The sequence below is a fragment of the Prionailurus bengalensis genome, chromosome B1, assembly GCF_016509475.1.
Source record: "Prionailurus bengalensis isolate Pbe53 chromosome B1, Fcat_Pben_1.1_paternal_pri, whole genome shotgun sequence".
NCBI lineage: Eukaryota > Metazoa > Chordata > Mammalia > Carnivora > Felidae > Prionailurus > Prionailurus bengalensis.
In genome coordinates this window covers 199,150,876-199,294,546 of record NC_057344.1, presented here as the reverse complement: position 1 = coordinate 199,294,546, position 143,671 = coordinate 199,150,876, and the positions used below count along the sequence as shown (strand labels likewise).

The 143,671-nt window shown below is 46.0% G+C and overlaps 2 protein-coding genes and 1 long non-coding RNA gene across 4 annotated transcripts; 1 reads left to right on the top strand and 2 right to left on the bottom strand.

The window, feature by feature from the left end:
• Positions 1 to 5,385: 5,385 nt before the first annotated feature.
• On the bottom strand, positions 5,386 to 21,227 carry ZNF518B (zinc finger protein 518B). Of its 2 annotated transcripts, none has more exons than XM_043572964.1 (2): positions 21,109 to 21,227; positions 5,386 to 11,999 (listed from the first exon to the last, which is right to left on the bottom strand). In XM_043572964.1, the coding sequence occupies exon 2, from the start codon at positions 11,804 to 11,806 to the stop codon at positions 8,561 to 8,563; it is 3,246 nt and encodes a 1,081-aa protein (XP_043428899.1). In that variant the 5' UTR covers positions 11,807 to 11,999; positions 21,109 to 21,227; the 3' UTR covers positions 5,386 to 8,560. The 2 variants fall into 2 exon arrangements, with proteins under 2 accessions (XP_043428899.1, XP_043428900.1); XM_043572965.1 differs by lacking the exon at positions 21,109 to 21,227 and adding an exon at positions 20,568 to 20,815.
• A 3,716-nt stretch (positions 21,228 to 24,943) lies between these two features.
• On the top strand, positions 24,944 to 28,745 carry LOC122479037. The gene is made up of 2 exons (XR_006296216.1): positions 24,944 to 25,404; positions 27,484 to 28,745. It is a non-coding gene; the product is annotated as an uncharacterized LOC122479037 (long non-coding RNA).
• An 18,972-nt stretch (positions 28,746 to 47,717) lies between these two features.
• On the bottom strand, positions 47,718 to 111,912 carry CLNK (cytokine dependent hematopoietic cell linker). Its single transcript, XM_043556989.1, has 15 exons — positions 111,880 to 111,912; positions 110,773 to 110,917; positions 109,232 to 109,338; positions 103,694 to 103,739; positions 87,880 to 87,905; positions 87,410 to 87,429; positions 86,280 to 86,390; positions 78,396 to 78,423; positions 75,460 to 75,478; positions 72,545 to 72,626; positions 70,947 to 70,987; positions 64,086 to 64,219; positions 59,992 to 60,069; positions 56,015 to 56,170; positions 47,718 to 47,864 (listed from the first exon to the last, which is right to left on the bottom strand). Exons 1-15 carry the CDS (start codon positions 111,910 to 111,912, stop codon positions 47,718 to 47,720), a joined length of 1,173 nt encoding a protein of 390 aa, XP_043412924.1.
• Between the last annotated feature and the right edge of the window lie 31,759 nt (positions 111,913 to 143,671).

The window sequence follows — 143,671 nt, the reverse complement described above, 5'->3', positions numbered from 1 at the left end:
CCTTGCTTTGGGGGGTTTTGGGGGCCGCATTCATGAGCTGAACGAAAACTCATTTTTGGAACGTTATTAATATACACCTTGTCAAGTGGTTGACTTTATGACCTGGATTGACTCAGATGGGGGATGTGGTTTTTCCACACGAAGGCGTATGGACTCATGTGTCCCGCGAAATAATATAAGGTGCATCATCCTACATGCGTGTAAACCCCAAAAAGACATGGCTATTGTTTATATTGTTCTAAGTATATGGAATTGAATGGCATAGAGGGGCACAAGTGACTTAATAAAAGGTAGATAACCTGAAAAAATGTATAATCGGTGTAGAAATCCCATCAGTATTTGAGACTTTCCAAGCTTCCCCTCCCCCCATCCATGTTTCTCCTTTTCTCCTAAGGATGCTCCTTCAGGATGTTTTTGCTGGAGGATTAACCCTCTGAGGACCAGCTGATCTCTATTCTCTGAAACAATTTGCATCAAATGGAGAAGTGAAGAAAGTGACCCACCCATATATATCTTGATAATAAAATAGTATAGGGACAGTACTAAAAGAGGAAATTACAGGACCAGTACCATTTACACAGATTCCAACATTAGATCTATAAACTCAGCAGTATATACACATAAATCATGACAAGATGACTATAAATAAATTCCATGACCTTATGGAACATAAAGAAGATGAAACAGGAGAAAAATGTATTCAAGTAATATACTACATTAGAATTTTAAGAAGAAAAAGTACTCAAATACGTTATATAAATTTAACAATTGTAGTTGGTGGGGGGTGGAAAGGCAACTTATGGATGGAAGGGAATTGCCTTAAGTGGTTAAAATATATCTTCCAAAAACCTATGGAAAAAATGATGCTGAAACTCGAAAATTATGACGAAACTCTATGGAAACTTGGGTCTCTTCCAGTATTATTTCTTTCAAGCTCTAATCTTTTGCTTACATAGAAAATACAAAGGAGCCCATTTTAATTTATGATTTCCCATTACACTGGTTCAGACTTTTCTAAACTGTAGAGTAGAAGTGATGGGAGCATCCCTACAAGAGTTATTTCCCCTGCTGATGTGTAGGAAATCCACAGTTTTATTTTTTATTTTTATTTTTTAGGCAGGCTTCATGCCCAGTGTGGGGTCCAACTTGGGACTTGAACTCATGAACCTGAGATCAAGACCTGAGCTGAGATCAAAAGTCAAGAGCTGAGCCATCCAGGTGCCCCTGCACTGATTTTTAAAATATTGACTATGATGAGGTGCCTGGTGGCTCAGTTAGGTGTCCAACTTTGGCTCAGCTCAGGATCTCGTGGTTTGTGGGTTTGAGCCCCGCGTCGGGCTCTGTGCTGACAGCTCAGAGCCTGGAGCCTGCTTCGGATTGTGTGTCTCCCTCTCTCTCTGCCCCTCCCCTGCTTACTCTCTGTCTCTCTCTCTGTCTCAAAAATAAAGAAACACTAAGAAAAACATTTAAATATTGAATTTGCACTTGGCAATTTTGCTATCTTATTGCAAGTGATATGATGCTCTAAAATTCTTCCTGCTTCATTATTTTAATTGATTATGCAGCCTATAGTTTTTATTGTTGCCGTGAATGAAGCCTTTTCCCCTGAATAAAGGGAAAAAAATTATAAAACATTATTGGTCCAGCACAACTTTATTTCTATTACATTTTCAAATCAATTACCAGGCTGAATGGTAACAACATGTTGCCACTGATGCAAAGTTTCTTCAAATGCATCTGTAAATTCAGTGCTTTTCCAATCAAAATCACAACAGGGATTTTCTTTTTTTAAAAAAATTTTTTGTAATGTTTATTCATTTTTGAGAGAGAGAGAAACAGCATGAGCAAGGGGAGGAGCAGAGCGAGAGGGAGACACAGAATCCGAAGCAGGCTCCAGGCTCTGAGCTGTCAGCACAGAGTCTGACGCAGGACTCGAACTCCCAAACCGTGAGATCATGACCTGAGCTGAAGTCAGACGCTTAACTGAGTGAGCCACCCAGGCGCCCCGGGGCTGATATTCAAGTGCATTTGGAAGAGCAAAGAGCCAAGAATGGCCAAGACCATTATATAGCTTTATAATATCTAACAAGGAAAGTCTCCTCACTGTATATGTACCTCTGTCAATGGTAAACTGTCTTATTAGAATTTTTGGGAGAAGAATTGCAATAAACCGTATAATGCAGCAACACAGAGGCCCAGCCATAGAGCCACACAAATATGGAACCTGGATATTTAGAGGCAGAGTTCCACACAGGGATCAAAGCATTGACTCTCTGATAATGGGTGTTAGGATACCTGAGTGAGTAATTCACCTGGTACTGACATATCAAAAGAGTTGGACCCAGGTCCTTTCGGAAAAGAGTTTTACGAAGCCTGTACCTGACAGTTTGCATTTTGTTATAGTGTTCACTGTTGTGTGGAGGTTTATTTTTCATATTAAATTTCACATAAAAACCCCTTTTGTGACTTCAAGGTAGGGAAGGACTTCGAAAATAAAGCCCCAAAACACCACACCCGAAGGGAGAAATTTTTCTTTGTGGAGATTTTTAATAGCGGCTACATTTGCTCTTAAAAATTTACAATAAATAATTCAGTAGTAAAACGGAAGAGGAAAACCAGCAGGCCATACACGGAAAAACCGTCATGTCCAAGAAACACTTGTGAAATATACTATCTCACCAGGAATCAGGGCCACGCAGATGAAAAGAATACATTGCTTCTTCAAGTTTAGATATTGCCAAATACCACGTTGTGAAGTCCCTGTTTCTCCAGACCTTCACCACCTCTTAGCGGACTGTTACCATTTCACAACCGTCAGGTGGACAAGTTGCTTTTCACATGGGGTGATTGCCAGGCTCGCTCCTCCAGCACTCGGCCCGTGGTCTGCGGTCCATGCTGGTCAGTGTGCTGTGCTGTGCTGTGCACAAAGGCAGTGGGACCGCTTGGCCCCTTTGGGAGGTGGTGTGACCACTTTTGGGGCAGTGGGTCGTGAGTACAAGTTCAGTGTGTTGTGTGCAGCGTCCCCCCCTCTCACTGTCACACTGATGAGGAAGCTCACGGGGTTCAGATGGTGCAGCCACGGGCTGGGGCCCTCCATCAGACAGGTCCCTCACACTGTGGATGCAGTGTGAATGAGAAATAAACATTTGTTTGGCTGACCAACCAGGGTTGCAAAATAAATGTTAAATATAACCTCAAGGGGCGCCTGGGCGGCTCAGTGGGTTGAGCGTCCGACTTCGGCTCAGGTCATAATCTCACCGTTCGTGGGTTCGAGCCCTGCGTCGGGCTCTGTGCTGACAGCTCAGAGCCCGGAGCCTGTTTCGGATTCTGTGTCTCCCTCTCTCTCTGCCCCTCCCCCACTCGCACTCTGTCTCAAAAATAAACATTAAAAAATATGTACATATATATAACTTCAAAAAGCCACATGTGCAACAATTTTTCTAAGATATCCGCCTAGAGATAGATCTGCCATTAACGCAGAATCTGGTACAGAACTGGTGTTTCCTAAATGTGAGTTAGCACAGCCCAGCCTGGTCTACCCTAGTTTTAGAGCTCCGTAGATAAACGAAATCCCGTTCTTCTCATCAAGGAGCTCAGACAAGTAAGCTAATATTTACAACACATCATGTTCTACCTTGTCACGGGCTGTTCGGTGTGGTAACCACTAGCCACATATGAGTGATGGACATTTGAAACGTGGCCAGTGGGACTGAAGCACTGGATTTCTAATTTAAATGGCAACACTGAAACGGTTAAAATCTTGTCACTAAACACAGCTTCAATGTTTTGGTAAGACTACATCCCCTTATGAATGAAAAGGTAGCATTAACATTCAACCTTCTGTAAGTTTAAAATATGTACCAGGTTTCTAAAGACTTTGTTTTCAAAAGTGTATATAAACACACGCTTCGTATATGCGTGCGTGTGTTTATACACACAAAATATCTCAATAAATTTTATTGAAAATGTTTCCGTATTAAAAAAAAGTTTTTTAACATTTATTTATTTTTGAGAGACAGAGACAGAGAACAAGCAGGGGAGGGGCAGGGAGAGGGAGACGCGGAATCGGAAGCAGGCTCCAGGCTCTGAGCTGTCAGCACAGAGCCCGATGTGGGGCTCGAACTCCTGAGCCGTGAGAGATCGTGACCCGAGCTGAAGTAGGATGCCTCACCGACTGAGCCACCCAGGCGCCCCAGAAATGTTTCAGTATTTTAGGTGTATCGGGTGAAATAAAACATTTAACTTCACCTGCTCTTTTTTCTCTCCCAAATGTGGCTACTAGAAAGTTCAGATTACGTTTTGGCTCACATTATGTTCCTGTTGGACAGCACTGCTCTAGACTAAGACCACCTTCCTCAGAACGGTAGTTCAATGCAACCGACGTGTCTGATACGTGCTAGAGCCTTAAGAAGTCAATTCATACTGGATGTAACCTGTGGCAGCAAAGAGCTCTACGTGTGCGAAGCAAAAGAGCTTGATAGACACCAGGGTGCTTCCTGCCACACCACCATCTTGCACGTTATTTCCCTCACCTTCACGTACACATTCATCTTTCTTGAGCTAAAGTTCTCTTCCCAATAAAACGTGGCTTGGTGACTGCCACTCCCTAACTTTCTGGCCTTGATGTCAGCTCCCGCCCAGCCCCCTACTCTGGTCACACCGCAGCCACCCCTGGCAGCCCACACCCAATACAAATCCCCCCAGAAGCTTCCACTGCCTTATTTGATTTTCACTTCCCCCTAACCAAAGGTGACCACTTATTAGACCAGATCTGTAGGATGGGAGGATGACGACTCATCTCCGCTAACAGGTGAAATCGGCAAATTCTTGAATTGAAGCAACCCACGTCTCTTTACGGTCTCAGGTCCCATTTCTTTTCCCTCGTTGACTCCGTGGAATGAGATGCAGGAATCAAGTTCCCCTCCAAATAGCCTCATCCCTTCTCTGCCCAGGTACGCGTGCAATCAGACGCAAGGGTGTTTATGGATGGTGTCAACAGTGCCGTGCCCACGTGGTCCAGCAGGCTCAGCAAATGCTGGGAAGCTCCCCCCACCCCAACCCCTCCCAGCAGAGGCCAGACACACAGGGCAGGTTCGGTGGCCACAGACCACCTCCGAAGAGGCCACAGACCACGGGATGAAAACTGTTACTGCTGCCCAAAGCAGCATGAATTTAGGGCAGCGCAAACCAAAAAAGCAGCCTGGGGTGTTCATCTCAGGGTGTGCGGGGTGAACCAATGGTGTTATCTAATTCGGAACACACCCCGGTGGGACTCAAGGCACCTGAGCCGTATAGGATGATGCCTTTCCGTGTTTCAGAAACAGATCACACGAGGTGATGTAATACACGGCCCTCCCCGCCGAACAGTGAAATGAAAGGGCAGAGAACGTTTTACAGTTGTTTTATTTAACAAAAGTGACGCCAACGTCTCTATCTATATACAAATGTGTTTCAAAACTAGAGCAGCAGACACAGAACTGTTAACGCAGGACTTACAATAATGCTTAAAACGTGTTATGCAATATTTTGTTTTCTGCTCATACTGACATTTACACATTCAAAAACGATTCCAAAGGCCGAGCCACGTCACATCCTCATTTTCTGGGATGGTTTATTTAGTAGGTCGTGAAGAAACGGGATGGAGCTTTTTAGGGTTAATATACTGTGTTCAGCTTAGTTTAACAAATAGCACTTGGCCCATAGTAGGGTCACAAAATGTTTGGGGCTGGGGATAAAAATTGGGGTAAAATATGATCTACGAGACTGTGAGGTCATTTTTGAGAAATTTTCACTTTGTCATAACTATAATAAGATCATCTCATTTCTGACCCCCAAAAGTTAAGAAACGCTACCTTAAGAAGTGTTTAAAATGATTTTATTGGTAAACACTATTAACAAAATTTCATGAGTACAGGTCCTTCAAAATCAAGGTAGGAGTCCATAAATACTCAGCACAGTTCTACCCCTACCTTGTCCAATTTTGTTAGAAGTATTTATTTCATGACATTTGCCTACATGTTAACAAGCTATCTGCTAAATAAAGTTCTTTATATCGGGAGGACAGACATGTTTTGCTTTCTCATTTTTTATGACTTTCAGGAGCCCTCTCAATTCCTTAAAAACTACTGTAGTTCCAGAAATCCCCCCAAAAGCTTAGCTACACAGTCTACTCATAAAATTTAGCTCCATACGAGTACATAAGCTGAGTTTTAGGTAATACTTGAAAAACAGTTGGTGCTGCGAAGTATAAATGTTTCATGTTGACACTTAACACTCTGACCTGATTCATGGTCATCTTTCCTGAAAGGTCACGGTCTAGCCTCTCAAGAAAGATGCTACTAAGCAGTGAGGTATAGAAGGAGGAAAAAAAAAAAAATCACAGCCTTTTCTTCTCTCAACATCTTAGGAGCCTTCTAGCTCCTGGCAGGTACACATCTACACATGGCTGACACTGCAGAATCCTCTCCTCTGGGTGGAAAAGTGAGCGGTACACAGGGTCCATTTCCCAGAAAGCACCAACTGGAAACGCACGGGGGAGGAAATACTGTCATGAAATGATCCTCAGCGGTTTCTACTCCTATTTGTTCATATAAATCAGACTCATCACTTGTGCTTTCATTTGCTAAAAATGAGACCACACCATTATAAAAATGTGCTTCCAAAATAATTTCTAGAATATAAAACGTCTTCTGTTTCTCCAGCCCACATAATTGTGTTATAAAATAGGAAAACAGAAAATCAGCTACTGCAGTTTTTATATGGTAAAAAATATTTATATGTGTACACACAAGCATATATACACATATAAAAAAAAACCCAAGTTTTAAATTTCAATAAAAATTAACCAATTAGTCAACTTAATGATTATGTATTCAATTATACATAAGAAATGTTGATCTACATTTCACTTGAGAACTACAAAGAATTACCATCCCACATCTATCAGAAGATAATCTTTCACACATGTAAAAAAAAAAAATCGTAAAGTTCCGACTAACCAACACAATGGAAATCTCACTCAAGTCTTTTGCAGACAAAACGGCCCCCCATTTCATTTACTGCACTAACCAATTCCCTAAGGAAAGAGCAGGCTTAAAAGGAAGAAAAACACAGAGGTGGGGCTGCCTTGTGGTCGTCCCTTTAGGGTTCTGTGTGATGGTTGGTGCCTGAGCGGGCAAGTGAGGAATAAATCCAGTCCGAGCTCCATCTGCCAGGCCATCTATCTGGGAGGAACTCTTCCTAACGCACACGGAGGTGCTGTGTGGACCAGCCGTGGTCCTGGCCTTTGTCGGTGGAGACAGCGGTAGATGTTCTTGAGAATTACTACCTCGGAAAGGTGGGTGAGAGGGACAACGTCGCCATGACCGTTGAAAACCAGGCATACTTTTCCTATAACCTCAACAAAGATGGTGAGATGCTGCCCTTTTGCTGATTCTTGCTTGTTTTTAGCATTTTCACGAGGGAAAGCCTTAAGGGGCCTCAAAGGCACAAAAGGAAGGGGACAGGAGGTGAGCAGGGAAGCATCCTACTCCGTAGGAGGGTCTGTTCAGGAAGTTGGCAAAGGGAGAGCAGGATATGAGCTGGGGAGGGGGCAGTGTCTGTGGAGGAAGTGTGTGCAGGCTTCGCCCGTGAGTTCTCAGATGAAAACTGACAGTCACGTTAAAGTCATAACTACCTGCACCACCCTACCTTGCATGGTCTTCCCCAGTGTCACCTATGTCACAAGACGCCTGTTCATTCACGTTTTAAATCGGCTTATGTTTGTGAGGGTGGTTAAGGGCAAACAGCAGCCTTCATTCTAGATCTTTTCTGTGACTTTTTTTTTTTTTTTTTTTTGAAAAAGGCACATTCCCTCCTCAACCGTCGCAAACCAGGATGTTTAAAAAGAAAAAGAAAGCAAAGGTTTGGAAATGTTTCCTTCCTCCCCTAACGTCTACTGTAGTAGATTCAGGCAAACCTTGGAATCATCCTTTAAAATGGCCAACAGCAGCACAGTGCTCTGTGCTGTAAACGACACAAGTACTACAGAGGGGGTGAGGAATTTAAAAGAATAGCCATTTTTCTATAACCGAATTTAAGGTAACAAAGTAGAAAGTTTAATTTCCGTTATGCACCAAATAGCACATGACTTAATGACGGGATGGCTGTGCACACCACCATCTGGGCTTAATCCCTCAGTAGCATGTGTAAAACACTCTAAACTCACCCTTTTGAATAGATTACAACAAATTTGTATCTACTCGGTAAAAGGGGTGCTACACAAAGCAGTCTCAGATCCCAGTGGAAATCTGCAAGTTTCACGTCTCTCCAGGAACACGCCTGTACGTGGATTTGTGCGTAATTTCAGGGGCCTCAAACACATTCCAAGTTCCAGTCACTTATCTCGGGTTAAGACTCCTGGCTCTCAACATTCCTACAAGAGTTCTGAAGAATTGATGACCCTCTCATCCCTACAATCTCTATTTCTCCTACTGAGTCAGGGAGGAGAAAAAAAAAACAACAACAAACTAGAATAAACTAAAAGTAAGAAAAACAATTTGCTTCAAAGACCACTTTTTACTTATTTGCCTTTGGAGGAAAGAACATCCCAATCTCTAGTAGCTTCTATCAAATGCCGTTGGCCATGACTCATCCACTCTTCCTGGTCTTCATACAGCCGCCCACAAAACCAGCACTTAAATATACACTGGGATGAGTCATCAGGCAAGGAATCCACCACCTGGTAGTTGTTTTTATGAACTTTTTTAAGTTTCATTTTCAACATCATTTGCCTTTTTATTTGATTGGCTTCCTCCACATTCTGGTAGGTCAGGCGGACGTGATGCCGTCTGATGCCTAGCTGACACCTAGTCCTCTCTGATAAGACGACTTTGAGGACGTTGCCTTTGTACTTGTTTATTACCTTCATCACATTGGTCACTTCTGGTGAGTCAACGTCAGGATGGTTTAACACAATGACAGGCTGGTTCCGACGGGGGCATTTAATCAACTGGTCTGGTTTAGCTGCTATCAGTCGAAGTTGTCTTGTGACCTGAAAAATGGAAGGATCCTTGAGATAGCGGCTGGGGTCAGCCTGCATTTTGGTTTTCTTCTTGGATGAGTTCACTTGTTTGGTTTTATTTTTACTTATAGGAAGACTTCTGGGGAGCAGTTTCCCTTGCTTACTTGGTTCACTGCTTCCTTGGTGACTGTGTAGGGGGCCAGTTTTTTTAGGCATGGTGCTACAAGCAGCACTCTCTTTCCTTGGTTTTGGCCGAAGAGGTATATCAAGATTTTGGGACACATCTACTGGCCCACTTTTACTTGTCAAAGACTGTAAGTCTGAGTCTGTCTGTCTCACGGGGCAGAGCGGAATGGGTTTTATTAACTGTGTCTCACTGCAAGGTATACTGACGGGTGCTTCGCACGTAGCCTCTATAATGTGGGCGTCCTCAGAAGAATTAAGAACCCTCAACACAGCCCCTTTGGGGATCAATACTGGAGTAGCAACATGGGCCTTCCTGGTCACTCTGCTTTCAGTTTTCCCATTGCTGTCTTCCATAAACTGTGGATACATTTGCTGATGAGTAAGCTGTCCATTAATAGCGCTGTCATCCTGAGGTTTGGGGAGCGTGCCTGTGGAATAGCCAGTGCCAGTAAACGACACGTTAATTTCGTGAATCCCTTCAGGAGCAGCTTTCGAGGTTCCCTTCGAGGCCTGCCCTACAGAACGGCGATGTGCATTATTTGCAGACAAAGATGAAGGCTTGCCACAGGATTCAATTAACTGAGCTATCTTTCTGCGCAGGAGTTCAATTGACTTTATTTTGGACGTGGAACTATTCCATTTAACACCTTCAGGGACATTTTCGGACCCAGAGCTCAGAGAAAATACTGATGAGATGACCGGGCCATCGAAAGAGTCTTTAGTCCTTTCTGGATTCTTTCGTTCCAGGGGTTCCTCCCCAGGCGGCAGAGCCCCGATGCTATCTTCTCCAGGTATACTTAGGTGTAGATACTCCCTTTTGCGTTGAGAGGCAATCTGGCCTGTATTTGAACCTGCCTTGTGTTCCTCTGTCTGCTTGTCCTTCAGCTTCCTGTGGGAGGGAGCCATTTTTGCAGGAACACTGATCTCACTTCTAGATTCCAAGTGATTTGTGCTCACAGGCAACAAGCCCTGGTCTCCAGAGGGCACAGCTGCAGGTGGTGCAGCAAGAGGGAAGAACGAGTGTGAGTCGCTGTGTAAATGTCTTCTATCCTCAGTAAAAGAAACAGCAGCTTTATGTGGAAACGGGCTTGATGCGGCTCTGAGACCATGTAAAACACTGTGTTTTACTATAGCTGATGGAGAATGACCTTTGAAGGAGAGAGACGGAAGGGCCGGTCTATGTGGATACGTGCTACTTTTTTTCTGGAAATCCTCCACTGTATCTGGGTTGAGGAGGGATTCCCCACGGTTGTGCACACGAGAATCTGACAGGAAAAAGTCGTAAGACCTCACCCACTTCATATTTTTAAGTTGTTTCTGAACCGCAGAATGGAGATTATCAAAGCCTGCGAGTTTTCCGACATTCCCTTCAATCGGCGGTGGCTTTGTATGTCCTGCAGAAGCCATTTTTTCCCGTTCGGTTGAACCCTTTTCGCTAGTCACACGCTCAGAACTCCCTCCCTCAGCCCCGCTGGCTTCAGGGCGGTTACCTTCTTCCAGAGGAAACAGTTTCAGGACGAGCTGCTGGGTTCCATTGACAACCTTCACATCCATCAACTGGGCTAGACAGTTTGCAGGGACAACTAATTCCGCCGGTGCCACGACTGTTAAGGGCATTCCCGGCTGCACGGGCTCTTTTGCAGGGGACAGCACTTCCACCTCCACGCTTTTGTTCTCAAACAGACTGACCTCGTTTGGCTCCGACAAGGTCACTTTGTTCGGAACACACACTACATCTTTCTGGTGTTCCTTGGATTCAGGCAGCAACATGATATTGTGCATTTTGTCCTTATTTGTATGGAGGGAGAACCTTGAGAGTTGATCCGACAACCGATTTTGAAACGCAGTCCTCGGACTGGGAGCTTTTAAAAGCTCTGCGTTTTGTTTGGATGCGCCGGCTCTTTTCGGCTCCAGCTTGGCCACGGTTTTGGGCGGCCGCTTTCCACCGGCCCTCTCGTGCACTCTCCTCCTGTGTTTGACGATGTAGTCGTTTCTGATAGCGCCATAGTCGCAGTACTCACACTGGTAAGGGAATATGCCCGTGTGTTTCACCAAGTGCCTCTGAAACTCCCCTTTTGTGTAGGAAATGTAGCTGCAGTGAGAACAGATGAATTTAATCTCTTCATGTTGAAGTGTGTGCTTTTTGTACTGCAGAGGGTCCTTTGTGGAAAATCGACATTTATCACAGTAGTATTTGCCGGGCTTAAAGTTCCTTACCTTAAATTTGTTACTGACGGAACCTGAGATGGTCTCAGCTTTACTTCCTACATGAGCTGCACTGGGATTACTGTTCACAAAATGAAAATGGGAAGAAGCCATGCCAAGGTTGCATGTGAAGCAAACATACTTGTCGTCCTTTTGGCTTTGCCCAGTACCCTTCTTCGGATCTCGAAGCGGGATTCTGTGGACACTTTTGCACTTTACACACGTAGCAACCGTCATCACGGCAGCCTCCGCCTCTGAGCCTTGACATAACAGAGCCTGCGCTTCTTGTCTGTCTGGTCGAGTCGCTCTATTAGCATTAGGCTGTTTGGGTGACATGGTCAAGGAATTCTGTGCGTCGTTCACCTGTGTGGTATATAACTGCTGTCCGATATCCTTCATCTTCTTTATCTGCATTTCTGAAAAGAGAAATCCAGAGAGACTTCACATGATAAAATCCTTAGGGGCCATCCTTCATTTCACTTTGTGATCGGCAGAGAAACAGTTACTTCTTGGGCGCATACTGCGTCCTCCTTTTTAATCCACCACCACAGTAGGTGTAGGATCCCAAAAAATGGTTGCTTCCAATGCTCTGATATTCTGGGCAACACTAAAGGGAAAAAAAGGAAATCACAAAGCACGATTAATACATGAACTTAAGGCTTAGTTAAGCTCTTTCACACTTATTCTTGGCAATTTTATGTTAAATCTTGACATTCTTTCCTACACACACGTTGACAGTAAAACGTCATCCAACAGAACTGGCAAATCACAAGCCTAAACTGGAAACATTTTTAAATTCAGCCCCCCTGAAACTCATCACTTTAAACCAACCATAAACAGGCCAGGAGCAAGGAAATCACAGTTGTCATTCAGAACAGCCCTTGATACGTGGACATATTATTTTTAGGTATCGTGGAAAGCATCCCAGCAATTTCACAGGCATAATTTCATATTTGCCTAAATAAAACCTTGTATAGGAGGATGCTATTTCAGTTTTGAAAAAAGTTTTTTTTTTAAAGTATGTTTATTTTGAGAGAGAGAGTAGAGAAGAGGCAGGGAGGGAGAGAGGGAGAGAGAATCCCAAGCAGGCTCTGCACTGTTAGCGCAGAGCCCGACACAGGGCTGGGACCCACAGACGGTGGGATCACGACCCGAGATGAAACCAAGAGTTGGACGCTTAACCAACTGAGCCACCCAGGTGCCCCAATTTCGGTTTTTAAACACACAGGTTATCAAGTGGTGGAGAGAGCCAGGGCTTCGGCTCAGGTGTCCGTTTGTTTCTACACGACAGCTAATCGTCAGCTTGGATTCTCAGCTCTCTTTCACATGCTCCATCTGTGTTCACAAATGGTAAGAAGTCAATAGTACACTGGCAATATTAGGTGTACACAAACTGAGTCCTTCAACATCTCACTGAGCATCTGTCAGGTGCCAGGCACTGCTCTAAGTGCTGTAGGGTAGTCAGCAAAACCAAGTATCATGAGGGTATAAGAGGGGAAACAGGAGATACATTTATTTCTTAAGTGGTGGTAAGTAACTGAGAAAAATATACCATAAACGAAGGCCAGAGGGACCAAGTACGTGATGAAGTTGAGGGCTAGCATGTGGAGGGGTGGGCAGTCAGGAAAGCGTCCCGTTAAGCTGACATGTGAGCACTGACCTCGGGGCAGCGAGGGAGTGAGCACTGTGGCTGTCTGGGAGAAGGGAGTTTCAGGCAGAGAGGAAGCCAAGTGTTGTGGGATGAGGGCCTGGAGCACCAGAGGAATGGCGAGGAGGCTGAGGATGGAACGTAATGAGCAGGAGGGGAGGAAGAGGACAGAACGATCAATATGGTCAGAGGCGGGGGGGTGGGCACTGGTCAAAGAACGATCTAGCACGCAGTACCCTAAGGATGTGGCTTTTCCTCTACATGAACCAAATAAGCAGGGGAGACTGGAGCAGCGACGTGGCCCAGTCTGATTTATATCCCAACAGAGCCCCTGGCGGCTGTATGGGCCAGCGTCCGCGAAGGTGGAATGACAGCAGCAGGGGACTGAGGTGAGAGGCGGTGGCAGCCTGGGCTGCGGAGGGAGACGCGCAAATGTCCCTACAGCGAGTACCACGATCTGCGTGACATGACGCGTTATTATATAAAAACACTTAATCACCTTTAAGTGCGCGTTCTTTCTTCAGAATATACAGAACTAGGAGCCAAATAAAAAAAACACCCTAGCTGGGGATCAGCTAATAGCCTTTCTTTTATGACCTCATAGACACCAGTTCAGCCTTCTGAGCCTGTGTTTTCATCGGGCAACTAGAATGAAGGACACTTACCCTACTTCTCCCCCAGGGCTGCCTGATAACGATGTAAACTGGCTTTGGTGAAAAGAGACCCCAGTGACACTGCTATTTGCCACTACTCAAATGACCTCAGGTGAGCCACCCATTCGCATCAGCTTATTCACGTGCGTTCATCTACATGAGTACAGTTTTGTCATTTTCTTTCCAAGTCCTCTGAAAACTCAGACGTGTCGTTCCTCCTGACACTGAAGACTTGGAATCTCAGACCGGACCGTAGGATCACATGCTTAGCAAGAAGCAGAGAACATCCTGATGGAGGAAAGTCCCTGGGAATTAACCAAGCCAGCCGCAGTGGCTACGGAGCGCAGGCCTCTTGGAGGTGTTTCCACAAAACCATCTCGGCAGTTATTCGGCATTGAGAATCCGCAGGAGCAAGTGCCAACAGAAAGCGCGAGGCTGTGCTTAGCAAATACGGTTTAACGGGAGGTGCAACGTCTAGGCCGGTCCCGGTTGCAAGGATCTTCCAGGCCTCTAAACCTTTCTCAAAATTACGTGATGTTTCTACACTGGCAATTCCCTCTATCCGGGTGATGCCAGGCTTCTTCCAAACAAGTACAGTCTCTTTGGCCTTTGACACTCGTGTGGCTAATCACAGGGGTAAAAGATGTCCGTGCGCCCCGAGACAGAGGTGAATGGACGGAGTGGCAGGCCGAGAAGTAAGATGGCTTTGCTGCAGGCACCGCACGTGGGCACACCCGAGTGACAGGTTCCCACGCTCACTCCCTCTTGTGCAGCTCGCTCTGTCTGGTTCACACAAGGCACAAGCACCTGGGAAGCTGGGTCCTCTTAGCAAATCACTGCCCCAGGGGCTTATGACCAAGGCTTACGTGGAGTGACAAAACGCCATGCGTGCACCTGACCCTGGGAGGACACTGGGTGAACAGTCAGCATCAGCTTTGGTGTTGACCTCCCTTTCACACTCATAATGCCTTGATTACAAAACCTCTGCATTTGACCTCCTAGGACAAGAAACATACTTATTTTTCTTTTTAATAACTTAGGAGGGTTCTCAAAAACTTTTTTAACAGCATTAAGTGAGCTTTTTAATGCATAATTATCTGCAGCATCAGCCAAAGGCGATGGGCGCACAGCATAGAGAAGAGGCACAGTGTGTCACAAACGTGTTTCCTCGAGACTCAGTCTTGCCTCTTCCTGCAGAAAGGCCTCAGGGCGGCATTCGCTGCTGGTGGCCTTCCCTTCTGACATTGAGCTCACTTGTCCTGGTTTCTTACAGATTTATCACGGGGATACACAGAGACAAAGACTGAGTTTGTCAAGACACCAGCTCAGTGACGCGGAGGCCTATAAAAACCATAAAGGTTGTCCGAGTTCTCCTTAAAATGGCAGCATCTGACTTCCAAATACTAGAAACACCAAACGCTCAACAGAATTAGAAGAGAAAGAAATAGTAACGCTACTTAAAGCTACAGATTCTGGAATCACCGTACAGGGACTTAAATCCCAGTGCCATCCCTTTGTAGGTGTGTGGCCTGGGGTAATCTGAATCCTCTGTTATACAGTAAACAGTACCTATTTCACTGCTGGTCACAAGGATTACACGAAATAATATGACATACGGTGCCGAGGTTAAGTCACCACACATCGTAACTGCTGATTTCTCCCTTTTAAAATGAGGAAAATAGAAGAAACCATGCCAATCTCATAGTCAAAGGGGCTAATATATATCTTCCTCTTTCTGCACTGCCTTACGACTGCTGTTTCCAGAATATTCGCTGAATCTCATTGCATGACTTTAATTACAGTTACTGGGTTGTGTAGCTGAAAACACAATTCACCTCTGGGGCAAGACCATCACCCAGCCTTAGTGGCAAAGTGGCTGGCATGAGAGGATGCTTGAACTACACACAGAGTCCTCACTACAGCTCAGGTGTACGTATAAGCTACTTACCAGACTACCCGTTTTTATTCCTCTCTGAGCCCAGTTAACTCCCGAAACAGCCCTGCAGCGAATGCACGTTTACAGGCCAGATGTTCATGTAAAGACAGGCTACCCACTCACATCACGTGTGTGCGACACGGGTCATCACGGACGCTTCTGCTCGTGAGAGGTGCCCGCCAAACTCAGGATTAGCTGCCGGCCTGCCTCATGTTTGGACGGAGAGGCAGATTTAGGGAGCTCTCTCCAGAAATCCTCCCACTGAGGCTTCTGCCACGTCCACTGCAAGGGCAGGCATGCGGCTGCTGTACCTGCCAAGATCAACGGGAATGGAGATGGACAGTCTGCAGTTCAGACTCTGGTTCTGTCCCTCCTGGCTGGGCCCTGAGGCAAGTGATTGCTCTCTGTTCACGGTCAGGCAAGAAAACAGGTTTTACTATCTTCGGACTTAAAGGGTGATCAGGAGAGGGAAACACGATTAACATACGCAAAGCACTTGCCCGTAGCACATGTGCTCAAAAATTTCTTGTCCCTCTGGCCTACTTTCTTTAGTCATAACAAAGACCGGTCTAACAAATTTTGTTTCCCAGCAAGCAAAATTTTAAAGCATTCTACCTCAAAGGGCCCAGGAGCATGTAGACAAGTAACACCTGATCAGAAAGAAAGGGGGGAAAAAAAAAAGCAACATTAGGCATGTAAACAGCTAATACTGCCCAGGTAAAACAGGGTTTAGGAAGAAACTGTGACCTCACTCAGCAAGTACTTCTTCAGACCGTGACAAAGAATCAGAACTGAACTGAATGGGTAAATAGTTCTAAAGAAGGAAAAACACCAACCAAGTATTATTTTCTTTTTGCCACACTACTTGGCACTTCAAAATGACTGAATTGCAAATTGATGGCCCCTGAATGACAACAACAACAACAACAACAACAAAAAACTTCCAAATGTTGCTGGCAAAAATACAACCTTTGGGAGTCTGGATTTCCTTCTGAAGGCTAACGTAGCACCTGGGTGGCAGAATGGGGCAAGAAGGTTGGACAAGGAAGCCCCTGTTCTGACCCCTCTGCTTTCCAGGTGAAAAGTATAATACAGTAGAAAGGACAATGGCCTTGTGATATCTAGAACGAGGTTCAAAACCTAGGTTTTTGACTTAACAGCTGGGTGATTCTGGATTTGTTAACCCCTCTGGAGCCTGAGTGTTTTTTCACTTGTAAAGTGGGAATAATAATGCCTCATTTACATGCTGATGTGGGGAAGAGGTATATGCAGACAGCAGGTAATTTTATGCTCCGCAAAGAGTACATGTACCGTTAAGAAATAAGTCAACATACTTTTGTAAGATTCCTTTGAAAATAGAAGAGTCTGTAAACTCCTGAGAAGCAGCAAGTCTTAGTTTAACAAATCAGCCTGATGAGATAAAGGTCTCTGGCAGCAGGAGGTTCCCAGGGGGGGCTGGAGGCCAGGATCTTCTCCCCAACCCCATTTACAAAGGAGTTATTTGGGGATTGAGCTCTTCAACTGAGACGAACTACATCAGAAAACAAAGTTACGATAGAGGTTCTCCTTAACAGTTTAAGAGAAGACCTTTAAGAAGATATATATATATATATATATGTGTGTGTGTGTATATATATATATATACATACACACATATATATGACCAGTGAGAGAGTTTTTGAAGTATAAAACTTATAGCTCTCTATGTGGAAAGAAGAATGTTAAGGGGAAATTATGCTCTTGTTAGCATTAAAAAAATACAAGGGAAAAACAAAGTAGTATTACAAGTAACATTACACAACTGTGTGGGACTAAACACACCAAGGGACCTGAGGTCTCTAAAGGTGATAAAATTAAGGACACATATATTTTTGAGCCCCTCCTCCCCTTTTTTTGCCTTAACAACCGAATTTTGTGGATGAAATGGATTCAGGGTTTAATAAAAAGTATAATCAAACACAGACCTATCACTACACCAGTGATTATTAACCTTGGCTGCATTAGGGTGACGAATTTGTCATCATATGGCCGGGATGTTAAACTTATTTTTGAAGGCAGTCCCTGGGATGGTCACTCTACTGCACACCAGGATCACTTGGAGAGCTTTAAAAAAATAATGCCTGGGCCCCATTGTGAGTGTGCGAGGCTCTGAGAGTTTTAAAAGCTTCCTAGGTGAATCAAATGTACAGCCAAGGTTAAGAACCACCACCTGCCATTACAGGCGCAGAAGAGTGTGTGGGAATGGCAAGAATCTTCTGACCGTCCTCGTGCAATCTTTTATACACCCGTCTTAGCCAAGGGTGCCGGAGAGGGGGCAAGGACACTGCCTTGGACGGGAGTGGGTGGCTGGGGCAAGCAGACTGGGTTGCAACCCTTGCTGAGCCATATGACCTTGGAAATGTCATCACTGATACTCGCTGTTAAGCGTGTAACGACAATAACCGCTTTACAGGTTCTTACACGTCAACGTTCCTGGCAGGATGCGGGCACAAAGAACATAAACCAGGACTGTTTCACCCCCACAGCTGACACAGGTGAGGTCCTGAAGGGGTGTCAGGGGAGCTGCAGAGCAGTCGTTAAATGGGTGGCCTCAGCGAAGTGGTAAATGCGGATTTGTCAGCGGCTGGCTGTGTTTGGCGATCCTGGTGCATCTTGACCCACGTCAGGTGGAAGGGGTGCTGGGTGCCTGCAGAGGCACACGCATATGTCACCTCACATTCCTCAAAGTACACCTTCCATCATTTGCTTCTTCTAAGATAACAGATCTGGAGAAGCCGTGTGTCTTTTCCAAGGTCGTGGAGTTGGTCAGCCGGTGTCTAATCTAAATTCTTTGCTTTTCTGCTAGCGGGCTCTGTGGGGCTGGGAACTGAACTCACAGACAGCAGCTGCTGCCACTTGGGTAGTGTTCTTACTTCCTGCCTGGGGCCGCTGAGCTGCAGAGGAGTCAAAAGCATGGCAAGTTCCAGGGCTCTTCCTTCTTTCGGGCCTTGTCTTCTCCGGCGCCCCGGCCCCATCCGGCCTCGCTTCGGGCCTTGGCACAGGTTTCCGCACTCAGAACCCCCTGAGGCTCCAAGACACTGCACAAAATGCCCTGCGGAAGCCGGGCACTTGGATGTAAGTCCTGGGTCTTGTGCAGCCTTGGTTTCTCTGAGAATTTTCTCCTAGAAAATAAGAAGGAACCCCGAAAATGCTTCTCAAGCAGGGATGTGTGGCAAAGTAATACAGGAGCTTAAAATAAAAAGGAAAAAAAAAAGAAAAAAAAAGGTTTCCTAGGAATGAGGTGACCGAATGAATCAGACGGCCTTTTCCCTGAGATGATCTGAGGCAGGCACTTTATAATTCTTGCCAAGTGATTCTGCTGCCTCACCACCCCACTCCATGATGAGAACATCTGATTAGAGTCTGGGTCCCTTCAGTCCCAGGATGGAATCTGGAAACTGCAATTGGCTGGGCTGCATATGTGAACAAAGAAAATGAAGTCTACCCCAGGCCGCTTGAGAACAACGGAGACTGGGAAGCCGTACTGTGAGGACCTTGTTTGTCACAGCCAACAGCAGAGGGCTTGGCAAAGGAGACATGCCATACGTATTGAAGGAACGAATAAACGAGGGAATGAATGAAAGAAAGGTCAGCCTTCATGGCAATGATCATAAAAATGTTCTCTGTTCTTCCTCTTGCCTGAAAACTGGCCCAGATCCCCTTACTTAAAGCAAATACACTATGGGAGATGGAGGTGTTTTTTAAAATTGGTATTAATGAATTTTTAATAGTCCACACTAGTTTGACGTAAACATCAAGGGGGAAGCTCAATAAAATACTGCCCTCCTTTGTGTGCTGTTTTCAAAATGCATTTGTAATGAACGTTATCAGCAGAACAAAACTGGGTACACACAAAAGTGTTCTTTTTCAAGGCTATATTACATCCTGGATAAAAAAAATCATTAAAAAAAATTCATCCCAGGTGAAAGGAACATGGATATCAGACAATTAAAACAGCCAAACGTTCTACTTGCCTTCTGAAGAGACTATACGGTATTGGTTTCTAGCCTCCATTTGCTGGGCTTCTAGAACCCTTGGCCAGAATCTCCTGCTGTATACACACATCACACAGGCTGGGCTGAACTTCGTATATGTGACTCGGAGAAAACTCAAGAGCCACATTCCTATTCTCTCTCCCTTCCTCTAGGAAAGTGCTGCAAAGCTTCTGGGGACCCGTGTCTGGTCTTACTTAATCTTGGTGACTTCCAATCTAAACTTGAGAGAGAGAATCTTTAAAGGTTCTAACACAACATTACAGGTTAGCCGGGTAGGCTTTCTGAAACAGGACAAAGTGCTATTTCACTTTTTCATTAATGTTAGGCTGATATATTGTTCGTCATCGCACTTTTAAAAGTCGGGGTTGTCGTAACGGGGTACGTTTACATAGACGGACTGAAGTGTTCTCCTTCATTGTCTCCTTTGGCTTTCCCTTCCCGGGGAAGAAATATTCATTCTTTTGCAACCGGCCTGAAACTGCCCAACAAGCCAAGGCAACAAGAGAAAAAGGGCAGCTGGGCCGGGGAGGTCCCACAAAGGCTCCCATCAGCATCTGAACGAGTCAAACCTTCACCATCTCCCCTCCCCCGAACCCCCCCCCCCAGCCCCCTACTCCGGCAAACGATGCAAAGGTCCTCCACGGACAAGTCCGTCCCTGGACACACGCCGCGAAACTCCCAAGGAAAGACAATGCCAGTCCAGTTTTCAAGTTTATTGTTGGCACACTCACACCGATGGTACACGTTATCCGAGGCGAGTCCACATCTAACAGCGTGGTGCTAGGAAGGGGGAGGGGAGAGGGCGCGGGAGCAGGGGCTTACGGCGTGGTCTCCCGGGGCCGGCCCGTGGCGGGGCCGCGGGGTCTCCGCTAACCACCGGGAGTCACACCACGTCAACGCTTACCTCCGAGGCCCGCAGGAGGCTTTAAAAATGGCCTCCTGACGACACTTCCTGCTCCCAGCCGACCGGTAGAAATCCTCGCAGGCGATGCATCATTTAAAACGCTGGGGGCGGGCGGAGGAGGCCGGCGCGGCGACTACACACCCGCGGCACCGCAGCCCGCACGCCGCCGCCGCGGATCGCGACCGGCGCGCGGGGAGGGGGGGGGGGGGAGGCGAGCCTGCGGGGTCGCGGCGGCACAAAGGGCCCGCACCCCGCCGCCGCCCCGGCCCCGGGGTCTGGGCGGCCCCGGGCCCCCGAGCCGCCCCCCCCCCTCCGTCCCGCCCCCGTCCCGCCCCGGGGACTCCGCGCCGCGCCACCGGCCGGCCGCTCGGCACGCGGGGCTGCGGCCCGCACGACCCGGCCCCGGCTGCCCGCCCCGTCCCGCCCCGGCGCGGCCTCGTCAGGCCCCCGCCCCGCGCAGCGCCCGCGGCCCTCTCCGCGTCCCGGCCCGCCTGCCCCGCGCGCGAACCCGGGGCCCTCGCCCTCCGGCTCGGTCACTCACCCGGCCGGCGGGTCCCGGCTCCCGGGAAGGGGTGTCTGCACCGCCGGCCGCAGGCCGCCGCCGCCGCCGCCGCCGCCGCGCCCGCTGTAGGTCCCTACTCGGGAGGGGGGGGCGGAGCCGGGCCGGCGCCGCGCGTGCGCAGTGCGGCGCGGAGGCTCGGCTGCGGCGCGGCTGGTGTCCGAGGTCCCTAAGGCTGCGCCGGTCCGCGCCGGGTCTCCGTGCCGCGGGGCGCCCGAGACGGAGCCGTGCCGGGGTGTTGGGCTCAGGGCTCGACCCAGCGCGTCCACACCCACTGCATGCAGCGGTCGTGCTCAGCCTGCATGCAGTGCCCGCAGGCTCAGGAGCCTCACTGCAGAAGGAGAACCGATCTACTTCCATCAGCGGCCCGGCGGACCGTTCGTGAGCGCCCGCTGGGTCCAAGCCCAGGGCGCGGTAGCTCCCCGCCCTCGTGGAGCTTGAAGTCCAGCAGCGAGCGAGTGAAGGCGACAGAGACAAGGAGCCCAGCTCTTCAGCCTCCAAATTCCTCCTCTTGTGAAAAAGCAGCCGTGAATGACCTGGCCTTGAGTTGGGTTCGAATCCCGACTCCTTTCCATCCTGCCTTCGGGACCTTGGGCGAAGAGATCCCCTGATCCCCTGACCTCTCTGAGGCTCGCAGTTTCCATTTCTAAAGGTGGAAGAGGTCATACCTGAAGCCCAGAGTCTCCTCTATCACGTACATGGTTGTCGGGGCCAGACGAGGCAACGATTGCGGGAAAGTCTGGAGACGGTGTGAGCTCATTTCATGCGCGTTTTGTCCTGCTGCTTGGACTCCGATACCATTTGCTGGGAACCTCCTTCCACCCCCGACACACGCGCACTTTTGACCTTTCGGAAAGAAAGTGTGCCTAAAATAGATCCGTCTCTGAGGAAAGAAGGGGGCCAAGTCCCAATAAAAAGTGACTCAGACGTTGCTTCCTACAAAATAAAACTGCTTCCTAGGAAGGGCAGACTGTGGCAGGGAGCAGCAATTTCTCCAGGAATAACCGTCAACAGTTTATTTCAAAGCTCCGGAAGGAGCAAGGCGGGATTCCAACACCTTCCTGTTGGGAGGCCAGAGGTCAGGGTGCATGGACGTTGCCCAGAAGCAGGGCGAAGATGCAGGGCCTGGGCGATTCTTCCACACGAAGTGGAGTTCGGGAAGACCCGTGTCAGCCACAGGACCGGCAGCTAGGCAAAAATGCCCCCCCCCCCCCAACTGAAATAACAAGAGCTGAGCAGAGAGCATGCCGACCCAGAGAGGGATCACCGACGGCAGGTTCTTCCCCCGCTGCTCTTTGCTGCAATGCCGGACCTTCGTTCCTGATAAGGGAGCTTCCTGGTTCTCTATCTTCTGTGGCTCAGAAAAGCTAGCGGGCCTTTCCTCACAAAAACGCATTTATGTACAAAGAGTTCATATCCATAGGGCAGAGAGTTCCAGCTCCCTCCAGAGTGGGATGGCCTTGGGAAGGGCACCGAAAATCTAGCTTGGCCACTGCCTAGACATCGCTGGTGGCCAAAGGCGCTGAATGCCGGAAAAACCCGTTAATTCTAGGTGTTGGAGAAACAGAAGGCTAGACATTAGAGGATTTTCCCTAAAATGTAGCCGAATTGTCACCTCCCCTTTTAACTTCCACTCCTGCATTGCAGTTCTAGCCTCTGGAGTCACCCGGAGTCGATGGACAGTACCACTGGCTTTCCTGGAAAGGTTTCTGGAGTTAGAGCTGGTTATAAATCCCAGCTCAGGCAAGAAGCAGCTGTGAGTCTGCTCCCTAACCTGTGTGAAACTCAGCTTCTCATGTAAAATTCAGGGAACAATAGGACCTAGCTCACAGGGCAGTTGTCAACATTAAACAAGAGAAAGCAGGTCAAGGCTTAGCATAGTCCCTGACAGATTTACATTTCTCAGAAGCCCACATTCAGTCACATAAAATGCTGTGTGGACGGTCTGGAAATGGGGGTATTTACAGCCTGGAAAAGGGCCCAGCTGGAATAGAGACCACTCCCATAGACCCCCTTAAAGTTGACATACTGTCCCCTCTTTAAAGCAGGGAGAGTTCATCTGGAAATGTTACTGCTGGCCGTTCAACCAGGGACGTTCTCCCCCTTCCTGTTTAGTTTGCCTAGTCCTTTTTCAGTGTTCCATAGATCACCTCTGTTACAGGCTGAATCACGTCTCCGCAAAAAGAGTTGTTAAAGCCCTAATCCCCAGTGAATGGAAATGCAAGTTCACCCCAGTGGATGTGACCTTATTTGGAAACAGGGTCTTTGCAGACATAGTTAAAATGAAGTCATTAGGTGGGCCCTTATCTAATATGATTGGTGTCCTTAAAAAAGAAGAAATTCAGAGAGGCGAATGCCCTGTGGAGACACAGAGAAGCATGGGGAGAAAGGGCCATGTGAAGACAAAGCCACATGGGAGTTCTGTTCCCATAAGGCAAGGAATACCTGGAGCTGTCAGAAACCGGAAAAGGCAAGAAAGGAGCTTTCCCTATAGCATTCCGAGGGAATAGGGCCCCGAGGACACCTTGATTTTACACTTCTAGCTCCCAGAACTGAGACAATGAATTTCTGTTGGTTACCGCAGCCCTAAGAAACGAATTCAAGCTCCCAGATATGATTACCTAACATACAGGAGGAGGCAAGACAGGTAAACAAAACCAATCATTGAGTGTAAGGGTTGGGGGCGGATGCTCATTCATTTACTTACCATTCAACCAACATTTACTTCGATCAGGCTCCTCTGGGGAGCATTCGTTTTGTCAGGGTGGGGGGTGGTGGTAGACCCTGCGAGGGGCAGAGTTGTGCATGTTTGAAGGAGAGAAGGAAGAACAGTGCCCATCTAGATCGTCCTGGGCACTTACAAACTGTGATCTTAGGAAGTCATTTACCAGGATTCTGCCATTGAGGACCCTGTGGCTCAGAGGAAGGTACTCGACCTGTGTGCCTCAGAAAAAGGCCAGGTCTCTAACAACCAGTTTTGGAACTCAGGTCTAGTTGCGGGAGGCGGGGGGTGGGGGGGTGGGAAGGGGGGGTGGCAGGCAAAGACATGAAAATCTCTCAGGCATTTCATGACTCTGCATAAACAGGAGCCCCAAGGAAGTGGCTTTTCTGTTGTTTAACATATTTCAGAGAGATCTAGTGACTTCTTGGAGCCTTTGTATGCTCTCTTGTGAAAGCGGGAGAAAGACCTCTGCTCAGTCTCCAAGGTCTTACAGGACTGCTAAGATACTCAAATTCGGTGCTCCTCCCATACCTGGGGCACAGGGAGTGGAGACTGCGGAGTCCGAATCCCAATCCCATTAATTTTCTGCAAGGGCTGTGTGACCTTGGGCAAGTTACTAGCGTCTCTGAGAAGTGTTGTATCAACTCAAAAGGGGGCGGGGGAGCACCCGACGCCAGGCTCAGGTTCCAGCCACCTAGTGCCCCCTGGCGGCGCTGCGTGCTTTTCAGGCGCCACGGGCCGCACTCTCCCGCCACGGGAGCCCCCCCTCGCAGGAGCGCGCGGTCGGGGAGCCGGGAGCCGCGAGCCGCGAGCCGCGCACCGGGCATGCGCGGCCGGTAGAGCCCCTCGAGGCAGCCTCGACGCCGCCCCGGCCCAGCCAGCGAGGGCCGGAGCTGTAGTACCGCCGGGGGCCGGTGGCGTCGCTGCGCGGCCGGCCCTGGGGGTCCGGCGCCTGTAGAACTCTACCTGGCGCAGGCGGCTCTGTGCTCACCCGGCGGTTGGCCTGGTAACCTGGGCGTCCCAGCCCGGGGGTGGGGGTGGGGGGGGCGATCCCGCTCCTTTGGGGGAGGGGCGGGGCCTGGACTCGCCGAGCTGGCGAGATAACGGGGGACTCCGAGCCTAGTGGCGTGCGCTCTCGCGACCGGCGTTTGCAAAGTTGCCATTTACCCAGAGGCCAGATGCCTGCCTGGGGATCCCGAGGGTGGGGCCGAAGGAGTCCCTGATGATTGACAGCCTCCCACTCTTCGCATTTTCTTACACTTGCAAGTAAATGGGAGCCGCCGCCTCTGGGCTGTGAGTCCCACCAGGGCATGTGTTCATGACATGGCTCTTTTGTTCATCACTGACGCACCAGTCTGGGACAGGCCCGGCTCGCAGGACTGCTCAGCGTCCCTTGCCTAGACCAGGGGTAGCCGAAGCCTGATGGGGACAGCACGTCCCCCAAAAAGTTCCCCAGGGAGGTACAAAAGGGAGGACAAAAAGGGAGAGGAGCGCTAGCAACGTTCATAGCAATTGGACACAGCTTCGGCATCCCAGCTGGGGATCCTTGGAACAAGGTAGGGGAATGTGGGTGGGGTGTACTCTAATTCAAGTCGCTCATGGCTCGGGCTGCGTTCTGGCCGCTTGCAGTGGACGCCTGGGTGTTCCGGAAGGATGGGGGCGGGGCGCGGGGGAAGACCTGGTCCTTCACCGCAGACAGTTCTAGGCTGCTGGGATAGCCTTCTGTCTCACCTCCCTGCTTGCACTCTCATCCAGGCTGAGGCAGCCAGAGTGCCCCTTCCACAAATCAAGTGGGACGGAGCCACTCCCCAGCAGAAGGGTCCTCGCAGGACCCTCCAGTGCTGTCTGACTTGACCTCCCGCAGCGCCTCTTCCTCGCCCCTCCTCACTCCTGTGTTCTGCCACACTGGCGACCTCTGCAGCGCTGAGGCACCGGGTTTCTCTTGTCCCAGGACCCTTGCACATGTTCCCTCTGTCGGGGACATCGCTCATCTTTCTCCTCTCAATTCAAAAACCACCTTCTTAGGGGCCTTTCTAACCCTTTAATCTCCCATAGTCATCACCTCCCCTCGCTCTAGCGCATTCCTGTGTTTTGTTCTTTGTAACAAACTGAAATCATACTTGGGTCTTCTCATTCTCCCACAGGACAAAAGAAGTTATTGGCTGTCTTGTTCGCATTTATATTCCCAGCGCTGGAGGAGAGGGCCTGGCCCTCAATAGACACCCATGCCAGTTGACTTTCTATCTTGGTTTGAGTCACCACAGCAGGAAAGCAGACTTGGAATCCCCAGCTGCGCATATTGGCACTTAACTCTTTGTGTACGCTTTCATGTCTAAATGTTCTCATCTGGGAAATGATGAGGATAATAATAGTATCTGAAAATGAGATGAACAGACTTTGTGGAAGAGGCAGGGAGATTCTCAGATGGAGAGCTCTGGGTGATTTAGCTACTGCATCAGTGGGGATGGGCTAGGTTACGCCGAAGCAATATACAACCCCCAAATCTCGTTGGCTTAAAAAGCTGTCGGTTTATTTTTCACTTTACACTTTATGTCCACCATGGATTGCCAAGAACTTGGCTCCTTGACGTCTTTAGTTCAGAAGCCCAGGCTGACAACAGCAGCCACCAACCGATGCTTTGCCAATTGCCCAGGCAAAAAGGAGAGTTCGGCTTAATAGAGTACTCTTAAATGTCCAGTGAGAAGCTCTCAGAAGGAAAGACTCAAGTTTCATGTCTTGCTTGTAGCTAGGTGTGATCATGTCACTGGGCTCTAGTCAATGGGAAAAGTAAATAGAGCTAGAATATGCGTAACATCCAGAAGTGTTCTTTTTTTTAAAAAAAATATTTATTTATTTATCTTTGAGCGAGACAGAGTGTGCGCAGGAGAGCGGCAGAGAGAGAGAGAGAGAGAGAGAGAGGGAATTCCAAGCAGGCTCCATCCTGCCAGCACAGAGCCTGATGCGGGGCTCAAACTCACAAACCGTGCAATCATGACCTGAACCGAAATCAAGAGTCGGATGCTTAACTGACTGAGCCACCCAGGCGCCCCCAGAAAGGTTCTTAAAGAAAGGGCATGCAATTCTTTGTCCCTTCTTCATTCTGCTGGTCTGAATAAAAGGATGAAGAAACAATGCTGGAGCTGGCACAGCCCCTGTGAATCATGTAGCGAATATAACTTACTGAGGAGTAAGTAACGAGGTAGAAGAATGAAGGTGGGTCCCCGAGTATCACAGAACCACCATACCTGCCATCTGTTGCTTCGCCCCCGGCTGAATTTCAAAAGGGAAGTAAACTGCTATTTTGGAGTAACTGCCACAGAAAAAGCTTCTGTGAACCAATCCATGGTTTGGGACAGGAAAGGATGGGAATGGGCCAAGCATGAGCCAACATGGTATGGCAACGGAACAGTAGGTGTTGGATGCTCTGCCAGTTTAAATCAGCAGAAGCAACAACGCCGAGGGAGAAGCCTGCGGAGGAAATAGAAGTAACGTTTCTCTTTCCAACCCAATCGCTTCAAAAATCTTCAGATACAAAGTGAAGGCCAGTGCATCTCCTACTATCAGTGGGAGGCTTCCACTGTTTTTATTGTAATGTCAGGGTCAAGGGTGATGTATCTTCTTTTCTTTCTTTACAGCTTTGAGAGCTCTGTGTGCAGATCGTGGTTCCTGAAGGTCAGAGGAACTCCTTCCGAATCAGCTGGTATGTCATTCACTCCCCTGAACATTTCTCCCCAGCAGGATGGCGGTCAGTATCAAGATTCCTCAAGTAATTAAAAATGACACAAAGGAAAAATTGTGTCCAATATTATAATATTATCCAGTTTGGCTTTACATTTATTGGAAATAAAGACGACGTACACTGGGAATGTGTTATTTGCAGGGAAGTGCTTGCAAGTACCTGTCTAGAAAATCTTTTTTTTTTTTTGTCATTTATAAATAAAAATGTGAAAATTATAGACAGCCAGTCATGAAAACTGTTATTGCTGGTGCTGCAGAAGGCACTTTGCATTGTGATCTTTATTTTGAACAGATTTGATTCTCAAACCAAAACACAATACCTGGTTTTTAGAATATACTGAATAGTAACTCCTATAGGATGGAATTCTAGAATTAGAATTGCGGAGCAGAAAGATATATTAACAGAGTTTGCCAAGTTAATTTCGTAAGTGCTGAAGTAATTCCAGTGCCCGTTGTTATTAACAATTTATAGGACCTCCAGCTTGGCTTTCTGTCTTCTGGCCCCCCTACTAGGACTGAGTGTAACATTCTTCTCAACTTTTTGCCACCTGTTGGGTGAAAAACATGTTAACTCATTGTTACTTTAATTGCTACTTCCCTAATAATTGTGAAGTTGAGCTCTTTTTTTCATTTGTCCATGAACATCAGGATTTCCCCTTCTATAAAATGGCTATTTTTATTCTTTGACTATTTTTCAATCGGACTATTTGTTCTTATATTATCAATTTACGGGAGTTCATTGAAGTACCATGTCAAGGAATCTTTTATCTGACATATGTGCTTCAAAGATTTTTCGTAATCTGTGCTTTCTGATGTTGCTTATTGTCTTTTCTTGTCATGGTTTAAATATTTACATAGTCAAATGTTTCATTTCCTTTTGTTGTTGTTGTTGTTGTTGTTGTTGTTGTTTTGGATTGTCCCGGCTTGCTTAAGACATCCCCCAAACACACACACCACTGTCACAAATGCCAAGAACATACACATATTGTCATAGATTTTCTTCTAAGTAGTTATTCAATGCTTTTTAAAGATTTAATTTTCATGGAATTATTTCTTTATGTACATATGTATTATTTTTTATGTATCTACCTTTTCCTCCCTGTTTGACAGGCAGCTTTGGATGGAACAATCTGTGTTTAAATAAACCTCCCTTTCTCCACTGACTTGTCATGGCACCTTTGCCGCACCTTAAGTTTCCTATTTGTGAATTTCTAGTATGTTTCAGTTACAGTGGCTTTATGTTAAAAAAAACCCAAATCTGACAAGGCAACATTGCCTCCTCACCCCTTCCCCATTAGGTATTATTTTTCAATAGAGGGTTCTTAGGTGTTTTTTGACATTTATCCTCTACATGAAATGCAAGGGATTTTTGATGGTTGTCGTTTGTTGTTGTTCTGTTTTTTGTCTTTTGTTTTCTTTTTTTTGTACCTTTTATGCTGGTCCTAAGGGGTACAGAATTGGACCGATCTGATCAAGCATCCTGTTCAATGACAGGAGCATCAAACCCCGCATGTTCATGGTGGCTTGCCTTTCCCAGCACTCCCAGAAAGTGACCGTTGGGATGTGTTTGTTGCAGGGTTCCAGGCAAAGGGCACTGCTGGAGCGGGGGTGGGGGTGCAGGGTGCCATGCAGCTGAGGTCAAAGTGTACATTTTACTCTGGAGGGTGCCTCCTAATTCACACAAAATCCCCATCTTAGCAGCGGCAGCCCCGGGCCAGAACTGCCTGAGAACGGTGGGTCCACCCTACTTGAAGCTGCATCAGCCGGAGTCTGCCTGCTGCTCTTTTAGCCCTCAGGGAATGGCTTGGCTTCAGCTTCCGGCAGCCTGTGGGCTCACTCCCTGGATTGAATCCCAGCTCCGACTTTCTGAGCTCCTGGTGAACTGGATCTCCTCACTTTCAACATAGGTGACCACTGCTCCATTCTATGCTGCATCTCAGCCTAGGACACACTGTCACTTGCTTGAGTTGTTACGGTGGCCTCCTAACTGCTTTCCTTGCTTCTGCCTTCGCGCGTCTGCGGTTGGTTCTCAGCTCAGCAGCCAGAGCAAGCCATTCATTCATTCATTCATTCATTCATTCATGCCTGAGAGAGGGAGACTAAGAGAGTCCCAAGCAGGCTCCAGCCTCAGCGCAGAGCCTGACGTGGCGCTCGATCTCATGAACCACAAGACCATGACGTGAACCGAAACCAAGAGTCGGACGCTTAACTGGCTGAGCCACCCAGGTGTCCCAATCACACATCTTTCTAATTTACTAACTGCCACCCTTGAAAACTGGGAAAAACCCTGAAAGTTTACTGTTTTTTTAAGTTGATTTATTTATTTTGAGGGGGTGGGGGAAAAGAAGAAGGAGGGCAAGAGAGGATGTTCAGCAAGCTCCATGCCGAGCATGGGCTCAATCCCACGAACCACGAGATCATGACCTGAGCCAAAATCGAGTAGAATTCTCAACTGACGGAGCCACCCAGGTGCCTCTAGAGCGATCCTTTTAAACTGAAGCGTTGGGTTGTATCTGAATCTCACCGGAGCCCTTGCACCCGATCCAGAGTCAAAGTCCATCTCCTCAAGGGCAACAAGGTTCCTTCTGATCAGCTCCTGTCACCTCTCTGACCTCACTCCTTTTGCTCTGCCTCTCAACTAGTTAGTGTTCATTCATTCATCAAATATCTGTCGAGTGCCCTACTTATATCTATATGTGCCAGGCACTGTTACAGCCACTTGGGACACTTCGGTGGACAAACACGCGTGTGAGAGAGAGGAAGGACTAGTCTCTTGGCTGTTCCATGAACTTGCTACCACGTGGTGGCCTCAGGCCTCAACACTGGCTGTCCCTCTGCCTGGACTGCCCTTGCCCAGAAATCCACATGTCTTATGTTTTCACCTGCTTCATGTTTCTCTTCACACGTCACCTGCTAGCAAGGCCTTCCCTGACTGCCCTAGCTACAATCTCCAACTGTCCGGCACTTAATATCTCCCCCCAGCTATTCACTTCTCCATGACTCTTAATTTCCTCTAATAGACTTTATATTTTATAATATCTAGATACTTAATTTATGTCTGTTGTATTTCCCCCACCATTACCCAAATAGGGTGAGATGGATGGCTTATTCCCTGTCATGCGAGTGCCTTGAACAGTGCCTGGCACGGAATGGGACTCTGGAAACATTTTCTGGGTAAAGGAAAGGATGCACGAAAAGGAAGAACCTGGAGAAGGTTATTGACCCTTTTGTGCTTCCTTTCCGTTTTCTAAAAATTAAGGAGTGTAATGGTCACTAACTGACAGGCTTGTTAAAAAGGTTTAGTGAGGGGCGCCTGGGTGACTCAGTTGGTTAAACGTCCGACTTCAGCTCGGGTCATGATCTCACGGTTCGTGGGTTCGAGCCCCGCGTCGGGCTCCGTGCCGACCGCTCGGAGCCTGGAGCCTGCTTCGGATTCTGTGTCTCCCTCTCTCTGCCCCTCCCCCACTCATGCTCTGTCTCTGTCACTCTCAAAAATGAATAAATGTTAAAAAAAAAAGTTAAAAAAAAAGGTTTAATGAAACAGTACCTCTAGGGGTCCCAGGCTGCCTCAGTCGGTGGGGCATGCGATTCTTGGATCTTGGGGCTGTGAGTTTGAGCCCCACATTGGGTGAAGAGATTACTTAAAAATAAAATCTTTTTAAAAACATTTTTTTAATGTTTATTTATTTTTGAGAGAGAGAGAGAGAGCGAGTGAGCGAGCATGGGTGGGGGAGGGGCAGAGAAAGAGGGAGACACAGAATCCAAAGCAGGCTCCAGGCTCTAGGCTGCCGGCACAGAGCCCGATGCGGGGCTCGAACCCACAGATCGCGACATCATGACCTGAGCCAAAGTCAGACACCCAACCGACTGAGCCACCACCCAGGCGCCCCAAAAACAAAATCTTTAAAAAAACATCCAGTACATCTAAAAGTGCTTAAAACAGTACTTGGCACATATTAGAGTTCTCGAAATGTAGTTTATTACTGTTGTTTTTGCTTCCCAGTCCCTTATATCCACATCGTGTATGTACTGTGTGCACAGACAGTTCAGGATTCATACTTTTTATCTCTTATAGTACCTGTGAACACTGCATGGTATTGTTTTTTGTGCTTTCAAAATTTACTGCAACAGCACTGTCAACAATAGCCAATTATGGAAAGAGCCCCCATGTCCACTGACTGACAAATGGATAAAGAAGATGTGGTATGTATATACAATGGAATATTACTTGGCAATCAAAAAGAATGAAATCTTGCTATTTGCAACAACATGGACGGAACTAGAATGTATTATGCTAAGGGAAATAAGTCAGATAAAGATAACTATCCTATGATTTCACATATAGGTGGAATTTTACGAAACCAAACAGATGAAACATAGGGAAAGGGAAGCAAAAATAAGATAAAAACAGAGAGAGAGGCAAACCGTAAGAGACTCTTAAATACAGAGAACAAACTGAGGGTTGCTGGAGGGGAGGTGGGTGGGAGAGTGGGCTGGATGGGTGACAGGCATTAAGGAGGGCGCTTGTAGGGATGAGCACCGGGTGTTACGTGTGAGTGATGAATCACGAAATTCTCCTGAAACCATTCTTTCACTGCATGTTAACTAACTTGGATTTAAATAAAAAATAAATAAGTAAGATCAAGTCCTCCCCACCCCTCCCCCCAACATTGACTGCGACAGTATTAGGCATTGGTTTTTGAGACTCATTTATGTTGCAATATATAATTTAGTTCTTTCTTCTTTTTTTTTTTAATTTTTTAATTTTTTTTAACATTTATTTATTTTTGAGACAGAGAGAGACAGAGCATGAATGGGGGAGGGGCAGAGAGAGAGGGAGACAGAATCGGAAGCAGGCTCCAGGCTCTGAGCCATCAGCCCAGAGCCTGACGCGGGGCTCGAACTCACGGACCGCGAGATCGTGACCTGAGCCGAAGTCGGACGCTCAACCGACTGAGCCACCCAGGCACCCCTAGTTCTTTCTTCTTAATGGCTGTGTAGGTTTCTGCCAAGGGAACTTAGCGTCTCACCAATATAGACAGTATTAAAGGGTGTTTTGTGTAGGTCTTTTTGTGCACGTCTCATCCCAAATGCGCAAGAGTTTCTCAAGGAGGCATCCAAAAAGTGGAAATGCTGGTTTTGCCTGCTGTGTTCCATTTGCCCCCTCCCATCCATTCTCCATCCTTCCTTGGCTGCTCTGTCCGGGGATGCTGTTCCCTGGAGACGGCCCCATCCACCGCCTTCCCATTGGATCTGGCCAGTGGAGGCTCTGGCAGGAGATTAGAGGCCAGAAAGGAAGGGTCCGGGTACTTTTTCATGACCGCTTTCTTTGTCCCCGTGCTTCATGTCTGGCCGTAGGTCTGTCCTTCCCTCTGGGCATCTCCCCCTCCCCTGTTCCGGCTGTGCCGGAGCCCCAGCACCTCTGTTGTCTCTCCTGGTCCAAAGAGGCCTAAACAAGGTTGGCGGGTTCCCACCGTTGCAGGTTTCTGGGTACCTCACCATCCATTGTTTCCTTCACCTTGCCTGTTCCTGCCTAAGGAGTCACCTCAGAAAGCGTCCTTCATTCGAACATTTGGGATAAATTACTTTGTACGGGCACCACATGGACACATTGGCTTCATGGGACGTGCTTTAAAATCCAATTTTTACTTTAACACACACACACCCTCCCTCTCTAGTTTTGTAAAGTCAAATAGCACTAAAAAGTTTATGATGGAGAGCAGGAATCACTTTCCTTCTTTCTCATCTCCTTTCTCTATTTTGGCTCTCCAGAGGCCACCATATTCAACTGTTTTTATCTCTCTGATGACTGATGATGTAGAGCATCTTTTCATATGTTTATTGGCCACTTACGTATCTTTTTAAAAATTTAATTAATATATTTATTAATGTGTTAACTTTTGGATTAATGGAATGACATTTTAACTCCAAACTCATCTGGCCTGAAAGACACAGAAAGTTGTCTTTGCACTGCTGACTCTGAAACAGTGTCTCATGCCATCATTTCAGGGACAAAGATTGCTTAGCTCCAACACCGGCCGGTGCCCATAGCCCGGACAGGGGAAAGCCTGCTGACCTCCGAATCACACTTGCACAGGCCCCACGTGAGTTTGCCGACTTCTGGCAAAGGCACGGACTTGAGCCGCAATCCTGATAACTCTTTAAGGGGGAGCAGATCACCAAGTTAAGCGGTTTCCATTTTCCAGACGCTAGCTCAGCCCCCAGCTCTAAGAAAAAGGAAGCACAGGGATCCCTTTCCCCTGCAGGCAAGGAGAGGGAGGCCCAGAGTTCTGGGTTCTGTATGAAGTCAGGGTATCTGCTGGCCCACTGTTGTGGCTGTGTGCACCTGGGAGAGAAAGTGATACACAGTTGGAGCCCTTAGAAGGTTTCATTTGGTGCCTTTACCAGGACTTTGAGATAAAACTGAATACTTGATACTCCAGTGCAAAGATGGTTTCAACTTTCAAAAAGAATCAACATCCCTCTGAAGAAGCAGAAGAGTGAATTGTTTTTTCAAGTTTCCTGATTCAAAGCCATTTCCCCTTTAAGAAATTCAAGGACTCACAAACACTGGCCAAATGGCACAGTCATATATGGCAACCTGATTGTTGTATTTCTTGTAAAGTTCAATATCTGTAAATGGTCACGTAAAACTTGCTGGGGTGAGAAATTAACAAAAATCACAATTGCAAAGCGCCTGAATTTTACATCATTCATCTTCCCTTTCCCTTTGTTGTAAATAAAACTTTGAAGGGGAAACATTATTTTCATTTTGTTAGATTTGTTCCCTTCTTTTTCTTTCACATCATTGAAGCTCCCAACCAAAAGATGAAATAAGGAAAATCAACCTTAACATTGAACCTATCAATTCTACCTTCCTTTTAATTTTCTCCTTAAAATGCTTCAGATGAACAATTTTTCACTTCTCAGAAAAGAGAAAATTGATATCCTGGGCAAACCTTAACGCAAATGAGCGTTAAAAGTACCATAGGGGGCACCTGGGTGGCTCAGTCGGTTAAGCGTCCGACTTCGGCTCAGGCCGTGATCTCACGGGTCGTGAGTTCGAGCCCTGCGTTGGGCTCTGTACTGATGGCTCAGGGTCTGGAGCCTGCTTTGGATTCTATGTCTCCCTGTCTCTCTGCCCCTGCCCTGCTCACACTCTGTCTCTCCTCTCTCTCTCTCAAAAATAAACATTAAAAATTAAAAAAAAAATACCATCGAATCCACTTTTTTTTTACACTTATATATATTATTTTGTGAAATGTTTCTTCAAGTCTTTTGTAATTGATCTGTGGTTCTTTATGTTTTCTAGACCTGAACTATATTATCAAATGTACATACAATGTTTTCTGTCAACCTGGGGCTTGCCTCTTACCTTCTTAATTATCTCTTTTGAAGAACAGAAAGTTTAAATTTTGATGCAATCCAATTTCTTAAGTTTTTCCTTGATGATTGTTTGCTTTTGGTGGCATAACAAATTGCCCACCCAAGGTGGAAAGTGTACTCTTGTTTACTTGTAGCAGTTTTGTAGTGTTAGAATTTGCATTTATATCTAAGACCTATTTCTGAATTTTTGTTTTGTTTTATTTGGTGTGAAATTGAGTTCATTTTTTTTTTTGTCCGCATGGATATCTAGTTTTTCCAGCACCATTTATGGAAAACACTATCCTTTCTCCACGGAATAACGTTGATGTTTTTGCCAAAAATCAATTGGCGATACCTGTGTAAAAACTATGGATTCTGGACTCAGTTCATTGATGTATTTTTTGGTCTTCATGTTAATACAAACTTTGGTCTTCACTTTTCAAGATTATTCTGGCCAGACTTACCTCCTTTGCAATTCCATGTAAATTTTATAATCACCTCTTCAATTTCTACACAATTCTGCTAGGATTTTTATTTTTTTTATTTTTTAATTTTTTTAAATGTTTTTATTTATTTTTGAGACAGAGAGAGACAGAGCGTGAGCAGGGGAGGGGCAGAGAGAGGGAGACACAGACTCCGAAGCAGGCTCCAGGCTCTGAGCTGTCAGCACAGAGCCCGACGCGGGGCTCGAACTCACAGACTGTGAGATCATGACCTGAGCTGAAGTCGGACGCCCAACTGACTGAGCCACCCAGGCGCCCCGGATTTTTAGATAAATATGGAGAGAAGTGACATGTTACCCATATAGAGTCTTTCATTCAGATCATGAATTTGAAACCTCTCTCCATTTATTAAGACCTCCTTAACTTTTCTCAGCAATGATTTTAGCTTTTGGTTGAAAGATACTGTACATTTTTCATCTAGTGTATTCCTAACTATATTCATGATATTCAAAATGGAATTAAAAATTATTTTCCAATTGGTGGTTTCTAAGAGACAGGAATATTATTTTTTGTATATTAACTTTCTATCCTTTGACTTTACTAAACTTACTATGCTCATAGTTTATTTCATAGGTTTCATAGGATTTTTTTTACATACACAATCATGTCATCTTTGAATAAAGACAGTCTTACCTCCTCTTTTCTTATATGTATGCCTTCTGTTTGTTATTTTTCTTGCCTTATTGCGCTAGCTAGAATCTCTAGCATAATGATGAATTGAAGTGGTGAGAGCAAGCATCTTTGCCTATTCCTGATTTTAGGGTGAACATTTTTGAGATAAAATGGGGATCAGATTATCAAAGCAGACTCACACAATTCAGAGATGTTAGAGCAGTCCAGTGACACAGATGAGGCAGGAACAGGTTCAGAACCGCTGACACAGCAGAGCTCTTCAAGTCCTTTCTTGTGACATCTGATATGCCCTTGTGCCTTTTTAAATGCTGAATGCAGGTCACATAATTTACACATAAGTGAACCATTTAAGTCTTGAAACCATCTCTGTTTTATACTCCAACAGTACCTAACATTTTCCAGGGAACAATGCTGCATAAATGCATAGGCTCCAGGCTTGTTTATTATAAGCAAGCCTGTCCACAGGTAGGGATTCTCCTTCTAGCAAATACCATTAGCTTCTTTGCCCAGAGGTTTATCATTTCATGTTTATAAGGAAATTGAATCAGATCACCTGTCTTCTATCTTTTCCACGGGCTTCTCCCAGATACCAAGGATGCAAGAATGAATTAAAGATGCTATTTCATCTTTTCCTTTTCAACATTCAATTTTTCACCATTAAGTGTCATGTTAGCTGAAGGTTTTTGTAGATTCCCTTAAATCAGACTGAGCAAATTTTCTTCTATGCCTAGTTTGCTACAAGTTTTATTATAAGTTAATAAAAACATTTTAAGTTTATTTATTTATTTTGAGAGAGAGAGAGAACACAAGCGGGGTAGGGACAGAGAGAGAGGGAGAAAGAGAATCCCAAGCAGACTCTGCTGACATTAAGCTTGATCTCATGAACAGTGAGATCATGACCTGAGCTGAAATCAAGAGTTGGACACTTAACCAACTGAGCCACCCAGGCGCCCCAGTAGTAAATTATTTTCTAATATTTTCTCTACATTTACTGGGATGATCAAGTCATTTTCCTCACTTTGTTTGTTAATGTGGAAAATTACATTGATTTTCAAATGTTAAACCAACATGGCGTTCCTAGGATAAGTCCTACTTTATTATATGTATTGCCAGATATACACACACAGACGCACACATTTTGTCAATTGCTTTTTTTACATTTAAGAACAATTTGTGGTAAAAGTTGGGCCCCTGGGTGGCTCAATCAGTTAAGGGTCTGACTCTTGGTTTCGGCTCAGGTCGTGATCTCACAGTTTTGTAAGTTTGAACCCCACATCGGGCTCTGCACTGGCAGCATGGAGCCTGCTTGGGATTCTCTCTCCCCCACCCCCGTTCTCTCTGCCCCTCCCCTGCTTGTGCTGGCTCTGTCCCTCTCAAAGTAAATAAATACAATTTAAAAAATTGTGGTAAAAGCATATCACGTAAAATTTAGTCTTAACCAGTTTCAAGTATACAGAGCACTAGTGTTAACTATTTCTACATCTTTGTGCAACAGATCTCTAGAACTTTTTCATTTTGCAAGACTGAAACTCTATACTCATTAAACATCAACTCTCCATTTCCTCCTCCCCCTCAGCCCTTGGTAACCACATTCTACTTTCTGTTTCTATGAGTTTGACTACTTCAGGTACCTCATACAAGTGGAATCTTGTGCGGTATTTGTGTTTTTTATGCCTGGTTTGTTTAACTTAATGTCCTTGAGGTTCATCCATGTTGTACAATACGACATGATTTTCTTCCTTTTGAAAGCTCAGTAATATTCCATTGTATGGATATACCACATTGTCTTTATTCATTCATCTGTTGATGGACATTTAGGTTGCTTCCCCCTCTTAACTATTTTGAATAACACTGCAGTGAGTGTGTGTGTGCATATGTCTCTGAGATACTGTTTTTCAGTTCTTCTGGATATACACCAAGAAGTGGGATTGCTGATCATACGGTAATTATGTTTTTAATATTCTGGGGGAAACTCTACACTGTTTTTCACAGCAGCGGAACCATTTTATGTTCCCACAAACAGAAGGGCACAGGGTTCCAATTTCTCCATAACCTCTCTAGCACTTGTCATTTTCTGTTGTTTGTTTATTTATTTATTTATTTTTAATAAGCATACTGACAAGTGTGAGGTTTTAATTTGAATCCTTCTAATGATTAGTGATATTGAGCATCTTTCCATGTATATCTATTTGGAGAATGGAGAATGTATATCTTTGGAGAAACATCAGTTCAAGCCCTTTACCCACTTAAAAAATTCTTTTTTAATGTTTATTTTTGAGAGAGAGAGAGAGAGAGAGAGAGAGAGAGAGAGAGAGAGAGAGAGAGAGACAGGGTGTGAGCAGGGGAGGTGCAGAGAGAGAGAGAGAGAGAGACACAGATCTGAAGCAGGCTCCAGGCTCCGAGCTGTCAGCAGAGTTTGATGAACCATAAGATCATGTCCCAAGCTGAGCTCAGACACTTAACTGACTGAGCCACCCGGGAGCCCCTACTCATTTTTTAATCAGGTTATTTGTTTGTTTGGTGTTGTTGTTGTTTTGAGTTGTAGGAGTCCTTTGTATAATCTGGATACTTATGCCTTCTCAGATATATGTTGTTTGCAAATATGTTTCCCCTTCCATTGGTTGCCTATTTGCTCTCTTGATTCTTCCTTGGCTGCACAGAAGTTTTTGAGTTTGATGTAGTCACATTTGTTAATTTTTGTTTTTGTTGCCTGTGCTTTTGGTGTCAACTCCAAGAAATCATTGTCAAGTGCAATGTCCTGAAGGCTTTCTCCTACATTTTCTTACGGGAGGTGCATCATTTTAGATCTTTTGTTTAGGTCTGTAATCCATTTTGAGTTCATTTTTGTACGTGGTCTAAGGTAGGACCCAACTTCATCCTTTTGCACATGGATATCTGGTTTTCCAAACACCGTTTGTTGAACAAAGCGTCCTTTGCCCAATGTGTAGTTTGGGCACTCTTGTTGAAGATCATTTGGCCATATATTCAAGGCTTTATTTTGGGCTCTCTATCTGTTCTGCTGGTGTATAGATATGTCTTTGTGGCAGTGCTTACACCATCTTAATTACTGTTGCTCTGTAGCATGTTTTGAAAGCATAAAGTGTGAAGCTTCCAACTTTTTCCTTTTCAAGATTTCTTTGACTGTTCTGGATCCCTTGAGATTCCATATGAATTTTAGGATGGGTTTTCTTTTATTTCCACGAAAAATGGCATTGGATAGGGATTACATTGAATCTGTAGATGGCTTTGGGTGGTATGGACATTTGAACAATATCAAGTCTTCGAATCCACGAACACAGGGTATCTTTCCATTTATTTGTATCTCCTTTGATTTCTTTTTGCAATATCTTGTTTTTTTTTAAATGTTTATTTATTTTGAGAGAGAGAGAGAGGGAGAAAGAGAGAGAGAGAGAGAGAATGTGTGTGTGTGCATGAACTGGGGAGGGGCAGAGAGAGAGTGAGAGAGAGAGAATTCCAAGCAGGCTCCGCACTGTTAGCACAGAGCCCAGTGAGGGGCTCGGACTCACAAACTGTGAGATCGTGACCTGAGCTGAAATCAAGAATCAGACCTTTCATCTTTTGCTAAATGAGTTTTATTTAATAGGTTTTTTCCTTGCGTGTGAAACCTTTAGGGTTTTTTTTTTTTTTTCATATTAGATCATGTCATCAGAGAGCAGAGATAATATACTTCCTTTCTAGTTTGGGTGATGCTCTGTCTAGGACTTCCAGTACTCTGTCGAACAGTAGTGGCCAGAGTTGGCATCCTTGCCTTGTTTCTCCTCTTAGAGGAAAAGCTTTCAGTCTCTTACAGTTGAGTGTGATGTCTGCTGTGGGCTTGTCATCTGTTAAGGCAGTTTTCCTCCTATATCCAGTGTGTTGTGCTTTTTAAAAAATTCTTTTTATTATGAAAGAGTGTTGAATTTCATCAAGAGCTTTTTCTGCATCTGTTGAGAAGATCACGTGGGTTTTGCCTTTTGTTCTGTTAATGTGGTGTGTTACATTTACCGATTTCCGTATGTTGAACAGTGCTTGCATTCCAAGTAAAAATCCCACTTCCTTATGGTATATAATCTCTTAATGTGATGTTTTGTGAAGTTTGTTAGTATTTTGTTTAGGATTTTTGCATCAATATTCATCATGCATATCGGTCTTTAGTTTTCTTTTATTTTTGTGCCTTTGTCTGGCTTTGATATAAGGGTAATTCTGGCCTCAGAGAGAAGTGTGGAAATGTGCCCAGCTCTTCAGTTCTTTGGAGGAGTTTGAGGAAGATTAGGGTTAATTATTCTTGAAATGTTTGGTAAAATTCTCCAGTGAAGACATCTGGTCCTGGGCTTTTCTTTGTTGAGTGTTTTTTATTTTGTTAATAAAACTTTATTTTAAGGATATGTATGGCAGCTTGAAGAACAAGGGTGTTAGTAGCACAACCACACGTATAGTAATTGGAAAATTGTTCAAGATACTTCAGTAGGTCCAGTCACCTCAGAGTTCCTGCGAAGACCCTGCAACAGCAGCCTTAGCAGTCTGCTTCTGACCACCTCCTCCCAAGCAAGAGTCTCTGGTTTTCCACATTACATTGTCACCCAGAAATAGGAGCTTCAGCTCCTGAATCAATTATGTTTGATTTTTTCAAACAATGTCTGAGCTGAAGCTGGACGCTCAACCGACTGAGCCACCCAGACGCCCCATGTAGCTTTAGTAATTTTTGCTCACTTAATCAGTTTCTGAGAGATGTGTGTTAAAATTTCCAACTATCATTGTGGTTTTGCTGATTTTTTTTTTCCTTTTAGTGTTCTCGGTTTTGGCTTCTGAATATTTATCTCAACAGCGTTCTGTTCATATTTCATGGATTCAGTGTTTTATCTCTCTGGTCATATTCACTATTCTCTTTGTAGTTTTCTTCAGCATCCCACAGTGTATTTTTCCCTTGGGTTTCCCCCCCCCCCCCCCCCCCCCCCCCCCCCGCCGACCCTTTATCTGGTTTGTAGGTTTTGTTTAATGTCTTTCACATTAGAAGGTCTCCTCCAAGGTCTTGACTGTATTTAAGAGCGAGGCACAAAACGCTAGCTGGAACTTGTTTGCGCCTGGGTGTGCACTGTAGCACGGTGGGGTGGGGATCTCCTCTTTGCTGGGGACCAGCACCTGCTCGTATTTGTAGCGAATTACTCTGCTCCCTCGGTCTAGGGCTGTCATTCTGTCTGCTTCTCCTGGGAACCAAGGGCTTAAAAGGGTTGTAGTTATAAACATTGGGAATGAAACTTTAACTTAAACCCTGTGTTTCAGGACAGCACACGCCTCCCATTTTCAGCAGGATCTTCTGTGCCTCCTTCTAAATATTTTCTGGAGGTATGCTCTGGATTGGATGGCCACCAGGGTGAGAGGGTCTGGCTGAGGAAGCTGCTGATTTCCCAGGGGAGGGGTGTTGGTCATAACGGATTCTCCTAATGGCCATCAGTGAATCCCCTTTGCACCCCAGACCCTTTACCAGCATTTAAGGGTACCTAGTGACTCCAATTTCTAAGTCTTTCCAGATTTTTATAATGGGAACCTGCTTGATTTTTTTTTTTTTTTTTTGTGGAATTTCCTCCTAGCAGGCTTACATTTTAGCTTTTTCTATTTTGTTAACTCAGTTACTATTTGTCCTTATAGTTTCCCTCACCCCCAATTTTGTTGATGTCCCTCTTCTGCCATAGTTTCCTCCATTCCCTTTATCCCATGTTCTCGACTTTTCATTTTCTCTGTTGTCATTATAATGGGGTTTCCAGAGAGAAAGGTTAAGTTCACATTTAGTCACGTTTTAATTGGAATTCTTACTGCAGTGGGTCATACCTTTTATATTTTACTATTTTTAAATTGCTTTCCATGGCACTGTACTGATTCATGTTCCAACCGGTAGTTGAGAAATTTTACTTTAGAGCGTCACCAGCTTTCGATATTATGTGAAGTCTTTAATTTTGACCAATCTGATGGGTGGAGAGGGCTATATAATTATTTATATTTATTTATTAAAATGTTTATTAATTTTGAGAGAGAGAGAGAGAGTTCAAGCGGGGGAGAGTCAGAGAGAGAGAGAGACAGAGACAGAGACAGAGAGACAGAGAATCCCTAGCAGGCCCCACGCTGTCAGCAGAGCCTGATGCAGGGCTCGGTCCCACGAATGGTGAGATCGTGACCTGAGCCAAAATCAACAGCCTGATGCTCGACTGACTGAGCCACCCAGGCGTCTCTGTAATTGTGATTTTAACTAATGTTTCTCCAGCTCCTGTTTTGGAAGTAGCTGTCGGATGGCCATGAAGCCTGGGCGTGCCAGGGGAGGCTCCTGCGTAACTGCCCTTGGCTTCAACAAGCCCCTCAGTGAGCACAGAGGAATGGTCTAGCTTTCATTTGCCTATTTTGCCCTGTCTGTGTGCAGGCAGGAAGCCCACTGGCCATTCTCATGGAGGTTGCCCACTCTTTAAGCCTCTGGCCTCTCTTTAAGCATTCTGGCTAAGATCTGCCTCGTGTGGGTCACCGTCCAGCTATGCAGTTGGGGACCAAGGGAGCCAGGTTTCCATCACCAGCTCTGCTCCTTTAGGTTTCACATCATTTATCCTTAAAGATAGCTCCATTCCATGATGGCGTCTTTCGCGATCTGTGTCACTTCCATCACTGTCCAGTTAGGATGGCAGGTCTGGGCGTCTTCCAGGCCTAAGAGTTTTCGTTTTGTATGTGCATGGTTTGTTTATATTCTTTGCTCATACTTCGGTTGAGTTGTTTAAATGCCTTGTGACTCTGTCTGACTTTTTGCAAACCTTTTAAGCTTTGGTGTAATGAATCTATCAATCTTTCCCTTTATGCCTCATGTTCCCATGTGGTTTAGGAACTCTTTTCCTATCCCCAAATCATAAAATTTTACTAGAAGAAAATATAATACTTGATTTAAAGTTTTCTTTTCACTTTTAGCCATTGATCCATGGAGATTTTATTTTTGTATATTACTTGAAGTAGGTACATAGTTGTATTTTTTTTTTTTTTTTCTGTATGGTGAACACATTTTCCCAGAACCACTTAATAGATCATCTGTCCTTTCCCCACCGGGATGCTGATTCTGTTGTGTTCTTGTACCCATTATCTAGGTAGTCATTGTTTAACAGTTGCCAAGAATGGCCTGGAATAGGGGTGCCTGGGTGGCTCAGTCGGTTAAGCGTCTGACTTTGGCTCAGGTCATGATCTCATCGCTTGTGAGTTCGAGCCCCGCGTTGGGCTCTGTGCTGACAGCTCAGACCCAGAGGCTGCTTCAGATTCTGTGTCTTGCTCTCTCTCTGCCCCTCCCCCACTCACACTGTGTGTGTGTGTGTGTGTGTGTGTGTTTCTCTCTCTCAAAAATAAATAAACATTAAAAAAAAAAAAGCATGGCCTAGAATAGAGCCCTAAAGAGAGGAGTGTTCAGAAATAGAGAAAGTATTTGTACCTCTAAAGCTTGGGTTCTAGGGCTATCCTTCAACTCTTTGCTTGAACGTCTCCCCTCAATAGGTCTCCCTGCGCCCACCCCATGCGTCCAGTGCAATGTATCTACCAATACAGTGGTGGCACAGGGGAGAGAATTAGCAAATCTATTATTCTCTGTTGCACGATTTTTTTTTTTTTTTTTTTTTTTTAGATTTTGTCATTTTAATTTTTTTTTTTTTACGTTTTATTTATTTTTGAGACAGAGAGAGACAAAGCATGAACGGGGAAGGGGCAGAGAGAGAGGGAGACACAGAATCGGAAGCAGGCTCCAGGCTCTGAGCCATCAGCCCAGAGCCCGATGCGGGGCTCGAACTCACCGACCGCGAGATCGTGACCTGAGCTGAAGTCGGCCGCCCAACCAACTGAGCCATCCAGGCGCTCCATGTTGCACGATTTTAATGACGTGTGTGTCTTGCTTGCCAGACCCTTAGCCCACAGGGATTAGGTATCTTTCATCTTTAGTCCCCAGATTTAGTGTGGGCTAATGCTCATATGTCAAAAATTGTTTTAGAAATTTTGGCATAGGTTTATCCTAGCTATGACTTCAAAAGGGCTTTAAGGCTGCTAGGGCATGGCATGCAATGAACAAAATTAAACTATATTTTGAATCTTTTCTCTAATCCTCAGTTACAGATATACTATGACATTTAATTACGTGTTTGCTTTCATTTATTTTAGAGCAGCTATAAATCATGAATGTTCAAAAGAAAGTAAATATGCTTAGCTAAGACAAATATTAGGATACAAAAACGGATGCGCAAATATAATGCTAATCAGATACAATACAGACCATCTTATAAAAATGTGTTTATGTGTGTACACATGACGATGGGCTAAACTTCACCATGGGGTAAAATGTGATTCTTCTGTGTCCTGAGCACAGAAGACTTAACCGATTTCAGCTCTGATGTAGTTACTCAAACACACTCACAAGCCACACCCCCACATCCTCTCCCACAGGCGTATACCCATGTGGGGGAATTTTCCATTGAGTAATACTGGAAAAATTTAAAATCTTCTGGTTCAAAACTTTTAAAAACCATCTCAAGTAAGCTTCATCAACATATCTAACGTTGGCCTCACTGACAAACACTCAGTGATAAGTATTAAAATGGAAATACAGTAAAGTAGATTATCTTATTTATTGGGTTCTTACTTGTCTGTTTCTGCCCTTTAATTCACCACTAGAATCGCAACGGTCTCAAGAGTGCTTAGCAATGAATGCATATGCACTATAGAAACAAGTGCTTACAGCGAGGTATTATTAAAGATGAGCGAGATAGAAATTGATCCAGAATGATAGTTATTCAGTCAAAGAAATGTCTTGAATGCATAGATGCTATAATCAGATAAAGCTAAGATTTCCCTCCTCTATTGAGCCTAGGAATCAAGTGACACTTTTCAATTGCAAATGAAATACTAGTTGAAGAGAGATGAACCTCCTTGGGAATTTGGGCCAGCCACACCCAAATCATGGAACTTTGAATACAGATCCAATACGCAGCTAGACACAGAATAGCACTGTGTATGAAGACGTTGGTTCAGCCATAACTATGTCACTGTAAGATTTGGGCCAAGGAGATACAGTGTCCTCAATTATACGATGGGTTAAGAATACCTGTCCTGCCTTCTTTACAAAACTGCTGTAAGAACAAAATACAATTGAAATTTATATATCCTTACTATTCAGTAATCTATGACAAGCAATACGTCCTTATCACTGTTAACACCGAGAACCAGAGTCACTGTGGCAGGCATGGTGGCGAGCCACTTGACTCGCTCTTGAAACAAGAAGTTGCTGATCAGTGAGTTGTCCAACAGCCTCCTGCTGCAGCGCCTTCTGGATCTCCCATGGCAGCTGAAGGTTGTGTTTTTCCTGGGCAGCCTCTGGCAATGACTTACATGGTGTTGCACTAGGACCTAGCCATTTCTGCCCCACATGGGACTGTCTCCACTATGGGCACTACTTGCTCTGGATCGTACTGGTGGACTGGCCAGCACTCTGCCAGGGCTGCGTTTCGGTTGGATGGCTTTCCTACTCATGTCTCCCTCCTTCCCTCTCCCTTCTCATAGAGATCAGACCACATCACAGCCCGAAGGCTCTCCCTGCCTCGTCCTGTTCTTTCTCCCCTTTATCTTTCTCAGGCATTACCTCCGATAAATGTTTGCACGTCTAACTCCTGTCTTGGCGTCTGAGTTCCAGAAGACCCAACTAACATCAAACCCTAATCATCTAAAAAGCAACCCTGCCAATATTTTGTATTTTTCTTTCCAGAGATTTTCCTATGTATAAGCATTGTGGGATTTTTATTTTAAGATGGCTAATTTCTTTTTTTTTTTTAATGTTTATCTACTTTTGAGAGGGACAGAGAGAGACAAACAGAGCACGAGCAGGGGAGGGGCAGAGAGAGAGGGAGACACAGAATCTGAAGCAGGCTCCAGGCTCTGAGCTATAAATCGGAGTTCTCCACCGTCTCCCCATAGCTTTGTAGAAGGAGGGTCTGATTCTTCCTGCACAAGAGCTGTGGCCTCTGCACAGCCTGTTTCCACGCCGGCTTGGAGGTCCAGCTGAGCACGAGCAACAACCACACTGCCTTCAGTTCTGAGCAGTCTGCTCCTGAAGTAGCCAAGCCCCGGGCTAGACACTCTTGCTTCTTGGTTCACGTGCTATCCTGTGCGGGCGCACTCGAAGGTAGGCTCAGTTGAGTATCAAGAGCCCTAACTGACAAGGAGCTTCTTCATCAAATGCTCCTGCCCTGACTCAGAGGCATTACTTCCCATTGACCTTGGGAAAGCAGAGAGCCTACGCTCTCTTGACCGGTTGGTAGGTGGATGGTCGGGGCCCCTTTAAGGGCACTCCTTGGCTGCTATTTCAGATGAGATGATCCGGAGCATGGTTTTGTGTTGTTTCCATTGTTATCTGTCCCCTTCTAATTCTATTTTTGACTTGACTTCTGCGTTAGAGCTACCACCGCATAAATATTCCATAAATTTCACGTACAGGCTTTGAAAACATTTGAAGTCATTATGTGTATTCTTTTCACCCAGAGCTCTCTCTTTTAACTTCTTCACTAAAGAGTTTAGTTATTTATACATTTTCATGTGGGTAAATCTGTATTTTCAGATTGTTTCTCTCTCCTTAATTTAGCTTTTCAACTTGATGGTTCAATTCTACAGGGAATGTACCTGGGAAGGTGTGCTTGGAAGGAGCCAGGCGAAATGGATAAAAACGTGGGCTCTCTTCCTACACGGAGTGAGATCAGTAAACATTCTGAACCTCTTTTCCTCGTCTGTATTGTAAAATGGGAATCAAATAAGATCCTCTTAGCCTCAGGAGGTGACAATATCAGGAGGCGTGCAATCTTCCTTCAGGGTCACACTTATCTGAGGACGGTTCTCTTCCTTTGAAGGGAAGTCCACCATGGGAATTAAAAAGAAATTTTTTTGAACTTTCACTCAGACTTCAGCTTACTCCCTGACTACGAATCTGCGAATTCCATTTGTCTCCAAGCCACTCGACACAGAGTCCTGGAGCCTGGGCCATGGCCATTTCACACCAGAGCATTTCTGCTTTCCTCCAGAAAGAGCATTTCTGACTTCCTCCATGTGATATTCACAAGCAGTCTCCTTTTCTACTACAGTCGTCCGGACACTTGAATTTCCAGGATCACAAATACAATAGTTAGCTTACGTTCACCAATATCTTTAGCCTGAGGAATCTCAAAAATCTAAATTCACAAGTCCTACCACTCCAGAAATAAAGGCAGGGGCAGGTCCTATAAAGAGCATAAACTTGGGAGTCTCACATAGATCTGTCCTGTGCGAATTGCAAATATTTCAGCAAACCTTGTCACCTTTATTTCTCATCTGTGACATAGGCACAAGGACCACATTTACAGTTTTCTCTTTAGATGATACGCTTTTAAAAGCCAGTTTTTATTTTTTTGCTTCTTATAGATATTTCTTCTGTGGCTTGAACTTTCGAAACTAAGATTGAATTTCCAGTTTCCATGGTAAAAGGTTTTTCTTTTTCTCCGAGGTCAAGAAAGTGATCCCTCGAAGCCACAGAACGTCATCTTTTGAAATCATTGGAAAATGGGTGGAGGCATCGGATCCCCTGAACCAGAGAGAACACAGAGCCCAGGCTACCACGGCGAGAAGCATCTGCTGAAGGAGAGCGGCTGTGTTAGATAGCATTGCACCCTGTGGATTCCAGTTTTATCTTTCCCGTCAATTAGTACGATGGGAAAATACTTGTAGTGTTCGATCATGTCTTCCACCGAATTAAATTTCTGAAACACAGAAAAGAAAGTTAATGAAAATGTAAATATCTTTTGTGACTGTGGGTTAAAGCACAGAGTTAGATGCTTCATTTTAGTTAGAGAAGAAGTTAATTCAATTTATATATATATATATATACACATAATATATCTATAATATAGAGATATATAAAATATATTAATATATATAATATATAAAATATATATATATTTTGAATTGTGAAGGTGTGTCATAAAGTGGGTTTTTTGTTTTTTTGTTTTTTTTTAAAGAATGGGGAAAGCCAGCTCTGGAAGGATGGGAGATAAAAATGATAAACTAACAAGGGAGAGCAGGGTGCTTGGGGAGACCAAAAGTGAGCGGGTCAGGGCTCGACCTTCACTTCGTAAATTGGTCAGAAGGCCTCAGTGAGCTTCCCTCCTGGAAACCCCTCCGTTCCAAGGAGTCCTGGGGTAATCAGAAGGAATAGAGCTGGCCTCAGGGCGCTGGTAGCTGTTAGCCAATGTCCCTTCCTTCCCAGGGCTTCTTGTGAAACACCGAGGTGATAGCAGACCTTCACATGTTGATGTTTCTGGAGGTACACGGGTAAAGGGCTGTGGACAGTGAGATTATTTCTTTTTCCTTTTTCTTTTTTTAAAAGTTTATGTATTTCGGAGAGGGAGAGAGCAAGCACGAGTGGAGGAGGGGCAGAGAGAGAGGGGGACAGAGGATCTGAGGCAGACTCAGAGCTATCAGCACAGAGCCCAATGTGGGGCTCCAACTCACGAACCACGAGATCATGACCTGAGCCAGGATCAAGAGTCCAACTCTGAACCGACTGAGCCATCTAGGTGGCCCAAGATTATTTCAAGCTTAGGAAATCAGGATGTGCTTTGCTGAAGATGTAGACTTGAAACGGGCTATACCTTCTGGGTGATTCTACATAAAGGGGCAAGAGGTTTAAGGATTCTAAAAGCAGAGGAAGAAGCATGAACGAAGACAGATGTTGAGGACAAGGGAGCACGGACAGTGATGCTGCTGAACTGAGTTTGGGTGTGTTCTCAAAGGGAATACTGGAGGACGAGTGGGAAGAGCTTGCTCAGTCTGCCTTGCACACCTTAAGACGATGCGTGCCCTCGATCCTCCTTGGCCACAACCCTGTAAGGTGAGCAGGGCAGGAGGAACAGCCTTCATGCAAGAGCTAAGGAAACCGCAGCTCAGAGACGTGGCCTGACCTGCTTGGAGGTCACACAGCTAGGGGGTCAGGACCAGGAATGGAACCTGGTTTTTCTGGACATGAGTCTGCTCCTTCCCTTCTGCACCTTGCCAGTGGCTTGTGAGCCCGGATGCCAACAGACCAGGATAGAGACGACACAGCCCGAAGGGAGGGAGCCATGGTGGGGATGACTCTGATGCTGTTCTAGAAGCATCATACACACTCCTCCCTCTGCCCAGTGCGCCCCAGCACAGAAATGTTTGCGGGCCTTCGCAACATCCAGCAGGAATGAGATGGCCTTGGTGCCGGTCCTCATGGGGATTACATTCTAGTGGGGGCAGATGGAAAATAGTTTCCTGTGCAAGTAGGTGATTTCATTTAGGGACAATGTGCTCTGAAAATAGTCAGCTTGGAACTCAAGAGGGACCTTCCCTTGGGGCTGCACGTAGTGGCTGGGAGGGAACTGCTGTTTCCTCAGGGGAGTTCTGAGTTGAAATACAAGAGACCTGTAACTGCCATGGCGGTCCCATCCTTCCCGCCACTTGTGGAGGGTGTGAAGAGTAAAGAGGTGTCACAATGGGGGAAAGAGGCGGGCAATGACGAATTTCCTGACATGGGCCAGTCCCTGGATCCACTCCGTTCCTGCCTGTGCTGATGATGGAGTTCCCAGGGTTCTCCGGTGTTCCCACCCAGGCTCATCCGACTTTGTGTTCTGTCTTTTCACACTGAAAACAGTCCTGATGAAATCTGTAAGTGGCTGGCCCCTCTGTGCCTGTTACTGTATCTGGTTTCAGTGAGATGACCCACCTGTCCACCCCTAACAGGTATTCAATAGCTACCAGTTCCTACCTGATGCTGAGGTAAGGTGGTTTTGCCAGGGGTCACACGGGGAAAGCAAGTGTTGTGTTACAGAGGTCGTAGGTGAAGGGCCTGTGGGGACCGAGTGCCTGAGTTCCAAACTGGGCTCTCCCACTCACTAGCTGTGTGACCTCAGGCAAGTTTCTTACACTCTCTGTTTCAGTTTCTTCACCTACGGACAGGGATGGTAACATCAGGACGTACCTCTGAGGACCATTGTGAGGATTAATTGAGTTGACACATACATAGCGTTTAGAAGAGAATTTAGTGTATACAGTGAGTGCTCAATAAAGTCAGTCATTCCTATGACCTCATCCTTTCTAGGTTTGCCAAGAACACGAACAAAGACCAATGAAATCACTGGAGAGGTTTATAGACCATCACTGTATGCTTTCTACGCCATCAGGAAGGCTTTTTTATGGTGTTTCACTTCCAGTTATAAACTAAGAACAGAGTTTTCTCTTTTTTCACATTTGGCAAGACCAAAAGTAATGAAGGCAAGCCTGTCACGTGGAAGTCTTCTGTGACATTGGCTAACCCCATGTGGCACAAAAGAAATTTCTCTTCCCTGATGTTCATCTTCAGAGGGAAAATGCTTGCTTCCAGAATATTCTCATTCCTGCTATCTTTAGGATGGTCTTGAAATCATGAGTCAATATTAATTATTTTAATAACCTACTGCCTGGATGCCAATGTATATGAAATCATAATTTGAATAAGTGGTAGGAAGCAAGCAAGGCGTCATTTCTTATTATTTCCTCCTTGTGATAGGCCCACAACTGACACATTAAAGAGACTTTTAAAAAATATTATAATTAAGCTCTTAATTTTATATTAAATGATTTTTTTTTCCAGGAGGAGAGCAAATGTCATCCTAATATTAGGTCTTAAAAAACTTGTTTATGCATCAGGCTCTGTGCTGACAGCTCAGAGCCTGGAGCCTGCTTCGGATTCAGTGTCTCCCTTTCTCTGTGCCCCTCCCCTGCTCATGCTCTGTCTCTGTCTCTCTCTCCTCTCAAATAAATAAACATTAAATCAAATAAAAAAAATTTGTTTACACCTCTTGTGTTTGGCCTATATACCAGCTGTAGGCAATGGTTGACTGCCAGAAAGGTAAGCAAATCTGTTTGGGTGCACGCATAGGAGTGAGAGAAGACAAGAGAAGCAGAACAGCAGATGGAAGAAACGAGAAGCCATAAGCTCATGGGCTCATTGTTTGTCTCTACTAGTTTTTAAAGTTTATCAGGTTGGGGAACCTGGGTGGCTTAGTCAGTTAAGCGTCTGCTGACTCTCGATTTCCACTCATGATCTCTCATGGTTTGTGACCTTGAGCCCCGAGTCAGGTTCAGTGCTGACAGTGCAGAGCCTGCTTGGGATTCTCTTTCTCTCTCTCTGCCCCTCCCCCCTCTAAATAAATAAGCAAACTTCAGGGAATGGTCTGGTGATGGAAATTGCTCCCTTCTATGAGCTTTCACGGAGATGTTGACAAACGTGATTTCTAAACTTAGATGTAGGGTTCATGTCTGGCAGCAGATGAAGTTCCTCAGGTTATGAATGGCAGGTGCCTCTCTGGCCAGGGCTGGGGTTCTACCAGTTGCTAAATATTTCCAGCCTCACCCCTGCTCAGGTACATGCATAGATGGGCACAGATTAGCAGGGTCTCCCTGGCCTCCAGGGACTCTGTGTCCCCAGAATGGGGATTCATTCAGAGAAGAGGAAGAGACAGTGTGACCACGGAGGCAGAGATCAGAGCCATGTGGCCCACAAGCCAAGGAGCCAAGGATCGCCCAGAGCCACCGGAAGCTGACAGGGGCAAGGAAGGATCCTTCCCTCAGTGTCCAGAAGCCCCGCTGATACTTTGATTTCAGGTGTCTGGCCACCAGAATTGCAGGAGAGTACATTTTTTAAAGATGTTTATTTACTTTTGAGAGACAGAGCATCAGCAGGGGAGGGGGCAGAGAGAGAGGGAGACACAGAATCCGAAACAGGCTCCAGGCTCCGAGCTGGCAGCACAGAGCCTGATGCGGGGCTCGAACCCACGAGCAGTGAGATCATGACCTGAGCCGAAGTCGGACGCTCAACCCCCTGAGCCACCCAAGTGCTCCACATTTCTGTTGTTTTAAGCCACCAAGTTTGTTTGCAGTACTTGGTTACAGGCCCCAGAGAGTGAAGGTGATGGGTCTTTCCGAAATCTGAATTCAGACATGAGTTTCTAGCCACGTGGCTAACAGGACGATGCACATACCTAATCTGCAGTAAAATGGACCTTCCCAGGCTTATTCTTGGCAGACGCGTGTGGGTTTGCTCGCCTTCTGTGCTCGCTTTCTGGGGCCTCGTCCAGGCATCCCCTGCAGCCCCCCATGCCCCGGGGAGAGCTGCACCTCACCTCTGCCCGGGTGCACAGGCCTGATGCAGGGGCTTTGGGGAATCATTTACGATGCAAACCCATACTGACGAAGCACCTGCCCTTTATGAGTTCGGCACTCTGTTTACATCATCTCATCTTACATGTAATAACTCCCTGGAGACAGGCGTCGCTGCATTGGATGTGTGGTTCAATTCTAAGGTTTGCAAGACAGCCCCACAGCCACGCAAAACCAAAATTGTCCCTGAAGTCCCTGTATCTCATTACCTTTCTCCTCCAGAGTCGGACTAAGACCCTCATTCTTCATTCGAACCCCAGGTGAAGTAGCTAGTGACTAGCCTGCACTCAGCACAGCCTTACTGTGCCCAATTCTTTCTTCCTTTTGTAAAGCTGGGAGAGTCTCCCCCAGCCAGGCGGGGGTGCCCACGCATGGAGGGATGCAGGAGGGAGCTGAGGGCAAGCTAGACCGTCCCAGCCTTGTGCCAGTGCCCGTTCGCTGGGAGGACGGGCAGGAAGAACCAGTGTAAAGTCTCACTTCTCACCCAGTGCCTGGCACACAGGAAGCTTCCAGAAAAGTGTTAACTATTCTTCCACCCACGTTCTGGGCTGTTTTCAAGGAGGCTGGGGACTGTTTGCGTTTGGTCACGATGTTATCTGAGACCATATGAATAGTTATGCAGGATGAGAAATGAACCCCAGCCTTGCCGTGTACCTGCTGTGACGGGGGCGGGGGGGGGGGGTGGTGGTGGTGGTTACTCAACATTTCTGTCTTCGTGTCACCGCCTGTTAAATGGAAATATTGGCGGCACCTAAGTCCCAGGGTCGCCATGAGGATGAAATCGACCCACTTCGTAATTGTTAACGGCATTGGCTGCTTTCTGTGCACAGCAAACATATGTAAGTGTTACATAAATACAGGAAAAAGGAGGCTTTTGCTTGGGGGAAATGCATGGGAGGAGAAAATTCCAGAATAACCCAAAAAGGGTTTTCTTAAAATAGGCATTTGGATCCTTGAGGGGTCCTTGGTGACCGTAATTGGAACAGCTCACCTGGAAGCTGGCGGTCTAATCTGGGCTGTCACAGATGGTAACTGCTTCCCTGCTGGGGCAGTGAACTGGCTGACAATCTGATTAAACGCCATTCGGATGCCATCCCTGGGTCGCTGTTTCCTCTTTTACGGGCACACCAGTGTGGCATGCTGGGGAAGAAGCGGTGACCTCTTTAGGTCTGGTAAAAGGGGCTCACGAACTCGTCCTTCCCAGGGGTTTTTGGAGGTCCAGGTGAGAGAGCAAAGGACACAGCATCTGGTAGGGGCCCCACGCGTCAGGGCGCGTGATTTCCCCATGCGTCAGGGCGGTGTCCCAAGCATTTAAAAGTCGTAGACAGCTTTTTAAAATAATGTGAGCAGGTCTATGAACTGGAAGAAGACAGAGGGCAGAGGGAAACTGAGCCGGGATATTCACTAACCACAGGCATCTAGTTAAGGGGGGTTGTACCCCAGTTATTACAGTGACTCGGGATTAATAGTGAAAAATATAATAACTAACCCTTACCGTGGGCTTGCTAAACCCCTGGCCGGCTCGGAGGGTGTTAACGTTCAGTTAAGTCACTAATCCTTAATCCCAAAGGGAAGATTGGCTACTTCTCTCTAGCTTTGCCATAATACTCTCTTATTATGGCTACATTTAGAAGATTTATGTATTAATCTATCTATCCACTCATGCTCTCCTTTCCGTCAAAACTTTCCCAGGTTCCAGCAAAGGCCCGTGTTGACCGCAACTCTCCAGCCACATGTGATTCCTAAAAAAGGGCTCTGGGTCAGACGCTGGGTTTAAGCTGGAGTCTTTTATTTATTTTTTTAATGTTTACTTATTTTTGAGAGAGAGAGAGAGAGACAGCGTGCGAGTGAAGGAGGGGCAGAGAGAGAGGGAGCCAGGACCCCAAGCGGGCTCTGCACTGACAATAGACAGCCCCACGTGGGGCTCGAACCCACAAACCGTGAGATCGTGACCTGAGCCGAAGTCGGACACTTAACTGACTGAGCCACCCCGGCGCCCATAAGCCGGAGTCCTCACGCAGCTGCCGACAGGATTCCCACATACCCGCCTGCCTGATGCGTTTTGGCAGCCCCAGCAATGTTCCTCGTTTTGATTTCTAGCGAAGAATAATGGGCGGTTGTGTGAAAGTTTTGTTTTCACGCTGTATTTGTTTTCTCGGTCCTCCGTGACAAAGTACCACAGATAGAGAGGCGTGGGGGCGCCTGAACAACAGAGATGTACCGTCTCACAGATCTGGACGCCGAGAGGCCAAGATCGAGGTGCGGGCACATCGGTTCCTTCTCTCTGCTTGGTGTGTAGATGGCCATCTCCTCGCTGTGACTTCACAGCCGTGCGTGTCTGTGTCCTTATCTCCTCTTGTGGAGACACCAGTCATATTGGATCTGGGCCCGCCCACATGACCTCATTTTACCATAATCTCCTTTTTAAAGACCTTAGCTCTAAATACCCAATTACAGGGGTGCCTGGGTGGCTCCAGTCTGTTGTGTCTGACGCTTGGTTTCGGCTCAGGGCGTGATCTCACAGTCTGTGAGTTCGAGCCCCATATCGCTGCTTGGGATTCTGTCTCTCCCTCTCTCTCTGTCCCTCCCCTGCTTTCTCTCTCTCTCTCTCAAAATAAATAAATAAACTAAAAAAAAAAAATACCCCAATACAGTTATATTCTGAGGTACTACCTGTTAGGTCTTCAACATATGAATTCGGAAGAGCTGGGGGACAAAATTCAGCCTGTAATACGTACCAACAGATACAACTGAGGTCTGGAGATGCTACATGAGAATCACAGAATTAGAGAAGTCCAGACAAGAAAAGAACATTACATTTGAAGAAACCAAATCTCAGAGAAGTTACGTCACTGGCCTGAGCTCACATTCTTAGTCAATGGCGACTCAGAACTTGAACTTTACCCTTTCCTGCCATCCCCTTCCCTGCCCGCCTTCCTTCCAAGAAGAGCTGTCCTCTCACTTACTCTTCGTTTGTCTCTAGCCATTTACGGAATTGTCTGAGCCTCAGTTTCCCTACCTCGAAGGTCGGAGCAACTGTTATGTCAAGGAGATGTTATGGGTTAATGTGAGGTGATTCAGATAGACCAGGACTACCATAAACACATTCAGCCCAAATCAATCTCCTTTCTTCTCTGTATTTATACAGTTGTCATGAATGCCCTCATTGACTGTCTCACCCAGCCGCCTACCAGCAGACCCGTACTGATGTGGGCCATGCTCAACATGGCCCTGAATACTGTGATGGAACTCACATTCAATTTGGAGACACAAACCTAAGGGTTCCTAATGCAGGTGGATGTTGTCAGGATGTCTGTGCTGGGAATTTGGCCCTGGGGTGGGGAAGGAATGTGGCCTTAACACCGACATGGGCTTCAGAGGAGGCCTCCTGGGAGGCAGAACTGAGATGTGTCCTGCAAAGTGAGTTTTCTTTAATGGGCCAGAGCCTTGTGAGGGTGCAGGAATGGTCAGGATTGGCTGGGGCCCTGAGGGCTGAAGCGTAAGGTGGGCAGGGATGCTTGTAGATGGGGCTGGAAGGGAATTACAGTCTCCACCTCCAGGGCGGCGCTCTTTTCTCCTATCCCAGGAGGCGTGGGGATGCGACCGACTGATGGCTTGGCCAGCATCCCCCAACTTACCCCCTTGCTGTCATTGGTCTGGAAAAGGGAAGCTGTCAGGTTATACCCACCTCGTCTCCCCTGAGTCCTGTCCCCAGGGCAAACTGCTGATTCTTCTCCAGGAAACGGATTTTCACGTTGTAGACTCTGTTCCCATAAAACACCACCAAAACGTAGGGTTCTGCCCTGGATTTCGTGGAACAGTCTCGGACCAAGAAAGTGCCATCCTGAAGCAGAAGGAAGAATGGCCTCTTGTCAGGCAGGCCAGAACCCCACCCCAACAGTGGTGGCAAGAGTGACACTTGTGCGTATGAAGTTCCCAAATGGCTTTCTTTCTGGCAAACAGGTCTTTGGTTCAGTTTAATTCAATGAGTATTTATCAAATGTCAATATGTTCAAGGGGTCTTGTTTTCTGAAAACTATACCCGTCAGATTATGACATCCCCTTCTTCCAAATCTCCCACCGTCCCCAACTGTCCTCTATGCCATGCCTACAACCTTAGTATGATGTTCAATGGATAGATGCACCGACCTGTCTTGGGAATTTTGTTTCCTGAATCTCGGCTTCAGCCAAGCCTCTGTTTCTCAAGGGCACTGTCTTGCTTTTGGGAACTCAGCATTTTCCCAGGCTGCCCCATCTGCAGGGAGTAGCCCTCCACCTCCCCTCCCAGAAGGGCTTCCTTCTCCTGCCCATGTTCGCATCTTTCCTCTTCTGCCTGATGCTCAGGTGTTATTGTAGAGACAGTGGGAGCCACTGCAGGCTTTAGCAGGAGAGGCTTTTAGCATAATAAGTGGGGCCTCTGGTCAGGAGATGTCAATATAGGGCAAGGGTCCCCAAAAGAGAGGTGGGGCGTCAGTCATTGATAGCACAAGTAGGTATGTGAGGGAGGGGACAACATAGCCTCAGGTGAAGGGAAGAAAGAGGGGACGCAAAAAAGGATTAAGAAGATATCTGGGAGATAGGAGGAAACCCAGAAGCTTCTGTGTGACAGAAGCCAAGGGAGGAGACGGAGAATTTCCAAAAAAAGGTCCATTAGCGTGAAACGGCTTGAGGGCTGCGAAGAGGCAGACTGCAGGGACCAGGTATATCCTGGGGAATCGCTCAGGATGAACGTCTGTCTGGACATAAATGGGTGGGAAATGGAGCGATTCTCCCGAACAGAAACACACCTACAAGACTTGGTTTTGTGGTCACATGCTGTCTTTTATACGATGACAAATACTGAAAAGTCTCTAGCTGTAACTGCACAGATTCTTACGTAGATGAGTACAAATGATCTATTAGGCTACATCTAATTAGATGGGTGCAGCACTATTTTTTATAGAGATAGATCTATATAATAATTTATGCCTATGACTGTTACATATAGTTATCTCTATGCAGACTATGTTTTATATCTATAGATCTATAACTATATTACAGATAACTAATATAGTATTATAGATCTTGATAACAATGCTTGTAATATTATGTAATAATACTATTAGTATATTAAATTTATAAATAATACTAAAAAAACTAGTGATGTGATAATGCTGGTAGCTAAGGTTTATCGAGACTCGCTCTCAAGATGCTAAGCATGTTACACACATTATTTCACGTGGTGTTTACATAAAGCGTGAGAAGTTATTTTCTTCCTATTTTACAGGTAAGGGAAATAGAGTCTAATTGCTTAAGTGAATCCACGAACGCATCAAGGCTAATTAGTAGAGTACCTAAAAGCTAAGCCCAAATCTTTGCTCTTTAAATGAATCAGCCTCTGAGTACGTGAAGTGGGATTGAGGAATTTTCTGGAACTTGTTCGGCCTCAAACATTCAGCCGTAATTGAAGCCTTAAGATTCGAGCACAGAACACTGCCCAAGATCAGAAAGGGAGAGGAGGCCAAGACACGTCACTGATTTTGGATTTATCATCTTAACTTCTGCAATGAGTTTGTCACAGTGAATCTGGGCAATCTTGCAACTTAAATGAAATTATCTGTCATTAATTGGAAACACGTTTTGACAAAACGGAGCCCAACAGAACAGGAAAATATGCAGTTATCCAACTGAGATTCTCTTTTCTCAGTGCTTTTGTGGGAGGAGGCAGAAGGGAAGCAAAAGGAGGTTTGCCGGAGTGCCCAGATATTTCTGGAAGGATGTTATGTGATGTATACGTTGCTCTTCTAGAACCATCCACGCAGCGGCTCCTGGAAGCAGGTCTTTAAGAGTAATTTTTCTGGTGGGAGACAGGCTCAGAGAGCACTGTGGCTCATTGGGTACTGATAGCCAAGAAGAAGAGGCAAGGTCGGAGTTGGCAGCCTGTTCCCACATGTACCCAGCAGCTGTCAGCCATGGTGGGATTCCCCAGGGACAGGGAAGGGAGGACCCTGTAGCCAAGGCATCACCTATGGCTCCCCATTTGAATGTAAAGAACTATAAATGGCTCCTAGAGGCAGTTGTGATTTTGTGAAGAGAGCGCTGATCTTGAATACAGGTTCTGCCGCTTTTTCCTTTACAACCAACACCTTGGTTTAGCCTCAGTTTCCTCACCTAGACAATCAGATAGTTCCAATTATTTCTAATAGGTTCAGGAGACTATGTTAGCAACCATTTAATTTCCTACTGCTGCTGTAACAAATGACCATGACCTTTGCGGACTAAAGCAATCTCCAGTTCTGGAGGTTGAATTCTGACATGGGTTTTTCCAGGCTAAAATCTAGGGGTCACAGGGCTGAGTTCCTTCTAGAGGTTCTCAGGAAGAATCCATTTCCTTGCCTTTTCCGGCTTCCAGAGGCTGCCAGGGGTCCTTGACTCACGTCCTCCACGTCTGACTTTGACATTCCTACCTCGTCTTATAGGATTCTTGTGATTACATTGAATCCACTCAGATAATACAAGACAGTGTTCCCATCTCAAGATTCCTAATTTGATCACTTCTGTGAATTCCTTTTGCTATGTAAGGTGATGTATTCACAGGTTCTGGGGATTAGGATGTGGGCCTCTTGTCAGGGGGCATTATTGTATTTACCCGAGAAACTTATATATAATTTATCTTGTTTAATTTTACAGTATCAATCCTGAGAGCTACATTTTATTAAAATTTATTGGGGACCTATCATTAACTGACCCATTTACTAATGAATGAATGTGTTCATTTTTGTATTTCCTCATTCAACACCAAGCATTGTACTGGTTAGCAGAGGAGAGGTTTCAATGTGGCATCACTCTTGAGACCCTGTCTATCACTTTTGAGATAGTCTCACAATCAAGTAGGGCTCTCTGCCCATAGTAGAATAGTTGCTTAATAACTATTTGCTATTTGTGATGATGGTTGTGGTGGTCATTTGATCTGCTCATAAGTGTTTCAGTGCCCCTCTCCTTTTGGTCAAAAGGGGTTGTCCTTCCCCATCCTCTTGGAAGGTAGACCTGGATGTATGAATTGCTTTGGCCAAGGAAGCATGAGCAGAGATAAATGTTCCTTTTGAGAGGCTGTGGTAAGAGCCAGCATGTGACTGGTGGGAGCACACACCGAGTTGTGGTCTTCACCAGCCTGGGTCAACCCACCAACCTTTCTAGCCCAGGGACGTGAGCGAGAATTATTTTGCTGTGCTAAGCGACTGAGATCTTGGGTGGTTAGTACAGCATCACCTACTGTATCCTGACTATCACAGCATTCATGATCCGTGCACCTTTCCTGAAGACAGGAAACATAAAGATTCACCTGTACCTTGGGTAGACCTTTGGTAACGAGATGAATTTGGAAGAAAGCAGAAGGAAGGCACCTTCCATGGTGACCTCCATTTACACCCCAGCTTCCACATTTGATCTCCCAAATCAAGGGCTGCTTTTACTGTTCTCACTTAACAATAATAATAATAATAAAAACTGGACCGAAAGACATTTTGGAATGAGAGGCAGTCACGACTAATCAGTGACACAGCCGAGTCCCCTTTTTAATGACAACTTCCTGAGCACCGAGAGATACAGGCCGGTGCATCAGAGCAGTGTCCGAAGACCGTACGAGGGCAGCGGACACAGTGAGGTGGGCTTTCCAGCAAGCGTTACCTTGTTCTCCCTCCTTAATGCCTCCTCCGCTGCCTGGCGACTGTGCTCTCCAACGTACCAGTTGTTTTGCGGGACATCCTGCAGTGCAGGTGAAATGAATAGTTTAGGGTCAAAAGGAAGTATTAATTTTAAGCAATCAATTACCTAAAGTGTACTTTCATTCCACCCGTGCCAAATCACAGTTTGATTTATAGTAAACACGCACTACAAAAATTCCATCCCTGGATCTGGAGACGGACACAGGAAAGGTAACTACGGCGTAGGAATTACGAAGCTGGCAACACAGAGTCCGTCCGCCATCAAAAGGAGCCAGAAATTTCACCCCAGGTGTTGAGGAAGGCCCTTCGGCACCACGCTCAACATGGATAAGAAATCTCTGTCTACCACTGTGTTGTGAGTCTGCACCTGCAGAAGCTGATTAAGGTTGGATGCGTATCGTTGGTGAAGCCAGTGCGGGCCTCGTCCTTGTAGAAACAGCAGGGGAGGGGTGTCTGGCTGGCTGAGTCAGTTAAGCATCCGACTCTCAATCTCCGCTCAGGTCATGGTCTCACGGTTTGTAGGTTGGAGCCCTGCGTTGGGTCCCGTGCTGGCCGCCCGGAGCCTCCTTGGAATCCTCTCCCCCTCTCTCTCGGCCCCTGCCCCACTCATTCTCTCCCTCCCTCTCTCTATCTCTCTCTCAACAACAAACAAAAAAAAGCTTAAAAAAGCAGGGGAAGGAAAGGAAAGGTGCAGACTGAGAGCATCTTTATAGCACTCGCTTCAAGTCACAAGTGGTAGACCTGAGTCTGTCCGGCTTTCTCCCTGTACCATGATACATTATTATGCCAATTGAGTTATTCTAATTATAAAACACACCACAACAGAAGGAAGGGAGGTCAGAGAGCTGTGCCATAGATCTGCAATTCCTGTACTGGGATCCAAGGATAATAACATCAAACAATCCCCTGCATGAGTCTAGCATCTCCAAGGCCATTCTTCATTCATTATCCCAATCCGTCCCTGCCACAATCCTGTGTCGTAGGCGTGTCTGGAAGGAGCAGGCTCAGGAAGTCGGCACCTGTCACGTGGTCGGCAAGGGCCAGATCTTTGTTGTCTCAGCGCCTCTGGTCCTCCCAGCACATACAACAATGGGTACACCAAGCGTGCGTGGTGGGAGAGGCGTGAGCTAACTCTAGCCCAACTGTGCAACCTCACTGGTTACCACCCTCCAGTATGAGGACGTGGTCAGGCCAGCCAGATGTGTTTGCTGCTCCCTGGACATACACAGCTTCAGGGCTTGGCACGAGCCAGCCCTGCTGCCCGGAAACCCTCCCCCTCCCCCTCCTTCCCCTTTCCTCTCACCCAGCCCTGCCATTCTCTTCCATCAAGTTGGGGATCAAAGTCACCTCTTATTTGAGACCCCTTTTGGAATAAGTTCCCTTACGGAGTGCCTACCCCCAGTGGGGAGTGGGTACTGGGAAGGCCCAGAGGCAGGACCAGCTCTGCTCCCCTCCTGCCAAGCCATGTGACAGGCTCCATCCAGAAAGAAAGGAGCCTGAGAGCCCCATCTGCCTCAGAAGTGTGAGCTCCCAGCGTACAGAGTGGTCTGCTGCTTCTGGAAGGCTTGTCAGCCAGTTCAGGGGCTTAGCAGGGCTCAGTGCATTTCATCTATTCTGATTTTATTTACTTTTTCGAACTGGAAGTGCTTAGAGATTTTATGGTCTTATTTGTCCAGGTGTGGTCACGAGTGCTGGCCGGTGAGTTTAGGTGGGACTCAAACACAGCCTTAAATAAGTCAGAAATGCCTGGGGGAGAAGCAGCCCCTTCAGTTGTCTTTTTAGACCTTTGGATAATTCAAGAGGGATGTTTCATTCTTGTTCTAGTATGTCCTTAATATCTCTCTGGCATTTCTAACCTCCCCAGTAACGGAAGAACCATCCTTATGCTGACAGCTACTAGCGAGTGAAGAGATCTTGCTATAATTTAATGGCTTTGTTCTGTTTGAGTTAAAAGGACTTTAAAAATGTGGCAAAATATACATAGCATCAGATTCACTATTTAAACCATTTTAAGTATATAATGCAGTGACACTGAGCACATTTTCATTGCTTTGCAACCATCACCATTGTCTCCCTGCAAAACGTTGTCATCATCCCGAATTGAAGTTCTAGACAGATTAAACAGCTCCCCGTCTCCCCTCCCCCACCTCCCAGCCCCTCGCCACTGCCATTCTACCTCATCTCTATGAATTTGCCTATTCTGCCCTCATAGCAGTGGATTTCATGGATTTTTTCTTTTGTGTCTGGCTTCTTTTACTTAGCATGATGTTTTGGAGGTTCATCTATGTTGTAGCATATATGGGAATTTCATTCTTTTTAGAACCGTTCTCTCTCTCTCTCTCTTTTTCTCTCTCTCTCTCTATATATATAACTGTTACATATATATATATATATATATATATATAAAACTGTTACATATATATATATGTATATATATATGGTGGTCATTTGGATTGTTTCCACCTCTTGGCTTTTTTATGAAAAATGCCTCTATGAACATGGGTGTACAAATATCTGTCCGATTCCCCGCCTTCAGTTCTTTGGGGCATATATACTCAGAAGTGGAATGTTGCAATTAGTTTTAAGGTCACTTCTTCTCCATGGTATGTGACACTGGTTTTCTATTTAGAGCAGCGATACAAAGTGGAAAAAGAGTCAACTATACAAAGAATACTAATAAGGGAACATTATTATTGGTCATACACGGGTAGGTCACAAATTGTAAAGGTGGATTGAAATTGTTGGCCATCACGGAAGTCCTGATCCACTGCAAGCCTCCCCCATGCATGTGGGAGCCCAGGCTCTGGGAGGGGCGTGATTTTGGAGAGAACTCAGGGATTTCTGTGCTCCTGAAGCAGATGAAAGAGGGAAAGGAAGCCAGATACATAAAAAGGGGAAGTAACGGTAGTCTGTGCAAAAGTTTCCCAAAGTCTAACTTAAGGGTATGGGGACCTTTTGTAGAAATTAAGGTAGAAATTAATACAAGGACCACAAAAGACCATTAGGGTACTGTGGGGATTATAGGAATGGACCAGAGGTATCTTGGATGCTCTTCTTCTGCTTCAAACCTTTTGCAAGCTCCATAGCAGGATCCCAAGCACATGGGGATGCGGGATGGAGACCCAGAAGAAGCATATCCTTCTGTGCCTTGTAAGTGGAAGCCTTTAGTAAGTAGTGTTACCAGGTAATTGAGGGAAGGGCATGGAAGCTACAAAGAACGTTTTGACGCCCCGCTTTCCATGTAGTAAATGTTAAGTGCAGCGTGGTCCAAGAAGATCATAGGGATGGGGAATATTTTAGAAAGAGACCAGGAAATAGATGAAGGACTAATGAGAGTACATCTATTATCTCTTAGCATCATATTTCCCTGCTCTGCGTCTCCTCTGGGCACGGACCATATCCTCTAGCATATTGTGTGGCATATGATAAGTGCTCAAACAGTAGTTGTTGGACTGTTCAAATGAAATGAGTATATGACATGTGGGTCTTTTATTGGAAAAAGAATTGCAGGGGTGCCTGGGTGGCTCCATCGGTTAGGCATCCGACTCTTGATTTCAGCTGAGGTCATGATCTTACAGTTCATGAGTTCAAGCCCCACATCAGGATCTGTGCTGACAAATACAGAGCCTGCTTGGGATTCTCTGTCTCCCTTTCTTTCTGTCTGTCCCCTGTCACACACACTCTCTCTCTCTCAAAATAAATAAACATTAAAAAAAAAAAAAAAGAAAAGGGTTGTAGCGTATAAATCCCTGCTGGTCCTGAAAGATTATTGAACAGCTAGTAAGTATAAAACACAGTCCTAGATATCTCTTTTTTTTGAGTAATAAAAAAAAAGCCACTTTGAGAATCAGAGAGTGTGCAAATTAAAGACTGGTAAAAGAGCAATATGAAATATTATTAGCCCATAGAAAATATTAAAAGCCAGTAATATGTAGCCAGAAGGGGAAACAAATTAAAGCTGGTCATGATGATCTCCTTCTAGGTATTGTTCACTAAAGCTCTCTTTAGATGCTTAGGTTTATCTAGAAAGACACTGCAGAGAAGTATCTGTTTTACCTTTTCATCAGAACTTATGGGGAAAGGTTTTCTCCAGCCTGTGTTTTTACAGTGCGGCAAAGTTTCCTGAGGGCCATAGCGGGCTGGAGACTGACATCTCTGGGGAGGATGGAGCTGGGTGCTGTGTTTATGATCTGAAAAGGAAATTCACACACAAATATGATTTTGTTATCGTCTCACGCCGCCTCCTTCCAACCAGGAGCTGGAACTCATCACTCCTTCCTGTGCCTGGGGCCACCTTGTTGGTCTACGCCACTGTCCTCTCACTCCGGAGGGTGATCTCCTCTGGACTGTTCTCTTGCTTCAGTTCTCTTGCCCCTTTCTCTCTAGGGCATCTGGAACAATCTTTTTTAAAAAATTTTTATTAGTTTCTTTATTATTATTATTATGATTGTTTTGAGAGAGAGAGGAAGTGAGCAGGGGAGGGCAGAGAAAGAGACTGAGAGAGAATTCCAAGCAAGATCCACACTGTCAGCACAGAGCCCGATGAGGGGCTCCAACCCATGTACATGAGATCATGACCTGAGCCGAAATCAGAGTTGGATGCTTAACTGACTGAGCCACCCAGGTGCTCCACATTTGGAGTAATCTTAAAAAAAAAATGTAATTCTGACTTTGCTACTCTTCCTGGCAAAAATGCTTACATGCTTTCTTTTACACCTGAAATAAATTCCAAATGTTTTACTTCTTTCAATAAGGCCTGAATAATCTTATCTACCCATCCATCCATCCCCCCCCCCCCCCATCCATCCTACATTGTCTACTCTGTTCTGGTCATAACGAATTCTGTTCAGTTTCTGAAACAAGCCAAGCTTGTTCTCAACTTGGAAAATGGTATTTTTTTTAAACTTGAAGGAATAACTTTTTTCTTTTATTGGAATATCACTTTTTTAACCTAAAAGAATGACTAACATAAAATATGTTATTCAGACTTAGGCATTTGGTAGGTATTTTATTAGAAAATGAACCAAGGGAGGCTGTCACTTTGTGGAAAACAACTGGCAGTATTTGCTGCCAATTACAAAATTAGACTTTCCTAGTGAAAACTGGAATTTGGAAACACTTGTATCTACCACTGTTGTATAACACCATACACAACAGTTAGACTTGTCTGATGAGACTGGTGGTGTTACTTGCAAATGTGATTTAATAAACTATTATGTAATAAAATGTGTTAACATTGGAAAGATCTGCTCAGGTCTGGGAATCATTTTCCAAGTGACCAATGCACAATGCTACAAAATCATGCCTGGATAGAAGATTCTTTAAAAGAGCAAGGTAGACCAATGGATTTTAAAGTAACCATACAAAAAGTTCACTAAAAGGGTTTAGATTTCATGTGGTACCTAAGTTTTAAGATACTACCACTTGTCAAGGTTTAATGTGGTATTTCCTCCTTATGCTTCAATGAAAATAATATATTTTCACTGCATGGCATTCCCATAAACACTAATAAAAGATGAAATCAGAGCCACAAGGAAGGAGTTAAGCGTTAGGAGAAACACTAAGCAAAGGTATTTGTAAATACGTTAGTAACTTTAAGCAAGGATTAACTGTATAAAAATCATAAAGCCTTGAGAATATGAAAACAATATGAAATGGAATAGTGGACAGCAATAATATAACATGGAAGAAAGGTGATTGGTGTGAAGCAGAATTATAAACTGTATAGTCTTAATTCAGTCTACAAAATATAACTAAAGTTATAGTTCTGGTTAGTAGCTGAACAAGAACTTTGAAAAAGTGGGATACTTTTTTTTTTTTTTTTAATTTTTTTTTTTCAACGTTTATTTATTTTTTTGGGACAGAGAGAGACAGAGCATGAACGGGGGAGGGGCAGAGAGAGAGGGAGACACAGAATCGGAAACAGGCTCCAGGCTCTGAGCCATCAGCCCAGAGCCCGACGCGGGGCTCGAACTCACAGACCGCGAGATCGTGACCTGGCTGAAGTCGGACGCTTAACCGACTGCGCCACCCAGGCGCCCCAAAAGTGGGATACTTTTGACAGTACATTTTTGAAACAAAATACTAGATATAATGTCAGCAAATATTTACATGCCAGTTACTGTAACATTTAGGTTATATGTGTATTTATTCTGCTTCTTGTCATCAAAAAGCTGAATTTTGGGGTGCCTGGGTGGCGCAGTCGGTTAAGCGTCCGACTTCAGCCAGGTCACGATCTCGCGGTCCGTGAGTTCGAGCCCCGCGTCGGGCTCTGGGCTGATGGCTCAGAGCCTGGAGCCTGTTTCCGATTCTGTGTCTCCCTCTCTCTCTGCCCCTCCCCCGTTCATGCTGTGTCTCTCTCTGTCCCAAAAATAAATAAACGTTGAAAAAAAAAATTAAAAAAAAAAAAAAGCTGAATTTTTCTCTAAGTTTATGAAGAAGAACAGAGTACTTCTGGAGCATTTTATGTCCTATTTTAATGGTTCCAAGGATTGTGGCTTTTAATGTTAAGACCAAGAATGTTTGCTATAGGGAATTAGGTGTACAAAAATGTTTGTTGAAAAATGTTTGATCACTTAATATTTAAATTATATTCATCATAGTAAGTTAATTTCATCCACCAATTTATGACCTTAAAAATAGGAATCATGCTACAGACATCTCTGATTTTCAAATTTTGTAAGTAACGAATTTGAACTTCCAAATAGTGCAGAATCCATACCATTAGAATTAGGGCATTCTGAGTTTCTTGTATTGCTTGGGAAAAGGATATGAACTTCAGATTTTGAAAATCCAAACATTCTTTTATTTAAAATGTTAAAGGTCACCTTGGAAGAGTAGAACTGGAATGTGTGACTTCCAAAGGAGAGAAAGGGAGGGAAATTAAGAGATGAACCCACTCTCTGGCAAGAAAAGAAACAGTCAAAAAGAGTAGGGCAAATAGAAGGCACAAAATAATATAAAAACCGATCTAAAAGATTAGTAATCACAATAAATATCAAAAGTGTAAACAAAGCATTTATAAATTAGATGCAGAATTGTTTAAAAATTCCAGTAATGTACAGTTATATATGACAGCAGTCACTAATGAGATGGAAACTCTATACCAGGCAAATCCTAACCAAGAGAAAGCTAAAAGTGCTATTGTAATGTTTAAAAAGTGCTTTTAAAACTTTATTTTAAACTATAGTGAAGCAATAGAGACTTATTACTGAAATGGCCATAACTGTCTTTCCAACATGGATCAAAATAGTAAGAACATACTTGAGAAAAGAAAATAACCATTCTCAGCATTTTCTATCGCTTGGTGTGTGTAGTTTACATAATAGTGTTGAGTGATTATAAATTTTTCATTATACTGTGGCAATGGATTTATTATATTTCAACTCTGAGTGCCTTGCTTGAATATTTAAAGAGTCCTACTTGAAAAAGAGTGTTTGGAAATAGCTATATGCATTTGTAGTCTATGCAGAGAATGAGCTAAATAAAACAGAACAACAAACAGAACAACTTTGCCTTTGCCGTTTTCCCCTGAAGGCCCTTTGGATCTTTGTTTAATGAGTGAATGAAATTCTGAGCGTAGAATCCAGGGCAACGATTTAACTGATTTTGTTCTAAAATAATGGCAGCTAATCTTTGGATATTATATATATTATACGTGTATTATTATATACCATTATATATATTATATATTATATATAATATGTTACATATTATATATAATATATAATATACACATTAATACATATATAATATACCTATATTATACATATTATATTATATTATTATAATATACCTATTAATAATAATAACAACATAATATTAATATATTATATATACACACATACACAAATATATATGCATATATGTACACATACATACATACACATATGTACATACATATATGTACATTATATATTTTCACATAAAACTGCATTTGAGTTTTATAGCCCCACAAAATAGGGCTCGCCTATTTGGAGAACAGAGGGTCACATTAATGAACAGATTGACACAGAGTAAATAGAACTTCAGGGAGGACACTATGTAGGTGGCCAATAAAATTTGAGGCAGTGTAGCCTAATAAGCATGGGTTGTAGAATCACACTGTTACCAATAATACTAATATTTCAAAATTCTTCTGTATCTAAAACTGTTAGCTCAGTGTCTGACCTGTACTGGTCACTCAAAATAAATAACACAAGCTACTGCTTATTGAATCAGTCACCAGTGGCCGATGATTTCATCAATTGTGCCTATGTAATGAAACCGCTAAAAAGCCCCAAAGGATGCAGTTCAAAGAGCTTCTGGGTTGGTGATCCAGAACAGTTCCATGTGCCATCATACAGTGCCCCAAACTCCATAAGGGCAGAAGCTCCTTTGTTCAGGACAATGCCCTATGAAACTCTTCTATCTGGCTGTGGCCTATTTGTATTCTTTTATAATAAACTGGTAATCCAGCAAGTACAATGTTGCTGAGAGTTCTGTGAACCACTCTAGCAAATTAATTGAACCTAGGGAAGGGTTTGTTGGAACCTTGGCTCTATAGCCAGTTGGTCAGAATGGCCATATGATTGGCTGACACAGGCTTGTGGGGGGGGAGGGGTGCAATCTTGTGGGATTGAACCCTTAACATGTGGAATCTATGGACTCCATGTAGTGTCAGAAGAGAGTTGAACTGTAGGTCACCCAACTGGTGTCAGGAATCGTCTGGTGGTGTGGAACCCCCCCATTTTGGAATTGTTGGGTGCAGAATTATCAGACTTCTAATCGCTTAGCCTGAAATCATTTATCAGAGAATTGAGCCAAGTCTGTTTATCAAGGAGTAGCTGAACTATTAAGAATAAGTATTTCCCAAATTCCTTTCTCATAAAATAAGGAAGATAATGTCTACAGTGATGGAGGTCTAGATTTCACTTATTCTACATGAAGAGTGCTATGTCCCTTGGCTGAGGCATTCAAATTAAGACCAGTAAGCTTCATAGAACCCTCTAGACTGAAAACACGAGTGCCGGGATTATGTGGTTCTGCGTGCAGCTAATTTCTCCTGAGCCCTGGTGATCCAGAAATGACTTTTCACTCAGTAGAATGAACACCTGCCCAGTAAACTGATGCAGGAGCATCGCAGGTGCAAAAGTAGTGGTTAGCTGAAGGGCAGAGCTGTCTCTGTTCTGTACTCATAGGGCCCAGCCCAATTTTGTGTATAAACCATGTGCTTCATGGATGTTTGATGACTGAAAGAGGAATTGATGGTGTTTTAAGGCTCTGGAGGCCCCAACATTCTCCCCGTCCATTCTGGGCTGCTTCCTTAAGCAACTGTTTGTCTAACATGAGTGGAGGACAGTTTGCAAGATCCCAGTATAGATGAAATACACCCAGTCCTGGGATGCTTGACTGGACCCATGTATGTGAAGGCCATCCACATCCACATCACTAACACTGCTACTCCACTCTTATATTACTCTTCATTTTCCATCTGTGCATGATTTTGTCTTTCAAATGAAGACTGGAATTCTCTCTAAGCTTGATTCAGCTTCCCATCCCTGCAGCATATCTTCACAATCCTGATAAATAATGGCCCTTCTGGGCCCACTCAGCCCCTGGACCTTCTACCTGGAAACTCTAAGTCTTTCTATCTTCATACATCTAGCTCTGGCCTCCAGGACTACTGTTTTTGTCATTTTGTCCCCTCATTCTTGGGGATTGAGCCTGTCCCATTAATCGCAGCTACTTTGGACTGCCTTCCTTTAAAAAAGGAAGGAGGGCACTTGTTGGAATGAGCACTGAGTGTGGCATGTAAGCAGTGAATCATGGGAATCTACCCTCAAAACTAAGAGCACACTGTATACACTGTATGTTACCTGGCTTGACAATAAATTATGTTAAGAAAAAAAGAAAAGAGAAGTCTTTTCTTTTGGGAAACTTGTATTAGCAAGGGGCACATCAGGGGAAATAAGCTTTCCAGATTGGTTTTCCAATCTAAGGCCCAGATAGTATAAGGCAGAAGACGAGTAAGGACATGATAGAGGTGAGGGAGGAAACTCCTAGGTCTAATGGGTCAGTTGGGTAGGGCATTCTTGGAGAAGGAAGGATATTAAGGTGAGTCACTTGCCTACTATGTGTCACATGACTGTGTGTGTGTGGATAACCTTGTGAGTTAATATTATTGTTATGGATGGGGGAGGGGGAGGATCTAAGAATGAATTTGCTCAAGATGACGTTATTGCAGGGAGAGAGGCAGAATGGGGACTCAGGTCATTGGAACCCTCTGTCATTCTACTCTATCCCACGGGAATCTGCTTTCTCCAGCTCTAAGCCCTCTTGTGGCTCAACAGAAAGAGAGTGCAGAATTAGACCTGAACACAGAATCTCCATAGCATATGGGTTGAAGAAAGAAATGCAAAAGAACACACTAGATTTGTTTGAACAAAATAATACTAATGATATCAAAACCCACCACCAGTAGGAATACAACACTATATTCATATGTTGCTGTAGACATCTCTGCAGACAGGCATCCTGTTGAGTTTTATCTTTACAACCAGTAAGAGAAGTCAGTTTGATGTCCTTAATTTGACAGACTTAAGATAAATCTATTGTGTTTCACCCAAAGAATTGGCAAAAACTAAAAGTTTGTCAAAAACAACTGTTGGAGATGATGGGGAATGAGGACTCATAAGCTATTGGTGACGCCAATGTCTACTTTGGAAAATGCATCTAGAATTTTTTGGATTTAATTACGGACAAAAATCGTTATATCGACCTAACGGAATACTATCTATCAGTGAAAATGAGCTAATTACACCTACAGACGTCAGCTCAACGACGGTGAGGCTCACAAAAGCAAAGTCACAGCGCAGGAACATCGTAGTGTGATGGCTTACCTGTTTGTTTCATAATTCTTGCATAAGGCGCTCTTACCTCTGTTTTGTGCACTTTGGTTTTTCATCACGAGTGGTGAGCTAAAGGAAATGTTAGAATTGACAGCATGTTAGTGTTTCCCGTGGTGGGTAAAATTCCACGCAAAGGCAAGGCCAGTCACAATGGACTAAGTCACGTTTACAAAGCACTTTATATTTCACCGGCTGTGCTACAAGAGTTTCTGTTTTGTAAGGTAATAGGAGGCTGGTTATTTCTCTTTTCTCAAGACAGGCAACAGATATGGAACAAATTGACCCATACAAGTTCTTCCCATTGTATTTCAACGAGCACATATCATGATTCTTTGCTTTTGGGAGCCATGAATTCAGACTTTCCTTGTAACTACGGTCACTCTAGAAAATGATAGGTTGGAGCTAATAGTCTACAGAAATTGTTTACCAGTTGAAGAAGAGTGAGCCATAGCAAGCAAGGGGAGAATAGAAATTATTTTGTTCCTTCTTGAAATGTGAGCTAAGTGAGAAAACTGTGGATTATTATAAGGAAATCTGTAAGAGAAAAAGGTTATAAAAATATAATAAAAGATGATTAAAACAACAATATGCAAAAGAAGGAAGGGGGGTAATGGGGGATGGAGATCATGCCCCTGATATGCAGGCCTGGCAATGGCAATGAGAGCTGACATTCGTTGGGCACTTGCAACAGGTCTGGGAAAAGTCAGCATTCATGGACTGCATTTTCAGAATCAAGCCATTATAGGAAGCATGGAATACTGGAAAGTGTTTGGGTTTTGAAGCTGGACTTGACTTTAGTGGTAAGGAACTCCACCTCTCTGGGTCTCATTTATTGCCTCTGGGGAGTGGGTCAGAACTATCTCCTAAATTCAGTGTGGTTTCAAACTGGGATCTGCTGGATGAAGAGGAGGGGTTTTCCAAGTAGCGAGAGGGTGGAAAGAGGGAAGAAGTGGTATAGACAGGGGGATAGCACGTGCAAATGTCCTGCATTAAGTGACAACAAGGGTTGAGATGGTGGGAGGCTGGCATGAACTGAAGCTGGGGCCACCTGGCCAGTCTGGGATCATGGGGGAACTTAGAAGCAGTCATTTTGGAGGCTCTGGAGTTTGTTTTACTGAAGCCACCACTAGTTTACAGTTACAGTGACCTTGGGCAGTGAATCACTGGCCTGAGCCTTTGCTTCAGTTGGGACAGCAATTGTCACAATAACCTGATCGGCAAGTGTTAAATCAGATAATGGCATTTTCAACGCCCAACCATCTATAAAGGTTTGTTCAAAAGTAGCTGTAAGTTTATGTGTGGTCATCAACTGGGTATAATTAGAAATGGCCAACTTTTTTCCCCAGATTGTTTTGCATCCGTTCAGTTAATCCTGTCTAGTTAACATCCAAGCCTTCAAATCTCCCAAACTTCTCTAACAATGAATCACTTACAAATTGCAGGAAGCATAGTGCCATTTGCTTCCATAATGGCTGTGACTCGCAGATTTCCCTTGGGGCCATCGCTGGGCTTCATTAGCAAAGACCAAAGAATCCCCATGTCTCAGGACACCTTGGTGAGTCATTACCCAGGACACCTGGCCTGACCCCCAGGCTGAAGCCCAACAAGGAATTCCTGGCTCCTTACCTGGTGATGGCAAGAGGAGTCTCTTGAGTACTTTGATTTTGTGACAGGTGAATCGATTCAGGCTTCATCTGGCAATGAGGGACTGCATAAAGGAGTCACATGATGTAGTCAGGTTGTAAAAGGAAAATGATTGGGGACCTACTGGAACTTCTATAATTTTATCTGAGTGATCTCTGATTAGTAGGAGCAGGCTGTCAGTGGTCAGCGGAAACTATAACTTAACATATTCTGTAACACCCCTGGCTCCTGGGAGTGGCTTCTCCCTGAAGCTATAAAAACTTAGTGAATATTCAAATATCAATATTACTGAATTTGGAATTCATCACTGAGCTTCCCGAAACACAGAATATTACATCGGGAGGTATTTGGTATTGGAAGGGCTTGACGTAGAAGTGAACTGAAGTTGAATTCTGCATTCTAATGAAAACTTACATGGGAACATAAATCACGAAATTAAACCTAAGAACTGTCCTGAGTAATGTAGGCTATGGGGTGGCCCAGTGCTGGCCTGAGCACTCCTGAATCCCCTCACCTCTTGTGTGAAAGGGCAGGAGAGCTCCCCAGAATTCTGACGTAGACCAGTAGTTGCTACCCGGCAATCAGCAGGAATATGTTTTTGTAATTTTCCCCCTCTGATCTTTCCGTTTTGAGAAGTTCTGCCAGCCATAAGGAACTGGAGTTATTTAGGAATTACATATGCCGTGGGTGTTCCCACTATTTATTTCCTTTTCATCATGAATAGATTTTAACCAGCCATCCAGAATCACTGAGGGCATGTAATAATACTAGGAGGTGAAAGGCCATAAAACACTCTCCCAGGAGCTGTCCTGAGCAATAAAGTTAAGGAAGCATATCAACACTGATGTGTCTTAATTCTGGTCATTGCTCTGTGTTTAGTCCAAGGTCGGTCACAGACTGGACACCTCTGGTTGAAGGTCTGTGATTACTTGCAATGTTATGGGGGTCGATGACTGGTCTACTAGTCACCCATCCCATAAAATCCTTTCATGGCAATGTCATCAGCAGCCCTCCAGAGCATATGCCCCTCATGAGCTGAACAACGTGACATCATTGCTCCCCATGAGCTGAATGACGTGACCTCACTGCACTGATAATCATGGAAGTCCAAGGCAACAATATCGAACATTTTAATGTGAGGGTGTTGAGCTTTAGTGTGGAAAGCGGCACAGTTTCCTGTAGTTCTTAACATTATTTAGAATCACCAACCAGCTCCCATTCCTCCGTCAGGGACCCTTGGGAATCTACAGACCCTAGTTAGGCCTTGCTCGAAACTAACTCCTTTGGCATAAAGAAAAGCATCCTTGAGACCCACAGAGGCAACATGACGTGGCCCAAACCACACAGTGAGTTGGTGGCAACCTCTGAAATCCTAACCCAGTGTTGCTTTGTGGAACTATGCTGCCTGTCTTCAGTCTTTGGCCATGGCTCAGGCCCTTCGGCTTTGGACATAGTTCATCATTCAAAGTGAATGGTGAATGGTATTTAAAAGGTGAGCATGAGGGGCACCTGGGTGGCTCAGCTGGTTGAGCGTCTGACTTCAGCTCAGGTCATGATCTCACACTCGGTGAGTTCAAGCCCCGCGTCGGGCTCTGTGCTGACAGCTCAGAGTCTGGAGCCTGCTTCAGATTCTGTCTCCCCCTCTCTCTGCTCCAACCCCGTTCATGCTCTGTCTCTGTCTCAAAAATAAATAAAATCATTAAAAAATTTTTTTAAAAAAAGAAAAAAATAACACTATCCTTGGGGTACCTGGATGGCTCAGTCGGTTAAGCATTCAACTTTGGCTCACGTCATGACCTCATGGTTCATGGATTCGAGCCCCGCATCGCTGGAGCCTGCTTCAGGTTCTGTGTCTCCCTCTCTCTGTGCCCCTCCCCTGCTCACACTTTGTCTCTCTCTCTTTCTCTCTCTCTCTCAAAAATAAATAAACATTAAAAAATTAAAAAAAAAAAAAGGTGAGCATGAACTTACTACTGCTTAGTATCTTGCCAGCTACCAAGTGAGTGTTAGATTGTGTTGCACAATGGCACCAACGATGTGCACACGTGTATGTGGACGTGCGTTCCAATGAGGGCATGCGTGTGTGTGCAAGGGTGACATCAAAGCTGCGGAGACTAAGAGCTTCTGTGGAGCAGTGAGTGGGCCGGCCACGTCTTTCTAAAGTGGCAGGGGCTGGGGCGCCTGGGTGGCTCAGTCGGTTAAGTGTCTGACTCTTGGTTCCTGCTGAGGTCATGATCTCGTGGTTCGTGGGTTCGAGTCCTGTGTCTCTGAGCTGGCAGCGTGGAGCCTGCTTGGGATTCTGTCTCCCTCTCTCCCTGCCCCTCCACTGCTCACTATCTCTTTCTCTCAAAAATAAATACATAAACATTAAAAAAATAATAATAAAGTGGCAGGGGCTGACAGGGTGCCTCCTTCTTGTCAGTTGCCTGTGGCAGGAGAAGGACCTTTAGCTCGCCCCCTCCCCCAATTTAAATCACCTTGTTTCAACCAGAGGGCTCTTGGGTAGGTGGGAGATCCTCAGCACAACCGATCACACCATCATGCACACACGCTGGGGTTCATCCATCCCAGTCTCGGAAACAAGCCTTTTTAAAAGTGACTAGGGGTGCCTGGGTGGCGCAGTCGGTTAAGCGTCTGACTTCAGCCAGGTCACGATCTCCCGGTCCGTGAGTTCGAGCCCCGCGTCGGGCTCTGGGCTGATGGCTCTGAGCCTGGAGCCTGTTTCCGATTCTGTGTCTCCCTCTCTCTCTGCCCCTCCCCTGTTCATGCTCTGTCTCTCTCTGTCCCCAAAATAAATAAACATTGAAAAAAAAATTAAAAGTGACTAATGCTATAAATCTGGAAATGGAACTTAAGCTAATGATATCAGGGTATGAAAACAAATGTAAACAGCTCACCTCTCTCTGTTCCGAGGACCTGGATTGAATAAAAAGAAAATAATAGTGTTGAGTGACTCTCGGTGATGGAGAATTTTACAGTAAACTATGTGTTTTGGAGCAATTGCTTAGTAGAATTTGGGCAACATTTTTGTTATAAGGATAGAATTTTTTAAAGCCTCTAAATAATTCTCCAAAAGACTAAGCAAAAATCAAAATGTTATGCTCTCTCTGTGATACAAGAGGCAAATAAATATGCAGTCTGCTGATGAGACCGTAAATTGCTTTGACTCTAATGAAAGCAATTGAACCATTGCTGTCAAGAACCTTAGGAATGCTCTCACTCTCATCCCAACAATTCCACGCATGACACTTTGCTCCTAAGAAGACACCTGAAATCTGGGCCAAGTTCCGTGCACAAAGATGTCCAGTGAACCATTACTTACAGGGTCAAAACCCTGGAAACAATCTACATGCCCACCGAAGTGAGAACCGTTAAGTAAAGTTTGGTGAATACTCACTTATTATATATGCATTTTTTATATATTACATATTTATATATATTGCAATATATATATGCATTGCAAGTATTTATGTAAACTATGAAATAGGATTATACTGTAAGTATATCTCCACGTTACATGGAAGTTCAGGCTAGAAACTGGGCTTATGATGTATCTACATGCAGGTGTGTGTGTGTGTGTGTGTGTGTGTGTGAGCTGACCTTGGATTCCAGGTCTTCTGACTCACATTGGCTTCACAGACAAGAAGCCTTTAGCAACGAATAGCTTAGAGAGGCCCCGAATGTCTTGTCTGAGACTAGGCAACAGACACACTCTTTTGCTTCGAAGACCTCGGGGTCCCCTTGGGTTCTGGAAAGAGGACATACTTTCACCATGGGCAGCAAATCGAGGCAAATCTCTAGGCTAAGTGAAAAGGGTAGTGAATCCATTCTAACGAGTGGTTTGAAAGTCTCCCACTGAGTCTTCCCCAGGACTTTGGACCTGGCAGCTCAAAGTGCTCGGAGGCTGTTGCTCCCAGGCCTGTCAAAGTTGCTGAGGGAGCAGAGCTGTAAACACGGCTCAGAAGCCATCCATCTGGGGCAGCAGGTGACTTTTAAAATTGAGATCCAGCCAACTTTTTGCTTGAGGGCTCTGGAGTTACAATCGGATGTAATTAGAAAAGTGGGGTAAAATCTCTAGTTTCTGTACTTTAACTTTTGTTGTTAGGAAATAAGCATATTAACTTAAAAAGTGATACCTCCTTATTTCCCTCCCTTCACCTGCCTTTCCTTCTTTCTTTCCTTCCTCCTCCTCCTCCTTTTTTTTTTTTTTTTAAACTACTTTAGCTAGGAGGTATGTCTGCATTTCCTAAGGCAGAGAGTCATAGTGTGGGGATTAGATCTGGACTTTCAGGGGCTGGTCCCGTCTTCTGCCTGCTGTGGGGTGGCTTTTGTGGTGGAGAAATGGTCTTGACCCTCAGCCCAGACAATGGGGACGTGTCTTGGCAAAAGATAAGGAGGAAGAATGTGTTTTTCCACTAGGCCTTATTGTTCTTTAGATGATATCCACTTCTAGAAGAATGCCAACCAAAGTTGCAAAGAAAATCAAACTATCCCGCATGACCCCCGCTGTCTAAAGCTGACCTCTCCACTTCCTCCTGGCTTGTTAGTGATTGGAAGGCCTATTGTCCTCGCAGGCTGACCAATGAGTTATGGACTCTAGGTCATTTTGGGTGGCAGCCATCGGCTACTTGCGATGCATGAAGTGGACCCACAGGAAGAAAGGGGTGGAGTCGGAGAGTGCCCAGGGGCAGAGTGCCATACCACCTGGGAAAATCCAACAGCTCCCAGAACAGGGGGAGCCGGATGGAGTCCTGATTGGAACGAGGGCTGTCTTTCTCTTTCAGCAGTTATGTGCTGTCTTTCTTGCCAGGATTATCTTACGGATGAGAGGCGGTAAGTGTCTTGGTGAGTGACAAGTGAGAAGTGTGACTTTTGATTCTAGCATTCTCATAAAGCCAAATAAGAAAAAACAGACGGACAGACAGAACCAAAGAAAGAAAATAAATTAACCTCTGCGGTCTAGATATAAGAGCATAGTCAAACACTAAGACAAGGACCATGTTCCTCAGGAAGCCAGTGAGAATGAGGTGAGACCACTGTGATTGCTGGACAGAGACTTCCCATCAGTCATGGCGGACCCATCCCTTGTTAGGGAACTTCCTTGTTGGGGGTTAGGGAAGTGAGTGTGGAGGGGCTCAAAGGCAGCTCCACGTTACCTGACTTTCATGCCATTTATCGAGCCTCTACTGTTCACCTGGTCATTTATGCCCTTGCTTTGACCTGCTTTAGCTTTTTGACAACTTTGCCAAGAAGGGTAACCATCTCTATTTTGTGGCTAAGAAAACAGAAAGAGGGGTGGGGTTGTGTGTGTGGGGGGGACTTGCCCAAGGCCACAAAAGTGGTATGTGGCACAGCCGTATTCAAACCCAGGTCTGTGTGGGTCTGTATCTCTCATATATATATATATATATATATATATATATATATATATTTTTTTTTTTTTTTTTTGGGGGGTACCAGGCCATCCTGTCTTTCCTGTGAAGAACAAATGGTGATGTATAGTACAATTTCCAACACCTTATTTCTATAAAGCTGGAGACTGGAAGCCTTTGATGGAGGCTTTATGTCTTCCATGGAAACTGGGATGCTCTTGTCTTCATGGTACCAGTGCAGTGAACACTGGTCTATTCAGGTAGCATAATAGGACCTTGGTCTCAGATCTGGATCTTAACTTGTTTTGTTTTAGTTTTCTCACCTTCAACGTAGGGATCATAATACATCTTGAGCATAGCTATTATGAAAATGAAGTGATAAAGTCTCCGAATCAAATAGTATCTTGCCCGTCACAGACGTTAAAGCACAGAAATTCCCTTTTTTGAGTCTCAGGACTTACCTCACGTAAGTCCTTTAAGCTTATCTGTCTGCAAGGAAGAGAAATACGGTGTTACATAAAATACAGTTCGTAATGGTCCAGATAAAATCATTCTGAGCCCTTAAAAACCTTTGACTGCACGTTCATTGCCAAATTAACAGCCCATGGTCCAGTGCGATATTCATCACTGTTCTGTAAAGCAACCGCCAGGTTATTTTTCTCATAATTTTCTAAGCAACAAAAGAAGTTACGAGGCAATATGAAAGGTGGTGACAGAAAGGACACCAATAAACAAGCTTCTTATTTTCGAAGAATTTAAATAATGTCCCCATTTCTCCTGACATTGGGTTTTTCGTGTCGAGTTTCATTAGCACAGTCAGACCTGCTATTATTACCTTGATTGCAAAGCTCTTAGCGTTTTGCTTTGAGGAAGCATCAAGAGTCTTATGTATGAAGTTAGGGTACAGAGGGATCCCAGGAAGCCACGTGTCAGAGAACGGATGCTTCTGGGAGAGGAGACCAAGAAAGGAAAACCATGGAATGAATGATGGGGCAAGAACTCCGCATGCAGTGTGCTAACATGGGCCATTTTTCCTTCAGAAGAACCAGCAAGCCTTTCATGGATGCTGACGATTACGCCAGTTCGCCCCCCTGAGCCTGGTTTTTCTCATCTGTGAAATGGCCACAAAAGCATTCATCTTAGAGGGTTATTGTAAGGATTGCTAGTGACAAGGATGACAATGTGAGGTGCTCACTGGGCACTGAGCTGTTCGGATGTGGCCAAAGTCACATAGAGGGGGGCAATGAAGGACACGGGTTGACAGGCATATTCTGTCTGCCAGGTCTGCCGGCAAGAGACTGGTCCTGAAGCAATGCCAGGAGGTTGGGGCGGCAACACCAGCCCCAGATGGACCCTGTTGATCTAGAGTGATAGTGATGAGCCCAGGAGCACATAGCACTCAGATCTGCATCCTGCTCTCAGACCGCCAAGCAGCAAGCAAGTGGACCGAGGGCCACATCTTGTAACCCGTTTCATCAGCCCCTTGGGGGTGATACATCTACATGCTACCTTGCGCCCCCCCCTTTTTAAAATTATTTATTTATTTTCAGAGAGAGAGAGAGTGTGGGCGCCAGCGAGCATGAGCAGGGGAGGGGCAGAGAGGGAGAGACAAGCAGGCTCCGTGCTGTTAGCAGAGCCCAACATGAGCCTTAATCTCATGAACTTTGAAATCATGACCTGAGCTGAGGTCAAGAGTCTGGCGCTTAACTCCCTGAGCCTCCCAGGTGCCCCCTACCTACCTCTTTTAATGGGGCAAGTGGGAAGCTAAAGAGATACGATCAGAAGTAATAAAGTAGAACAGACACACATAGTATTAATTATTTGGGTTAAACTGAGACTAATTTCTGACTTTGATGTTTAAGAGACTGTCATTTTAGCAATACTGACCTACTGGCCATGTGGCTTTGAAATGTGCAATTGATTTTAGACTTGTGATTTTAAGTTACAAAAACCAAGCTGTGTTCGACTCCATTTATAAAGAGTTTTAACTGTTGAAGAGCCCTTGAATTTTTCTAGATTTATAGATTTACCTTATTAGATTTATAAAAGTTGTTAAAGAAAGTGTCGCTCGTTAGGGTTTAAAGTTAGATGGATAAAGGTATTTCAAATATTTAAGGAAATTTAACTGAGTTTGTAGATAAGTCTTATTGTCTAAGATTCCTTAACCTATTGACTGTGTCCTTCAGTTTAGATAAAATTGCTCAGTTTATAAATATAACAATATACTCTATAGATGGAAATTTGAGGCTTTAGGAAAGCTAGGTTTTGGAACTGGTAATATTAAAAAATGGATTTTTGAGTGAGAGAGAGAGAGAGAGAGAGAGACAGAGTGTGAGCAGGAGAGGGGCAGAGAGAGAGAGGGAGACACAGAATCGGAAGCAGACTCCAGGCTCCGAGCTGTCAGCACAGAGCCCGAGGCGGGGCCCGAACTCAAGAACTGTGAGTTCATGATCTGAGCTGAACTTGGACGCTTAACTGCCTGAGCCACCCAGGTGCCTCCCGCCCCAAAACGGTTTTTAAGTGAAGAACCCAGGTAATTTTAGGCGTCTTTTCAGTGCACAACAAAGTCTTTGGGCATAGAAATGTCTATGTTGAGAACATTCCCCAAGTTATTTGTCCCCTTTACCCGTAAAATGAAAGCATCGGGCTTTGGGTGATGGCAGTGGGGGTCTCCTAAATGAGACTTACGAAGACAGAGAGAGATCTACACAGTCACAAAATGAAGAGCAGGGCGGGGACTTGGCCCCCTCCCCACGCACCACCCTGCCTCTCCCAGGCATCTTTCGGCTCCTGTAATTTCTGCTGTGTTCTGTTTTGGAGACAGCCAACAAAACGTGGCCAGCAACTGCATGGCATGAATAAGCATCCCCACATCTTTTCCTGTGCACAACAGGTGCTCAGTGTGCACTTGAAGATAATGAATTTTACGTTAAAAATAGCTCTGGGACACCTGGGTCGCTCAGTCAGTGAAGCTCCCACTTCAGCTCAGGTCATGATCTCACAGTTCATGAGTTCGAGCTCTGCATCGGGCTCTCTGCTGTCAGCGTGGAGCCCGCTTCAGATTCTCTGTCCCCCTCTCTCTGTCTCTCCCCCAACTGTGCTCTCTCTGTCTCTCAAAAATAAGTAAAACATAAAAAATTTATAAAAATAGCCCTTCATGAGCCTCCCTTAGATTTCGCTTAGTTTTAAATAAACCGGATTTGAATCCTCATTCTGCCATCTATGAGCTCCGTTACCCTCAGCAAGTGAAGCCCCTTCTCTGAAGCTTGGTTTTCCCACCTGTATAATGGGTAACCCCCGACAGAAATGGGGTGGGTTGATTAAAGTTCTCATGAAACAATACCTGTGAAAGCTATTTGGAAGAAAATAACACCCTCGATCTGCGGGACACCTTTAACAGCCACTTTCTTTGAAATTAAACTTTCCCTCGGAGATAATGGTAGGTCTCATGCACGTGTAGGAAATGCTACAGAGAGATCCCGTATGCACGTCACCCCATTTCCCCCAATGGCAACATCTTGCGGAATATGATAATAATTTACATCCGCACTCTAAAATCAATAGTTCCCACCCAGAAGTCCCTGCTCCCATGCAAATTTGTGTATCTTTGCAATCCGTGCTTCCTCTCTCTTACAGGACTATGTTTTCTCTGTATCGCTACAGATTTTTTTTTTTCCCTTTCACTTCCCAACTCATCAGCAGGTATATCTGCGCCCCTGAGACTGCTTGAACTGATGTGGCACCAGCTTTGCTGGCTGCAAAGGGAAAACTGTAGTCAGGCAGACAGGTGTTCGGTTGGTTAAGTAGCAGGTACCTTATTTAAAGTACATTTTGGCCGAACCCTGCACCGTGGGGTTGGAGTTTGCTAGATGCAGGGAGACGTCGCGGTTCGTGACCTCTCTGCCCTTCTGTGTCCTCATCAGTAAACCGGGGGTTGGGATATTGCTTTCTGCTCAGTTTGGCTGTGGGACTAAATGACATAAAGCATCTGAAAGACTCCAGAGTGTAACAGGAGCTCAGCAAATGTCTTCCTGTTCCGATGACTCAGGACGCTTTTACTTGGTGCCCGCGTCATGGTATTAACATTACAATGGATACATCATTGGAAAGTTATTCCCTTACTAATCTCTTTCTTACTGTGTCAGAGAGAGAGAGTCTCAACGTAGCAGTGGTTATTTTTATCCAAATATTGCTTTGCATTTTAGTTCCCTTCCTTTTAGGAGAGAGAAAATTCTGCGGGTCTGAAACTGCGGTGCAGTTACTTATGGTAATGATGTTTCCCTTTTGAAAAAATTTTTTTAATGTTTATTTTTGACAGAGAGAGGGAGAGACAGAGCATGAGCAGGGGAGGGGCAGAGGGAGACATGGAATCTGAAGCAGGTTCCAGGCTCTGAGCTGTCAGCACAGAGCCCGACGCGGGGCTCAAACCCACGGACCAAGAGATCATGACCTGAGCCAAAGTCTGGACGCTTAACCGACTGAGCCACCCGGGCGCCCCCATCAATGAAGGATTTAAATGGCATTCTCCTGAACTGGAATGCTTTGATTCAATGATCGTTTTTGTGAACCCAAGACTTAGCTTTAAGATAGAGAATGGCCAAGCCGGTGGAGACACCTGGCTGTTGTAGCAACAGCTGGACCCACGTTCACCATTGGGAGAGGGGGGCCGATGGCGACAGGCTGCAGGTGTCAGCTGCGTTCAGGGGCTGCAGTGGACTGCCACACGTACGTCACAGCCTCCCTTCACAGAGGACCGTCTACCTCCCAAGCCTACAGGGCAGCTGACGGGAAGGGAGCGGACACTATTTTTCCTTGGCTGAAGCAGCTCAGCTCTCTAATGTCCCTTCTGTTTTCAGAGAAGGGGAAACTAGCAACAGCCTCACGTGGTTGTTTGCAGGCAACGTCTGGGTCCTTAGTAATGGTCGTCTGACTCCCAATAGGGGGCCCGACTCAAAATGAATTTGGAAGCTCTGCTTCTATGGCACAACTCTTTCTTATTCCTGGTGGCATTCTCAATGTGTGGCACAGGCCCTGCATGGTGTTGACCCCTCAACTGTCCTACACCAACCCTATCACGTTGACCGAGTGACCTAACTTCTGTGTATCTTAGTGACCTTACGTGCCCAGTGGGTAGGGAAGTGGTTTTTACCCGGCACCTGCCACGAACCAGCCACCGAGCCTTAGAAAATCCATACTTTATAGGGCTGCTGGAGGGATCCGGTGAGATGTTATACGGAATGTAACGATTCTCTGGAGGGGTTTACGGTGAAGAGACCCAGCCAGGTTCCCGTCACTTGCAAAAATGATTAAACAAATTTAACCGTAACTGCGGAAACCCCAGAGACACAAAAACCAAACTTGTAAAGATTTCAGAGCCACTGAGGCGGCTGGAGTGATGAGGGACTCGTCTGTGGATCAAGGGAGGTGCCATTTAAGGCACTAGGAGCCTGGGCGTGTGTAGGTAAGGCCTAAGGGCCTGCAAAGTGGCAAAGGGCCTGCTTTAGTGGCAGATATATTCCTAGAACCTGGTTCCCCCTGGGTCCTTAGCCACAGGCTGTGCCTGTGTCTCACCTCTCAGAGCAATTAATTAAAGCTGATGCTGGGGAACAATACTTTTTAAAAAGGTCTCCTAATTATTTTCATGTAAAGCCAGGATAAGAAACATTGCGCTAGAATGTATAGCCTATTTCAAGAGAAAAATAGGGTTGTGGGTGCCTAATTCTGTTGGGTACAGATGGGACACGATGTTTAGGCGTTTTTCTTTCCTTCCTGTGCTGTGACACATATTATCCTAGGCGCTCGAGAGAAATCTCATACCTCCTCCCCTCCACTCTGTCACATGGGGACGCTCATGTTGCTTGCACCAAGAGGGGAACTCAGAACTATTTAAGAGCTTTAGGCGGCTATACAGCCAGAAGTGGCTCAGCTGGGACCCAAACCTCGTTCTTGCTGCGTGAAGAAACAGAAGAAAGATCAAATCCTCTTTTTCTCCACACCGAACAACCTCATCGCCTCTGCTATTTCATTCATCCTATTTTCTATCTCTTTACTTCTCTGCGTTTTGACCAGTTCCTAGACCCATTAGCCCATTTGCTCAGGAGTTTCAGGGATGATACACTTTACGTTCCCGAGTCTGATGATGCCACTTCCTGGGGTTGATAGCATGTTGCCTTCCTGTCTCTCGTGCTTTGAAAATAGATACCAAAACAGAGCAAATGTGGGGACTCCCAGCCTGGCTAGGACCCTCTGGAAACCGCAGAAGGAAATACATGTTTATCAAACACGTACTATGTGCCCAGCCCTGTGCTAGAAACTATACACTCCAACCTTTTGGGGGTGCGTTACCCCCTGCCCCCAACCTTTTGGGGGTGGAACAGACTTGTATCCAAATAATTATATGGTGTGGCGAGGGCACAGTAGGACACGGCTCAAGGTAACAAGAGTGCAGTAGATGTTGGTCACAAATATGTCCTGGGCGGGCACAGTTGAGCGCTTGGCATGAATCGTGTAATTCTCATGTTGGCCCACGATGTGGGTGGTCGGGGCTACTGTTATTCTCACTTGACCGCCGAGAACCGCTGGGGCTGGGGGAAGGTTAGTGTGTGCCTTAAAGCAGTTTTTCCCGACCTTTGCACTCTTTTTTTTTTTTTTTAATTTTTTTTTTTTAATTTTTTTTTCAACGTTTATTTATTTTTGGGACAGAGAGAGACAGAGCATGAACGGGGGAGAGGCAGAGAGAGAGAGGGAGACACAGAATCGGAAACAGGCTCCAGGCTCCGAGCCATCAGCCCAGAGCCTGACGCGGGGCTCGAACTCACGGACCGCGAGATCGTGACCTGGCTGAAGTCGGATGCTTAACCGACTGTTCCACCCAGGTGCCCCATCAACCTTTGCACTCTTGACTTTTCAAGGGTTATTATTCTTTGTTGGGGGTGGGGGGCTGTCCTGTACACCGTGGGGTGTTTAGAGGCCTCCCTGGCCTCTACCCACCAGATGCCAGGAGCATCCCCACTGCCCAACTCGTCACAACAAAATAATGTCTCTGGACATTGTTGGTTCCCCTGGGGGCAAAGTCACCTCCGGTTGAGAACCATTGCCCCAAATCTGCCAGTGCAGGAGAAGGAGAGCCAGAATTTCCACTGGGCAGTTGGAATGGACTCCTGAGAGCTTGTGGCCCTGCCCATGCTGCTAGGCAGGTAGAGAAGCCCACAGAGGGAGGGGAACTTGCACGGGGGAAGGAGGAAGGGAATGGAGAACGGATGGTCTCAGGAGGCTGCAAAGGATGATCAGATGAAGAGACGTTCACCAGAAAACTGAGGCGGAAATGGGCATTTTAGGTTCTTGAATGTTCCGCATCAGAACCAGTGACGACTGGGTTTTCCAGAGAAGCTCAAAATGTGCCTGATATTTTGAATTTCTGTATCTATGAAGATTCAACTGACTGAAGCCGCGGGCCCCAACCTGCTGATTCAAGCTTGCAGTAAGGAAGCATCGTTCATTCCATGTAGGAACAAGAGAAAAATGCTAATCTCTGTTCTGTCCTCTAAAACAAGGCAGTTTTGGAAATTCCAAGTCTCTTGGGGGGGAAAAAAGAAGTCCATTCACAGTTGCTAGCATTTCGTGATTGTCGCTGGCTGTCAAAGGTCCCGCACATTTGGGAGGGGGGCTCTGTCGTCAGCTGATAGTACCAGAGAGGTGGCTTTTTAATTATTTGTCCTAACGGCAATAATGTTTTTGACAAGTGGGTTATATTCCTTCCGCCTCGGTGGAGAGAAGCTGGGGGCCGGTATTGGTCTGCAGAGAGTCTGAACCCCTTTTTGGATTTTACATAAAAAGTCCTGATTCTGTTCTGGCACTTAACACTTTCTTTAACGACTAGTTCAGGTCTCAAGTGAGCCTTTGGGGCAAGAACTCATTTTCTTACAAAGAAGATGTGTTTTCTAGGGGCGCCTGGGTGGCGCAGTCGGTTAAGCGTCCGACTTCAGCCAGGTCACGATCTCGTAGTCCGTGAGTTCGAGCCCCGCGTCAGGCTCTGGGCTGATGGCTCAGAGCCTGGAGCCTGTTTCTGATTCTGTGTCTCCCTCTCTCTCTGCCCCTCCCCCGTTCATGCTCTGTCTCTCTCTGTCCCAAAAATAAATAAATGTTGAAAAAAAAAAAAAAAAGAAGATGTGTTTTCTGTTATAGAATCGGACCGCAGGCTTCTAAGACTCTTTCCCCTCAAGGCATCTTTGGCAACTCACAGGAGCAGGGAGCCTGTTGGCAGGGGTGGCTGGTTGTCCTTGTCGCCCTCCCCTGCCCCCCAGCCTCCCTGGGCATTTCACCAGCAACAACCTCAAACCTGTCACCTGGGTTCTCTCTGGACGTTGGGAAAGGCGAGCCTCTGAGGGAGGGGTGACCAGCTGCTCTCTGGCTGGGGCGGCAGGGGCTGGTACTTCTTCGGAAGAATGCCAGGTGGCCTGAGGGAAGAGTCACAGTGAGAACGTGATCAGGTTTGTTGCACAGGTGGCTCTCCAGACAGCCCTGCCCTCCGTGTCCCCAGCTTTGGCCCAGAGGTCAGTTGTGGGGTGCCCCGATCCATTTCGGGGAGCCCCGGTTGTCAGAAAACTGTAGTCATTCTCCTAATGAGCCTAGATCCCCTTCCCTGCTGTGTGCTCGTCAGTCTGGTTCTGTTTCCCAGAGGGTGGGATGGAACCTTCTGCAGGGTGTCATCGGTTTCTCAATACGCCGAGTTCTAGGGAGGCTGGAAGACGTGAGCTCTGGAAACTCCCCAAAGAAACAGGAACATGCCTGAAGGTCAGCGAACGGCTCACTCACTCACTTATAAAGCGTACCGGGCGCTGTTGGCAGAGGCTGGAGATACAGACAGCAGAGACCCAGTCCTTGGCTCAAGTCACGTCCCGCTAGTGTGGCAGAGGGAGAAGCCACGAGAGGTGACCAGCAAGCGGTGGTACGCTCTGTGTCCTCCTGGGGCCCACGGGGGACAGCAGAGCGGCGGACTCACCCAGAGTCTGAGAAGTCGAGGCTGTTGTTCTCGCCTTCATGGGTATGTGTAATAAAACGATAGCTGTATTTCTGTCTATACGAACTGCACGTACATGCCCAAATATGTACCACACCTTGTAAGTTCCGGGAACGCATTTCCTAGTGTAAGTACCATCTGGGGGATTTCTGTGCTGAAAGGAGGGAGAAGCGGGAGAGCGGAGAGCAGTGGGTGGGTTCGCCAAGAACTGACGTGTGTCCGGATACGGAACAGAGGGCTGGGAGTGAGCGGACGGTTAAGCGGATGTGTGAAGGCTCATTCAGACCAGCTCAAATTCATTTTTCCAAGCCAACTTGGTTGTGCTTTTCTTTTCTTTTCTTTTCTTTTCTTTTTCTTTTTCTTTTCTTTTTTTTTTTAAAGTCTAGAGCTTTTCAAATTCTGGAACTAATCACTTAAGTGTCTAGCAAAATAAAATGTCTATGTCAGGTGTCTTACCGAGGAGGTGGGAAAGGAGTCTGCAAAGGAAAGAGAATCAGAAATTAAATTTATTGTTCGTTGAGCAGAACTAATGGTTAACGATTCGGGGGGTTTACAAACAGAAGTTAAAAATCCCAGCCAAACTTCTGGGTTATATTTTTCAAGTGATAGCTAAGCCTTTACGTTGTCCACCTTCGTATGCTTCTAAAATACAGAGTGGGTGGGGCGCCTGGGTGGCGCAGTCGGTTAAGCGTCTGACTTCAGCCAGGTCACGATCTCGCGGTCTGGGAGTTCGAGCCCCGCGTCAGGCTCTGAGCTGATGGCTCGGAGCCTGGAGCCTGTTTCCGATTCTGTGTCTCCCTCTCTCTCTGCCCCTCCCCTGTTCGTGCTCTGTCTCTCTCTGTCCCCAAAATAAATAAAAACGTTGAAAAGAAAAAAAATTTAAAATACAGAGTGGGTGACAAACATGTTTTCACGATGTCGCTTACCTTGCTTTCCTTTGCGGGTCTGTCTCCTAAAACAGAAGAGGAAGAGCAGTGAGTTTATGGAAATGCTGTCAAGCTTGTTTTACGTATGTTTAAGTGGAAATCATTCTCATTGGAATCGGCACTCCTCATCAGAGAAATACAAATCAAAGCCGCACTGAGATACCACCTCACACCCGGTCAGAGTGACTCAAATGAACAAATCAGGAGACTATAGATGCTGGAGAGGATGTGGAGAAATGGGAACCCTCATGCACTGTTGGTGGGAATGCAAACTGGTGCAGCCTCTCTGGAAAACAGTGTGGAGGTTCCTCAAAAAATTAAAAGTAGACCTACCCTATGACCCAGCGATAGCACTGCTAGGAATTTACCCAAGGGATACAGGAGTGCTGATGCAGAGGGGCACTTGTACCCCAACGTTTATAGCAGCACTTTCAACAATAGCCAAATTATGGAAAGAGCCTAAATGTCCATCAGGTGATGAATGGACAAAGAAATTGTGGTTTATATACACAATGGAATACTGCTTGGCAACGAGAAAGAATGAAATCTGGCCTTTTGTAGCAACGTGGATGCAACTGGAGGGTATTTTGCTAAGTGAAATAAGCCAGGCAGAGAAAGACAGATACCATATGTTTTCACTCATATGTGGATCTTGAGAAACTTAATAGAAGACCATGCGGGAGGGGGAGGGGGAAAAATAGTTACAAACAGAGAGGGCGGGAGCCAAACCGTAAGTTCTCTTAAGGACTGAGAACAAACTGAGGGTTGATGGAGGGTGGGGGAGAGGGGAAAGGGGGGTGATGGGCAGGGAGGAGGGCACCTGTTGGGATGAGCACTGGGTGTCGTATGGAAACCAATTTGACAATAAATTATATTTAATATAAAAAATTAAAAAAAACTTCCCTAAATTAAACATAAAAAAATATATAAGCATCGTAAAAAAAAATAAATGAATAATCTCGATGATAATGTCAATTCAGGTCTGTTGAGGTCTTATTAGGTACCAGCACCAGGCTAAATATCTTAGTGATCTCATTCAATCCCTGCCTTTGTTCTAGAAGTGAAAAGACAGGGCCTGGGAAGTTACCCTTCAGTCATCCTGTAAATGGTAAAGAGTTCATTGTATGTGGCATGACTCACAAGATCCCCTCTTAACCACGAATTCTTTTTTTCTTTTTTGAGAGAAAGAGAGAGAGAGAGAGAGAGAGAGACAGAGAGAGAGAGGGAGAGAGAATCCCAAGCAGGCTACCAAAGCAGAGCGTGAGGCAGGGCTGGAACTCACAAACCTTGAGATCATGACCTGAGCAGAAATCAAGAGTTGGATGCTTAACTGACTGAGCCACCCCGGTGCCCCTTAACCACTAATTCTTGATTAGAATTAACATTCATAGGGGCGCTTGGGTGGTTCAGTCGGTTAAGCGTCTGACTTCAGCTCAGGTCGTGATCTCACCGTTCGTGGGTTCAAGCCCCACATGGGGCTCTGTGTGGATAGCTCAGAACCTGGAACCTGCTTCGGATTCTGTGTCTCCCCCTCTCTCTCTGCCCTTCCCCTGCTAGAGCGCTCTCTGTCAACAATAAACATTAAAAAAAAAGAATTAACATTCTTATATAACTATATAGTTATTTTATTATTTCAAATGCCTGCCTAACACCTTCACTGGAGATTTCTGAGCAGAGGAAAATAGCATCATAGAATCTTCCAGATGGCAGGGTTTCCTCAGGCTCCAAAATCCAACTTTTGGGGCGCCTGGGTGGCGCAGTCGGTTAAGCGTCCGACTTCAGCCAGGTCACGATCTCGCGGTCCGTGAGTTCGAGCCCCGCGTCAGGCTCTGGGCTGATGGCTCGGAGCCTGGAGCCTGCTTCCGATTCTGTGTCTCCCTCTCTCTCTGCCCCTCCCCCGTTCATGCTCTGTCTCTCTCTGTCCCAAAAATAAATAAACGTTGAAAAAAAAAATTTAAAAAAAAAAAAAACAAAAAAACAAAAACCAAAATCCAACTTTTATTGTAGACAAAAGTAAGGACAGTTGCTCAAGACACCCCCAACCTAGGGAAGCCTGAATGAAGCCTGGGAACGCTTTTCCAGACTTCCAGGTAGTTTTAGTTCCACAATGCAGTTCAAGTCCAAGAGAATCACTGAGATGCTGCTACCTCGAGCTCAGTGTAGAACCAGGCACTGGGGCTAAGAAGACAGCACAGCCCTTCCCTTGAAGGTGCTCATGCTTGTCCGGCTCACAGACCAAGTTCTAGGCTCTGGGGATACAACGAGGAGGGTGAGACCCTGTCCCTGTCGCCATAGAGTTTATACTTAAGAGGGTAGATGTGGATTGAAAACACTATTGGGGTGCCTGGTGGCCCAGTTGGTTAAAGGACTGTTTTTTTTTCTTGAAGTTTATTTATTTTTGGTAGGGGAGGGGGAGAGAAAAAGGGAGAGAGAGAATCCCAAGCAGGCTCCACATTGTCAGCAGGAGGGTGATGCGGGGCTCGATCTCACAAACTGTGAGATCATGACCTGAGCCACGATGGAGAGTTTGATGCTTAGCCTACAGAGCCACCCAGGTGTCCCAAGCGACCAACTCTCGATTTTGGCTGAGGTCGTGATCTCATGGTTCTTGAGATCGAGCCCCGTGTCGGGTTCCAGGCTGACAGCATGGAGCCTGCTTGGGATTTTCTCTCTCTTTCCCTCCCCCTAACTCGTGCTCTTTCTCTGTCTCTCAAAATAAATACATAAACTTAAAAAGAAAACAGTATTGAAAATGGGATGAGAATCTCAGAGAGGTCATGGTATTAAAGGGAAACATGGGAGACTTAAGTCTGGCATGTCAAAAAAGCCTCCTTGAGAAAGCAACGTTTACTGATCTGTAAAAATGGGGGTGACGTCAGAGATGTTGTTTATATGGCAGTGGGAGGAACTGACGAGAAAGTGTGGCTCCTGTCATAGGTGACTTCAACCTCGGTGGATTACTGTTCTCACTGAGCTTTGTTTCCTTGTGTGTGAGACAGTGAAGCCGGACTGGATGAGTGGTTTTTAACCAGGCTCGGAAGGGCACCCTCAGCTCCTCCTGGGGAGTTCGGAGGGCTGGGGGACTGGTTTCTGGCTCCTCCTCCCATGTCCCACGTCACAGGGGGCTCCATTTTGATCTCCTTCCAGATTTCTTTTGGGGAAAGGTCCAGCTGGCCCAGAAGAACACAACACAACACAACACAACACATGCTTGTCTGGATGATTTCATAGGGCTCCTCCAGGTCTAAAAGAATTACTCATTTGGGCCTAATTATTAGTCTTTGTATCTTATTTTTGTGTTGGGAAAATACTTTTTAAAGAGATAGACTAGATTTCTCTGCACAAATTCAAACACGGATGGCAAACAGGAATCATCGATGTTCTTGGCATCATAAAAACAAAATAGGATCCAGGACTGATTTCAACAACAGCAGCAATCTGGTTAATGTTAGATCTTTGGCTATTTCAATGATGTTTCCAAAAAGCTTGGACCACATGATGCCCTCTTAAGGCGCCAAGTCAAGAAACGTAAGATTAACTTCCCCTCGCTTTATGGCACATTGGCTTTGCTTTTGGAGATCGCTGGTGGACCATCTCGCTGTTCTCATTGCCTTTGCCTATAAGCTGGATGTTGGCTTCCTAAGAGGCCTTTCTTCACAGCTATCACTATATCTTTGGGGGATCAATTCAATTTACTGGAAAAAAAAATTCACTAAAGAGACAGAGTATCTGGGATTCAGTAGAAACTGTCCATTTATCGTTTCAGAGGTATCTATCCCATTTGCTTCAGTGTCCATGGGCTTTGTAAAGGACACCTATCCTCCTCTCACTCATTGCTTGTTATTGAGCACATAGTATTTGTCCAGCATGGATTCATTTTTGATATATTTATTGATGCAGGTGTTGGGGAATATAATGCCAGAATAAAAGTTGTTACTCCCATGTAACTTACACTTCAGTGGCAGAAGATAGAAAACAAATAAGCAAAAGTACATGATGACAATGACAGGTGATGACAAAGTGCTTCAAAGAAACGTGACAGAGTGAGGGGGGAAAGCAGGGGCATGGAGACAGCAGGAGCATGAAGGGCTCCCCATGTGTCACGCAAAAGAGATAGGGTATGGGGTGACCTTTTTAAATTTTTTTTTTTTTCAACGTTTATTTATTTTTGGGACAGAGAGAGACAGAGCATGAACGGGGGAGGGGCAGAGAGAGAGGGAGACACAGAATCGGAAACAGGCTCCAGGCTCCGAGCCATCAGCCCAGAACCTGACGCGGGGCTCGAACCCACGGACCGCGAGATCGTGACCTGGCTGAAGTCGGACGCTTAACCGACTGCGCCACCCAGGCGCCCCTGGGGTGACCTTTTTAAAAACAGATCCCAGAAAGCCTCTCTGGTTAGGTGATGAGGAAACAGAGGCCCGAGGAAAGTAAGGAAGCACATCACATGACTATGCGGGCAAGGGTTTCCCGACATAGGAAACAGCAAGTGCAAAGGCCCTGTGGTGAGATGAGCACAAGAGGGAGGTAGAGTGTGAGTGGTGACTGCCCAGAGGGGAGGTAGGGGAGTGCCCAGATCCCCTGCCATCATGTAGGCTGTGGTAAGAGCTTTGTCTTAAACACAGCACCCCTTTTGTGTGCACTGTTCATGTGTCCTGTGTCTTCTTATCATATCACATTTTCTCCGGCATCCCTTAGTCCTCCCCCCCCCCCCCCCCCCCCCGTCACTTCAAAACTTTTGTATAAGGTATCAACGGTAACAGCAGCGGAGATCTTGACCATATCAAATACGCCTATTAGTTAGTAATCGTCTACACAGTCAAGCTTCACTTGTTCGTTGCTTAGATAACTGGATCCCTGTAAACCAGAGGGTGAGAGTGAATTTCAGGGATTCTACAAGCGAGACACCTGCATCAAATCAGCAAAGTGCTGCCTCACACGGTGATGCGGCTTTCCTGATAATTCATAAAATCCAACCAGCTTCGTTTGGGGGGGGGGAGGGTTATTTAATAAAGTGATAACAACTCAAGCATTTGGGATAAGGGAAGAAGGTGAGATGTGGGAGCTGGGTTTCTGGAGTTTGAATATTGATCCTGCTGCTTACTCTGGGCAGCATCGCGGCAGGTGCTCGATAAATATTTATGCAACGAGCCAATGGACCAAGGAGCGGCTGCGCCTCCTCATCTGGAAAAGCGAGAGATGGCTCCTCCCACTTCCCTGGGATTCGTGTGTGGAATGAATGGGGTAATGCGCTTCAAGCACGTGGCTTTTAATGCAAACCCAGTTACAAGCATTATTGTGCGATGGAAAATTAGAGGGGAAAGAGCAGTTGGTTCTCCTTATGAAGTACACAGATCTTCTCCAATGCTAGGAAATATTCTCCAATGCCAGGAAAACTCCCTGTCTCCCAAGAAGACTCGGTTGTTCTCTCCAAGGTCCTTCCCTTCTTGAAATTCAATACAGTGGGTTTCGCGGGGAGGAGGCTGCCGTGCTCGCCATCTGGTGGCCATATGGGTAACTAGCAGCATCTGCCCGGAGAGTGTCCTCATTTGCTCTTAGGTCTGCAACGAGATAGATTTCACTTCCGCTGCAAAACTTACTGTTGCTTCGGAGGTGACGTGGTGAGGGGAGCACAGCACGGCCGCGGAATCTGATGGACCGGCTTTGACTGCTACCTCCGTCATCTATCAGGGAGCAATCGTGGAGAAACGGTCAACGTTGCAGGGTTCTGTGAAATCAGAGCGAAGCATCCTGGGGAAGAATCACAAGACCTGCCTGGGGTGCCTTGGAGCAGCCCGTACCAGCTCACGAGGGCTCGTTGCTACGTTTTCGGGAATTTTGCAATGCAGTTGTTACACACCGCCATTATTACAAAATGAATTATTTAAGGTACGCTTCAGTTGTATCAGAGGCTGCCAAACTGTCTTCCAAGTGGCCGTGCCATTTTGCCTGTTCACCAGCAATATTTGAGAGCTCGTTTGGTTCCACGTCCCCGTCAGCATTTGGTGTTGTCCGTGTTCTGGGTTTGGGCCACGCTTACCGTAGAGTGCATAGTGGGCATCCTTGCTGTTTGCATTTGTATTCCCCCGACGAGGTCTGATGTGCAACATCTTTCCATATGCTTCTTGGCCGTCTGTGTATCTTCTTTGGTGATGTGATGTTGAGGTCTGTGGCCCATTTTTTTTTTTTTTAATCGGACTGTTGGTTTTCTTCTTGTTGAGTTTTCCGAGCTCTTTGTGTATTTTGGACAACAGCCCCTTACCAGGTGGGTCTTTTGCAGATATCTTCTCTCAGTCTGTGACTTGTCTCCTTCTTCTCTGGATACTGTCTTTCCTAGAGCAGAAGTTTGTAATTTTCAAGATGTCCAGCTCATCAGTGATTTCTTTCATGCGTCACGCCTTTGGTGTTGTACCTAGAAAGGCATCACTATACAGGTTTCCTCCTGTGTTATCTTCTAGGAGAGGTTTATGGTTTTGATTTTTCTGTTTACTTATTTTTGAGAGGGAGAGAGAGAGTGAGCACAGGAGTGGGGGAGGTGCAGAGAGCGAGAGGGAGACGGACGATCCAAAACAGGCTCCGGGCTGACAGCAGGGAGCCTGAAACGGGGCTTGAACTCATGGACCTTGAGATCCTGGCCTGAGCTGAAGTTGGACGCTCAACCGACTGAGCCACCCAGGCACCCCTATAGTTTTGATTTTTAATTTAGGTCTCTGATCCTTTTTTGAGTTAATTTTTGTAAAGGGTTTAAGGTCTGTGTCTAGATGCTGGTGATGATGGTGATTTTGCCCGAGGATGTCCAGGTGTTCCAGCACTATTTGTTGGAAAGACCATCTTTGCTTCATCAGATTGTCAGAGATGAGCTGCCTTGTCAGAGATGAGCTGACGATATGTGGACCAGTTTCTGGGCTCTCCATTCTGTTCCATTGATCCATTTGTCTATTCTTTCACTAATGCTGCACTGTCCTGATTCCTGGAGCCTTATAGTACGTCCAGAAGTAGGATGGTGTCAGCCCTCCAAGAATTTTTCTCATACATTTTTTTTTTTTATCAGAGATCTGGTTGTTAGACATTTACCACTGCTCGTGGCACTGCTATTAATTAGCTGAGTGACCTAATACAAATTGTTTGGCCTCTCTGGGCTTTGGTATCGTTATCTGTGACTTAAACGTGGCGGGGGGTGGGGGACAAAGATATGTAGGATCCAAGAATGTGTTTCTTTAAATTTTCTTTTTAATGTTTATTTTTTATTTTTGAGAGAGAGAGAGAGAGACAGAGTGTAAGCAGGGGAGGGGCAGAGAGAAAGAGACACAGAATCCAAAGCAGGCTCCAGGCTCTGAGCTGTCAGCACAGAGCCTGATGCGGGGATCAAACCCACGAACTGTGAGATCATGACCTGAGCTGAAGTCGGACTCCCAACCGACTGAGCCACCCAGGTGTCCCCCAAGAATGTATTTATTTATTTTTAAATTTTTTTAATGTTTATTTATTTTTGAGACCGAGAGACACAGAACATGAACGGGGGAGAGTCAGAGAGAGAGGGAGACACAAAATCTGAAACAGGCTCCAGGCTCTGAGCTGTCAGCACAGAGCCTGATGTGGGGCTCGAACTCCCAGACCACGAGATCGTGACCTGAGCCGAAGTCGGATGCTTAACTGACTGAGCCACCCAGGGGCCCCCCCAAGAATGTGTTTCTTGATGTAAGGGACAATGACACAACAGCGTGGCAACAAACGGTATCTTTGAAATCATTCAGGTTGGGATCTAATCCCTCCTTTGCCACTTACTGAGTGACCTTGGGCAAATTATTCAAATGCTGTGGGCCTCGGGTTCCGTGTCTGTAGAACACAGCTCACGAAGCAGAGTTCTTTGGATGTGGTCAGAATTACCATAATAAAAGTAACCATTCTTTTATTATTAGATAAAATAATGCTTGTTTTTCACTTAGCTGCCATTCGACTTGTGTCAAATAGATACCATTTATCCCCTTTCTCTATGAAATATGATCATGAAGATCAACGCTTCGGAAATAGACCAGGAGTGTAACGTTCTGTCATTAGAGAAATAGGCTCTGGGCAAAACTGGATGAAACCTGGCCTTAGTCACAGTACTTATTATGTCTAGGAGTCTTATGATACATGAGCGTGAACCATTAGGATTGCAAGTCCTGGTGATTAATTATGGAAGAGCCTGAAGAAGCAACTTGTGATCCAAGTGGCTAATGCATATTTGACAAGGCCTGTTTGAGACACCTCTCCAAGTTCGTTGAAAACGTTCAGAAATTAGTTCTAATAGCAAATTGCTGACACCATTCTCTGGGCTGGGCAGGGAGACGTTAAGGTTGGCAAAACCGCCCATACGAGAGGGATGTAACTTCTTTAACAGCTGCTCAAATGAGACCAGAAAGGACAATTTTTAAGAGCATGTGCATCAACAGGCCCTCGAACGTGGGTTTTGACAACTGCATGTTGGGGTTGGTGGTGGATGTGGGATAGAAGCATCTTGCCAAAACAGGCCTGGAGAGAGGTCTTCTCTGCTGACCTGGGGGTCTCAGGGAATGGAGGGAGGGACATCAGACAGGGCATGTGGGGGATTAAGTCTTCAGGGGATGAGGTGGGCAGCGGGGGTGGGTGGGTTTATGTGTATTAACAACACCCATAGATTCACAAAATGCTAGAGACCATTGTGTTCTGCTAATTCTACCGATGGGATATTGAGGCCCAGGGAGGGACTGTCATTTGCTGAGATTTAGAAACAGAGAGAGGGGCACCTGGGTGGCTCAGTCGGTTGGGCGTCCGACTTTGGCTCAGGTCATGATCTCGCGGTTCGTGGGTTTGAGCCCTGCGTCGGGTCTGTGCTGACAGCTCAGAGCCTGGAGCCTGCTTCTGATTCTGTGTCTCCCTCTATCTCTGTCCGTTCCCCGCCTCCCTCATGCTTTGTCTCTCTCTCTCAAAAATAAATAAACATTAAAAAACAAAATTTAGAAGCAGAGAGAGAGAGATGGGGCCAGAAGCAAGCAAGCCAGGACTCTCGACTCGCCTCTCCATAAGCTCCCACCTGGTGGGAGCGTTGCAACTGAGGGTCACAGGCTCCTTTCTGTGCTGACAGCTCTGTGGTCCAGTGACACCTGGCAATGCTGATTTAATGCCCTATAAAAATGAGCTAAATTTTAGACTTAATAAATATTGACTATACATCCACTATGTGCCCAGCACGGTGCTATGTGTGTGATTTAATAAACTTTGATCTCTGTGATTGAGGAGACTAGCCTGTTTTTGTATTCATCTACGATATTTATTTTGTAGGCTAAACACGAGCCTGGATGCAATATGAAATGGTTTTAGCTTAGGGTCAGGAAGACAACCAGGGAGAAAGGCGGAGTCAGAGGGAGCCCAGAACCCTGCGAATCTGTTCGGTGCAGTAGCCCTTTGTGGAGGGTCCACCGCGGGTCAATGCCTGTGCTCTAGATTTTTCCCTGGTTCTCACCTTTCAAACAGACAGATGTCTTATGATGTAGCTGGCATTTCCTCCGTTTTATAGAAATGGGGAAGAACGTGGAGAGGTTAAGTTCCTTGGAGTTTTCTTATTTGGAAAATGATTAGGATGGGAATCCAGGGCTCTGTGTCCCCAGGACCCACATTTAGGCAACCACGTTTCAGCTACTTCTGAGCATCAAAAATCACATTTAATTTGCCCTGAGGTCTCTGTCTCCCTCCTCCATCCAGTGTCCCTTGCTCCCTGGAGACACGATTCTTCCCCCCGGGGCAGAATTAAGTATGCACTCTGTTGAGTTCCCAGAAGACTTAGTGTTGGCTGCGCCAGACTGTTGGGCTCCTCATGGTCTGAGGTCTTATGCTATTCAGTGCCCTGGAACAAGTAATTTTAAACAAAGTGAGCTTCTACTGTGGCAGTTTACACACAGTGTTGTGACACCCTTGTTTTCAATTCCTTTATTTGTGGCTACCTTATATTTCTCTCTCAGAAAACTGTATTTGTTAAAACAAACACTTATCGGGGCGCCTGGGTGGCGCAGTCGGTTAAGCGTCCGACTTCAGCCAGGTCACGATCTCGCGGTCCGTGAGTTCGAGCCCCGCGTCGGGCTCTGGGCTGATGGCTCAGAGCCTGAAGCCTGTTTCCGATTCTGTGTCTCCCTCTCTCTCTGCCCCTCCCACGTTCATGCTCTGTCTCTCTCTGTCCCAAAAATAAAAAAATAAACATTGAAAAAAAAAAAAAAAAAAAACAAAAAAAACAAACACTTATCAGCTGCCCTTCCTTTCCTCCGAACCTTATTATTTTCTGTGTGTGATGGGGAGATAAAACACTTTCCTGTAGTCCCATTACTGAGGGATTTTTATAAGATTTATAACATTTGTAACAAATTTATAATATCAACCGTGAACTGAGCATCGAATCAATCAATGCTTCCGTTGCTTTTGATCCATGGGTTGTGTCTGACATAAATTTAAATCTAAAACGATAGGAGAATAATCTTAAATTTATTTCTGATCCTCTCTCTGGCCTACGGCTTGTTATTTTTGTTAAAAATACGATCTACAGGACGCCAAATTCCATCATTTTGGCCATGGTTTGTGTTGCCGTGTTCTGCCACTAGGGGGCAGTATCGCCCATCAATTCGTGTCCAGCACTAAACCTTGCCTAGTTTGGATGAGTGGGATAAAACCGAACAGGAGGGGGTGTTTGCAGAATGGGGTTTAGAAAGTAGCAAATACAGCAAAATCCTGAAAACATTGCCATAGTTGACAAAACCCTGGGTTCTGGTCTGGACTCTGACCTCTCTGACCTTGACCAAGCCACCTCTCTTGCTAGACTTCCTTATCTAAAATTAGGGTGTTGAGGATTGCTTGGGTGGCTCAGTCGGTTGAGCGTCCTACTCGTGATCTGTGAGTTCGAACCCCGTGTCGGGCGTTGTGCTGACAGCTGGGAGCCTGGAGCCTGCTTCGGATTCCGTGTCTCCCTCTCTCTCTCCCCCTCCCCTGCTCACACTCTGTCTCTCTCTCAAAAATAAATAAACATTAAAAATTCTTTTTTGAAAAATAAAAAAAATGAGGGAGTTGAACCAGATTAACTCTAAACTCATCTCTGATTCTAATTTCGTTGGCCTCTAAATTCCTCTAAAAGCAAACGAGAAGAAAGGTCTTCTGATGGCATTATGTGGAATTCCATTTTGCTTCTTTGCGACCAAGCTCGTGTTTATGGATATACAAGTGCAGTCACCTGTGAATAATTCTCTTTCTTTTCTTGGATAGCTTATTGTATTTCGTTTCAAATTCATTCTTGCATATGGTATGCTTGTCACCTCAAAGAAAATTGGTTTACAGTCTGTGCTTGGCTCACATCTGAGGCAAAGAGAAATTCACTTTAATGTCCTTTATTCTCGGCATTAAGAAGCTAAACCACACTGTATTCGAACATTATAGCCATCCTACTCAGAAAAGAAGATGTTTTCTCCTGGATTCGTGGCGAGTGCTAATGCTTCATCAGAAAAAAAGCTATCCTACTATATACTATAAAAGACTTGCCCCAAAATAAACTTTTACCCATTTTTAGGAATGGAAAAAAAAAAATCCAAGCTTCAGGGAAGATAAGGTCTTGAAATCTGACAGTTTCCAGATAATGTCAGAATACGATTGCAAGAAAAATGACATGAGATGTACATTAACATAAATCTATAACTGCTCAACTTGATGAAAAATATCACCATAAAATTCTGTCATTGCTGAACCACCCGATATGTTTTTTCTGTGACATTTTGTGAGAATGAATAAATTATCTGAGAGTGTGTTTGCATCAAAGATACAGAATTTTGTAACAAACACATAAATCATTCAAGCATTCTCCAGCAAGGTGTCTGATCCTAAAACTGGGGGGCATTCACATTAATTTCATCCCTCTGGGCGTTTTGGGGTATGGTTCCGTAGAGCTCGGTGTGGTAGTGGAGAGCCATCCATTAGGGACGTGAAGGAAATAACTCTACCTGGAGAAGTTTTCCACGGAATCTCCCCCCTTGTCCCTATACGCCTCAAGTCTGGGAGCTCTGCTTTCCCTGACATCTTGTATGCAGTCTACGCGGGGGTCTCCTTTCCAAAATTTGTCCTATTTTTGCAGCCACGGTCCCCGTAAGTCAGCCTACTTTCCCTATAACATTGACAGCACTGACATAACTCTGAAAGTGATGTCCTTATTGTGTTTTCTTAGAAATTAGTTTGCTTTTCTATCGTGGGCAATTAATATCACATAAAGAAGCACGATCCCCTTTTTTGCTTAGACTCCCAGAAAGCTGAGAGGCAAGCCGGTGGTTTAATTTTAATAGAATGCTGTGATGTGTATCTGAGGATACTGAATTTTATCTTTTTTTTCAATTTTGAGAGAGAGAGCGAGAGAGAGACAGAGAGAGAGAGAGTGCTTGAGGGGGGAGGCGCAGAGAGAGAGAGAAAGGGACAGAGGATCTGAAGCCGGCTCTGTGCTGACGACAGAGAGCCTGATGTGGGGCTCGAACCCACGAACCGGGAGATCATGACCTGAGCCAAAGATGGACGCTCAACCAATTGGGCCACCCAGGTGCCTCCTGGATTTTATCTTTATCTTTGCATTATAGACTACCTAGATTTTTCCCTAGGATTTTATTTTTATTAAATTCTTTTTTACTATGCAAGTTTTTGTTAACTACCCCCCAATATCTTTGTGAGCTCAGGCCAAGTATAGATAAATATATGCATGAGTGGTTGCAATAGTGTGATTTAAAAAAAAAAAAAAAAACGTTTGTTTGAGGGGCGCCTGGGTGGCTCAGTCGGTTAAGCGTCCGACTTCAGCTCAGGTCATGATCTCACGGTTCGTGGGTTCGAGCCCCGCATCGGGCTCTGTGCTGACAGCTCAGAGCCTGGAGCCTGCTTCCGATTCTGTGTCTCCCTCTCTCTCTGCCCCTCCCCTGCTCACGCTCTGTCTCTGTCTGTCTCTCAAAAATAAATAAATGTTAAAAAAGAAAAAATAAAAACGTTTGTTTGAGAGAGAGAAAGAGAGTGCATGCACAAGCTCTGGGGAGGGGCAGAGAGAGAGGGAGAGAGAGTGAATCCCAAGCAGGCTCAAAACCGTCGGGTGGAGTCCAATGCGGGACACCATGTCACAAACTATGAGGTCACGACCTGAGCCCAAATCAACCTGAGCCAAAATCAAGAGTCAGACCCTTAACCAACTGAGCCACCATGCACCCCGCAGTATTATATTATCATTAGAAATATGTATTTGGTCCTTGTCCCCAGGATTCTGGCACAGAGCGCATAAATCCCTTGGAATTTCCTAAGTTCTGAGAACTCTAGTAACGTTTCTTTCCTTATGTTAAGGAGGTGACTCTTGGACTGCCCCCGAAGATGGTTCCAGAGGGTAGCCCACCATGTGACTTGAGGGCTGGAACTTTCAGTACCTCCCACACCCACCGCAGGAAGGGGGGAGGAGATTGAGTCTGAGTTCACTCACCAATGCCTAGTGATTGGTCAATCATGCCAATGTCATGAAGCCCCCATAAAAAACCGAAAAGGATGGGGTTCGGAGAACTTTGGGTTGGAGGTAAACCCATGCCAGCACCACATGCCTTCCCACATGTCGTATCCTGTGCAAGTCTTTTATCTGGCTATCGCTGACTCATGTCCCTTTATTACAGACTGTAATCTACTGAGTAAAATGTTGCTCTGAGTTCCATGAGCCTCTCTAGCAAATTAATGCAACTTAAGAAGGGGGGGTCATCGGAACCTCCAGTCTATTGCTGGTCTGTGAGGAACATAGGTGACAACCTGGGCTTGTGACTGGCATCTGAAGTCGGGGTGGTCTTGCAGGCCCGAGCCCCTAACTTGTGGAATCTGATGCTGCCTCTGGGTGGTGGTGCCTCTTGGGTTGAGTCAGAGACCCCACTGGTGCCTGAGCACTGCTTGGTGGCATGGGGACAAATGCTCCCCACAACCCACTTGTCATAATGGAGATTCAAAGCATGTTCATAGGCAAACAGACCTGTTGATGTTTGGAATAATGGCCAAAGAAGGTTCTGCCATCACAGAAGTGAAGTTGGATGTCTCTAGTGAACTGTAACCAAGAAAGGAATTTTGAGGTCCATTTCTTTGCTCTCTCCCCAGGACTCATTTCTCAGTAACGCCTATGAAGGGTCTAGTGCGATGTGGAACGTTTGTATAGCAAATGATTACGGTCTGATCCGGGAGCCCTGTGTGCTCTGGTCCCTTTCTCTGTCAAGAGGTGTGAAAATACTTGGTCCGCACAATTCGCCTGCTGTCTCTAGGGACTGAAATACATCAGTTCAAGGAGAAGAGCTCTGAATCAAGTGCTGTGCACGTTGAAGGTCCTGACGTTTTTAAGGACTAAGGAGGCACTGATGTGGAAGCTCCTATGTTGTGGGAGTGTAGGACCGAAAGGGGTCTGTCAGGCTGTGCGGGATGGAGAGGAGAGAAGGACTAGGGAACAGCTATTGTTTCCCGCCTCCGTTAATGCTACTGAATTGGATGGTCATGAAACTTCTGCCCACTTCACATTTTAAAGAGGAGGGTAGTAAGACCCAGAAAGGTTAGATGACTTACTTAAGGCCACACAGCAAGGGAGTGGCAGAGCCTGTGTTTTTGCTACTTCAGATGCTCCTTTCCCCACGCTTCCTGTTGTGGGTATTTTCTCTGTGCCCATCCACCCACTTCCTTCTCTATCCTGCCCACTTCACCTCCATCCTTGGGGACCAACCAGCATTGATCACATGTCGGCTGCCCTGCCCTCTCTTTCTGGTTGGGTTCAGCCATTGGGAAGTCCCCACAGGAATTCAGGGAGAGGGAGGTTGGGCATGTGTTCCTTTAAATTCCCTCCCACGAGGCTCAGTTGGGCCGGTGGTGTCCCTCAGCTGATGGTCACTGCTCCTCTCAAGGTGGCGTTCTTCTTCTGTTTTTCTGTAACTGTCCTCTCATCCCTCTGGGCCTAAGGATGGTGACAATGCCCCTGCGATTAGCCCCAGTTCCCACATCATCCCTATACCCCACGCACCTCAGTAAATAGTTCCTTTGTAAATAAACTTACTTCAATTATCCTCATTTGGGTGTGCCATCTGTTTCCTGTTGGGACCCTAACTGTTACACCTTCCCATGAAAGAAACTGTGATGTTAATAATATGTTAGAGAATATAGCATCAGACACACAAAAGATGAGTTTGGTACCTCTCAAGTACTGGGAAGTGTAAATCATGCAATTGTCTTCGTTCCCAGTTGGACATTGTGAGAGAAGATAGAGGGAGAAGGAAAATGATGAGAGAAGCTATAATGTGTATGATCCAATTAAATTTCTTTGGCTGTCCTCCATGTGTGCTTCCGGCACTGCTGAAATTGATTATTTCCTTTCAGCTTCCTACCTGTATCTTCATCTCCAAATTGAGTTGCTTTGCCTAAAGCTTTAAAATCTGTTTTCATATGAATTAATCAACGTTTTAAAATTAGATTTCTAGCCTGTGATTTTACTGGGGATATGCTTGGAGAAATAACTTAGTTATATATTTAATGCAACCCATATGTTTCAAGGCAATTCCTTCCTGAGACCGCACAACCACGGAATATGAATTTTCACAATCAATTTCTTCATCAATCAGGTATGGCGGTAAAAAGGCGTCAGGTGGGTGAGGGTCTTTCTGAAATTAGTTATTTCATGAAGGATGGTCCGATAGATCACGTTGTTGAAGCTAGCCTGTGACCACCAGCAAAATGCAAGAGGAGCTTGGGAGCAAAGAAATATGCTTGTGTTTCAAACTTCGTGACTTGACCTTACCTTTAACGTGTTGGCTTCTGGAATCCTTGGAAATTTGTTTGTTCACCTGTAGAAGGCAACATGGCACCATTATCTCTTCAGTTGTGGCTAACATCTAATGTGTTGCCAGATGTGTAGATTCCCATAGGGTCAAGGCATAAGTTCCTGGATTCACCATTCTTAGAGATCACCATATGTATAGGGTAATACATGTAAATACGTGTAAATATGTGTGCCGCTGTGCCTGTGACCAGTGTAGTGGCCTCAGGTGGTATCTGGCCTAAAAATACTTGGGTTTGAGATCCAACCCTGCCTCTTGTTGCCGTGAAGCTGTGGAAAGGTATTAGCCTTATTATGAAAGGGATCAAGCAAGCAGATGTGAGCGTGGCTTTGTGTGGATCCGTACTGGGATTTCACCTTCATCATATGCTGGCTGTGAGGACATGGCAAGTCACTTGACCTTCTGAGCCTCAGTTTCCTCATCTGTGAAATTAAGGTAACAAAAGTACTGATACCTGACGAGGATGGGACGATTACGTGAGACACCCCATGCGATGTGCCCGGAACAGAAGATGGCACCAATAAAAGCTTAATAATTGTTAGCTTTTCAAAGATATTTAAATAGTTGTTATCTTTCATTATTAAAAATTTTAAAGGCTTTGGTGAACCATTAAGGGCTCTACAACTGCTAGACATGAGGGTGAGGAAGGGAAAAATGAAAATATAATTATACCCAGTGTTTTGAATGCCTTGAAGCCCAGGTCAGTAGTGGGGTCTATGATGGTTAACAATATGTGGCAACTTGACAGGGCCACAGGGTGCCCAGACAACTGGTTAAACAGCATTTCCGGGTGTGTCTGTGAAGGTGTTTCCGGATAAGATTACCATTTGAGTTAGCAGACTACGGCAGATCGCCCTGCCCAATGTGGATGCGCATCAGTTAATCAGTTGGGGCCTGGATAGAATAAAAAGGCAGAAGGAAGGAGAATTTTGTCTTTGTACCTGAGTGTTGAGCTGAGATATTGGTCTTCTGCCCTAGACTGATATTTACATCATTGGTTCTCTTGGTTCTCAGGCCTTGAACTCAGACTAGAACTTATACCACTGGCTTTTCTGGAGCTCTGGCTTTCAGAAGGCAGATAATGGGACTGAGCCTCCATAATCACTACTTTATGTCTAGTCTTTGTCTATTATCTATCTATCTATCTATCTATCTATCAATCATCATCATCATCATCTGTCTACTATGTCCTCTGTTTCTAGAGGAACCTGACTAATACAGGGTCTTAGTATTACTTTCTTTTGGCATCAAGTTGAGGTAGCCAAGGTGGATGGGGTGGGGGAAGGCTCATTGAATCCCCTGTTACTTCTTACCCTCTGATATTCAATGTCTACTTTTCCTCCGTGCAACGCTGAACCACAGTATATGCCTGGAAAGTGTGTGGTCCTTCTGCTGGCCAGTGTAGTAAGAGCTGAGTGTCATTTGGATTTTGCTATTGATATGGCCTCCTTCACTCCATCATCCATAAGCTTCCTATTCCTTCAGGGTCACCCTGTGGCGGCTCAGGTGCTGAGTGGGTTTTTCAGCGTTGCACCCTCAGCTTTCTTTCAATCTCCCCTGCATGCCTGCCTTACAGAGGGGGTCTCTCAATACTTTTGCCCACTTGCCATTGCTAGCCAGGTCATGGGTATGGGAGAGGTTCTCTGTTGTCTCTGTCTTAGGTGGCCCTGCGTGCTTCTGGTCTTAGGGATGGGGCTTCCTTAGTATTCCTGCACTTTCTCCTTTTGGTGGCCAAATTAATTTTGTGTCTTTGGACACTTCGATCCACTTTGCGTGAGACGGTTTCTTTGCCTTGCATCTCCCCCAGCAGTGAGTGCCCTCTGATGGAATTAGTATAGGATTCCAGGGCCAGGAATATTTTCTGCCCCTCCCTAGGGGCTACTCCCATTTTCCTATCAGATAAATATGTATTAATGCCTACTATAAACCTGCATCGATGCTAGATTGTGAGGGAAAAAGAGGAATAAAGGTTCTAAAGGACTCATCCATGCACATAGGTCTGAGTTCACAACATATTATAACGTATTATATCACAGGTTTAATTATAACACGGATTTCCCAACTTCAGCACCATTGAGAGTTGGCGCTGGATAATTCCTTGCTGTGGGTAATTCCTATGTAATGTAGGATGCTTAGCAGATCCCTGTTCTCTACCATTAGATGTCAGTAGCATTCCTCCCGTCTGGACAACCTACCTGTCCCTGGACACTGCCGGGTGTTCCCTAGGGGGCAAAATGGTCCCTGATGAGAACCACTGATGACCATGCAATGTGTCACATACTGCTGTGCGTTGCTTCCTCCAGAAGGCTTCTCAAAAGCCTCTAGCTGGGCTAAGTGTTGTGGATTCTTTGAACCACACTCACCTCTGTCTTAGCATTTGACATTACGTTGGGAATGTTGGAACTGCCAGTTTGGGCCACTGCCTCCCCCATTAGATGGTGAGCACTGGTTCATGCATCCCCATTGTTGAACACAGTGCTTGGTACACAGCAAATGCTCAATAAATGGAAGCATGAGCAGCGGCTTAGTGGTTTAAGACAGTGGTAGCTAGGAGCTGGCCTCTGTCAGGATTATGGAAGATCCCTTTCACAGATAGTTAAATCTTAACATAAATGTGCAGAACTAGTAAGAATTAATTCTTGAGAATGAGGCTATAATGAAAAATGTAATCTGCTTCTCATAAAAACGTGATTACTCAAGCATTGATTATAGAAGTAAAATTCCCTCCTTATCTGAACTGAGCCAAGTCTTGACTTAATTTATAAGACAACCCTCCCCCCCCCGCCCCGGTCAAGTGTGCTGATCTCCCGTATCCTTTTCCTCACATGCTTTTGCTTGACTCGATATGTGGAGATGATAGTTCCACTTGCGAAGTGATGTAGCTAAAGGAAGAAATCCGTATTGTAACAGAAAGCTACCGAGATATTATGAAGGAAGTACGCGGTAATAAGAATGGAACCTCAAATTCTGGCATAGTGGGTTTAAAAACTCCCACGAGAATTATCTTACAAATTTTTTCTTCTCATCAAGGCATACTTACATATAAAGGGGAATGTATCAGTGATTTTTGGGGGGAAAGGGAAGCTCAGCTTTTTATGTGAACATTCTCCATTCTTTCATAACCAGACCAGAATCTGTGTCGTCAGCCCTTGGTCCAGTTGCTCTAAAATTCTTACTGTTCTCTGAATGTGCTTTGTGCCTGAAACGTCTTCCTCCCTGTCAAACTGCCCCTTTGCGGCTGCCCCAGTGGCAGATCTTGCTGATAGCAGCAAATATTCACCTGAGAACTTGGAAGACCAGGCTGAAAAAGGGGTTCCATGTGCACAGAAATCCAGCCTGGGTCTCTTTGTTTATGAAACGGCTACTCCTATTTCAAGATTCCCTTCAAAAGATTGAGGATCCATTTGTGCATTCATTTTCCTCCATGTAACCAATATCTCTTGGGATCCTCTTACAAAATGGTACTGTGTCAGATGCTGGGGCCAAAATGTTTCCTGTACCTCAAGGAGCTGGTATCTAGTGACTGACAGCTTCATGCTAGACACTGTGCTCTGTATGGACTATCCTAATAGTGATGAGATTTTATAGCTAAGATAATAAATGCTCCGAGAGGGTAAGAGGCGCAAAGAGCTCATAAAAGTTGGAGCTGATAGAATGGGGCTTAGAATGCTCACCTTGCAAGGGCATTTTAAGGATTAAGTGTCATTCATTCATTCTTGTCTCTGTTCGGGAACACCTTCCTTGACTACCCTTACCCTGCTTTAATTGTTTTTTTTCTTTTTTTCAAAGCACTGTTACTTAACATATTGCCTATTATTTGTTTATTTGTTTATTACCAGTCTCCTCCCACCAGTATGTAAGTTTCATGAGCGCAGGGCTTTGGTTATTTACCAATGCATACCAGAGGTTATCACTGTGTCTGGTCCGTGGCAGACACACAACACATATTTCTTGAATGAATTTGTTGAATGAATGATTAAAATTCAGCTTTGTGCCTGTGTAAGGCAGAAGTGTTCAATATTTCATCCCTCCTCTTGCTCTCTCAAAGTCTACTGGATGTGCTCTGGGTAAATGGCATGGCGTGGTAATATTTGTACTTTCCTTTGCTTATCAATATTAACAGAAGCCCTCAAGTTAAATAGATAGACAGTGTGAACAAATAATGCACAAGGAAGAATGCGCCATAAATATTTAAAAGCATGCTCGCATTCACTAATAAACGTGGCACAAATGAAAAAAGAACAGAACACTGAAGTCCCTTTAAAATATGATTAGTAAAGTAATAGCCAGTTTTGGTGGGAGTCCTGTGAGGTGCACATTCTCATATCGGGCTTTTGGGAGGGTCAGTTGAAACCATTTTTCAGGAAAGAAATTTCATCATGTGTACCAAAGCCTTTAAAATGTTTTCACTCAATGGTTAAGTACAATAATTAAAAATCCCATAATGGGGTATGATATATCTCAAAAGATTATGCTGTTAATACTTGATTATCACATGGGAAATTATTTTATAACCAGAACTTGATAGGAAAAGGAAAAAAGGCAGATATTCTACGCAGGGACTTTCTTGCATGGAATATATCTGCCCAGAGAATACAGACATGAAATCTAGCACGGTGCCATGACTGATTGCCCTGCAACTCCATGGGTGATTCATTCGTATTTTATGCATTTCTGCATTAAGGAAAGAAGCATTAGCAAAAGCATTATTAAAAATGAAATTCTAGGGGCGCCTGGGTGGCTCAGTCGGTTGAGCGACTGACTTCAACTCAGGTCATGATCTCACGGTTGGTGAGTTCGAGCTCCACGTCTGGCTCTGTGCTGACAGCTCGGAGCCTGGAGCCTGCTTTGGATTCTGTGTCTCCCTCTCTCTCTGCCCCTCCCCCACTCATGCTCTATCTCTCTCTGTCTCAGAAATAAACATTAAAAAAATTTTAATAAAAAAATAATAAAAATGAAATTCTATATATGTGTGTAGAGCATTTGTATTTACAGGATTTTTTTTTCATGGATTTCTTGTTTGTGGTTTCCAAACAGACTTTTGAAGTAAAGCACAGTAGGGATTTTTATTCCTGTTTAATGCACGAGGTCACAAAGGGGCTCAGAGACGTTTGACTTACTTCTTACCGCTCACTTACCAGCAGGCAACATCAGGCCTGCAATCTGGGCAAAATGATATATTATTATTAACAAGGTCTGATTTCAAACTCTGCTTCTGGAAAAGGGGACCAGCATCAGGGGACGAGCGATGCCTGTGAAAATTCCTCACCCTGATGCCTCACAGAAAACCTTCCCAGGTGCAAGTTCTCCTCCCTTCTTGGTGCTCATTCTCCAGGACCATGATCTCAGTAGGGGTCTGAGCCGGTTCCCCTGCACCTCACTGAGCCCACTTTGCTCATAACCTCGCAAGATGCCTTGGGAATGAGTGATGGGGACGCCCCTGGCTGCCAGGAATTGCCCTGCCCACGTTTGGTTCATACAGTCAAGCCTTTACTCACTTCTTCCAGCCCCATCCGTGTGTGCCAGTGTTGGCCCTCCATGGGGACGGAGGGCTGGGCGTCCAAGGAAAAGGGAGTGTCCATCATATCCTTGAAATAGCGCGTATCTGTGAAAAGAGAAAAATTCAAAGTCATACCCTACGTAGATTCAGCACATCGCAATGTACAAAATACGTGCGCATCGACAAACGTGTTGAATGCCTACGACCTAGGCATGAGGAAAGAAGTTCTTCCACTGGGTAGATTAGGAGACCGAAGCCTGAGGAGGAGGAGGGTGTGGTCCAAAGCCCAGAGTCTGGACTTGAACACCCTTCACTCTCTCAGCCCCTGGAAACTCCTGCCCTCCCTTCGAGCTCTGTGTTGTGTCATGACCTTCGCAAATCTTCCCGGATCCCACCCACCAACACCCACCCTTCGTTTCTCCTTTCTATATTATACACCTCACCCTTTCATATTTATCTGTTGGTCTTTCTGCATCTGCCTCTAGGCTGTGACCTTCCTGAGAGTGTGGATCATGCTTTGTCTTTGTGTCGCGTGATCCTTCCTAACACGGTAACTGCACCCTGCAGATACGCACTCGGTAATCGCTTGTTGAGTGGATGAAAAAAAGGGGTTTCATCGCTATTTCCAAGGTGGTTCTTTCCAGAGGAGCTTCTGTAGACTCTTTTCCGTGGGCCGGGCCCTCAGAAATCACAAGTACTTCCTCTTTTCCCTTACAGCCCTGCGCTATATCCACGATTCAGAGAGCTTGTGAAGGCCGCCCGGGGTGCCCCAGTTAGAAAGGCGCAAGGGTGGATGGGAAATTATGTCTTCCTTACTCTTAAAAAGCTGAGCTCTGGGGCGCCTGGGTGGCGCAGTCGGTTAAGCGTCCGACTTCAGCCAGGTCACGATCTCGCGGTCCGTGAGTTCGAGCCCCGCGTCGGGCTCTGGGCTGATGGCTCAGAGCCTGGAGCCTGTTTCCGATTCTGTGTCTCCCTCTCTCTCTGCCCCTCCCCCGTTCATGCTCTGTCTCTCTCTGTCCCAAAAATAAATAAACGTTGAACATTAAAAAAAAAAAAAAAAAAAAAAAAAAGCTGAGCTCTGCTGCTAGGTCCTGGTGCTACGTCTACGCTGGCTACCTGCAAAACGAGTCAACCAAGTTCAAAATCCTTCCCTTTCGCCCTGCTGCTCATTATGCAAGCTCTGTGTTAACACTTCCCATGCCGCCCACGGCCCTGCCTGTCCACCCTCTCCCTGCTGTGCTCCTCCATTGTTCCCGGGACTCAAAAAGAGCATCTTGATAATAACAACCGATAGCTATAGAGCTCTGACTCTGTGCCCCTGGTGAGAAATCGAAAGAACCCTTGGAGGGTAAGTTGTGTTACCACGAACACTACTTTCAAGTAGAGAGAATGGTTTCTATAGGCTCGCTCGAGGTCCCACAGTTAGGAAGCCACGGAGGCAGGATTTTCATAGAGTTGTTTCATTCAGAATCGGCTCTAATTACTGTGCCGCGTCGCATCATGGACGTGCATTCTCGGACTTTAGGCCCCAGATGTTACCTGCATATTCAGATTCCTTTATAGGCCTGGCTGGTAAAATTTTTATCGTTCGCCCTGCCTCTACCATACGAAGTTCTGGGTCTTCATAGTCGCCATCTCTGAGGTCTTTTGCTCCCTCCAGGCCCGTTGCAGCAGACTTTCTTTCCTACGCAGGAGGGAACATTTGAGTAAGTCAAGGGAAGGTACGGTCGTGACAAAGGTTGCAGGCTGCGGTGCTAGCGAGGGGAGTGGTACAGATTCTCTGAGCTGGGGGTGAAACATTTCAGAGGCTGGGGTCTGGGGCAGTTAAAGTCTCGGGGTAGGCAGAATCCTGAAGATGTCCTCACATATTCCCATCCTTGGTTATTCAATCAAAGAATCTGGGGGCTGCTGTGAAGGGACACTGAGGGTGCAATTAAGATGTCTAACCAGCTGTCTTTAAAATAGGAAGATTATCCTGAAGCACCTGAGTGGCCCGATGGTAATCACACGAGCCCCTCCAAGCAGAAAAGGGATCTACTTGCAGGTGATATGATCGTGTATGTAGAAAATTCCAAGGAACCCACTAAAAAATTATTAGAGCCAATAAGCAATTCAGCAAGGTGTCAGGATACACGATCAACACACAAGTTTCAGTTGTATTTCTACACAGTAGTAATGAGCTCCGAGTCTGAACACTGGGGATGGCAGGATGGGGTACCCCTTGGCAAGAGATGTAATCGTCCTCAAAGAAATTCTGGAATCTGCACCTGTGTGTTGGGACCTGAATTCAGCACTGTGCCGTGTCTCAGATCGGACACTAATTTCCGTGATCTTTCATACAGTAAGATCCCTCGTTCCACTCAGACTCCAAATGGCTATGACTATGAATAATAGGTCCCGTTATGAGAGATTTTCATGCGTAGCCCCCAGCACAGCCCTCAAATGTGAGAGCCTATATCTTTCTTTTACATATATAGAAACTGGGAATGGTGGCTTCTGAAAGCCACACACAGGTCCTCGGTGCCATTGCTGGGCAGTGCTAGGTCTTTGAGCACATCCACACCGGAACCTGACACCAGGTATTCAAATCGTTCTGAGCCCGAGATGAAGGGCGAAGAATCTGGGGCATTTCTTGTGTCGCCACACCCATGATTCTGCCTTTGAACCAGTTAGCGCCATGGCGAACCGTGGGAGCCTGGGCTCAGATCCCGAGTTTGTTAAGTTCCTTTGTTACCCTGGAGAGAGCCTTTCTTCCCAGCCAATCTCTGCCACACTATGTGACTTGGGCAGCACACTAACTTTCTCTGGACTCCCAATTACTTTGTAGTCAAAGATTAAAGACTTAAAGTTCCTGCTTTATAGTTTAACTATATCTGGCTTTCTTTTCTTTTCCTTTCCTTTCCTTTCTTTTCTTTTCTTCTTTCTTTCTTTCTTTCTTTTTTTCTTTCTCTCTTTCATCTTCCTTTCTTTTTTTCTTTCTTTTGCACATAGTAGATTCTTCATATAGGCTTATTAACTAAGCAGGTACATAAAATAACAGATTTTACCTAGATTTAGGGTGTAATTATTTCTTGAGTATGATTTAAAAATTTTCATTGATACTGTAATTTCTCCAGTGACCGAGACATCTTTGTTAGAGGCCACTTCAAATTTATGTTTGAATGAGATGATTCTCTACACACCCACGAATACAAGTACCCATAGTTATAGAGTGACTTTGGCAACTAGAAGTTAAATGAGACAAAACAGGTAAAACTTTGAGCAAAATGCTGGGTGGTGAGAACTGACTCAATAAACAGTAGCTATAGGGGTGCCTGGGTGGCTCAGTCGACTTTGGCTCAGGTCGTGATCTCACCACTCGTGAGTTTGAGCCCCAGGTCAGGCTCTGTGTTGACAGCTCGGAGCCTAGAGCCTGCTTCGGATTCTATGTCTCCCTCTCTCTCTCTCTCTGCCCCTCCCCTTCTTGTGCTCTGTCTCTCTCTCAAAAATAAACATTAAAAATTAAGAAAAATAAATAGTAGTTATAAATATTTCTGTGACTGCCATATAATAATGGCAATTGAAGAAATTCAGAGATAAAGCAAGGCCACCAGTTCTCCTCTTAAAGCCTCTCTAACATTTGTTGAGGGCTGTATACGTGCTACGCACTTTATGTACTTTGTTTTGTTATATTAGTACAACAATCCAGGGGGTGGTTTTATTATAGTGGATGGACATGGAATTAAAAGCTTGCATTTTATTTATTTATACATATTTTTAAGATTTTTTAAATGTTTACTTATTTTTGAGAGAGAGAGAGAGAGAGAGAGAGCAAACAGGGAAGGAGTGGAGAGAGAAGGAGACACAGAATCCGAAGCAGGCTCCAGGCTCTGAGCTGTCAGCATAGGGCCTGACACGGGGCTTGAACTCACAACCTCAAGATCATGACCTGAGCCGAAGTCGATGGCCAACAGACTGAGCCACTCAGGCACCCCTAGAGGCTTGCGTTTTGAATTCCATCTCTTATTATTCCAGTTCTCTGGTTGCTTACCAGCCCCAGGCCAAGTGTATGACTTCTGCTGTCATTGCTCTATCAAAGCAGTTTGGTAAAAGTAAAGACAATGTCCACGATGGGCCCTATTTTCGGCCAAGCAGCAGTGCCGTGGGGACTCACCAGGCCCTTGTCTGGAAGGCTTTTGGGGCTCTACTTTGAAACTGCTTATTTGATGCGAGGGTGCAGAATGCAATTTAGTAAGTTCGTGTTCTCCCCAGGACGGAGTAAAGAAGGAGGTGAGCTCCCTGAAGACACAGCGTGCTGCCCTTGATTCCCACCCACACACTCCTAGAAGGAGAGTGAGGCTTGAGTCCTGCAAGAACTGAGGACTCGGGCAAGTTATGAAGTTATAACATTCAAGGAGCTCAGGTGCAAGAGACCAGGGACCAGCACAGTGACCTGGGAGCAGGAACAGGATAGAAGTGGAGAGCTTGGTGACCCAAAGGAAAGAGGTGAAGTCACTGAGCTTAGTTCGAGTAGGGCCGTTTGCACGGTTGTATTGATACTGTGCCCCTAGCAACCAGGCATTACAGCTATGAAACCCCGTCTCCTTGGTCTGGTCTCTGGAGGCAAGCAGGGCTTAGACTGGGAATTCTTGGATGGGGAAACCAGGGAGGACTGGTCTGCCCAGGGACAGCATGGACCCAGGATGGAGCCACCCACTTCCAGATCTAAACTGTGGGCTCACTTTATGACCGGGGGGAGGTTTACTTAACCCCCCTGACTCGCATGCTCAATCTGTAAATTGGAGATTTACGAGTAGGCTAAACCTACTTTATTTGATTGTAGTCAGAGATTAATTGGGTAAAAAGTATATAAAGATTCTACTTTGACACCTGCCCATGACAGGAGCTCAGGACATGGTAGATCCCTTTCCTCTAGATGATGTAATGCGTTTCAGTAGAGCGGAGCACCCAGGGCAAAGCAAAGCTGACAGGAGGGGAACCCAAGGGCATGTCACAAGTGACCTGGCTACATGGGGGGGGAGGGGCGCGTGGGGAGGTGGCTGAGATGTTCTCCCTGGGAAGTGAATACAGAAGTGAGTTCTGAACTGAAGCAACCTCTTTAGGGATTTGACCGCTGGACATTTGTTGCAAGGGCATCATTTATATACTGTTATGGCAACCACCAAGACCTCGCAGAGCGCAGTCTCTTTGGGAAATCTTGGACCTGCTGGAAGAATCTGAGACGGGGTCCATCTTTAATCTAGTTGCCTTGCTAGACTTTGTGGGGCAGGGCACAGAGGGACACCAGGAGGGACAGGAACCATCCATGCCAGACCCGGAGAAGCTTGCTCCCAGAACCAAATATAAATATTTTGGTTTATCTCTTTCCGGAATGAGAAAGAGGCAGAATTTTATTTTTATTTTATTTTATTTTATTTTATTTTATTTTATTTTATTTTAATTTAATTTTATTTATTTTTAAATGTTTATTTTATTTTGAGAGAGAGAGAGCATGTGCGCAAGCAGGAGAGGGGCAGAGAGAGAGAGGGAGAGAGAGAATCCCAAGTAGGCTCCATGCTTAGTGGGGAGCCTGACTTGGGGCTTGATCCCCCTGGCCATGGGATCATGACCTGAGTCTAAATCAAGAGTTAGATGCTTAACTGAGTGAGCCATCCAGGCACCTTAGAATTTTATTTTAAATATAATGAGTTACATCTATTTATCCATTAATCTGTCTACTATCTATGTACTGCCAATCGCAAGGGATCTTTACTAAAAACTCCTGTTTTCTGTCCATAAACCTCCCACTTTATAAAATATTTTGTGATTGATTGATTGATATTGTGTGTGTGTGTGTGTGTGTGTCCTGGGGTGACCATCCATAGCTTCAATTTGATTCTTAAAAAAGTATGTCAAACAATAAAGAACCAAAGATTTTACAGGCAGATTCTCTCTCTCTTTCTGTCTCTCATCTATCTCTACCTAGTCCCTATATCCTATCTACAGATATAACATATCTATCTCTAGATATGTTAGTTAGAACTATTTAAATTATATACAATTTGGGGTGCCTGGGTGGCTCAGTCAGTTGAGCGTCCCACTTTGGCACAGGTCATGATCTCACGGTCTGTGAATTCAAGCGCTGCGTTGGGCTCTGTGCGGACAGCTCAGAGCCTGGAGCCTGCTTTGGATTCTGTGTCTCCCTCTCTCTCTGCCCCTCCCCCACTCACTCTCTGTGTCTCTCTGTTTCTCAAAAATAAACATTAAAAAAAATTAAAAAATTAATTATATACAATTTAACAATAAAATTATAACTTTAGATAGCTGAGTTCATGTTATAAATTTTAAATTTTATTCCATTATGAAACTGCTTTGTAAATATTCTTAATGGCTTCATAATATGAATATGTCATAATATATTCAATGGTTTTTTTTTCCTATTGAATATTTAGAACGATTCCAGGGTTTCCATTAAAAATTTTTTTTATGTTTATTTATTTCTGAGAGAGAGAGAGAGAGAGAGAGCAGGAGAAGGGCAGAGAGAGAGGGAGACACAGAATCTGAAGCAGGCTCCATCCAGGCTCTGAGCTGTCAGCACGGAGCCCGACGTGGGGCTTGAACCCAGGAACTGCGAGACCACGACCTGAGCTCAAGTCGGAAGCTCAACCGACCGAGCCACCCAGGCGCCCCATGTTGTTGTTTTTAAATTCGCCAAGTCCCTTGGTTGACAAAAAGACGCTCGCTTTGTAAATTTCAAAGACCAACAAGCAGGTAGGGGAGGTGGCTACTTACACAGGGAGGAGGCTCCTCAGTATTCAGGTACTGGCCTGCCAACAAAAGAGCCAACATTACTGCAAAACACAGAAAAGAGCGGCCCTTGTGTTTCTCCAGAAATCTCGGGCTCGTTCCCGTTAATTCCTCTTGATGGCGCTTGCCTAAAACGCAATGTGAATGACATACTTCTCATTCCATCTGCTGTTCTTGCAAAGCAGGGGCGATGAGGAAGGAGGCTAGACAATCAAATGCAAACTGGGAAGGCTCGCTCCTTCTACCGCAGGTCAGCATTAGGTTAGAAGGACTCCCCCCCCCCCCCCCGCCCCAGATACGCCAGGTCACGCCTCTGCAGCATCTGGGCCAATGAAGACGCTTACTCCCCCCTCTACACCCTCTGGCACGCACACTGCCTTTGCTGTGACCTGCCATCCGTCCATCTCCTTGAACAGACCGGAGAAATTTGAGGGCAGGGGACAGGTCTACTCCCTCGTCTGTCCCCAGCTCCAGGAACAGAGCCCAACACTGAACAGATGAGTTCTTGACAGACATTTGCTGAACGAGGATTGTTCATGTGAGATTTCTCAACGCTCACGCCCCTCGCTGGGGTTGTTTTATGCAAGGCCTGCCTGAAGGTCACGTAGCGCACAATCCATACTCTGCTTTAAACTCTGCGCTCAGGTGACACAGAGCCACGAAGAGCAGCTCACACGATCTGCGGGATTATTTTGCTTCCTCTAGACTTAATTTTCCTAAATTGCATTATAGCGTCCCGCTGTTGGTCTGCACCGAGGAACACGGTAAGCAGAAAATGTTCTTATCACATCCTCTTTATTAGCCCACATGTGAGAAGTTTCTAGTGGGTCCCAGGAGCTGCGTGCTTCTCAGCAACTGGTTCGCTGTGATTTAATGGAAAACACCAATTCCGTAAGAGGTCATACGTCCCTTCCTCCTGTTAAGAATCTCAGGGCAAATGTCTGGCCTGGGTCCAAGGCACGTCGAGGACCGCGGTCTGATGTGTGTTTCTGCATCTTGGCCTGGCCTTCGTCGTGCTCTTAGCCTTTTGCCCTTTCACCCTGAATTCTCTTTCCATACCAAAATAATGCAATTAATAGCTGGGAATTTGTGTCAGCATGCCCAGGCCTTGTGTAGAGCGGAATGTGTAAATTAAGGAAAGTTTGGCTCAGTGAAAACACAGCTCTCTGGAATTTGCTCAGGACCGGTGCATCGGGGAGGTGGTAACCAGCCAGAGCTAATCTCCTTGAGATAATGAGGAAGGAGGTGCAGGGATCTGACTGCACCTGCTGCCAGCCCCAGCCCAGCCTGGTGGTATGGCTCACAGCTACCACTGTCCTAAGGCACGGATGATGCCTTCCTCTCCCAGCACAATCATACCCACACTGAGAGCGCTGGTGAAGAAACGCACAGCATTTCCAGCCCCACAGAGCCATCCGTACTCTCTCATGAGTTGAGTTAAATTAATAAGGTCATCCATAGAAGCCAGTTGGCCTGGAAGGAGCAAGTGAGCACCAAGCTTTGGGGGATCTCCGCCGGCCCATGTGATCTAGTCTGATTCTACTGTCTGATTCAGAGCTCGATGTCACTTCCTTATAGGAAATTGGCCTCATTGAACACGGCCATTATAGCGACATCCCCACAGAGAGCCGTAGGATCGGTCTCTCCTTTCGCGAGCCTGCAGCCCCAGACTCTCCTGGATCCCCCAAATATGTTTCATGCCACTTCTGAGTCTTTGCTGGTGTCGATTCCACCTGGGGTTCCCACCTCCTCTGCCCCCGCCTTCCATAATGCTCAGTGCCCTTTGAGATCCTCCTGGAGCTCGCCTCTCGGGCCACGCGGGGCTACTTTAATATCACTGAATTGTCAGAGCACTTATTTCCTGTGTTCCTTGCCGTGACACTTGGCAGCATTTGATTACTTCTTTGTTGTGATGTCCTCGGCCTTTCTTAGGGAAGGAATCATTTTTATCTGCTGCAGTACCTACCTACCTGTGTTGCTAACGACGCAGTTTTGGAAATGCAATTATTAAAAAGCATAGTCTTAAAACTGTAAATCAGTTCACGTCACTCATGGCCCACGAGACGCGGTCCAGATTCCCTGCCGTGGCCCCCAGCCCCCAGCGTAGCCCGGTTCTTGCCCCCTCTCTAACTGTATCTCTTTCCAGTTTCTCCCTCACTTCTGAAATGGGCCACATCACCTTCTTTCCAAGTTTCTCCAGTATGCCAAGCTTCTTTTAACCTCAGAGATCAGCATGCACTGTGCCTCAGTCCAGAACATTCTTTCCTCGGCTCTGCCTGTGTCTGGGTCCTTTCCATCCATCAGATCAGATCTTAAATGTCATCTTCCTGGGGGGACACGCCCTGACCACCAATCTGAGGTAAAAGTTAAGGAGCATCTCTCCAGCCCGGGTCCTCACTACCTCAAACCCTGTCCTTGCATGGCTGTGAGGATGCTTCCTCTTCCTGTGGGCCCTCGGCTGGCACACACTTCCCACTGTCCCTTGCACTGGGTGGCTGTGGCATGGTGCTGTGGCCACTGGAACAGGTGGGGGCATGCGCTTCACTCCAGGATGACGCACTCGACCCTCTCCTTCTCTTGACCCTCCTGATGTCTTGTTCTTGCCCCGGGGCCTGGCTAGAGACAGAAGACCCCAAGGCCTTCAGGGATAATGGAAGCCACTGGGTTAAAGGGTTAAAGGAGAGCGAATCCCGAATGAGCATTTGGGGAAAAGGCTTCCTTCAATCCACATTGGATTGTGATGTGAACAGGACATAAACCTTCATTTTATTTCACTACTAACATTTATAGTTGATGCATTATAGATGTTAGCCCCTCCTGATTCATACACTCTTTTTTGGTTTCTGCATAGCATGTAGGAACAAAGCAAGCCAATAGATATGTTATATAGTTACAGACGGTGGGTGCCTGCCTCCCCCAAGGCAGCGCGGAGATTTCAGGCCCTTGATCACTCCTGGAACCCAGGATATGGCAAGGGCACGGTGACTGCATAGTCGGCTGTGAAACACAACGTGTGGTAAGGTGGACACCCTCCAGAACGGAGAACCCGTGGTAAACTGCAAATAGAACCTGACCTCCTCCCTGGCTGAGTGAGCTTGAGTTGGACACTCCCTCCTGCTGGCCCTGGACCCCCAACACAGAGGCACCCCAAACCCTTCCAGGTCTTTGAGTCCTCCTGGAGCTGAAGGAGAGGCTGGTTCCTCAGAGAGAGCCATTTTCTTAGAAGATGAAGGAAGTTTGCCCAGCAGCTTTCCCCATCATCATCCTGGAAGAGCTATACTCAAGTGTCCGTGGAGGGCCGTTCATCACCCACTGACACGAAACAGCTCCGGAGAACGACTGACTTCTGCGTTCCTCTCAAGGAAACAGCATCTTTTTACAAAAGACAATGCTCCCTTCGAGTTATTTTTAGAAGGGACGTGAAGGTGTAAGGCTCAGGGGCCCTCCCGACTCACGGAGGCAGTTACGCCAGCCTTGGGCTATCAGCGTGGACACCTCTTCTCGTGACTACAGAGGTATGATACAGGTGTATGGCCGGTGGCCATCAGGTTAAGGTCCCCTGACCACTTGCCTCTTGGGTGCTTTAAAGAAAAAAAAAAAGGAAAGAAAGCAAAACCTGAGCCTCAGTGCACACCAGTTACTTTCTGCCCCAGTGTCTATGATGACATCTACACACACCGAGGTCTGCGACCCGCTGTTAGAAGCTCCGACTGCCTTCTGATAGGAGATGGGCCACGTGGGTCAGATATACTTAGAGAGAAGCTTGGACCATTTGCACGTGTAAACGCTTCCTTGAACGGAAGCTGCTGGGGGCCCCAGGCTTGTACAATTTAGTGCCTCTACTGGGAAGGGGGGCTGGCTGTGTCCCCAAGGGTGGGCTCTATGGGAGGGTCGCATTCAAAGGAAACCACCTGAAACAATTCCCAGCAGGTCCCATAAAGAGAATCTGCTTGTCTGGTGGGAGAAGAGAAGTAAAAGTAGGAAGCTTTCAGTGCTTAGGAACTTTCTGTTTCTCTGGGAAGTGAAGTCAGCAGGCTTTTCAGATGGTGGCAGCTCCAAACCAGGGGAGTTCCCTCAAGCGGAGTCAGCTTCTGTTTTCATTTCAGTCACAAGATTTCAGAGGGCAGGGGGAGCGGAGCAGGGAGAGTGATGGTGACGGTCAGTGTTGGCTCTGACCCTAGGGGCTGCCAGCTGGGCTTGCTCATAAGTACGTGGGGCAAAGGGACAGGCCAGTGGGTCCCAACGACCCGTCGCTAGGAACTCCTCAACAACCCGGCTGTGTCTCCCCACGTCCGCTTTTCCCTGTCCGTCCTGGGAGCCCCGGTGGTCAGGTGGGTACGTGGGCACCTAGAGCAAGTTCTTGCCATACACCCTGACCTTACGTGCCTGTGAGTCCAAGGTTTGGTAAACGGAGAAGCTGGAAAATAAACTCACAATTTCCAGGAAACTTTCCGAACAGAAATTGTTGTCAGGTCTTTATTTTTTTCTTTTTCTTCCCTTCCTCTCTCCTGCTGCCTGGAGCATAGCTGTCACTATTTTAGGCATTGGGATTGAGGCCAATACAAGGGAGGGAGCAGCACCTCTGAGGCTAAACAGCCTTGGACTGCTTACCTCTGCACTTGACTTATGTAAGAATTAGACAATCATGTCACGTTTAAGCCCCCGTGATTTCTTCCTAATGTGTCTTTCTGCCTTTACTGTTTTATCTCCTTGTGGAGGTCAGCTTTGGAATTCACCAAAAATGTAGCAGAGCTTCTGATCAAAGGCATGCACACATAATTCATGGAAGAAATTCTGGGTTCAAACCCTGGCCGTGCCTGTTTCTGGCCACATGACCTCGGGCAAGCCTGCAAGCCTCGGTTAACTAATATCAGCTTGTAGAATGAGAATAGTAGTGTCTGCCCCAAAGAGCTGTTGAGAAGCTTAACAAAATAACCCCCTTGGCCACAGGCTCCCCCAATGAACCGCTGTGTTCCGTGTTTCAAGTTCAACTTCATGACCAAATCGTTTCTGCCCAATCGAGAGATCGTGAGTACTCTGCTTTCAGATCCATGTTAGGAACTTGATGAACTAACTGAGTTCTCATTTTTAAACAAAACAGTGCCTTTTTTCAACATTCCACTCCATCGACACGGCTCTGTCGATTCTTGCCAACAGCCCTTCAAACGGGCGCCCCGTCCAGCTGTGAGGCTTGGGAATTCGATGACCATGGCTGGCTGACATCCTCATTTTAAAGATGAGAACGCTGCTTGGCACAGCACGAACAAGTGCATTGTGATGAATCGGAATTCTACTCTGCTGATTTCTTCCCGGGGGATATAGCTTCTCTTGCGCTCAGTTTACCTAATTTATCCTGTGAGTATTGTCAGCATCTGAAGGCTAGGTCTCGTGGATGTCAGAGAACCAGTATTCAAATTCTGGGCTCCAGACTTCTGGCTCAGGGTTCTTTCCTCTACCTGTGCTGCCTTCCTCAGTGTTTATCTTTTAGGAACCACAAGGTTTCTGGGGACAGAGGGCATCCATCAACCTTCATCTCAATATAGTGGGGAATAGGACACACTTTCCCCTGGCTAGTTCCAAACTTGAGCACATCTTCAGTTCAGCATCAATCCACAGCTGTAGGGAGAGGCAGGGATGAGCTTCCTTGCCTTTTTCTCACTGTCTCTGAGGAAAGGATTAGGATGTCCAATGAGCTTTGGCTACATGACTTAGGCTTGGGAAGAAGAGAAGGAGGAGGGAGGAAAGGAAGGACATAGGAAGGGGAAGAGAGAAAGAGACAGACAGAAACAGAGACGGATATAGATTATATGCACCCATGTACATATAACATATGTCATATCTGTCTCCCACATATCTACCAGCTCAGTCACGTAGCTCTTCTGGACATTTTAGAATGACAGTCGCCTGATCTGAAGAGTATTCTCGGTCACAAATGGCCCAAACTCACAGAAATAGCTACATGGAAGCATTTATTGAGAATTTGGAGAATAGGCTTATTGTTCTCCGTAGATGGCCCTTGGAAGTTCACTTCCTTTCTCTAATTCTTGATTTCCCCATCTGTAGAGCACAGTATTAGTATCTGAGATAAGCTGAGTCCCCAGGACCTTTGATTTTCATTTTCTTAAAAACAACAACAACAACAACAACTGTGCTCAAAGCTGGTTATTGTAATGGTTACAGTAGGGACAACCATAAATTGGTTGGATGGATGGATGGTGATAGGTAAGGCAGCTGTCGCCCATCCCATTTCTCAGGTGATCTCCAGAAATTCAAATAAGATATTCCGAGACAGCTGTTGTCCAGAGAATCGAAAGCAGCTTCTTGGTGGGGTCAGTCTTAATCATTTCCTTTTCCTTTCCTTTTTCTTTTCTTTTCTTTTCTTTCTTTCTTTCTTTCTTTCGCTTCAATCAGTGATTCTCAAAAGACCATCCTAGCATTACATGAGTTGAAGTTATTTTGTGAAGGGTAGGGACTCCTCAGTCTCACTATAGACCTGCCAAAACGTACACCTGGGAGTGGGCTTGAGAATATGCATTTTTGACTACTGTGATTCTGACACACGATACATTTTAAAGACAACTGTGATCCCTTGGGTTGAGCAATCGTGGATCACTTGAAATCCTGGATTGTGCTTAGAGAACTAGGGGAACACCTTTTCCCAGCTGTTCAACTGTCAACTTTTCACATTGGTTCTGTCCACCCATTTTCCCAGCCTCTTGGGGGACAACCAGCCTCTGCTAAATTAATACCAATATTGCAATGTCTAGATGCGGCCAGCAGGGGGCAGTGGATGCTCACATATACCATACCTGCCTTCCCTCCGCCTGCTTCTAAAATCCTTATTAATTTTTTTTTTTTTTAAAGTGGGAAAAACCAACTTTCAAGACTGCTTTCCTTAGGAAACAAACAAAAAAAGCCCACAAAACCAAAACAAGTGCTCCTGGACAAAATGAAATCTCTCGTCCATTTAATGGACACAGCCAATCCATGTTTTTACCAGGGTTTTAATGCGTATGGTACCTTAAGAGAGAAGAACCACTTTTCAAATAGGGCTATCTTTAATTTCATTCTTTAATCAGTGGAAGGAGAGAAACTCCTGACTTTATTTTATGGAAAACCATGGCCCTCTTCTCTATATGTCAGCTTGACAGAAGGTATTGGTGTTAACAGATTGTCCAAGTTGGGTTATGTGTCTGTCTTTTCCAGGTCTGGTGGATTTTTTTAAATAGAGTATTTTTAGCGTACAACAATATATGCTACTGGAGAAAAATAATAAGATACGGATAAGCAAAAAAGAAGGGAATAAAAATTACTCTAATGTCCCCATACCAAGACAACTACTGTAAACATTTGAGTATAGCTAAATCTCTCTCACACACACATGCACACACAATATAGTCTATGTAGATATGGGCACACTGTTTTCTGGTCTTCTCCATCATACAACAGCATGCTATAAACATAACATGTCGGCAAATATGCTTCAATGGCATCTTTTTAATGGCTACGTGGTATTCTCTCCTATGGATGTCCCTCGTGTGGATCTCATGGCAAAAAAATGCAAACAACTTAAAAATATCTAGAAATGTTATAAATATCCCTGTGATGAGCGACTGTTCTGTGAATCATGTAAATCCTTGATTATGTCAGTGGTGTTATATTTTAATAGATACTTGGCTGTGGTTCATAAGCATGCATAGGCTGGGGTGGTATGATTTGCTGCTAATATTTTTGGCAGGATATAGATTCCAGTGTGCACGGGCAGGCCTGGGCAGCTTTATCTCAATCAGCTCTCTTGGGGTTTTGATTTGTTTTTGTCCTCCCCCCCCATGATTACGTGTCTAGAATGTTGTTAATGAAATGCAATACCCATCTGTAAGTTTTTCTCTACCTTGATGAATGTGGAGAGGGGGGTGACGAGAGAGGGGTATGGGTCACATGGTTTATAACTCACCAGCCACTGCCTCAGTTTGGCAACTTCGTTTCCAGGCAATCTCCCGGAAGTATCCAGAAGTATCTGGAGTACCCCCAGGACTCTAAGCGGACGGTGGGAAGGGATGAGAGGTAGCAAGCAGGTGGAGGGAGGTGTATTTGAGATCAAAGACGCCAGGAGATTTTGGAAGCATCTACCTCAAGAGAACACAATCTTTCTTAGCAAATGACTAGCAAGCTTAATGAAAGCATTTTCTGTAAGAGGGATTAGAGCTGGGTGCTTGTTTCTTATTTATATTCATACTTGTACTTTTGATTTTGCTTTTCTCTACTTCTCCTCACTGCTATTTGGGACGTGCTGAGTGCTGGTTACATGCTCCAACATGCGCCATTGTGAATCTTTGAGTTCATTTGAGGATTACATCACTCCCTATGATTCTATCCCTTCTTTGCACACTTCTGGTCTATTTCTCACCTTTTTTTTTTTTTTTTTCTGTCTCACTGCAGTCATTTCTAGCCACTAGCTCTCTAGGGAAGTTCTACCGGACTCCCCCTGAAATAATAATGCTCTGAAATGAAGACTACATACTTTTACTCAAATTTTAATGGGATTCTATTCAGCGCCTGATACCTAGAACTAGGCTCTGAAAACAGATGCAAAAGAAGCCATAAAATGTGGTTTCTGATCGCTCCATCCGCTCAACACATAATTTGGGGGGAACCCATCACACAGAGTTTCGTTGAATGAGCCCTACTGAGTGGCCACAACACTGACATTTAGGCCGACTTTTACCTATTTTACAGATGAAGGGACTCGGACCCAGAGGGATCTGTGCTTCATCCCAGGCTACACAGCTAATAAGTGGAGGAGAGCCAGGGTTTTCCCCTCCACCTGCCAGCTTCCCAAAGCCTGTGGAAGTCACAGACCGGGCTGCACCCGGGAGCGACCAGGGGGAGAAACCCTAAGTGGCTGATGCCATTTCGAACAGGCCAATAGTTTTATCGAAGGAAAAGCAGAAAAGGGAAGGAAGAGAGTAACAGACCCATGGTGGCATTCCCACCGCTTAGGTGACTGAAGGCCCCTGACTCACCGGTGGCACTGTTGATTCGAGGCCATGACCTAGGGCAGAAAAGAGAGCCAAGGTAAGTGTCAGCCGCATTCGATTACATACCTTCCCCAGCGGGATGGGCTGCTGTTACAGGCGTTTTCCCCAGATCAACCTATAAAATGATTTCTTTTTTCTTCTTCTTCTCTTAATGTTTATTTATTTTTGAGAGAGAGAGAGAGGGAGAGAGAGCAGGGAGGGGCAGAGAGAGAGGGAGACACGGAATCTGAAGCAGGCTCCGGGCTCCGAGCTTTCAGCACAGAACCCGACGCGGGGCTCGAACTCACAGACCGTGAGATCATGACCTGAGCTGAAGTCAGACGCTTAACCGACTGAGCCACCCAGGAGGAGCCCCTGGAACGATTTCTTGATGTTCGCATTGTTCTAGATCTAAAATCACATCTCATTATAGAGAATACGGAAAACAGAAAAACGTAGAAGAAAATAACAATCAACACCCCAGGTAATATTTTGGCAAATCCCCTCTACATGTGTGTATGTGCTTCTGAGGATGTGTGAGTACATTGAAACACATAAGTAGCAAAACTAGCAGAACCAACTATGGGCTATTGATGTTAAAGATACATTCTAGATCTTCAGCGGTTATTCAAACGCATGATATTTATTGCCTGTGTGATTTTTAGAGGGGACATTCAGGTTCTCGCTAGTTTCCATTATGGTGAATAATGTTGCAGGGTGCATTGTAATCTAATCACCAGATATTTCTGTGGAGAGACTCCGCCAGGCACAGCGAAGGGGTCAGGCAACATGGATCTTCCAAGCCCCTCGCTGTGGATCGTGCAGTTTCCTTCCACGTGGGTTGGGTCCGTTTAGACGCTAATCCACAGAGCGGGAAGTGACCATCTCACCGTATCCCAACACTATTAAATCCCATCCTTTAAAATAATGTTGCCTGTTTGTTGATCCCTTACGGTGCCTGTTTCACTTCCCTGATGACCAGTGAGACTGAATTCTTCTTCTTTTTCAAGTGGTTTTAGGCCCCTTGGATTTTTTTCCTGCCGTGAGTTATCTGCACAGGTCTCTCTCCATTTTCTAATGAGGGCTTTGCCTGGCCACCACGTTCCCCTTTGGACAGGGTGCTTTCGGAAGCACATCTTGCCTGGACTTCGGGCAATGATCTGAAAAAGCTCTGGGGCCACAGAAGGCTCTGGAGGATGCCGCTTGTGTGAGCCGACTTGTTTGTGCCTTTAACGATCTCGGGGCCTTGCACAGCACCTATCCTCCGAGGCCCTCAAAGTGCGTCACCGGAGCAATTAATTGAGCATCGCAACACAGGCTGGGTGTAAATATTTATGAGGCCTGGCTGGTGGCTGGGACACTGGGCACAGAAGAGTTAAACTGGGAGATGCTAGTAACTAGGAGACCACCTTCCAGGAGTCTAGCTCCCCGCTTACCCTTTGTCCTCTGTTTACCATTTTAACACCCCGAGGGACCCTGTGGGGTGGCTCTCATTGTCCCAAATTTACAGACGAGGAGATGGGAGATTCAGAGGGCTCAGTCCCACAGAGAGCGAGGGATCTGACACCAGCCTGTCCGATCCCCACATCCTCGCTGCCTCCCCGGCCCTCACCCACAGGCGGTGGCCAATCCCGGAGGCATTTACAGCTGCGTCTCAGAGTCCTTGTGGTTGGCTCTTGGCATCCTTTCCAGCTGCCTGAGATTTTGCAGAAATTAACAGTAAATCAGCCAGTAAGGAGCAGATCTGGGGCCTGAGAGCTCTCTCTCTCTCTCTCTCTCTCTCTCCACTTTCAACACATGGCCTCTTCCCTGACATCTTGGTCTTTGATTAAGGCCTCAGAAGGCTCCCCAGACCTGCAGTTCGTGACATGTGACATGTAAATGACACATTTTTGTGACTGCGTACAGGGAGCTTGATGTGGGTGTGGCAAGCCAGGCCACTGCTGGGAGACAGCACACCCAGGGCAGGCAGGGTGCAAGCCCCAGCCCAGGGGTGACGAAGGGGAGCTACACTCTCCTCGGGGTCCTAGAAAGAACTTGAGCTTGGAAGTTAGCATTCTGTCCTCCCTCTGACCTTGGTTTCCCCTGGTTTTTAGAATTAAAGACCGTTAATGCTGCAAAGCCCATCGGAGACCATGCTGTCCAATTTGTTCCAAGTTTTAGACCCTTGGGAGGCAGAAGTGGGGTCTTCTGACCCCCATAAAGAGCGGAAGGGAACACCGCCTGCCGGGCACTGAGCGAGGCTCCGCTCTGGCGGGTGGGCTCTCCCCACTCTGCACCCTTATTATTTCCAAGCCCATAGCAGCAACGTAGACCGCCCAGCTCTCAGCCCCTGGGAGCTTCCTCCCGATTGTCCAGGTTGTCTGAAAGTGGCTTATCTGATCCGCTCTGCCTCTCGGCGGGGTCCCAGAGCGATGGAGCTCATTCATATGTCATAGTCCCCCGGGGATTCTGCACCCCAGAGCTCTCTGTGCGTCAGTGCAAGCCAAATGAATTAGCAGAGGAAGCATCAGCAGGGCGGGGAGCCGCGTTGTTATTCCAGCTGAGCCCCCAAAGGGGAGAGGGAGAAGAGGAAGGCTGGAACCTGGGAAGGAGGGGGCCCCGGAGGCTTCCTGGACTCCTGCAGCCGAGAAGCTCCCTGAAAAGGCTCCTGGGCTCAACACTCTTTGCAGCCTGACAGCCCAGGGTGACAGTGAAAGAGTGACTTCACGGAGGTCCGATGTGTCCTCTTTATGCTCAAGCGAGGCCCACGTGTTGGTTAGCAAGCTGCCTCTCGCCAGGTGCTTACAAGGACGCTCCCTGCTTCCTTCTGTCAACAGCATCCGTAACACGGCCACATGTGGACGGGCCGCGGCTGGATGGCGGGATAGCTTGGTCCCCACCCCTTCCTCCTTCCACCTCTGGGCCTGAGGGCCGCAGGCCTTCCTCTGCACCTCGGGCCTGTGCAGGCAGGTGTCCGCGTTGTGGTGGGGGGTTCTCCGTATATGAGATGCACAAAGCTGACCTCCAGTGTTTGTGGTTTTCTATATTTAAGGAGCGTTGCAAATAAAGATTTTTGATTTCTGAATTATGTTTCAATTTTAACCCTTCTTAATAAGGTAATGTGCTTCATAATTTTTAATCTTTGAAGGGCACTAAATTATACTCATCCTCCCTCCCCCCACCCCAAGTTGCTGCCAATCAGAATGGGATCTGATTGGGTAGGTGGGGTGCACTTACGCCTTACTCATCCATGGGAACAAAGTTTGGATGGTGTGTTTTTCTGGTCCCATAGAGATGGGATTTGGTCCTGTCTCCAGGGTCAAGCTCCCGGCATGGAGTTTAATTCCTGATCCACCCCTCGGGTGTGATGTGTATGGTCCCCTCTGGGTCTCCCCAGGCACCCAGTGCTGGAGCAGAATTGCGCATCAGATCCCCTGGGGAGGGGGTCAGGGTGGTTTCACCTGCCAGTCCACTCCCTGTCCCAAACCTCCAAGATTAACTGGCTCGGTGACATTTCTCACCTTAAGCACTGCCTCTGACATTCGGAGACGGCAGTAGGCTAAAATTCTAATTTTTGGAAGACCGTTGCTACGGTTGCTAACCCGATTTTTAAGATAATCTAGAGAGAAATGAAAGTGACTCGAAAGTCCTAAAGTCATTGCCTTCTTCCCTCTGTGTGGCTGTCTGAGCTGTGCTGGTTGACTGTTGCGCCTTACATAAATCATTTCACCAAATGTCTTGGCAACTCTTGTTGGACAAGAATCTGTATCCTGACGTTAGGGCTAATTACGGAATGTTAGTGCAAACGGGACCATGAACTGGCCCTTTCATTTTGTCGCTGGGTTGACCCAAGCCCAGGTTAAGCCCCCGGGGGAGCTGGTGGTTGCACGTTTATAGCACAGCCCGTCTGCAGGCAGGGCTCGCCCTCCTTCCTCTCCAGCACTGGAGGGAGGTGCAGATTGGCGTCAGGGAGCTTTAGAGGCTGAGGTCTGGAAAGCGGTGTGCTCAGAGAGTGGGGAGCCCCCAGGGGCGGACTAGAAGGCCTGTGTGGTCCTGGAGGCATGTGGGGCTTGGTAGGCTGCCGGATAACGCTCCAAGATGCATCGCAGGGAGGCCGTGCGGGGGCACATGGGATCTACTGGCAAGGGAAGGACTCGGGTATAACAGTCTCAGCAAGAGGCAAGGCCGACCTTGACAGTGGGTGTTCCCCTAGCTTCCCACGTGGCCACCAGAGCCCTCCTCTGCTCCGCTGGCACCCATTCAAGGTGGAATCAAGTCCACGCTCATATTTAACTAGTGAATGAATGGGCTCCTTCTCTGTTAAAGGAATCCTTGATTATTTGCACGAATCTTCCTCTTACCGATTTTACTTTTACACACACACACAAGCCACATTTGGGGGTACGCAGCTCCCTGAGGGATCCTGGGAAAACTCTGGAAGTGTGAACGTTCTCACCTCCCAGGACCCTTCGGCCTGGGGGAGCCCTGCCCCTCTCTACCTGCTCAGGCGCTCCCGCTTACCCCCTACCCCCCCAGGACCGGTGAACCTCCCTGCCTCTGAACACCCTGGCATTTCTCTGCTCTCCCAACACAAGAGGAGAGTCGAAAGGCAGTGTGGAGTTAGGCATTTCTTACTTAAATCTCATTGTTAAGCCTTCCTGTGTTTTTTCCTTTCCTCAACTAGGTTTTAAGTGGTCTGGGGACAGAAAGCATGTGTGGTGAGCTGTGATCACTCTCATAGGAGCCATCCACGTCCCTGACAAATACCGAGAAATGAAAACAACAACATTGGGGTTACGTCACAGAGGAGCGGAGAGGCAGCGTGGGGTGACCTGGGTGTCCAGCTTAGCTCAGGCGGACGACTCCCGAGTCCCCAGCCTCCACCCTCTCCCCTGGCCTCCCCAACTTACTCTGTCTTCTCTCTGCTTCCCTCCTGCTTGCCTTCCGGTAGACGTTCCTTCTGTCACCTACTTAAGTATCCAGCCTGTGCCAGGCACGGGGCATCGTACAAGCCAATGGCCTCCCATGGGTCCCTCCTGACCTTCTTCCTCCCGTCCCTTCAGCAGTGTTCACTGAGCATCTACTAAGGGGAGCTCCTTGCGGGCGAGCCCAGGAGGGGGATGCGGCACCACACCACGGTCCACGCACCCTCTGTGAAAGCACTCGGGCCCTCTGTAATGCTCTCAGCCGGCCACATCTTGCAGAAAGATACTCTCCTTTCTGCACAGCGAGGCGGGCCAGAAGGAGCAATATTCTTATGGGTCTGTCGGTGCCATGGATGCCCAGGGCAGCTGGAGGCAGGCAGGGGAGACCAGAGAGGTCAAGAGTAACAACAGCAGGGGCCTTTGCTCCATCTGTCTCCTGGGCAGAGGGCTGCCTGGTGGGAGGCCCACAGGGGGTTTCCCAGTGTGGGATCAGGGAAGATGACCGCTGGCCCTCCTGACCCCCGAGGAGTTACAGCCACCTGCACCTCGTCCCTGGGGAACGAACTATTCCAACTTTGTTGGTGGCCAAAGGGAACAAATGGATAGTGACCGAGGTGAGCGTGGGGAGGGTCTGAGCGTGGGGCACGGGAGCCACAGTATCCACCGCAGTGCCGTGGTCAAGAATGGGGAAAGAGGGGCGCCTGGGTGGCGCAGTCGGTTAAGCGTCCGACTTCAGCCAGGTCACGATCTCGCGGTCCGTGAGTTCGAGCCCCGGGTCAGGCTCTGGGCTGATGGCTCGGAGCCTGGAGCCTGCTTCCGATTCTGTGTCTCCTTCTCTCTCTGACCCTCCCCCGTTCATGCTCTGTCTCTCCCTGTCTCAAAAATAAAAATAAACGTTAAAAAAAAATTTAAAAAAGAATGGGGAAAGAGACTCGCGCTCAGAGTGTGAAGGCAAAGCTGGGGACCTCGTGGGCCAGCCCTTAGCCTCCCGGACCCTTGGTGCCCCCCAGGCTCTGTCACGGTGCGTGGCACAGTGTCTCAGGGTCTGTGATAGAAGCGATTACGTTCTCCACCCCCCACCACAGACTGAACATCTGAATGGCAGGGGCTGCGTCTTCTTCTCTGGCTTTCCCTGTCCCCAGCGCACTGACGTCTCCACCTTCCTCCTACCCCTGCGCCCCTACCTTGCATCTTCTTCCCTCCTTCCTGTTCCCCGGAGGCGGTGGGTAGGGGCGGGGTGAGTGCTGGGTGCAGAGGCCGCCTCTTCAGCTCCGAGGCTTTGCACCTGTCAGTAACGATGCTAAAAGGGAGGCCAAACGTGAGTGGGCACCAGAGTCACCGGGAGGAATGTTTAAACACAGGTGCCTGGGATCCCGCAGCTGAGTGTCTGATTCAGTGGGCCAGGGCCTGAGACTCTGCATTTCTACGAAGCTCCCAGGTGGTGTGGCTAAGAGGCTGTGTCAAGGATGTGGACGTTCTTCTCGGGAGCGTAATGCTCACGCCCCTTCTTCGCAGCAGAGAGTTTGGCGCGAGCAGATTGGAGACTCATGGGAAGAGAAACCGCAATCCATACAGACATGCCCACAAAGCAGAAAGTCGTGATCGCCGAGAACTCAGAAATGGCACTCGATTTGAGGTTAGACCCTGAATCGCAATCCAGCTGGTCCCAGTTACGAGGTCTGTGACTGACCGAAAAGGTAACCTCTCTCAGACTCTCTTTTCTCGTCTATAGAATGGGAATAATAATAGCTACTTCAGAGCATTATTGTGAGGAGTAGATGCCAAAATTCCTTCCGCGGGGGCTGGTACATGTCCGGCATTTAACTATGGATTTGAGTTTGGACCCGATTGGAAAACACGCGTCAGTAGGTTTCTGTTTTCTACACATGTGGGGACACAACGCGGAACAGAAGTGGAGATTGGAGGTTCAGCCTGATGAATTCCATGGCGTGTTCTAGGACACATTCATACCAGCAGTGTAGACAGGCTGTGGGTGGTGGATATGGATGCGATCCTGTGTTTTTCGTGGATCGATTTTGGCTCGGTCAGGACCACACGGTTTATGGGTTCACGTGGGGCTCTGCGCTCCCAGAGTGGAGCCTGCTTGGGATTCTCTCACTCTGCCCCTGCCCTTGCTTGCGCGGAATCTCTCTCTCGAAACCAATAAAAAACATTTACAAAAAGGGAGACTAATAAGACTGTGAATATGGGGATCCAGGCAGACGCTACCTGTTAAACACTTAAAATAGTGCCTCACCCACGGTGAGCACTCAGTGAGCATTTGCCCTTGTAATTTATTGAGAACCTGCTATGTTCCAGGCAGGCTACACAGGAACTACTTTAGTAGAGGGGTCAGTGGGGGACCAGGCAGCCTGCTCATTCAGTTTCAGATTCCATTTCTGAAATCTATGAGGCGCTGAGATGGAAATGGGCTTGTGAGCAGGAGGTCGCTGGGTGAGTGAGCAGGTCAGGTGACCTTGAAACCCAGTGCCCTCAGGCCGCTTCTGTGCCCCAGCGGCCTGCCCCCAGCACCTTCCTTCCCGCCGCATGCGAATGCTGGTAATGGTAATTTGTCCGAAAAATGAATTAATCAGTGCGATAGTTATTAAAGTAAGATAGTAGACCCAAATATGTAGTTTTCAGACATTTCGATTTTATATATCTCAAATACTAATTTATACGCATATAATACTTTCATTATAAAATATGCAGTGGTACAGAGATTTGTATGCATATGGGATTTTTTTTTTTTAATTTGGGTTTATAAATGGTTTGGAACAGGTTGCAGAAACATTGTCTGTTGCTCTTTTTAATATATCTTGAGCATGCTATGACACATCCTGAAATAATTTGCTGCGGAAAAAAGCCCTGCTCTCTCTCTCTCTCTCTTTTTTTCAAATGTAGCTGTAAATATTACTTTGATGCACGTAATTGCTGCAACCATCTCCGTTTGAAGGAAGGCTTCTAACCCTTCCATCTCCCATCTCCTGCTATTGTCAAGAAATAAGAAAAACTGACTTCAAATGCATTATTCAAATGTATTTAATGTAAACATTGAAGAAGTCTGAGAACAGCCACAAATTTTGCTTTGCTTCATGTGGTTTTGACAATGTTTCAAATATGCTGTTTTACAGGCATCCATTTACTCTTTTTAGGGAGAACAGTTCCTCAAGTCAATCTGACGACGCTAAGAAGGTCCCCGTGCCGGGCACATAGTAGGACCGGATGAGTGTTGGGCGGTTGACCCAACACTCGGTTGCACCCGAGTGCAAGCGCATTGGGGTACAAGGAGTGTGGTATACCTCGCTGAGACCCTTACGTGACTCTGGGCAGAGACACTGCTCCGTCAGGGCTTGGGCGAGGGAGCTCTGGGGGGGACCGGCAGCCCCTCTGGGCATCAGGGTATTGTCCAGGGTCTGGCTCCTGGTCAATGGCGGAGGTGGATTGGGCATCAGGATGGGAATCTTGCCATTTCAACAAGCGAGCCCCTACGCTGAGCCTTCAGACGTGGCGATGAGCCCCTTGGAGGTGGGGCTTTGTCTCTCTTCTCTGCATATTCCCTAGCCTGTGCAAGTCCCAATGCCACAACTGCTCAGTAAATATTTGCTCAGCTGAAGGACAAAGAGAAGCGTCCATGTGGGCACATGGCTTCCTCGATCCTCCTTGTGGTGGTCTCTTGGCCCGATTCAACAAAGATTCATCATTAGATCGTTCGCCAGCCGAGAATGGAAACTTCCCTCTTGGTGGCTATCTCTCAGGCTGTGTAGAGACCTGGTGGTTGGTGCCAACAGCCCTGGTCTGAAATGGCTGCGGATGCCTCGGGGCTTCTCAACCTTTACCTGCATCTCACACCGGCTGGCAATTCAACCCACATGAATTTCTTTTCCTTTGGGACCTCGGTCTCCATGTGACCGCTGACCTCTAAGATAACACTGGCAGCAATAACATTCTATCACATTAACATTGTGTGTGTGTGTGTGTGTGTGTGTGTGTGTGTTGGTCAGCTTGTTGCCACAGAATCAAACTTTTCACTCCCCCATTAATAAACAAGTAAACATTCTGACCTATTTTTTGGCAGACCGAAGTCCTGGAATTTCAAATGACTGGAAGCTTCTTTTGTTGTCCTTCTCTTGCCCCTGGGATGAAAGCAAATAGATGGCAGTCAGGAAATAGCAAGAGGTGAGGGGAAAAAATTAATTAAGTGCATTCATTCATGGAAACAGCCACCCAGTCAGATTTAAGTAATGAACATCTCACACGCGATTCCAAATCTCTTTGCATTTCCATTGGGGTTTAAAAAAAATCTGTGTTTAAAGTAATGTAATTACTTAAAAATGTATATGTATTTTTAGTGTAAGAGCTTTATTTCACAAGGAGTGGGAGTGGGGGGGGCGCGGAAGAAGTGTCCCAGTCAGGATGAAAATGTGGGCTTCTCCCCCACGTCAGCAGGCTCAGTGTGGCCCCCTCCTCAAGCTGTGTGAGTCTCGTGACATTGCTCTGTGAAAGGAAGAGAATCACACCTTCGTCACGTGGTCGAGGGGAGGCAAGGACAAACAAGGACAGCACCGGGGGGGGGGGGGGACCCAGGAACGTTCTAGATGCCTCCTTCGCGAGTTGAATTTGACCCCCAGCTAGCAGACAGAACAGCATCCAGTGAAGGCAGGCGGATTACTTAGCAAGAGCAATTCAGATTCGAGTAATATTTATTGAAATTCTGTATGATTTAGATACTTTGCCGTGGAGTCTTCTGTGAAAAAAATTATTTTAAATTGAGTTGATTTGGTCAAATTCAGGAAGGCATTCGCTATCATAAACCATCACTGTGATGCATCCTTTCTTTAATTAGCCGCGCTTAATATCCTTGCATTTCCTTTGCAGGTATTTTGTGAGTTTTAGCAGGTGTTTCCTGGTGAGTTTCCTCTGCTAATGCTCCTCTCGTGAGCTCTGCTGACCCCTTCGTCCTGGTTCCCCCCACGTGGGGCACACTTCCTTCTCCTCGGTCCTTGGACTTTCTCTACTCCTAACCCCCTTTCTCTTCCAGATGCTGGTTATTGCCTGCCTTCTCCTGCTTCTGAGCTCAGTGTAGGCGCCCGCCCCCCAGGGGAACCTTCCCTGACCTCTGAGACAGGCTCCTTCACCGACTGGTCCCAGTTGTAATTTTCCTTTTGTCTTAACTTGTAGCTGTGTTCGTGTCCCATAAGCCAGCTCATGCACTGTGCCCCCCCCCCCCCCCCAGCCCCAGGGTAGAGATGCACGGGGTGGGGAGTGGGGGGAGGGGGGAAGGGGGACTGTGGTCAGCACCTGACCCTCGGAGGCCCCTCGGGGGACGTGTGTGGGTGGGAGTGAAGGACTCTGGGAGATGCTTCCCGGTGCCTGGGGACCTTCCATCTAGGATTTTGTGTGCAGCCTACCGGCTGCGAAGTGATAAATAAAAAATTTAATGAGTTGTTTGCATGTAGTTCGTCACGGGGTACATCCCCACAAAGCAAGGTGATGGTGTTAGTTCCGTATTTCACATTTTACTTTTTTTTCATTATCTCGTGATCGCAAAAATGAATTATTGTGTTATTTGATCTATTTCATCGCTTTCTATTTCTCTGGGGGAAGCTTGATTCATGTCTGCATCGGTACCCTGACTTCTAAGCTCTAGACACGGGCATCTATTTTCCGGACCTTCCTGTGAGGTTATCCTCCAGCAGACTTTCCCCCGTGAGCAGCCTCTTTGCTCACATAGTTTGCAAACCAGCAGCCTGGGCACTAAACTTAAGTCTTCTCTTTCTTGCCCCCATCACGCCATTTCCAGGCTTTGGTTCCAGATCCCGAGTCGATCCCCTGATGCTTGCTAGGCTGCCTCTTCTTCCTCACCCCGAGGGGCTCTATTCTGTCTTTGGTTCTTTATATGTATTTTTCACGCTTATTTATTTTTGAGAGAGAGAGAGAGAGAGAGAGAGAACAAGCAGGAGGGGCAGAGAGAGAGGGAGACACAGAATCCAAAGCGGGCTCCAGGCTCCGAGCTGTCAGCATAGAGCCTGAGGCAGGACTCAAACCCACAGACTGAGAGGTCATGACCTGGGCTGAAGTTGGATACTTAACGCACTGAGCCGCCCAGGCACCTCATGTCTGTCTGTTTCTTTCTTTCGTTCTTTCTTTCTTTCTTTCCTTTCTTTTCTTTCTTTCTTTATTCCCTTCCTCCCTTCTTCTGTCTTTCTTTCCTTCTTTCTTTCTCTTGCTTTTTCTTTTTTCTTTCTTTCTTCCCTGTTTTCTTTCTTTTCTTTCTTTCTTTCTTCTTTCTTTCTTTCTCTTTCTTTTTTTTCTTTCTTTCTTTCTTTCTCTTCTTTCTTTCTTCTGTTTTCTTTCTTTCTTTCTTTTCTTTCTTTCTTCTTTCTTTCTTTCTTCCCTGTTATTTCTTTCTTTCTCTTCTTTCTTTCTTTCTTTCTTTCTTTCTTTCTTCCCCCCTTCTTCCCTCTGTCTCCTTTCTTTCTTTCTTTTTCTTTCTTCTTTCTTCCCTGTTTTCTTTCTTTCTTTTCTTTCTTCTTTCTCTTTCTTTCTTTCTTCCCTGTTATTTCTTTCTTTCTCTTCTTTCTTTCTTTCTTTCCTCCCTTCTTCCCTCTGTCTCCTTTCTTTCTTTCTTTTTCTCTTTCTTTCCTCTCCATTCTTTCTCTTCTCTTTCTTTCTTCTTTCTTTCTTTCTTTCTTCTCTGTTTTCTTTCTCTCTTCTTTCTTTCTTTCTTTCTTTCTTTCTTTTTCTTTCTTCTTTCTTCCCTGTTTTCTTTCTTTCTTTTCTTTCTTCTTTCTCTTTCTTTCTTTCTTCCCTGTTATTTCTTTCTTTCTCTTCTTTCTTTCTTTCTTTCTTTCTTTCTTTCTTCCCTTCCTCCCTTCTTCCCTCTGTCTCCTTTCTTTCTTTCTTTTTCTTTTTCTTTCTTTCTTTCTTCTCTCTTCTTTCTTTCTTTCTTCTTTCTTCTTTCTTTCTTTCTTCCCTGTTATTTCTTTCTTTCTCTTCTTTCTTTCTTTCTTTCTTTCTTTTCTTTCTTCTTTCTCTTTCTTTCTTTCTTTCTTTCTTCCCTGTTATTTCTTTCTTTCTCTTCTTTCTTTTCTTTCTTTCTTTCTTTCTTTCTTTCTTTCTTTCTTCCCTTCCTCACTTCTTCCCTCTGTCTCCTTTCTTTCTTTCTTTTTCTCTTTCTTTCTTTCTTTCCTCTCCTTTCTTCTCTCTTCTTTCTTTCTTTCTTTCTTTCTTTCTTTCTTCTCTGTTCTTTCTCTTCTCTTTCTTTCTTTCTTCTTTCTTTCTTTCTTCTCTGTTTTCTTTCTTTCTTTCTTTCTTTCTTTCTTTCTTTCTTTCTTTCTTTCTCTCTTCTCTCCTTATCTCTGGTCTGGCCCTTAGTATCAACCCCTTAACTGCCTTCTTGGCCTCTCAGGCTCCAATCCCCCTACTGTAAAGCAGCGGGGGTGAGCTTTCTCATTAGCAGATTATTATCAACTCACCTCCCTGCTTGAAAATCTTTACCACTTCTCCACAAAATCCACACTCATCCCCACGAGAGCCAAGATCCCTGCCCCAAAGCCTTCCCTCCCTCCCTCCTGCCCTGTCCCCCTGTCAGGGCCCCACACTGCCCTCTCTCCAGCTGTACTTTTGCAAGCCGCCACATCACTGATTAGATTGTTTTGGGTGGGGGAGCCTCCTCTCTATCTGGCAAAAATAATTTCCATTCTTCAGGGTCTAGTTCGAATGCTAGTTTCCCCTGAGTTCTGTGCTGCTTCCTTTTTAGTACTTTTGGCATGTCTCTGTTTTACCATTCGTTCATTTGTTCACGAATCCGTTGATTCATTAGCTCCGCAAACAGGTATCAGATCTATTCTGTACCAGGCTGTATGCTAGGCAGTGGGACGCAGTTGTTAAAGAAGATGGATGGAGTCTGCCTCATGAATCTTGCCGCTGTTGGGGAGACAGGCCAGAAACAAGTAAACAAGCAACCTTATTTTATCATGGGGCCTTGTATCTGCCTGTTCATGCGCTCGTGTTCCCCTGGCGTAGGGGCTTGAGGGCAGAGGCATATCCTGGGAATCTTTTCTCTCCTAGCACCCTGGGTAACTGACCTCAGGAATCGGTGTGTAAGATACCAAGAGATGCATCGGTAAAGAGTAGACAAACGACCTGCCCATCTGGGCTCATCCACAGCAGTGAGCTGTGCGCTTAGTGTGCAGAATCCTGTGGGTCCCTCTGCCGCCAGGGAAATTCTGACCTGTCCCTGCACTGAGAAGGAGGCCCTTGGCTTCATTATATCATGTCAGAGCATTTCTGTGCTCCTGCAGCCCATGTGACATTTGCCTACGTGGCTTCCAATAGTCCAATATTAAGAGCATGGGAAAGATTCTGGGAATTTCCTCCACCTCTTGCGAGAGGCACGTTAAGAATCCAACATCCTGGGGGCGCCTGGGTGGCGCAGTCGGTTAAGCGTCCGACTTCAGCCAGGTCACGATCTCGCGGTCCGTGAGTTCGAGCCCCGCGTCAGGCTCTGGGCTGATGGCTCAGAGCCTGGAGCCTGCTTCCGATTCTGTGTCTCCCTCTCTCTCTGCCCCTCCCCCATTCATGCTCTGTCTCTCTTTGTCCCAAAAAAAAATAAATGTTGAAAAAAAAAATTTAAAAAAGAATCCAACATCCTGAAAGCTACCATTACTTTTCCAGATAATTTGCTTTCATCGTTTTAAGTTTAAGAAGAGAGTTGAAGGGCTCCTGGGTGGCTCAGTCGGTTGAGCGTCTAACTCTTGCTTTTAGCTCAGGTCGTGATCCCAGGGTCTTTGGCTCGAGCCCCTCATCAGACTCTGTGCTGAGTGTGGAGCCTGCTTAAGATTCTCTCTCTCCCTCTCTCTCTCTCTCTCTCTCTCTCCTTCTCTCTCTTTTTCTTTGCTCCTCTCCCCCCCACTCTCTCTCTCTGTCTCTGAAATAAAAAAAAGAGAGTTGAACTTAAAGTCTTTTTCTATTTTCTATTTACAGCAACCCTTGGCAGTGAATGGCAGGCATCCTCCTCAGCTCCAAGTACAGATGAGGAAACAGGGGCCCCGAGAGAGCAGAAAGGGTCTGGTTAGAGTGACCAAGTCGGTTGGTGGCCAAGCCAGTGCTAGAGGTCAGGTCTCTCTGATCCCCTGCCAGGTCCATGCCAAATGCACAGCAGGGGAAGCCAGAGCCAGCGACTGTGAGAAGCCCAGGGCCAGGCGCCTCTGAAGACAACCGAGGAATGGAGACAGAATGAGTGGGGGCAGGTGTTCCACTGCCCACAGTGCATTAAGGGCAATGTTAACAAAGTTGGCAAATAAAGAGCCGTTCACCTGGATAAGAAGTAGTTAAAGCCTATTTGTTTTTCAACTGCAAGCAAAGAGCAGAGGTTAGAAAATGGAGAGGTTCCCTCCCTGTTGCCTGCTCCCTCCCTAGTTGAATTTTGTTCCCGAACCTCCGGGAAAACTAAAACGCCCAGCCCCACAGGTTTCCTCCCTACCCGGTTTCTCTGGTTTAAATCATTCTTTAGGGTTCCAGTTTTTAGAGACACGTGTTTTTAAGTGCACACCGTTGAGAGGATCATAAAGCCTCAGTCTGCCATAGAAAATGTTATTAAGAATGTTAATCACCGTAGGTCAAGATTACTTGCTTTGCATTCAGTTGAGATCTGACCTTGCAAGGTTCAGCATTCCCAAGTTGGCCATTGCATCTGTGAGCCTGGGGAGGATAGTTCTGTTCACAACCATAGTGGAAGTAGGTACGCATCATTTTACAAGGCCTCAAACATTTGGGACCAGCTGTCCTTCCTGTGGGCCACTCAGCCTGTCCCACCCACGTCGTGACATGCGTCACATCAGCATTTTTAAACTGCTGCTCTATTGCTTGTCATTGATCCTAGTCAAGTGCCCACCAGGGAAGCACAGTTAATTCACTGCACAGGCACATCCTGCAAAAGTGAGAAGTGCCACTGGCTCGTGGGGAAACTGAGGCACAGACAGCCAGTGGACGAGCCCATTAATTGTTCTTCCAAACGTCTCACATCCTGCCAAAAAAAGAGTAAGAGCACATCACCCCACAGGACCCAGCCTCTCTTCTTGAATATTCTCCTAGCACTTGAGGCTCAATGCTTTCCAGCTGTCTCTGATTTCCTTCTCCTCTTCTGTACCTCCCTCCTGCACCATCAGTTAACAAAACCCATCTGGTCCTCCTTCACATGTTTTCGTGCTCCCTCCTTTTTAAATATACCCTCAGAACCTGCCTTCTCCAGATTCCCATTGCTTTCTGGGTAGATCTAACCCACTTGATGGTTTAGAACTGGTAGACCAGTTCTCTGGTGGAATCAATATCTACCTGCTACAGTGGGTTGAAGGGTGTCTACCAAGAGGTATGTATATCTGGCACGTGTGGATTTGACTTAGGTTGGAAAAAAGTTCTTTGAAAATGTAATCATGCTAAGGATCTTGAGAGATGAGAGCCTCTGGGATTAGGGTGGGCCCTAAATCCAATGATGGGCCTTTTAGAGAAGAGAGGAGAAGAGAACATGTTAGGATGCTGTGTGAAGACCCATGTCTTCACATGGCAGAGTGAAGGCAGAGTCGGGCGTGATGTGGCCACAGGGAACTCCTGAAGCCACCCGGAGGTGGAGGAGGTGAGGAAGGATCTCCTCTAGAGTCTTCAGAGGGAGCACAGGCCTGATGACGTCTTGGTTTTAGACTTCTGGGCTCTAGAACTGTGGGAGAATACATCCATGTTGTTTTTTTTTTGTTGTTGTTTTTTTTTTTTTTTTTTCAACGTTTATTTATTTTTGGGACAGAGAGAGACAGAGCATGAACGGGGGAGGGGCAGAGAGAGAGGGAGACACAGAATCGGAAACAGGCTCCAGGCTCTGAGCCATCAGCCCAGAGCCCGATGCGGGGCTTGAACTCCCGGACCGCGAGATCGTGACCTGGCTGAAGTCGGACGCTTAACCGACTGCGCCACCCAGGCACCCCTACATCCATGTTGTTTTAAGCCACGCGCTCATGGTAATTTGTGATGGCATCCCCGGGAAACTAACACAAGCACATCTAACCTGTCCCAAGGAACGGGAAATAAATTGGGACCAAATCCAAATCAAGGCAAAGCAATCGGTGCTGTGATAAAAACAAATGAACAAACACAACAATGACAAAACATATGTTCTAGAAGGAAAAAGATGGACAAAACTGGTTAAATCTTGCAGTGAGGAGGTAGCTTCCCCAAAATGGTGAGTGAGGATGAATGGGTATTTGCCACACCGATGACACGGTGAGCTAGGAGGTGGCGAGGGAGGTGGGGGCAACTTATTTTGAGAGCTAAACACCGGCTTCGAGTTTTCCTGGTCATTCCCCTCAAATTTCTCTTTTCCTTCCTGTACTCCCAGCTGTACCCAATGTGGCAAGTATATTCTGGCCGGCACAGAAAGAGCAATTCCATTTATTCTGGGGTGAAACTACAGTTCTTCTTCTTCTTTAAATGTTTATTTATTTTTAGAGACAGCGAGACAGAGAGACAGAGAGACAGAGAGAGAGAGAGAGAACAAGCAGGGGAGGGGCAGAGAGAGAGACACACACAGAATCCGAAGCAGGCTCCAGGCTCCGAGCTGTCAGCACAGGGCCTGACATGGAGCTCAAACCCACGAACCATGAGACCACGACCTGGGCCGAAGTCGGACACTTAACCGACTGAGCCACCCGGGTGCCCCAGTGATACTACACTTCTGTTCATGAACTGTCAGATCAAGTTCAGTTTTTGCAGAAGGCTCTCATTCTATGCACCCACGGTGAACTTGCAGGCTTCTAAGAAATCACACAAATTGCTCTTAAACCATAATTGTCCTTCAATGACTTGTGCAGCTGGATTGTTGACTCCAAGATCACGAACGGTAATAATGAATACCCTAGAATTATAAGGATAATAATGACAGCTCAAAACTTATGTAAGACTTACTGGCTATCATTTGTCATTTCACACATCCTCACAACATCCTGTGAGAATGTTCTTACTCTGTTGGCTTTCTTCAACTCATGTTCAACTCATGCTGTATCTCCTCAGGAATTGATGCATGTCGGGTTCCTGAGGAGATAGACTAAAACGTAATCATGTAGGCATTGAGCTCCTGGAATCAGTCCCCAGTGAAGGAAAGAAACAGAATAACATTGGCAGAAGGAGATGGTAGGCTGTGCTCTGAGGCTGGCCTCGTGGACCTTCACCACTGTCCTGAGCTGTGGTGGGAGGTCGGGGCTTTTGTGCCCCTGGGTGGATAGTCAGTGGATGTGGGTTGTCTCGGGTAAGGCAAATTCAACCAAAGAAATTCCCAAAGAAGGTTGAGGGGGGACCTAGGAATAGACTCACAAAGTCTAGTACAAAATTACACTGGCTTCTGACTTTTTAGTAAGTCTGAGGCCTCAGACTCAAAATGGGCCTTGGCTATATTTCTCAGTAGGAGAGAGGAGAAATTTACAGGAAGGATAGGGACAAAGCAGAATGATTCTGAGGCCAGTTGTCCTCAGACAGGGGGGGAAGGAGACTCTCAGGTCAGAGAGGCGCTGATCTCCACAGAAGTAATGTGGGGTGGACACAGAGTCAAGAGCACACACTTGTACTTGATCGGGCTTTGAATCTGGTTCTGCTAACCAACTAAGTCATAATTTATCTCATCATCCCTATTCTATGCACAAGGAAGGGCAGAGGTATAGTACCTCCCTCACGTATGGACTGCATGTGAGTGGTCATTTTCCTCATCTAGGACCTGATTCTTACTCAGAATGACTAAAGAATACCAGTAGCCTCAGGAAGGACAGTTGACAATTAAAATATTTCACCCGTGACAAAATATTTCACCAAAGACAAAAAAAAAAAAATCCAAAGTTGCTTGATTAGAGAGATGCAAATCTATGGTCCTGGAATTAAATGTTACCTCATTTGTTTGACCATGGGTTGTTTCTTTTTTTGATTTTCTGATTTTTTTGAGAACAACCAGCGTGTGATTATTCATAATAGCTGAGGATACCAACATAGAGTGGTATCTTCAGGAGATTGAGAAGCATCAGCTAGAAAAACCAGAGAAACTACTGTTGATGGGGACTTTACACAGAGTAAAATTAAGCTATTCAATCATTTTGGTCTTTTTCCCAGCCATTTGTTTTGGGTGCTTGGGTGCACCGGGTGGTCATCCGTTAGGATCGGATCCAATCTAAATGCAGCGACTGCTTCCTTGGCTGCGAGTTAATTGCCCAATATTTTCCCAGGTAAATAGAATATTGGATTCCCACATGTCGTTTTGTTAGCAGGAAATTCAACTCCATCACCTAATCCAATACCTCGTAGGCATTAGAGATTATGTCATGGAACTTAACTCTAGAATTTTCTTCCTGTGTTTGGGGAATGGCTTTGAATGCTTCAGTGAGGTTCTGCAGAGTATATAGTGTAAGAACACGTCATGTCTGTCTGTGTGATATGATCTCCTTGGCCAAGTCAATTTCTGCCACTCTGCCTCCAGCTATAAGATGTTTGTTCCTCATGAGAATTTTGAAAATATTGACCAACCATAACCTACTGCTTTCCCTATATCAACATCAAGTTGACTGTAGAGGCTTGGAGTAGTTCTGTATAAATAGCACTGTCGTTTTGTTCTCAGCCTCTGAGAGATGAACGCCATACAATGGCGTGGGTCTTCAACAACAGAAGTCAATCTAGAAAGGGTAGCTGTTTTATAGAGTC

Excerpts from the sequence above, each read along its gene's own strand:
- ZNF518B (XM_043572964.1), bottom strand. The coding sequence starts at position 11,806 with ATGCAGATAAAGAAGATGAAGGATATCGGACAGCAGTTATATACCACA.
- CLNK (XM_043556989.1), bottom strand. The coding sequence starts at position 111,912 with ATGGCGCTAACTGGTTCAAAGGCAGAATCATGG. Across the intron at positions 86,391-87,409 it reads ACTCCTTTCCCACCTCCTCG|GCCACCTGGCATTCTTCCGA; the intron begins GTAAGACACCTG and ends CTCTTCCCTCAG. Across the intron at positions 64,220-70,946 it reads CCAAAGTGCACAAAACAGAG|ATCATAAACACAGCACCCAG; the intron begins GTAAGAGCGCCT and ends TTTCCTTTTCAG.